General features: G+C 45.7%; 1 protein-coding gene and 2 long non-coding RNA genes across 3 annotated transcripts; all 3 read left to right on the top strand.

Moving 5' to 3' along the window:
- Positions 1-29,806: 29,806 nt before the first annotated feature.
- Positions 29,807-43,605, top strand: LOC137411886 (uncharacterized). The gene is made up of 3 exons (XR_013623926.1): positions 29,807-30,083; positions 33,218-33,414; positions 39,928-43,605. It is a non-coding gene; the product is annotated as an uncharacterized LOC137411886 (long non-coding RNA).
- A 3,071-nt stretch (positions 43,606-46,676) lies between these two features.
- Positions 46,677-127,361, top strand: LOC137429323 (uncharacterized). The gene is made up of 3 exons (XR_010984884.2): positions 46,677-46,725; positions 70,590-70,682; positions 126,892-127,361. It is a non-coding gene; the product is annotated as an uncharacterized LOC137429323 (long non-coding RNA).
- LOC137429065 (CCAAT/enhancer-binding protein beta) lies at positions 47,498-52,982 on the top strand. Its single transcript, XM_068119088.2, has one exon. It carries the CDS (start codon positions 47,604-47,606, stop codon positions 48,420-48,422), a length of 819 nt encoding a protein of 272 aa, XP_067975189.1. The 5' UTR covers positions 47,498-47,603; the 3' UTR covers positions 48,423-52,982.
- Positions 127,362-144,179: the final 16,818 nt, after the last annotated feature.

The following is a 144,179-nucleotide window of genomic DNA, read 5'->3' as shown; positions in this document are numbered from 1 at the left end:
TATTACATGTAGAGTCCCTGTCACGACAGCCGAATACCTACCTATTCAGATCTACCTAGCTCTAGATGTTGCATTACCAAATTCATAACAATACTATTAGAGACACACCAATAGTTACATACACACCGATATAAACTATAGGGCATTTTAATATGCAGTATACACTATAGGGCATTTTAATATGCAGTATAAACTACAAGGCATTTTAATATGCAGTATAAACTACAGGGCATTTTAATATGCAGTATACACTATAGGGCATTTTAATATGCAGTATAAACTACAAGGCATTTTAATATGCAGTATAAACTACAGGGCATTTTAATATACAGTATGCACGAGAGGGCATTTTAATGTACAGTATACACTATGGGGCATTTTCATATTCAGTATAAACTACAGGGCATTTTAATATACAGTATGCACTATAGGGCATTTTAATGTACAGTATACACTATGGGGCATTTTAATATGCAGTATAAACTACAGGGCATTTTAATACACAGTATGCACTATGGGGCATTTTAATGTACAGTATATGCTATAGGCACCCCGCTCTGCTCACCAAACTCTCCTCTTTTGGTATCCATGGAAATCTCCACGCATGGCTGGCGGACTTCCTCTCTAGTCGTAGTCAACGTGTGGCCCTGAATGGGTTTCTCTCATCTCCTCTTCCTGTTCAGGCTGGAGTTCCACAAGGCAGTGTTCTGGGGCCTGTGCTTTTTCTGGTCTTCATCAATGATCTCTCTGACTCTCTTGAAAATCCTCTGTATCTCTTTGCTGATGACTCTACTCTCTGTCGCTCCATTCTTCATCCCTCAGATCGGCAGTCTGCAGCCTCCTCACTCTCTGCAGACCTGGACAAAATCACAGACTGGGCAAACAAGTGGAACATGTCTTTCAATCCTGACAAATCTCACACTCTTACGATGTCTCTCTGAAAAGCCCGACTGGACAACCCTCCCATCCACTTTCTGAATAATCCTCTCCAAGAAGTTCTGTCACTCAAGCTTTTGGGTCTCTCTATCTGCCATGATCTTTCCTGGGAAAACCACATTTCAAATCTGGCCTCCAAAGCCAGTCGCCGACTGGGCATCCTCCGTCGTGCGAAGTCCTTCCTTGGCACACCTGAGCTCCTCACCACATACAAGGCTTTCATCCGCAGCTTAATGGAATACCGCTCTCCCCTCTGGGCTGGTGCTCCTGCCTCACACCTAGCTCGTCTTCACGCTGTTTAAACCAAAGCATTCAGAATCATTGGAATCTCCCGCGATGAAGCTAAATCCAAGGGCCTCTCACTCACTCACCGCAGGCAGGTTGGTGGTCTTTCCGTCTTCTACCGACTCCTCTCTGGCCTTGCCCCCCCCCCCCCAGCTCTCTCTGGGCTCTGTCCCGCAAATATTCCTACAGGTCGCACAAGATCTGCCTGCAACCCTCTTGTGATCAAACTGCCAAAATCAAGATTCTCTGCTCACCTTCACTCCTTCATTCCTCTTTTCTCCTGCCTCTGGAACAAACTCCCTCACTCTCTTCAATCCCACTCCAGCCTCCAGGTCTTTAAAACCGCTGTTCACCACCATCTCTTATCTTCCCCCATCCAAAACCTTTATCTTTTCTACCCCCGCTAATTTCACCCCAATTCCACTTTTTTGAAATACCAACTTCTGTCCTGGAAGTCCTTGGTGTCCTTGTGTTTTATACTTCTCCCTCCCCCCCGCCCCCCCTTCCCACGCCTCCTCCCCCCAAGCCCTCTCCCTTCCACACATCTCCCTGCTCTCAAATGTTGTGTTTGTGTGCTTCCCCTTCTCTCCCCATCTTGTCTTCCGCTCCCTCTTTTTATATATTTTGTTTGTCTGGTCGATTTGTTTGTGAAGTAAATGTTAGCTCTTTCACGAGCCTCGATTCAGTAAACAACAAAAAAAAAATAAAAAAAAATAGGGCATTTTAATATGCAGTATAAACTACAGGGCATTTTAATATGCAGTATGCACGATAGGGCATTTTAATTTACAGTATACACTATAGGGCATATTAATATTCAGTATAAACTACAGGGCATTTTAATACACAGTATACACTATGGGGCATTTTAATATACAGTATACACTATATGGTGTTTTTATATATTGTATAAACTATAGGGCATTTTAATATACAGTATACACTATATGGTATTTTTATATACAGTATACACTATAGGGCATTTTAATATACAGTATACACTACAGGGCATTTTAATATACAGTATACACTATGGGGCATTTTAATATACAGTATACACTATCGGGCATTTTAATATACAGTATGCACGATAGGGCATTTTTATATACAGTATACACTATGGGGGCATTTTAATATACAGCATACACTATGGGGCATTTTAATATACAGTATACACTATAGGGCATTTTAATATACAGTATGCACGATAGGGCATTTTAATATACAGTATACACTATATGGTATTTTTATATACAGTATACACGATAGCGCATTTTAATATGGCTTCTGAGTTTGCAAAATGACGCTTTGAAAGAAAAAAAATTACCCGAATGTCCATTTTTTTGTTCCCTGTGTCACAATTTTTGACGCAATTTATTACCTGCGGCACCAAAGGTGGACCAAGGTTGTGTGTCACCCCTGTCTGTCTGTCTGTCTGTCTGTTAGCACGATATCTCAAAAAATTATGGACGAATTCGGACGAGATTTGGTGGACATGTTGGGTGCGTGACAAGGAAGAATTGATAAAATTGCGGTGAAGATCCTAATGCGGATCCGGATGTGACAATTTTGTTAAAGTGATTCTTCACCATTGGGAGATCAGGCAAAAATGATTCATAGCAGACAGGATATCTCAAAAAGTTGTGGACGGATTTGGACGAAACTTGGTGGATGAGTTGGTTAAATGACAAGAAGAAGCCGATTCGATTTTGGTTCAGGTCCGAATCCAGATCCGGCCTTTCAGTGGATACAAAAGTAAACTGTTCACCAGGTGGAGGTTCATGATATTTCTAGTTGTACGTGCACCGCCATGATATTTTTAATGACCCTCTGTGAGTGGAGCGTGTGTTCTGTGTGCATGTGTTCTGTGTGTGTGTTGCGTGTGCGTGTGTTCCCTGTGCGTGTGTTCCCTGTGCGTGTGTTCCCTGTGCGTGTGTTTAATGTGTGTGTGTGTGTGTGTGTGTGTGTGCGTGTGTTCCGTGTGCGTGTGTTCCGTGTGTTTGTGTTCTGTGAGCGTGTGTGTGTGTGTTCCCTGTGCATGTGTTCCCTGTGCATGTGTTCCCTGTGCATGTGTTCCCTGTGCATGTGTTCCCTGTGCGTGTGTTCCATGTGCATGTGTTCCGTGTGCATGTGTTCCGTGTGCGTGTGTGTGTGTGTGCATGTGCGTGTGTTCTGTGTGTTCCGTGAGTGTGTGTGTGTGTGTGTGTGTTCCATGTGTGTGTGTGTGTGTGTGTGTGTGTGTGTGTGTGTGTGTGTGTGTGTGTGTTCGTTCCGTGTGCACGTGTTTTGTGTGTTCCCTGTGCGTATGTATGTGTTCCGCGTGTGTGTTCCATGTGCGTGTGTGTTCCATGTGCGTGTGCTTGTGCTTGTGTTCCATGTGTGTGTGTTCCGTGTGTGTGTGTTCCGTGTTTGTGTGTTCCATGTGTTCCGTGTGTGTGTGTTCCATGTGTGTGTGTGTGTGTGTGTGTGTGTGTGTGTGTGTGTGTGTGTGTGTGTGTGTGTGTGTGTTCCGTGTCTTCCGTGTGCATGTGTTCTGCGTGCATTTGTTCCCTGTGTGTGTGTTCCCTGTCTTCCGAGTGCGTGTGTTCCCTGTGCGTGTGTTCCCTGTGCGTGTGTTCCCTGTGCGTGTGTTCCCTGTGCGTGTGTTCCCTGTGCGTGTGTTCCCTGTGAGTGTGTTCCCTGTGTGTGTGTTCCGTGTGCGTGTGTTCCATGTGTTCTGTGTGAGTGTGTTCTGTGTGAGTGTGTTCCGTGTGTGTGTGTGTGTCTGTGTGTGTGTGTATGTGTGTTCCATGTGTGTGTGTTCCATGTGCGTGTGTTCCGTGTGTTCCATGTGCGTGTGTTCCATGTGCTGCGTGTTTGTGTGTTCCATGTGTGTGTGTTCCATGTGTGTGTGTTCCATGTGTGTGTGTTCCATGTGCATGTGTTCTGTGTGGTCTGTGTGCATGTGTTTGATGTGATCTGTGTGCGTGTGTTCCGTGTGTTTCGTGTGCGTGTGGTCCGTGTGTTCCGTGTGTGTATGTTCCGGTGGTTTTGGCGCCTCTCGTTGGCTGTTCATTTTGTGCTCTATGAAATACTGCGCACGTCTGATCTCCAGTTGTATTGCAATTCGTTTATTGTGTTCACATCAAGTTAAATACATCCTAGTGGTGCACAGCAAAATGCACCTCTAAACAGCTATTTACGAAGGGAGATAAACAGACGATTAGCCTGTGAAACTCCGCCCATATCTTCAACATCCAATTGAAATGATGCACTTGCAGAGAATCAAAGCACAACAGACAATTGTTGGAAGGGATTCAGTGGATTGCTCCTCATCGTAGGTTTATCCAGGTCATCTTGCATTCGATTCAGCAGCCAACGGCATGATTACTTTGAGAGATCCATCCATCCCTCCTTCTCCTAAGTACATCCGCATCCTTCCAACCATTGACCATGCAAAAGACAATATGTAAATGTGTACAATCTCGGTAGCTGAACTATGGTTCTCACATGTATATCACTCTGCGTAATCTGGACTGAAGTGGTCGATGATGTTTATTGAAACATCTATTATGTTTTATCTTTGGGTTGTACAGTATACAAAGTATAAAATTAATTAGTGCCTATCTATTTGTTATGTATGCAAATCTTGTGACGTTTTGCCACTCCTTCCATATCGTTATTCTTAAATTAACCTAAACTTCCAGGAAGTTGGAAGTATACGAGAGTACAACTACAGTTGTAACTAGATGGTATTCATAGAATACTTACCCTGCGCAGTAAACTTGTTGTGAGCCAACTCTTCTGTTTTTGAATATTGTTTTTCTTTGATCCAATATGGCTGCCAGACCACGTGAGTGATGACATCATAAATTTATATTCTCTAATATAATTGATGCATAGATCATGCTCAATACATTTCAAACTGATCAGAATAAGTGTGTGCCTGTCGAATTATGCCGTCATAATTATGGCACCAATGACGTCATCGTTAACAACATCTATTCCCCATATGGAGTTCTTTACAATGAGCCATGTTTCAATTTTTTACAAGCAGTGGTTTTGGAGATATAGAGGTGCAACATTTTTCGGTTTTTCCAAGATAGTGCCTATACGACATGACCTATGACGTCATGATTATCATTAAAATATTCTAAAGGAGGAGGCGCTCCTATGGCGAAAATTTTGTGTCCATCACACCAACATTTGCTGAAAAAAAATCATAATTATCGGATGGATAAGTGTTGTATTTGTCGGATTATGACGTCATAACGAAGGCACCGATGACATCATCATTAACTTATCTTATTCCCCATGGGGAGTAGTTGACAATGAGCCAGCTCTCAATTTTGTCCATGGAGTGATTTCAGAGATTTCGAGATGCAAAGTTTTTCCAAGATGGCGCCTGTACCACATGACCTATGACGTCATGATTATCATTAAAATATTCTACATGAGGAGGCGCTCCTATGGTGAAAATGTGCCCATCAGAGCAACAGTTGCTGAGAATTTTTTTTCGCAATGATCGGATACGTGTTGCACTTGTTGAATTATGACGTCATAACAACGGCACAGATGACATCATTAACATATCTTATTCCCCAAAGGGACGACTTGACAATGAGCCATGTTTAAATTTTTTCCATGGAGCGGTTTCAGAGATATAGAGGTGCAACTTTTTTCGATTTTTTCCAAGATGGCGTCTGTACCATGTGACCTATGGCGTTATATTTATCACTAAAAAATTCAACAGGAGGAGCCGCACATATTCTGAAAAATTCGTGTCCATCGGTCTAACAGTTGCAGTGGAATTTTGTGTTATTCATACTGATTAGATCAAGCGTTGTACTCGTGGAATTATGACGTCATAATTAAGGCACCGATGACATCACCATCAGCATATCTTATTCCCCATGGTGAGTACTTGACAATAAGCCATGTTTCAATTTTTTCCTTTGAGTGGTTTGGGAGATATAGAGGTGTAAAGTTTTCCCGTGATTGCGTCCGTACCACGTGACCTATGACGTCATATTTATGAATAAAAATATTATACAGGTGGAGGCGCTTCATGGTAAATTTTCGTGTCAATCGGACCAACGGTTGCCGAGAAAATGGATTTTTAAAATGCAGACACTTACGGCACACACGTACGCACTTGAATGCTTAACCCCACTTTTCCCTTCGCGAGCGCAGGGTAACGACTGTACACCATTTTTGCCTAAGTCTTGCTACAAGGCCTGAACCACACTTTTAGTTCTTAAACGCATTTTGTAAATGTGGCCCGATACTGTTCAACCTGGCGGAGGTGTGCGCTTCACCGAGTGTTCAACCTAGTTAGGCTGTGCGATTCACCGAGTGTTCAACCTAGTTAGGCTGTGCGCTTCACCGAGTGTTCAACCTAGTTAGGCTGTGCGCTTCACCGAGTGTTAAACCTGGCGGGGTGTGCGCTTCACCGAGTGTTCAACCTGGCGGGGTGTGCGCTTCACCGAGTGTTCAACCTAGTTAGGCTGTGCGCTTCACCGAGTGTTAAACCTGGCGGGGTGTGCGCTTCACCGAGTGTTCAACCTAGCGGGGTGTGCGCTTCACCGAGTGTTCAACCTGGCGGGGTGTGCGCTTCACCGAGTGTTCAACCTGGCGGGGTGTGCGCTTCACCGAGTGTTCAACCTGGCGGGGTTGTGCGCTTCACCGAGTGGTCAACCTGGCGGTGTGTGCGCATCACCGAGTGTTCAACCTGGCGGTGTGTGCGCATCACCGAGTGTTCAACCTGGCGGGGTGTGCGCTTCACCGAGTGTCGTTCCAGTTGTCAATGGCAATTGTTCGTCCAAATTAACATTTCCACCGGCTGGATCACGTGGTGCGATGAGTCAACGGTTTCAATTTTCAAACCGGGACAAAGTGGTGAAGATGTAGCCGGAGTAGAGTGATTCTTGGGTTTCAAAGCTGGGTGGAGGAGTAATTTTGGCTGATGTGTAGAGGTCTTAAACAAATACATACATAACTATAGTGAAGCAGAAGCAGCCGGGGAGGAGTGATTATTGCATCTTGAACCTGGACAGAGTGGTGAGTGGTGAGTGTAGCCAGAGAGGAGTAGCGTGAATGTTGGGTCCCAAACCCAGATAGAGGGGTGAGTGCTGAGTGCATTGCAGTCAGGGAAACGACTTCTTCTTCTTTTATATGCTGTGCTGTTTGCACCACGTGGTTTCTGGTCGCATCTTTTACGAGGGGAGGAGGGGCAGCTGTGCCGTTGATGTCAACTGTAGATATAAAACAGGAATTTGGTTATTTGTTCATAGCTCGCCTACTCTTGGCTAAGGACAGTATGACATCTTCAACGTCCACCAACTAATGTCGGTGGAGACAACGTCCGTTTAACGTCCATCCGAGGGACGGCACACACACTGATGAATCACCTTACCTGTGAAACACCGAGATATGACAGTTTGCGTTTATACCTGCGCCATGATTCGAACCCAGGCTAGATTAGATAGCTTGGAGGTGATAGTGGCTGTGTGCCTCTGTGGGTGACGACATTGTCGGGTCTCAAAGCAGGACAGAGCCGTTGGGACTGCTGAGTGCAGCTCGGGGTGGAGTGATTGAGTCCAGCAGATAGGGAGGGAGGCCTGTTAGTGCAGAGTAAGCACAATGGGCGCTCACAAGACTGCTTATCAGCACGAGGCAGGGCCTGGCGGTGTGTGTGTGTGTGTGTGTGTGTGTGTGTGTGTGTGTTGTAATGGTAGTTTGGGTGTGCGCTCTCAAATGGCGATCAGAGAGGACATAACTATGGACGTAAATGTCCAATTATAGACACACCACAACAAATCCTAAATGAGTGGTCGATCTTAAATATCTGCACATTACTTAACAGCAGCAGAATTAAGATCAATACCTTAAAAAAAAAACAACTGAAAGAAGTTTGGCAAATCGTGAACAGATCAATGGAAGAGGACGACCGAGAGGAACTCCCAATCCAACACTTGGGAGCAATTCTGGACATGATTGATCATAAAACGCACAAAGAGAAACCTAAAAAAGTGGATCGTAGAGAAGACAATGATATCATCAAAATTATGTTTGATAACAAAGGGGTGGAAATGGTAAATATCGAGAAAATACTTCAACATAAGGAAGTGTGGAGTAAACTTCCAGAAACAATACAACAGAGAGAGCGGCCAGGAGTTGTGTACACTTTGGGGAATTCAATTCGGGGAAAGATCTTCAACTACAAGGAAACTGTACAATGTATAGATGTGGAGGAATGGTTAAATAACACACATCATTGTAATTGTGAACATTCCGCATTCAAAGATCCACGTCATAAACACGTCATCACAGGTGATCTCAGAATAGTGAAAGATAAAAGATTACGTGCATTACTTACAAAGGGACCAAATTATAGAGAAAACAAAAGAATAAACTGGAATAAAGCAAAGGAACCTACAACGATGGGACTGGGAGAATGGATGAGGGAACAAATTGATAAACACAAAGTAGACTAGACGGATTTCTGAGAAATGTCAATGTTGGGTGCCGTTTTGGGTAAAAGTTGGGAACCTCACTTTTAAACATAACTAGGGTATGCTGAATTCGAGTAACCCGGTTCCCAAGCGGAATTTTGAGTTTTTGATCTTCCAATTAGCATAAACAAAATGGCCGCCAAATTGCAATTTTTGGACAATTTCTTTGAACAAGCATTTATATATCATGTATATACATGCAGCTCTTTTACTTTAACTTTACAACTTTACCCCAAAATGGACCTATAAGCTTATACATGGCCTTTTTCATAAATCCATCTCGTCTAAAATGCCAAACACACAAATGGCTTTATGGTTGGAGGAGGTAGAGAAACGTGTGTGTGTGTGTGTGTGTGTGTGTGTATAGTTGTATAAAATGTCACGTATAAAATATACAGAGGAAGAAGAAGCAAAAAGACCCAAATAACCCAGAGGACCCATAAGACCCCAAGGACACAAAATATCCCAACGACTCCGATGACCCAAAATAAGAGTAGTTATGTCTCTTACATTGGAATTGTAGACGGTAGCTCGCAAACTGAGCCTCAAGGTCGGTGTACGGAAGCAGTTCTTTTGTAATCGCAACAAATACACGGCGCAGGGAGGTGAAATTTGCTGCACGTGATGTGCAAAGTGCGCAGAGTAAAACGAGTGTTCATTTACGTCTGTGTGATGTCTAATAAATAAAGATGATATAAGCACACCTCGCATTGGCCCAGACTTCAGACTTTGTCAGACTCACGCGGCTGTACCATCAAAAACTGTTCCAACTCTTCATTTTTGACGGACTTTATACGAGTATCTTACTATAATTCACCAAATGTCCGTCTGTCCCTACGTTCCCAGGTCCCGCAAAAACGGCTGAACCAATCCGTTTTTGGGTGGGTAATCCTGGGACCCCTGGAGTAAAATAGGCTGTATTGTTTATCCAATTTTTTCCCAATTTTCCAGTTTTTCCAAACACGATGGAATAATATTTACCGATATGAACAGTGATGTGGCTTTTATTGAAATCTTATTTTGATAGAGCAAACGTATATATGGTTATGTCATTATGTCGTTATGTTTATATGCGATGAAAACGTCTTCTTCTTCTTCAAGTAAAATTAACAACCTCTACATTAACCCTCTTAACTTAAGCGTTAAGACTGCTGAGGGCCCTCAGACCTTTGACGACCCTTTAATTCCCCCAAGACCCTTCAGACCACCAAGACCCCAAAGACCCCGAAGACCCAAAACACCCCAAAGACCCAAAATACCCTTCAAGGCCCTGAGGCTCAAAACACCCCGAAGACCCAAAACACCCCGAAGACCCAAAACACCCTGAAGACCCAAAACACCCCGAATACCCAAAACACCCCGAAGACCCAAAAGACCCGGAAGACCCAAAACACCCCATAGACCAAAAATACCCTTAAAGGACCAGAGGATCCAAAATACACTGAAGACCCAAAATCCCCTGAAGACACCAAAGACCCTGAAGACCCAAAACAACTTGAAGACCCAAAACACCCCAAAGACCCAAAAAGACCCAAAAGACCTGGAAGACCCAAAAGACCTGGAAGACCCAAAAGACCCGGAATACCAAAGACACCCCGAAGATCCAAAACACCTTGAAGCCACCAAAGACCCTTAAATACCCTTAAATACCCTGAATAACCAAAATACCCCAAAGACTCTTAAAGACCAGAGGAAACAAAAGACCCTTAAGACACAAAAGCCCCTTAAGACACCAAATACCCAAAAGACCTCACAGACCCAAAATACCCTGAAAGGCCCAGAGGATCCAAAAGACCCTGAAGACCCAAATGGTCCTAAAGACCCAAAACACCATGAAGACACAAAAGACCCAAAAGACACCGAAATGGTCAAAGATGCCTATCCCTCTGAAACGACGAGTGGTGAGGCGCACAGAGCGCGCCGAGTCACGCTGGTCACGTATAATATACGTAGTGTGTTCAAAAAGTATCCGACCTTTATTTTTCGTGCGTAAAAAAAAAGAAGCTAGGGAGGCGTTGATTGGTGCACGTATGTAGGCGATCCTAATGCACACGCGTGAATTTTTTCCCACCTGCAGAAGCTGTCATTCTACGGCAGACCGCCGATGAGTGAGGACATGTAAGCGAGCGCCGTCGGATTTTCGTTTTTGACAAAATGACGGAAAAACTTGAACAACGCTACTGCATCAAATTTTGTGTTTTTTGGCCTCGGGGATGTTGGATGCTTCCATTGTGATGACTGCAACTTGGTTTCTGGGTCGTACCCATAAACCCAGGACTCGTCGCCAGTGATCACTGTGTTGAGGAAGCTGGGATCGCTGTTCACAGTCTCCAGCATGTCCGGTGCGATCTCCAAACGGAGTTGCTTCTGCTCAATCGTTATCAGCTTTGGTATGAACTTCGCTGAGATTCTCCTGAAGCCCAATTCCTCCTTCATAATGGAATGAACGGTGTTGAATCTTGCGGATCGTTTCCACTTGGGAATCGCCAAGCTTTACACAAAATTTGATGCAGTAGCATTGTTCAAGTTTTTCCGTCATTTTGTCAAAAACAAAAATCCGACGGCGCTCGCTTACATGTCCTCACTCATCGGCGGTCTGCCGTCGAATGACAGCTTCTGCAGGTGGGAAAAAATTCACGCGTGTGCATTAGGATCACCTACATACGTGCACCAATCAACGCCTCCCTAGCTTCTTTTTTTTTACGCACGAAAAATAAAGGTCGGATACTTTTTGAACACAGTAGTATGTAGTGTTGTTGTGTTTACGGGCCAGTTAACACAACCCCTGAACGGTTAGACTGAAACAGGCTTTAACTCCTAGCGTCTGTTCAATTATAACGGTGCATGCTCGCGTGCACGGACAGAGGAGAATCACGAGGACCTTATAGCTTTTATAAACCTAAACCCAAACAGGCTTAACTTAAAGTTGAACCAAACTCAACCGGTTTAACCAAACTTAAAGCTCTCCACATTCTTAACAAGCTCCTCACACCTCTCTCATTTCTCCTCACAAACTGTAAGCTCTTAAGTGCACTGAATCTGCTCTATCCAGGCCCCTCCCCCTTCTCCTCAGAACAACACTCCCTTGTTTTTCTCTCAGAGCGTGACCTTCAAACACTCTCTGGTGCTCGCCAAATCTCCTCAGAACCCTTTGCAGTCTTTCCTCTCCCCGAATAGTCCCCAGAATTCTCACAATCCTCTCACGACTGTTCCCGCTTGTCTGAGCACACGGAACAGAGAGCTACTCTATGCAGTTCTATGTCTTCTAAGGTAATCTCTAACCCTCTCCCCCCACCCCCATAAACGAACACAACTCCCCTCCCCTTCCTCTTCTTTTCGTTCCCCTCATGCCCCCCATCTTCACCCTGGGACCGCAGCTCCTGTAAGATTCAATGCAGGGGTAACAGCTCCAGCATTAACGCTTACAGACTCACATCTAATTAACCTCAACAAAATAAATCAGGTTGGGCTGTGGGAAGCGAGCCGTAGCTAACTTATCTGCTCTCCTTACCAAGCTACCCTCTTAGTTTCAAATAAATTTCAAATATGTACAATTGCATGTACAAAGTTCTTCCCTCTCTTGTCTCTTTGCTCCGATGTCCTGGGGTGGGGGGAGAATGGCTCAAAAAATAAATACACAAATAGGTCTACCTTATTAGACAATTTAACTTAACCAATCATCAATCCCCACTACTTGACCACATCCCCCCAGTGGATGTCACCATTGTCACCTGCTCCAGCTGTCAGCTGAGCCCAAATACCCAATTTCAAGCTACCTATCCAATTTCCAGGCTAGCTGTGCTCCACAGCACATATCAAGTCGCATGGGATAGAGTGGAACATTCCCTCATACACAGCAACAACCACCACAACAACCATTATTCTCCGCAAGGCCATGGCTTCACTCCTTACACACTGCAGGTGTGGCCCTCAACTCGGCAGCGGGAGGTCCTGCACAAACCATATGTTGAGGGTGCCTCAGTCTATGGTGCTTGCAGTCCTGACTCACTATTTATTTGCCGGCAGCCAAACAGCTCCTTCGTTGTATGTCCCGTCGGAGACGGTCTCCACACATAGGCTTTCCTGGCCTCAGACACTCTTGGCCTTTCCATGGGTAGCCAAGGGTCTCTCTATCTACCCGTTGGTCGCCCAAACCAGACCCTCCTCTGACGGGCCCCCAAACCTCAGATACCACCGTTTGCCAGGGACAAGTTACCTCGGGGGAAGGAGAGGAGTGTAGTCGCCCATCCTCCAGAGCCTGATCCATACATGTGGGGACACATACCTTCACCGCCCACAAAACCCAAAATGTCACTCCCTCCCCACACTGCCATTCAAAACACCATCACCTGCAACAGGTTACTGGGTACATACCCTGCCATAGCCTGCATACACACTAATCATTGGTACACAAACAAAACACAATTCTTCACTCACAACATATCACATTTTAAACCTTTCCACCCGATCCACAAGCTTGGCTCTCGTGGCCCCTCTCGCTCATCACCCATACCAATTCCCCGACTCACCTGTATACCCCCCAAACACAAAGCATGGCGAGTTGTGGCAATGGGGAAAGATAAATTTGACACAAGTCCAATTTCCACTGGGGAGTATGTTCAATACCAGAAGTGGCTGCTGCAGCCAATCTCATCATGTCTCCCATGCCCATCAAACCCAAGGCTCTCTTTCCACACCAAGAGGCCATTAATCACAGCGGACAATCTGTGGAAGGTCATGTGGCCCACTGGGCCTTTCCAAATCACTCCATCACGTTCCACAGATGATCCAATGGTTGTCCAGTGGGCTGTAATTATACCCAGTCCATGCGGATTGACCCGCAAATATAAACCAGTACAGCATGGCAGATCACTATATGCTGGCTCTCCCAGAGCCTCAGGCAGAGGCTGCCAAGCCGCATGCCCGGGTGGTAACATCATCAGATCCTTACTGGCTGACAGTGGTGCTGCCACCAAAGTGCGGCCCACAACACCTCTCCCGAGTGGTCCTCATGATGCACCATGCCAGGTGTCCATGGGTGACCACCTCAAACTGCTGAGGGGTCTCAACCCCCTTCAGGGTCTGGAGACCCCACTTGCCGGGGACACTTGCTCGGACAATGCCCCGATGAAGAAGGGATGCCACACTCCAACAGACTTCCTGTGGGGCCCGAGTCACCACAACACACATGGTCAGACCCCACATCCAAAATCCTGCCAGGGCAGCTCCCCAGCTGCCTGGCACACCTCCATTTCCCAGGGGGACAATCTCCCACGAGGCTGACCTCCTTAGCCTCCTCTGGTCCGAATCCCGCAACCTGTGGACCAACTCCATTCGAGGCTGCGCCAAGTTAAACTCCCATTTATATTTGAATTTAAGATTCCCCGCCCTTGCGTGTCCAAACGTGGCTGCACGTGACCCCATTATTATCGGGCTTTTCTACCCCTCCCTGTAGCCGTTCCTGGCATTGAGCTTCCCGCTCTTCCAATCCCCACCTTTTTCCATTGTCATGAGCCCCAGGCTACTCATGACTCACAACTCCTCCATGACAAGAACAAGCATGTGTAACCACAAATTCGCTACTCGCTGCTTCTTCACACCTCCAAATCCTGCACATTCGCCATTATGTATTTAGGTAGTAGCTTGTCGACAGCAACCACCCAGGGTAGTACTACCTGTAGTGAAAATATACCAAAGTTGAACCCGGGAGTGATGCTCGCTTAAACCACTGAGGGGCGTCTATAAGACCTGGGACATCCGCGACGCTGAGCCACTGTGACATTTTACTATGACATGTAGTCTTGAATGGTACGTACCCGCACATATATGCTAGACTCGCTTGCTTTGACTATTATTATCGATCCTTTCTATATGGTGCCAAGATCCTGATATCTATTGCATGATTGTATTTTTACAGGATGATGACAAAGATCTAATTGTGATTAAACCTACCTATGGGACAAAGTTGTGGACTTGATTTATTTCCACGACATTTAATCACAATTAAGATCTACGGAAATGGCGGGACACAAGATGATCAATGTACCGACATTCGGCGCCGACCCACAAGCTGAGGATTCGGGCTCGGAGTTCACCCACTGGCTCAAAACGCTGGAGAACCAGTTCGGTGCCCAGGATACTGTTCCCACCGCTGGAACGAAACTGTCTGTGCTGCAGACTAAAGTAGACCACCGCGTCTACAGGAGCATCGCACGATGTACGACGTACGATGCCGCCGTGGCAGAGCTAAAGCGAATTTACATTAAGAAACGGAGCGTGGTGTACAACAGGTATCTGCTCTCAACGCGGCGTCAACAGCCCACTGAGTCGATCGATCGCTTCGCCCAGGAGCTGCGACACCTACTTGCGGACAGTACTCAAGAGGTACGTACACACGAGCAAGTCCAGGACGATCTAGTCCGAGACGCTTTTGTCTCTGGGATCAGCTCTTCGATTCTGAGGCTAAGACTTTTGGAGACAGCTGACCTGACGTTCGCGAAGGCACTACGGGTGGCACACGTCTACACTGAGGCCCGGGAACAATCTACCGCCTATGACCACACACGAGTCGTTGCGGGGACCTCTCACCTCGCACGACCGGAGAGGGCTACCGCCGAGGATACGGGAGCGGACTCGACTACGGCGGAGCCCCTGGCCGCTCCCGAGGTGGACCCGGATTCCGGCCTGGCAGCAGCTACAGCAGCCAGGCCAAGGCCTGAACGAAGCGCGACGTGTTACCTCTGTGGCAACCGACAGCATCCCACGTCGGCATGTCCGGCTCGGGAAGCAATATGTCATTTGTGTTCGACTAATGGACATTTTGCAAAAGTCTGCAGGAAGACCGCGCGGGGCACATGAGCTCGCGCGACCTTGAATGGGCTTATCGCTGAGCCAACGGACCGAGCACAGAGCGGGGCGCCTCACCCGGCTTTGATGAGCGGTCCTCCTCCTCGCGGGACCCTGGCTGCACGCTCGACCTTGGTGAGATACATCAAGCCGCCTAAACAAGTGGTGCGAACGCGACCGATCGCGGAGCGACCGTCCTTGACTGGAATCCAAATGCCCTCCGAAGGCAACTCATACGCTCGCCGATCTCCTGCTCAGGCACGGCAAACAATGCACGTGACGCGAGCGCCATCCGACGGCAGCTCGTACAAACTACACGCTCTTGCGTCAGCACATGAAACTACAATTGGCTGCGATCCTTTGCACGTGACACGAGCGCCATCCGACGGCAGCTCGTACGAACTACACGCTCTTGCTTCAGCACATGAAACTACAATTGACTGCGATCCTTCGCACGTGACACGAGCGCCATCTGACGGCAGCTCGTACGGACTACAAGCTCCTGCTTTGGAACGACCACCTATGCGTTTGGCACGAGTGCCCTCCGGAGGCTGCTCAGACGACCGGAAAACTGCAGCCGGTGTGGGATCCACTCGCGAGGCGCGATCTTCTCGCTCGAATGGCTCGATACCTGCCGGATCATCCGGCCTTGCTCAGGCCATTATTCCGCTCATGGTCGAAGGCATTTTTGCACAGGCTTTAGTCGACACGGGGTCTACGGATAGTTTTATCGATCAACGACTGGTGCGTAAACATGGATGGCCGGTCCTTGGGACAACCCGACGGATCTTTATGGCCTCCCAAGGACTCAGGCTCAGCACAAAAGGGGAATGTCGACTTGAACTCGTGATAAAGGGACGCATGTTTCCAGATGTACATCTCATGGTTTTACCTGCTTTATGCGCGGACATTCTGTTAGGACACGATTTTCTTAAACGGCATGGACGTTTGGAAATGGAATTCGGTGGTACAGACACGCTTGCAGTGTGTTCACTCGCGAAAATGGACATTGAGCTGCTTTCGCTGTTCCCCAACCTGACCACTGACTGCACTCCTGTAGCAGTAAAATTGCGGTGCTATTCCCGAGCAGACGCGCAATTCATTGCGGAAGAAACGGCCCAGCTCTTAAAGGACGGTATTATAGAACCCAGCCGGTCACCGTGGCGGGCCCAGGTCTTAGTGGTGCGAAGTGAGGCGCATCGCCGACGCATGGTAATCGACTATTCACAGACGATTAATCGCTTTACACAGCTGGACGCCTACCACCTTCCGGGGATGGACGCGCTGGTACGACAGGTGGCCCAGTACTCAGTCTACAGCACTCTCGATCTGCGTAGTGCGTATCATCAGATCCCCATCTCTAGGGCTGATCGCATCTATACCGCCTTTGAATCGGGTCAAAGGTTATACCAGTTCACCCGACTACCTTTTGGGGTGACGAACGGGGTCGCCTGTTTTCAGAGGGCTATGGACGACCTCATTGCTAAGGAGAACTTGACAGATGTCTTTGTATATCTGGACAATCTTATGGTTTGTGGGTATGACCAGGGGCATCATGATGCTAATCTGAAGCGCTTCCTCAAGGTCGCGCAGAGGTATCGCCTAACCATGAATGAGGCTAAGTGTCGTTACTCTCTACGCACGATAGACCTTCTGGGGTACACCATGACCCATGGCTCTGTCGCTCCGGATAAGGAGCGTCTGCGACCTTTGCTCGATATGGCTCCGCCTAGCGATCGTGCTTCGCTGAAGCGTGCTCCCGTGCTGTTCGCCCATTATTCTAAGTGGGTGCAAAATTTCTCCATGAAGCTCCGCCCCCTTGTGGCCTGCGACACGTTCCCCATGGGCCCAGCCACCTTGGCAGCCTTCGGGGGCCTTAAGGCCGACATCGCTGGCGCCGCTGTGGCGACGATCGACGAGAGCTAATCTTTTGTCCTAGAAAGTGATGCCTCGGATCATGCGATAGCGGCGACACTCTCCCAGGGGGGGCGCCCGGTGGCTTTCTTTTCGCGGACTCTCACCTCCGCTGAGCGGAGGCATTCGTCTGTCGAAAAGGAAGCGTACGCGATCGTCGAATCGATTCGGCAATGGCGACCGTACCTACTCGGACGATGCTTCCAAATCATCACGGACCAACAAAGCGTAGCGTTCATGTACGACACCTTACATGCTCAACGTATTAAGAATGAGAAAATCACTCGCTGGCGTATCGAACTCGCCGACTTCTGCTACACCATCAAATACCGCCCGGGGAAGGATAACCTGGTCGCCAACACCTTATCGAGGCCGGCTACGTGCGCGGGAATCGTAACTTTGGAGGGGTTGCGCACTTTGCACGACACTATGTGTCATCCAGGGGTGGCACGTTTTGCTCATTTTGTGCGTAGTGGTAATCTGCCGTACTCGATTGAGGACATCCGCCGGATCTGCCGTGACTGCGCTATATGTGCGGAACTCAAACCGCGTTTTTACAACCCTCCCATGGGGACGCTGGTTAGGGCTACTAGACCGTGGGAGAGATTGGCGATGGATTTCAAAGGACCACTGCCGGTGTCGAGTAACTCTCGTTATCTGCTCACTATCGTTGATGAGTACTCGCGATTCCCTTTTGCTTACACGTGCGGGGACATGACGGCTGCCACGGCCATACGGTGCCTGCAGAATTTGTTTTCTATGTTTGGGTATCCGGCCTACGTGCATACCGATCGGGGTGCGGTGTTCCTGTCTCAGGAGGTGAGAGGTTACTTGCTCCAAAATAATGTCACTTCGAGTTACACCACACCGTACAGACCCCAGGCGAATGGGCAGATCGAACGCTTCAATGGGATTATATGGAGGGCCGTCATGCTAAGCCTCAGGACCGTCGGCCGGGGCCTCGATAAATGGGCTTGGTCGCTACCTGCGGCTCTGAACTCGATCAGGGCTCTCCTATGTTTGGCCACCAACCAGACTCCTCACGAAAGACTGTTCCACCACCCTAGAAGCTCGGGTAGTATCCGATCTTTACCCAGCTGGCTCGCTGAGCCGGGGCCGGCCTATCTCAAACGAGCGGTTCGCACAAGCAAGTACGACCCCTTAGTGGATAAGGTGCAGGTACTCCAGGCTAATCCCGAGCATGCTCGTGTGATGACGGCAGATGGACGCGAGTCCACTGTCTCCGTACGCCATCTCGCCCCATGTGGGGTCATCGACCCTTATAGGGATATCGACGAACCAATCTATGAGTCTATGGACTCTACCGAAGCTTCCTCTATGGAACTTCTGCCGTCACTTCCGTCGTCTCATACACCCCTGCCTGAAGGCTCTGAGGTGCCCCCTCCGACACCTGCCTCCAGTGGCTACTCCGAAGCAGGGGACTCCGGGCTTGGGGACGCCGTACCCGGTAGTTTCTGGACACAAGCTGGCAGGATAGTTCGCCACCCCGACCGCTACGGGTGGACCGACTGACATGGAATGACGTACCCCAATCAATTAATGCTGACGCACGCTTGAGACCTGCCTAGCGGCAGTATAGTTCTAACGGCGGGGAGAAAGTAGTGAAAATATACCAAAGTTGAACCCGGGAGTGATGCTCGCTTAAACCACTGAGGGGCGTCTATAAGACCTGGGACATCCGCGACGTTGAGCCACTCCTGTGACATTTTACTATGACATGTAGTCTTGTAGTCTTGAATGGTACGTACCCGCACATATATGCTAGACTCGCTTGCTTTGACTATAGGCTATGAGCCAAGGGGGTTGGTCGGTACCATACAGATGGAGTAAGGCTCATTGTGATTTTTAGCAAGATATATGTCCCTAGATATGAAAAAAAAGTGATAGCAGTGTATAACTCTCGGCCATCTCTGTGTTATCACCCGAAATATTATTATACGCCTGCTTCGCTTCGCCAAAAAAATGTGATATTTGCTAAAATTGGAATAAATATATGTTTTTAAGGACCACAGAGTGCCAATAATTTGCATACTGGATGCCAACTAATATAGTAATAGAAAATAGAACATTTGTGGGGGTTATTTATCAAAATATTGATATAATGACAAAAAATATGTTAAATTCCTTGTGAATGATATAGTGTAGGCTGGTATGTCATTTCGTGTTTTTTTTTTGTTAAAAGCAAAATTCCACTTGATTCCTTGTCTTTGGGGTGTCACATGTTCGAAAAAATAGGTTGTTAATTTTTTTAAACGGATTAAGGGTGTCAAATCCAAGATGGCCACCAAAATATATAAATTCCATTAAAACTGGTATTCTGAACACAGTATGAGGTCCAAATTAATGATAATACCCATAATTTCAATACCAAGGAGTTCAAAATCAAAATCAAAATCCAAGATGGCCGCCACTTCTTAAATAACCACAGTACAAAAACTTAATGTTCTTGATAACACAAATTGTGAATGATGAAATAGGTCCATTTTGGTGGTAATGCCCACATAAGTAATGCTAGGCCGTTGGGGAAACATGTTACTGATTCGTTGAAATCGGTGGATGCCAGCCATAGTGAGAAATAGTGAGAAAATCCAATATGGCTACCACTGTTTTACACAAAGGTCCACATTGCTATAACAATGATAGCGTAATGTAATTTCCTGTTTGACCATATTTAAATATTCCTGTCTCACAATCATCCGTTTTACCTTACAAGTCCTCGTGTTCATCTCCCACAATGTTCTGAGCTGATTGTTCATTGTTGCTACAGCCGTAGTTCAAACAGCTACAGACCTCTGTGCATGGGAGTTTATTGCTGCGGCAACTACAGGAGTTTCCTTTGCATCCTGATTTGCAGCCACATTTTACCAGCTTAGTCACGGCCTCTGGTGCTGGAGGGTTCAAACACATCACCGGAAGAAATCTATTTTCCTCTGACTTCCATCCGTAGTCAGTGGGAGAAGGAAGGGACGGTTGACTTTCGCATGCCTGCATCCATATCATTGCAATATAATGTGCTCGCAGAATGTGTGGTGTCAATGATCCAGAGGTTGGAGGCAGACTCTCTCCCTCGGCCTGTCGATTTGAGTACAAGTACCATCGTAGTGCATTTACTTTGGTGTGTGTTTTGGATCTGTACAACAAGCAAACGAACCTTTCCAGTTGGTCAATTGCGTTTGGAGAGGGTGTAGCAGCAGATTTGCCAAGTGAAGCAAGTGAATCCAGTATCATATCATCGCAGGACATGAACACCTTCATACACCAGTCCTTTGTCCTGCCGGCGAACCTGCCACACATATCTGATCCTGTGAAAGAATGAAACCCGAGAATAGCTGAGGCGCGGTTAACTCCTAACTTTTCAAAGATAGGTTTGACTGCAATTTTCCGGTAAGGAAATATGTCTCAGCAGGTAGCTGTGGATACATGTGGATCATCAGCAAGAAGACATCGGTATCTGGAGAGTCTATTACAAGTTCTACATCGCCGTTAACTGTTAGGGCATGGAGCAAGAGTAACGTATCCGCTTCTTCATGACCGTGTTTTACCAATTCATCAGGCACACTTACATTGCCTTTTGTCTCAGTGCCGAAGGTTACCATGAACTTCTTCAATTTGTTGGCAGAGCTGTTGCTGTGATCCAGAGTCTTTGCAGCTAAATACTCTACAAGTTCTGCCTTGGTTTTGACACTTGAAAGGAAGTCCTTCAAGGAAATATTCTGGATCAGTGTACTATCTTGGATGTGATAGTAGGTCGAGTTTCCCTTTGTTCTCTTTTTTCTCATTTGCTCTTTCAGAGAACTTTCGACGTATCTGTCAAATACCAGTCTTACTTCGTCGTAGTTAGCTGCAATCCTGATAAGCTTTTCAAGAAATGACATGGCAAAATCACTGCATGTTTTCATTTTGTCTGTCTTGGAGATGGAGTTAACGAGGGCCATGCCATCTATGACTACAACTTTAAATTTCTCAGACATGTCGGACATGTCAGTTGAAGCTTCTTGCTCAGGCTGCGCTTCTTGTACTTCAGGTGCCTCGGCTTGGGGTGGTACTTCAGTTTGGGAGTTTTCACTCAATACTTGGTCGCCAGAAACACTCGGTATGGCATTAGCTGGATCGCTTGTGGCTTCTGTTGGGCTAGGTTGCTCCTTGGTAACTAGCGCTTCAAGATGATGAAGGACCTTAGCCTTGTCATATGCTAGGAGAAGTGACCCATCCGAAGCGAAAAGGGCACGTGGAACAATTCCAAATTCATACTTCCCAATACAGTCCTTTAGATCAAGGTCTGGACGGCTTCTTGATGCTACTATAAACCTCTGTAGGAGTCCTCGTTCTTCTTTGACTTTAATGAGTTTGTCACCTGCTTTCACTTTCTTCACTGTGTTGGCACTTTTGAAAGTGCCTATGTTCTTTCTCTTCATTGGATCCAACACTGAAAGTTTTCCTTCTGTAAGGCGTTCTTTGACAAATGTCTGGAACAACTGTTGTCCGATGGCATCGCGGTCTACTATGTCCTTTGTTACCTTTTCATCAATTACTTTCTTGGTAAGAAGGTTACACAGGTCACTCTCATCGGTTACGAATGGGTCTCCATGAACAAGAAATACCTCTGTCAATCTAGCGGAATTTCTCATTACTCGGGTGGACTTTCCCCCTGTGATCTCGTGGTGTTGGTCTCTGGTATCAGCACCTTCCATGCCATATTCTCTTTGAAACTCCTCTACTAGATTAGACAAGTCAGGTGCAATCAGGAAGAAACGGTCTAGAGCTCTCTCAATTTGGGTTATTCCAGTAATGCCTCCAATGACCTTGAGTTTGCGGTTCTCCTGCTCAATTCCGTGATCTGGACCTATTGAAGTGAATGCAGCAATCCCCTTCGTCACACAGAAATTTCCTTTCAGGAGTTCTGCCCAGACATCTGGAAAAACTTGTTCTGTTTGCTGCATTGTTGACAGGTACAAAGGGAGCAAACGTGCGTAGTTCAGGTGGTCGTGAGCAAAGAAGTACTTGATAAGAGCTTCAGTGCTTTCCATATGCAGCAGCAGGTCCCGTTGTCTGGTAGCTCTAATATACTGAAGGATAGTTTCAAACTGCCTCACGTAGTTACGGATGTAGTGTTGAATTGGTGCTGGATTGCTTTCAAACTGTCCCAACTTTGTGAGGATATCTCTAGATTCGAACATGGTCATGGTTTCTCTGACGGCATCTCTGAGGTTTTGACGGTTGCCTGTGTTCATGCTGATATCTTTCTGATATGCTTTTTCCAAATCAATGGACGCTTCACTTAGGAACACTTTCTCTTCTGGTGCTTTTGTTAGGAACCTGTCAAAGTGGAGATGGTATAGAGCAAGCAATGTTACAGTATGTGCTTCTAGGGACCTGTAGAGATGTTTTCCATTTAGGATTTGCGTTACGGTTGTTGGAGAATATAGTCCAGCTTCGACCCAAGCCTGGTCAATGCCGCTTCCTTCTGCCATATTGAAATTGAATTTGAATTTGACTGCCATATTGAAATTAATTGTTTTTGAACTCCTTGGTATTGAAATTATGGGTACTAGGACGTGCCCGTACGTGGCGTACCCGTAACCGTACCGTACCCGGAACCGTACCCGGAACCGTACCCGTACCGTACCCGTACCGTACCCGTACCGTACCCGTACCCGTGACGTGCCCGTAATGAATATGTACAAAATATAAATATGTATGTACTACAATCGATCGTACCTTACAACAATCAACACAGATTGCAACGTCAAATAAATGAATACGCTCTCAAATGTGCCGTCCGAGGCAGCGTCTGCTCGCCACGTTCAGCGTCACTATGACTATCCGTAAGTCCGGAAGTGACGTCCTCATTTGACTGTCCGGAAGGTCGCATATCGCAGTTACGATGAATCGCAAATTAGTTTTAATTAGTTTTAAAACATAGTTTAACGCCAACATAGTTTGCCAACGTGAAATAAATGAATACGCTCTCAAATGTGCCGTCCGAGGCAGAGTCTGTTCGCCACGTTCGGCACACGTGATAGCTCGCTGCTCTCTGATTGGTTGAATCGTTTTTTGGACATAGCTCGGTAACTACTTGTCCGATTAATATGAAACCTTGAAAAGGCACATCCTCAGGTCCCCAGCAATATACCTGGCAAGTTTCAAGTATATCGGACCCGTGGTCGTCGAGAAACAGCGGTCACAGACAAACACACAGACATACACACATACACACACACACACACACACACACACACACACACACACACACACACACACACAGAGATTACTGGAATTATAGATAGATTATCATTAATTTGGACCTCATACTGTGTTCAGAATACCAGTTTTAATGGAATTTATATATTTTGGCGGCCATCTTGGATTTGACACCCTTAATCCGTTTAAAAAAATTAACAACCTATTTTTTCGAACATGTGACACCCCAAAGACAAGGAATCAAGTGGAATTTTGCTTTTAACAAAAAAAAAACACGACAGCCATTTTTAAGACATAGCAGCCTACACTAATACAATGTCTTCCAGTTGGCACTTCGGCCTCATCTCTGGTTTGTTCTTCCATTGCGATTGTACTAGCAATACTGGGCAAGCACTAACACCACCACCACCACCACATTACCTGGAATGACAAAAGGAAATAACAATTTAGTTGGGTAATACAGATGCAAATACAGTAATGTTTAACCCTTTAGCACCTATAATATCAAAATTAGGGGGTATGGTTGAACATATTTTGAACTTTACCAAAATATGTGCCCCAAACAACCACCATATTACAAAGTAATGATATATTCCAATGCAGTGGTTCCTTGCGAAGATTTTGAGGGGTCAAATGTTACTCTGGGAGTTTTCATTTTTGAAATATTGACAAAAATGTACAATGTGAATTCTGAACTCGAAGCGATTTCGACCACTTTTTCACTAAATTTAACATATTTTTTGTCATTATATCAAAAATTTGATAAATAACCCCCACAAATGTTCTATATTTCTATTACTATATTAGTTGGCATCCAGTATGCAAATTATTGGCACTCTGTGGTCCTTAAAAACATATTTATTCCAATTTTAGCAAATATCACATTTTTTGGCGAAGCGAAGCGGGCGTATAATAATATTTCGGGTGATAACACAGAGATGGCCGAGAGTTATACCCTGCTTTCACTTTTTTTTCATATCTAGGGACATATATCTTGCTAAAAATCACAATGAGCCTTACTCCATCTGTATGGTACCGACCGGCCAATTTGGGGGGTCTGGCTCATAGCCTACTATTATTATCGATCCTTTCTATATGGTGCCAAGATCCTGATATCTATTGCATGATTGTATTTTTACAGGATGATGCCAAAGATCTAATTGTGATTAAACCTACCTATGGGACAAAGTTGTGGACCTGATTGATTTCCACGACACTACCGTCCTGACCTAGGAGCGCTAAAGTGGTGCCCGGAACCGTCTTCCACTCTCCGTGTCAGGATTGCTGGTCTTACTTCCTGTCTCACTCAAACTACATCCACCTGGCTAGCTTCAATCTATCTTTCTTACAAATACCATACATTTTTCATCATACATGTTTCTTCTCTTTTATTTAAGGCCTGGCCTCGATGAGGGCTATACAGTCCGTGCCTGGAGCCTCCAACATAAAAAATAAAATAAAATATGTGTTGCGGCTTCTTCTCGCACGAGCTTAAACAACTCAAAAAAATCTCTTAAATTTCCTGCGATCTCCCGACACCAATTAACTTTTGGATTTACTGGTGCCCGGGTACTACAATCACCCCTCCCTCAGAGGTGATCGTTATAAATTTGACGATCAAATTTCCCAAGCTGCACCCAAGTGGGTCATGGTTGTCCGGTGGGTTTAAGCATCCACACTCCGAACAAAAATTGCTGTGTTTATAGGCTGGTTAACACCACCCCTGAATGGATGGACCAAACAGGCGTTTACAACTCCCTCAGTGGGTCTGCTCAATTATGGCGGGATATGCATGCGCTCAGGCTGAGGAGACTCACGAGGACCTTATAGCTTTTATATAACCAAACAGGTTTATTCCCAAACAACAAAAGCAGGAGAAAATGAATTCAATTATAACTATTGTCGTGTGACAACCCTTGGTGAACACCGTAGGGTAGCATGGAGGACCCAACGAGCTTTAACTCCGAGGCGTTCAATCAAAAATACAGCGTGGGGAGCAAAAGGCAGGGGGGAAACAGGAGCTTACCTGAACGGCTTCCACCTGACGTCTTCACACCTGGATAAAGTTACTCAAACAACGCAGGTTTTTAAATGTATATAAATAAAAGGTTTAATGAAAGAAATGCCGGTACTAAGAAAATGCACGATAAACTAAATTCCTAAATGGGACGTCCCTACAAACAGATCCAAAGACAGACGAAAGGGAAAAAGAACTGAAATTAAATATGCGTCTGTGTGCACTTAACTCAACTTGGCCGTTGGGGTCTCGTCAGTCTGCGAACGGGTCCCAGAGGTCCGTGCGCGGGAATACACGCCTTGGCGCGAAGTCCGTGCGCTGAACCAGGAATCAAGGCGCCCTCGTTCACTCGGTCGTGCGAAACAGGCCTTACATGTGAAGCAAACGGCAGGCTTGCAGCCCGCTCTTCCATGCCATGTTCGTCCAACCGTCATCTGCACGGAGAACTGCAGTTCCTGGGCCGTGGCTCTTCCGCCTCCCAACCACCAGCAAGGTCTCGGAACACTGCCGATCCGCGATGAGCTTCCTTGAGCCAGAGAGCAAAGTCCACCGTTCGTACGAGGTCTAGTACGAGAAAACGCAAGAGCGAATCGTGACCGTTCGCTATGGTCTTCAGAACGACAAGGCACAAGAGGGAGAAATGTCGGTCAGAGCGTTCTGAACTCCCCACGCGTAAGAGGACAACATGTCGGGGATACAGTCTTTTGTTCCTCGGGCTCTGACGTCATCTCAACATGTCTCGGTCCCAACCTTATCAGCGAGTGCCATATTTCCCGTCCTTTCTGTCAATCAATTGTAGGTGGTCATTTTGTCTTCTACCGACTCCTTTCCAGCCGAGTTGTCCCCCGTCGCACCGCGGAGCGAAAGGGGGACTATGGTTTTCCCCTCCGTCCGTGTGTCCGTCCGTCCGTGCATGCGTGCATGCGTGCGTACGTGTATTCTTGCGTGCGTAAGCGAAGGACCGCATTCGAATTTGGTGCGTGGGTGCAACCCACGTCAAAATCAAAGATGGCCGCCGCCATGTATGTCTGACGCCATGTATGTCTGAACCTTGTGAGCGAAATATCTTCAAAAATAAGCGAAGTACCAACTTCTATTCTGGTGTGTGGGTGTATCTAGGCATGACGAAGAACGCTCTTGAAAATTGGGTCGCCACGTCAAAATCCAAGATGGCTGCCACCATATATATGTCTGAACCTTGTGAGCGAAATATCTTGAAAAATAAGCGAAGTACCAACTTCTAATCTGGTGTGTGGGTGTATCTAGCCATAAGGAAGAACGCTATTGAAAAGTGGGTCGCCACGTCAAAATTCAAGATGGCCGCCACCATATATATGTCTGAACATTGTGAGCGAAATATCTTGAAAAAGAAGCGAAGTACCAACGTCTAATCTGGTGTGTGGGTGTATCTAGCCATAAGGAAGAACGCTATTGAAAATTGGGTCGCCACGTCAAAATCCAAGATGACCGCCGCCATGTATATGTCTGAACCTTGTGAGCGAAATATCTTGAAAAATAAGCGAAGTACCAACTTTTAATCTGGTGTGTGGGTGTATCTAGGCATGACGAAGAACGTTATTGAAAATTGCGTCGCCACATCAAAATCCAAGATGGCCGCCACCATATATATGTCTGAACCTTGTGAGCGAAATATCTTGAAAAATAAGCGAAGTACCAACTTCTAATCTGGTGTGTGCGTGTATCTAGGCATAAGGAAGAACGCGATTGAAAAGTGGGTCACCACGTCAAAATCCAAGATGGCCGCCGCCATGTATGTCTGAACCTTGTGAGCGGAATATCTTGAAAAATAAGCGAAGTACCAACTTCTAATCTGGTGTGTGGGTGTATCTAGGCATAAGGAAGACGCGATAGAAAATTGCGTCGCCACGTCAAAATCCAAGATGGCCGCCTTGCGTCTTCCACTTTGTCAACTCACATCACTTCACGGAAGGGGGACCGAGGCGTAACCCTTGCTCCCCCAGCTCTCTCTGTGCTCTGTCCCCTAAATATTCCTGCAGGTCGCACAAGATCTGCCAGCAACCCTCTTCTGGTGAAACTGCCAAAATCAAGACTCTCTGCTCAACTCCAACAAAAGGGGTGTGCAGAGAGAGATGGGTTTGGGACACAAGATTTTGAGGCAAACACAGAATTGAGGTATTCAGCTTTTCACGTGCGGTGTCAACTGTGTAGCCATTTGAGGTAAGGGAGGAGATGGAGGGGGAACAAACACCAGAAACAGATTTGACCATTCCCCACCAGGATTTTGAGGAGGGAGATAGGTTTGAGAGTTCATATTGCATATTGATCATTTGAAATTGAGCATTTGAAAAAGAAATTGAACAGCATTTGCATATTGAGACACGAATTAGGGAAACCAACTATTTTTGAGGTCAAACGATCAAAGGTCAACTCAAGATCAAACTTCCAAAATCATCAATTTTCATCTGTAAAACCGTCAATTTTCATCCGATTGACTTGAAAATTGAACAGCATTTGCATAGTGCCTCACTGAATTGTGAAAGAAACTATTTTTGAAGTCAAAAGGTCAAAGGTCAATTCAAGGTCAAACTTCCAAAATCATCAATTTTCATCTGTAAAACCGTCAATTTCCATCCAATTGACTTGGAAATAGAACAGCATTTGCACATCAAGTCACTAAATAAAGAATCCCACTATTTTTGAGGTCAAAGCCCAACTCTAGGTCAATCTTCTAAAATCATAAATTTTCATCTAAAAATCATCACTTTTCATCCTATTGACCTGAGCTTTGATCAAGATCATAAATTTTAATCTTGATGAAATGGACATTTTGCTGGATCAATTGCAACCTTTTTTTCGGGGGGGGGGGGGTGGGGGGGGGGATTTTGTAAATATCGTGCTCTGCATGACGTTTTCTTGCTTGTCTGTCACTCACCTACAGGTCATAATTCTAAGCCAATCGTCCTGAAACTTCACCACGTTGGAGAGGTCATCACAATTGAGAATTGATTTTGAGGTCAAAGTTCATCTGGAGGTCAAATTTCTAAAATCGCCATTTTTCATCCGATGGACTTGAAAATTGAGCAGCATTTGTATATCGAGTTCATAAACTGGGAAACCAACTATTTTTGAGGTCAAAGGTCAACTCAAGGTGAAACTTCCCAAAATCATCAATTTTCATCTGAAAAACTGTCAATTTTCATCCGATTGACTTGAAAAATATATAGCAATTGCACAGTGCCTCACTGAATTGGGAAACCAACTATTTTAGGGTCAAAATGTCAAAGGTCAACTCAAGGTCAAAGGTTAACTCAAGGTCAAACTTCTAATATCAATTTTCATGGACACGAAATTTTCACCATAGGAGCGTCTCCTCCTGCAGAATATTTAATGATAATTATGACGTCATAGGTCACGTGCTACAGGCGCCATCTTGGAAAAACCGAAAAAGGTTGCACCTCTATATCTCCGAAACTGCTCCATGGAAAAAATTGAAACGTGGCTCATTGTAAAGACCTCCACATGGTGAACTAGAACGGCACTCGGAAGACAGCATACTTCCGCCAGGTGAACAGTTTATGTTTTGTATCCCACTGATTGGCCAGATCTATATTCGGACCTGAACCAAAATCGAATCGGCTTGTTCTTGTCACCTAACCAACTCATCCACCTAGTTTAGTCATAACTTGTCCATAACTTTTTTAGCATATTATTATATATCATATTGTTGGGGATTAAATATTCATATTGACAATATTGCTAGAATATATATCAATGTAATCTTGTTTAAAGTGGAATTATGTTTTACTTTACGAATGAGCAAAAGAGCATAGAGCTAGCATTAACATGTGGTCAGGAGAGTTAATTTCAGACAAGAATGTGTAACGCTCTTGGACCGCCACCTGTCGATCATTAATAGCCTCTGTTCAGGGCACTGCGCACACGCTGCAAATTCTTCTTCCAACAGGTCAGAGTATTTGACCTCTTGAACAGAAATAAGTATTTGCTGGCCAAGAAAGCCATATAAGGGTTTTTGGATAAGGAACACCCTGCATGCTCTGCAACATCAAAGGAGTTTGGGGCTTTAAAACCAGGAGAAAGTTGCGAGGAGAGCAGAGAAGAGTGGACTGGGACAGTGAACTGAAGAGGAGTGAAAACTGAAGACCAGTTGAAACTGATCAACCAACTGGAGATTGTCAACAACTGAACGAGCTTCAACAAACTCTGGAACAGACTCATTAAAGATCTCGGCTTAGTATACAACAAATTCTCTAAAGTGAATAAAACATTGATTTTGCTAAACCGAGTCTCTTGAAGTTTTACTAACATAACACCAGTAATTGTTAATAATTCTCCAAGAAGTGGTGGCCCGTAGGGACTCAACTGCCCAGGTAAGCTTTGTTTGTTATCTGTGTAGTCTGATGTTAATCTGTGAAAATAGTTCAGTGTTTGAGTTTTGTGTACGTTTGTTGATGTGTGGAAGGAAAAAACACGAGGCCTTTAACAGGTTTCAGAAATCATGCCAATTTTTTTCTTCCAAAATTTATGTATACGCATTTTTGAGGGATGGTGCCATGAACTGTCACAAATATCCACTAAAGCTTGGTGTCTTTAGAAAAGGTGCTGTGCTTTCATGAAGGATTTGTTTTAAAATTTCAGAAGTCATGACGATAAAAATTTTTTTAAAAATTAATAATCAATTATTTTTTTTGTTTTTTCTGTAATTTGAATTTTTTTTCGGTACATTTTACGAGTTTAATGAGACGATTGCAAAGAGCCACTAACGAACCCCGGGCGTTAGCCAACAGGTGCTGCATTCGTCTTGTCATGTACAACTGAAATATGGATTTTGTATATTTCTTGCTCATTTCACGAACGTCATGAATTCAGGAAATAGAGCGTCAATTTTGTAAATATCTTTAAAATGATTTCCAGCAATGGTCTGCATTCAAATCTCTGCTCGTTTTCGTGATTAAATGACTTATAAGTGTGTCGATTTACCCGTTAAAATAATGGTTGAGATCCTGCTTGGTTGTGACCACAGGCACGAGCAGATTGCAGAATGGACACTATTTGCTTTATAATCATATTCGCGGTTTTTGTAAAAAGCGATTTTTCAAGCGATTTTTTAAAAGCGATTAAAGCGATGATAACAGCGTCTGTACAGTAAGCCAAATAATGGTAAAATCGGCTGGATTCGATTTTCAAACATGCATTTCCAGTGTGGTAACAAAAAGTGAGTTTAGTATTTAGCATTGTTTAGCATTTAGCCAATTTGTCTGCACGAGTCGACAGACAGTCCAAAAATAGGCATTCTTTTCCACACTGACCCTGCCACTGGAATGCGTGCAGGCAGGTTGCCCATGGTAACCGTTTGGTGTTGTGTCCACTTATCTATGGAATCAGAAGCGATTTTAAATGTAACCTCTTTACATCCTGATTAGAAAAAATATATATATATTTTTAGGATTTTATGGCGGCGGCCATCTTGGACCACAGCTAAAAATCCTTCAATCAAGATGAAATTTAATGTGAGCCAATCCCAGGCTACTGTGATCCGTAATCTCTACAAAATAGAACCATCCAATGTACCTTTGATCACTTTATATTTCATCTGTCTTTTAAGATTTTAAAAAGGGAATTTATTGATATAAGATCCTATGACATTTGCCAAGGCAATTAAATGGAGGGAAACCAATGATGAAATATATTGTGATCTGTTTATACATGAATGAATTTACATGTACATGAATTTGTTGACCCCAACCCAATCTTAACCCTAACTTCATTCTATAGGATTGTTGATCCCATATCCCATTGGATCCCATGTTGATTTTAGCATATCACCTCATTATGTGGCTTGCTGTGTTTTTGTGTGTATGGGTGTGGGTATGTATGTGTGGGTATGCATGTGTTTTTGCACCCCTCTCCCCCCCCCCCCCTCCTCCAACCATGGCCCCAATACTGCTACAATAATTTGTGAAATGGTACGACACAGTTTAAATGGTTAAATAATACACAGATGAGTGTAATGGCTCGCACAGAAGTTCGAGAGGGAGACAGTATTTACCATATAATCTCACAGCCTTGTAAGGGAGCCATGAGTGCGGCCAATGATACACAGCTATCTTTAGGTTAAAATACAATGAGTGTCGTATTTCGCATAGTATTTATTCCTCATTCCTCCCTTGGCATTCTGCCACTTCTCCTCCTCCCTTCCCCACCCTTTTCCTCCCCCCTTTCCTTCTCCTTTCCTCCTCTTTTGCTTCTTCTTTTACCTGTTTTCACCTTTCATAGTTCTCATTGTTTTCTCATTTCTCTCATTGTTTCTCATTCTCATTGTTTTCTCTCATTGTTGATGAGATTCATCATTGTCATCATGATTGTCATATGCTGATTATTATTGATGTTCATTCTCAAATTTTGTACAATTATGGTAAATTTATATTTACAATTTACAATTACAATGATTTACAATGGTCATGATTTTACAATCATGGGAAAAAATTGCTATGATTATCAGGCATGTCATCATTGGGTTTTGATGTAAATCGATTGCATGGACTTTAAGGATAGCTTTATAGCCCTGCAGGATTAATGATGTATTACAAGTTACAAAGTTTATTGGAGTGTCGAAATTTCGGTATGATTGGATTCCATTGATAAATATTATAAATTGATTGCCATTCATTGGTACACATTTCAGGAATATTACACCATTTTAATTGTCAAGAACTTTGAGTCTCTTTCAAAGTGCGACATGGTGGGTGACACATCACATGATGTGTGACATGTGACACGTGTGACATGTGGCACGTGACATGTGCGACATTGCCCAATGGACTGGCTCATATCTGTTGGATCAATTTTCGCTGATTGTCTCACAAATGAAGGGTTGAGTTGCCTTCAGTGGTTGTTCAGCTTTAATTTGTGATATAATGACCACACAGGATTGAACAAATATGTCAGATATGATCCAGAGGCAGAACGGTTATTTGTCAATTGGCGGCAGGTATGGGTACGAGGTGACGACCGACATGATCAAATACCTCCGCCAGCGGACGGAACTGTTTTGCCTACATTGCGAACAGGCATAGATATAGAGTTATCAGACTGATAAATGTGAATTTTGATATTTTGATATTTTCAATGATAAATTCAATGATGATTTGATATTTGAATTTTGATATTATCATTTATGATATTTTATTATGTATTATTATTAGGATTTTATTGATTAATGTTGGTGAATTGATTGAGATTGCATATTTGAATTGATTCTGATTCTGATCCGATTGATCTGATTGATTTTGATCTGATTAATTTAATCTGATCTGATTTTAATTTAAATTTAATTTAATCAAGTCAATTGATGGATGAATAAAAAGTGCGGTCTCAAGAAAGAAGCTTTGAGACATTTGCGAAACATCGATGTGCAGACAACCTTGGACGATGAGCGAGGTGGTGAGTGTAGTGGTTATTTGTTATATTACGTGGTTATTTTTGTTTGACCCCCCCTTAACAGGACTTACTGATCCAGACTCATCTGCAACTCTGATCAGTGAGATTGGGGTGTGGGAAAAGCCACAGGGCAGGGGGACTCTCTGGAAATCACCTGCAGTCATCAAGTGGACAGGTGGAGAGATACTTCCTGGAAGACCACAGAGTGGAGCTTATCGGAATAAGCTAGACAACAACGCATTCAACGCTACTTTGTATAAGGTGGAACAAACTTCTGCGATTTTTGCAGTACACACAGTTGATAGTGGATACAGGTGTAGTCTGCTGTGTAGTCCTTGTAGTTATTTGATATATTGAGTGAGTATAAAGAGGTACTCACACACAGGCAAAATGGGAAGTGGATTCTGCAAGATTAAACAAGGTCAATTGGACTTGAGTCAAAGAGGTGCTTGTATCAGCTCCATGTATCAGAAATATGGGGCAGAATCACTTAAAGATGTGGAATCCTGGTATGAATGGACGAAAGGTCGAAAAAGTGGATTTCCACAGGAGGGCACTTTTGATAGAAACGTATTGGCAACACTCAGAAAAGAATTGGAAGCAAGAGGGCGACAGAAGTTCAAAGTGGATTGGCAACCATTCTATTACTGGGACGCTGAATCTAGGGACAGGGAGACCAAAGCAAAGATGGGGGGCTTGAAGAAAGAGGTGAAACAGATACAGCACAGGTTGTGTAAGGTAGCAAATCAAATGCCTCTTCAAGTCAGTGATGGAGAGCAATCCCAACCCAAATTGTATCCAGAAGCCAGATCATACGAGACAAATGAACTGGAAGACGAAACTCCTCCACCTTATCGGAGAACTATTGTATATCAGCCACAGGTAGTGCCTGTACCTGTACCTGCCGAAAGACCAGAACAGAGTGCAGCGATTGGTTCTAGTCAACAAAGGCCAGGTGAAAGACGTGACTCATTTGAGGTAACTACCCAAGAGGGTGCAATTGGGGCACAGGAACCGACTCAAAGTGGGCAAACGATGCAACCAGCTGTTATACCCTTATCATGCTCTCCATTTCACCATACACGGAGTAAGGGTCGTGTGATCAATGCCAATCAATCTAACGATCAATGTGATTGGCTAATGAATGATCAAAAGTTGACTCTCTCACAAGGAGGGTTTGAGCAATGTGGTGTTATGAATTTTCCTCAGCGGCAATTTCCAGGGGCAAATCAGCAACATCCAGATCTGATGTATAGACCATGGCAGGTACATCAATTGAAGGCATTGCAGAGTAGTATGCCATCAATCAAAACAGATCCACTTCAATTTGCGGAGGAACTGCGGTTAATTGTGGAAACTCAGTTGCCCACTGCAAGAGACATGGAAATACTTTTAAAATGGTTAATTCCTAATACCACCACTTTGAGGAACTTAATGCGTGAGGCCAACTGGGTAAATACGGAAGATGGACAGGTGGACATGCCCACGGAGGCTAGAACGGCACAGATCAATAACTTGATAGAGGCCATAAAAAAATTGCCACCAGTGACGGATTGGAACAAAGTGGTTACATGCAAGCAGAAAACAGGCGAAGATGCTAGCGATTATTTGGACAGATTGCGAGATGTTTTCCGACTATATTCAGGCATAGACCGGGCACAAATTGACAATGCCTTAAAACCCCTTTTTATTAATGGTCTATTGCCCAAATTGAAGAGTGAAGTGGAAAGACAATGTATTGCTTGGGAAGGCAAGCCAATGCAAGAAATATTGAATTACGCCTTGCATCATCAGCGGATTCAAGCCAGGAATAGTGCTGTAAATGCCGAGAAATTGATGCAACTACAGACTCAAGCCCTGATGACTACGAATCAACGCAATAGGTTTTCTGGGCAACAACGCAACAATGCAGTAGGATATAACCAGAGAGTGGAGTGGCAACCCAGAAACCAAGAGATGCAGCCCAGAAATACAAGTGCACAGGTGGACAGACCAGCCAATGATAGACGCCGATGTTTCAATTGTGGAGAAATGGGACATTGGATAAGGCGATGCCCATATCAAAGACAATTTCGGAAGAACAACCAGGAACAGGGATACTACCAGTTACCACCGCCTCCATCAACAAATAGGGTTCTATTGAGGAATGCCCCAATTCAGGGAGGACCTCAGCAGACTAAATGGTCTGCCACACCCTGTTGACTAGACCAAAATGACCAAGTGGCAGCGCTTCCTTTAATCTCAGGGTCGGCTGCACAGGAACCAAGTGTTAATTTGACAGTAGGTGGACGCAAGGCACCCTTTCTCGTCGATACGGGAGCTACGCGTTCCACGTTACGACAAGCAGATTTTCCCGATATACCATTGTCAAAATACTATACGAAGGTGGTTGGAGTGTCAGGAGTTCCCATACACACGCCAGTCACGGAAGAATTGCGTGTCCAATTTGGTCCATTGACTGCACAACATGCCTTTCTTGTGGCATCTGGCGTTCCAGTAAATTTGATGGGAAGAGATTTATTGTGTAAATTGAATTGCACCGTCATCTGTAATGAAAACGGAGTGTATCTAGAAATGCCAGAACACTCCCACGACTTTATTTCTAAGGTACTAGATGGCCTGACAAGACCAACAACACATCGATGGGATATCGATGATACAATCATGGCGGAACTTTTGTGTGTTAGTTTTATGACACTGAAGGATGAAATGCCCGAAGTACAGGAATGGTTAGATAATTTTTTGATGGACTTTCTGACATGGCAAACTGATCTTCACTGTACAACATGTTATGATGCTACAGGAGAAGAGGGGTCCTATGCAGAGCGGGTTTTTAAATACCTGCACACCAAGTATGATATACATCTGACGTCATTGTGGGTGGGACGACAGGGAGTTGGGATGTCAGTGTCTTTGACGCCAGACCAACAACTCCTGTGGAATCAACCCGAAACAACAACCCCACACGTCACCTTAGCGGTGGCACAAGGGTACGAAGCAAAAGATGTTGGAATAATGATTGCAACTCTGAAAGAGTGTAACAACAGGGGATACATGGGAGAAATTCAAAGCGCCCCACTCTATGACTTAGATGGAGATGGATTTTGTTGGCAGCTCGGACAGCAGGTGCTTTCTACAACCTTCAACATGATTGTTGAATCGAATGATACTGACGATATTGGGGTATACCTACTCAGCTCTGACGCTGACGGTGACCAGGACCCACTCGATCAAATACCAATATGCTTGTGGACAACGCATCCAAATGATGTGGGACGAATCAAGAGTATTGCACCTGTAAGGATCACAGTAGATGATTCTAAGCCATTGCCTAGAAAGCGTCAATATCCATTGAGACCAGAGGCAAAAGCTGGTATTGCACCAGTGATTCGATCATTGGTGGAACAGGGAGTTATAGTTCGCACTGTGAGCATGTGCAACACTCCTATTTTACCTGTGAAGAAGCCAGGCAAGACTACTTGGAGATTTGTTCAAGATCTTCGAGCAATTAATGATTGTGTCATCCCAGCCTATCCAGTGGTCCCTAACCCGATCACTGTACTGTCAAGTATTCCATGCAACACGAAGTTTTATTCTGTGGTGGACTTATGTTCAGCGTTCTTTAGTGTACCCATTCATGAGGATTCGCGTTATCTTTTCGCATTCACGTACGAAAATTTACAGTTTACCTGGACTGTGTTACCACAAGGGTACACGGAGAGCCCAACTTTGTTTTCACGTGCTCTACATGAAGACCTCAGCGATGTTGAATTTCCTGGGGGTTCAGTGATGGTACAATATGTTGATGACCTTCTCATATGCTCGACTTCAAAGGAAGCATGTGAGCAGGACACTGTTGTGCTACTGACAGCGTTGGCAGACAAAGGCCACAAGGCCTCGAGAGATAAGTTGCAGTTCTGTAAGGAAGAGGTGAAATATTTAGGACATATTTTGAAAGGCGACACGAGACGATTGTGCCCTGAACGTGTAAAAGTGATCAGGACACTTCCAAAACCTAAAACTGTCAAGCAGATGAAATCTTTTCTGGGAACAACGGGGTTTTGCCATCAGTGGATTGCTGATTACGCAGTACTGACTCGCCCCCTGTTGGACATCAGCTTACCAAACAGTCCAAATCCTTTGAAATGGACCCCGGAAGCTGAACAAGCCTTTACGACATTGAAAGATGCCTTAGCATCGGCTCCTGCTTTAGGACTGCCAGATTATGACAAAAATTTCTTTCTCTATTCACATGAGAAAGGAGGATATGCCCAATCGGTGTTGGCTCAAAAACATGGGGGAAAACTGCGCCCCGTAGCATATCACAGCACTAGATTGGATTCAGTAGCACGAGGTTTTCCACTGTGCTTGCGAGCAGTGGCAGCAGCGTCATATGCAGTAGAAGCCACAGCTACAATAGTCCTGGGGTGCCCCTTAATTCTTCTTGTTGAGCATGCGGTGGCGATGGTTTTGCTAAAGGCAGGAACACAGCACCTTTCAGCATCAAGGGCTACAACATATGAACTAGGGTTATTAACGCCATCAAACCTTACCATTCAGCGTTGTCCAACGCTGAACCCAGCATCTATGTTACCAACAGAGGATGATGGTGAGCCCCATGATTGTGCGGAGGTATTGGCACATGCACTAGTGCCTCGCATTGATTTGAAGGACATTCCCATCCCAGATGCAGATCTGGTACTGTATGTTGATGGATCATCATCAAGAGCATTGGATGGTTCACTATTGACGGGATATGCAGTATGTACGGATGTTGAGACATGGGAGAGCGGAAAATTACCAAACACCTACTCAGCTCAACAGGCAGAACTTTATGCATTAACTAGAGCCTGTTGTTTAGCGGAAAGCCAGAGAGTCATCATTTATACAGACTCCAGGTACGCACATGGGGTTGTTCATGATTATGGTGCTCTCTGGAAACAGAGAGGTTTTTTGACATCTTCAGGCAGCCAAATTAAAAACGGGAAGTTGATTGCTAGCCTTTTGGAAGCAATCCTTCTACCATCTGCAATTGCAGTCGTCAAATGTGAGGCCCATACACGAGGAAGAGATGACGTCTCGCAGGGAAATGCAAGGGCGGATGAAGCAGCAAAGCTTGCGGCACATTTGGAGCAAGACTCAGTGATTATACAGGGACCTGTAACGATTCCTGAAAACACCCCAACGCTGCAAGACGTCAGTGCTATGCAGGACATGGTGGCGGACCGGGAGAAAGATTTGTGGGTACAGACTGGATGCACATTCGACAAGGAATCTAAATTATGGACTTCTCGCGAGGGGCGTGTTGTTGCTCCCCGCCAATTGTTGCCATGGATTGCTCGTCTGGCTCATGGAGTGAGTCATACAGGGAAAGGAGGAATGTGTGCATCGGTGTCAAGACAGTGGTATGCACCTGGATTTACATCTGTGGCAGAGCAATGTTGTGCTACATGTCAGGTATGTCAGGCATACAATCCAGGAAAAGGGGAAAAGACTACACCAGGAGCCCATCCCGCCCCATCAGGTCCATTCGTACATTTACAGATGGATTTTATCCAAATGGAGAAGTGCGCTGGATTTGAATTTGTTTTAGTGATTGTCGATATGTTCACGAAGTGGGTGGAGGCTTACCCTTGTCGACATGCAGATGCCAAAACAGTTGTGAAGATTCTGTTGAAGGACTTCATATGCCGCTTTGGAGTTCCGTGCAGGATTTCTTCTGATCAGGGTACGCATTTCACAGCGGGGGTCGTCAAGGAATTGGGTAAGGCAATGCAGATAAATCTTCATCTTCACTGTCCTTATCACCCCCAATCAGCGGGAGCAGTGGAACGACATAATGGAGTAATAAAGAACAAGTTGGCCAAAATCTGTGCAGAAACCAACTTGAAATGGCCGGATGCCATTCCACTTGCACTCCTTGCAATGAGGGCTACTCCAAATAGGAGAACGGGATTATCCCCGCATGAAATCTTGATGGGGAGACCAATGCGGGTGCCTCATTCACCTCCCTTGACAATCAGGGAGATGGATATTCACCAGATGGATGATTTGATGTACTCTTTCTGTATTGAATTGACCAAAATCGTGAAGATGTTTCATTCCCAGGTGAAGGAAGCTTTACCAGAACCGGCAGAGAATGAATGTCATTCTTTTCAACCTGGAGATTATGTGTACATCAAAATTTTCAAGCGGAAAACTGCATTAACACCGCGATGGTCAGGACCACACCAGGTCCTGCTGACAACACATACTGCAGTGAAATGCCAAGGTAGACCAAGTTGGATTCATGCCTCTCATTGCAAGCAAGCACATGGGACTGAGAAGGCTGGTCCCGCTGACAATGAGGCTGCACCCGGCAGCCCAGCAGAACATTCAGCGGCTGATAAATGAAAGTCATGATTTCCATTCATTTCCATTACATTTTAAACATCACTTGCATTGATACACATTGCATTTTAACATGTGGTATTCCTACTTGAGACATTTATTTGCCTATATGACATACAATTATCTACTGATAATAGTGCAACATGAGTGATAATGTATCACAACTACACTCATGATCAGGGGATTTAGTTGGACCCCGGGAAATAGAGGGATTAGAAACAGGCACATAATCAGATCATGTTAAATATTAAGGGATTATTTTTCTTTTTATTAACCTGTGAAGAAGCTTGCTAGTTATGAGTTCGGTATAATGCTAAATTTCATTGACATATAATTATGTTATAGGTATGGACATATACGAGGGGTAGCTCACTTGTTTTACAGATGGATACAGGTGGGACACAGGGAAAGACCTTATCAAGACAAGCTGACCGATCAGGGAAAACAAGGGACTTCTACTTCGGATACTCCTTGAACATGGTGATATTAATCCTAGCAATGAGTTCTCTAGTGGTTGGGACTCTGTGTTGCATGCATTATTTCGGGTTAATGCAAGCCAACAACGCATCATTGGTGGCCAACACACAGATATATGATTATGTGGTTCGACATCAGCAAAAGAGAAGTTTGATGGAAGATAGGAACACACCTTTGCAACCCGATGGATTACACGGGATTAATACTTTTTTACATTTAGCCCACACAAGGGCTGACATAGCAAATGAAAGTAATTGTTGGATATGTACACAAATGCCGCATTCTAGTGAGATCGGAGTACCATTGGAAGCAGTTCCTTTTAGTTGGGAAGAGTTATGTAGCCGTTTCCCTTACACCCTGGTAGCATCAGCTTATGACGGCGAATTGTCAGGGGAACTGGGATGGAAGAAAGGAGGCTATAATTGTGACCAATTTAAAAACAGTTATAGACCTGCATATGATGAGGACGACATGCCCTCTTACATGACCATTCAACAACAAATGATAGGATTAATGTGTATCACCAGACCCCGAACGCCTACGCATAACAGGTCTATGGGAACCTCTACATGCCACGGTTATGGTCGCGATGCAAGCTGGATGAGAACACCTGTCCCACTAGGACCAAATGGCACAACTGGTTTAGCTTTGTATTGGGAAGGCTATTGGGGAAAGGACAACACATGGACATATAATAATACATATTTTATATGTGGACATAAGGCATATCCGTATCTCCCGTCGGGGTGGTTCGGCACATGCTTTCTTGGGTTTGTACTTCCACACATGCGCTTGTTAACGACTTCACCAATGCGTATCCTGCATTCTAGGCCGAAAAGAACTGTTAGTATGGGAGAATGGGTTGGAATGGTAGTATTTCCATTTTATGGAACCTGGAAGGCAGGAAATGAACTACGGCAAATGGCATTGGCTATAGAGACATTGGCAAATAAAACAGCTCGTGGATTGACACAACTTACAAGTGAGCTGGCAGCAACAAGAACCATGGCATTACAAAATCGTATGGCATTAGATATGCTGTTGGCAGAGAAAGGAGGTACATGCGCAGTAATTGGTACAGATTGTTGTACATACATACCTGATAATTCGGGCGACATTTATAACATAGCCAATACAATCAGAAGAGAGGGAGCTAAATATCACGATTATGTGAAAGGGGGTGCCTTTGCATGGCTGGAAAACACTTTGGGAGGAGTAGCAGCTGAGATACTCCAATACTTGTTTATTGGATTAGTGGTTATATTGGCAATAGTTTTAGTAGTGGCTTGCTTGAAAACCTTAGTGACGGTGGGTTTGAATAAGATAACACACAACACTATGATAGTACAAGCAGCCACAAAAGAGGAAATAAACAAAGCAACAAATGAGGAAATGCATGTGGAACCACAAGTGGAAGACATCTATGGCGACATGAATACTGAGATTCAACGATTGAATCAAGTAATGTTGCAAATGAATGCAGTCGAGTTGAAATGAGGGCATAACAACTTGTTGTGCACTATGTCCGTTTTACACGATCAATGAACTCATATCACCACAAGTAACACTGTTAAAGAAAAAAAAAGCGGGGAGGACTATGCTAATAACATATTAGGCATAGTTTGCTTGTTTGCAAGAATTGTTGGGAATTAGATATTCCTGTTTGTGATTTAAATCATATAATCATTATTAATGCATTTATTTTCTTTGAGTTGAGTCACAATACCTGCATGAGTTTAATTTTTTGAATTATATGAACCTGAAAGCAATTGTGGATGCTATTCTTAGTTTTAGTAGTGTAAAACACATGTCTGAGTTGAATATTATTCGTGTGAAGTTGTTCTAAAATATAGTGATTTCATGTTACAATGTACCCCATCTGATTCAATCTGTGCGGAGAGCAGATATAAATGTGGCTAAGTAAAGGAAAGACAAGACCACATCCCAAATGGAGTGATAACGACATCTGGGAAGAAGTTTGAAAAAGGAAAATTTGTGAAAATGAAGTTAATCTTGGCATACACCCTCTTTCTCAAAGAATGATGAAGAAATGCTCCTTTGGAAGATGGATGTTTTCCTTCACCAAGGGAAAATTATGTGACCATTTGTCTGGGTCACACTGCAACATATGGAAAAGGGCGATCACTTACTTGTGTTCAAATACCTCGAACAGTCATCACATCAGCAATTGCAGGACGACGATATTTTACCTGCAACGTTTACGGGATACGGTGACGTGTGTCATTACTTCACCAACTTCCGGGGAGCCAGCATGGAGCTGCAAGCGAACGACTGCCTTTTCCTTCACAACAGCTGTGCACGATTCTGCTGTGTGCTCCTGGTATGGACCATGGACAACTGAGTACCATGGTCCCAACATCATCATTGCGGATGCATCCGGCATCCCTGCTCCACATCTTGTTGACAAATCAACATCACATCAATACTTGCTCCATGCTCACGATTAGTGAGGAGGCAAGTCAACTACAACTGGATGGAGGCCTTGTTCAAATCTACTATGGCTCACAGCAAGAGTGGCAAGGATGCTGCATGGAGAGCAGGGTCAGTCTTTGACTCTGCCCAGCTATCACAACAGCAGAAAATCCTATGCAAATAGTGAAGGTGTGATGAAGACAACAGGAGAAAAATGTTTTATGCTGAAATTCCAAACACAAGTGATCCGCCCCTTTTTTTCAAAACAAAGAAAGTCAATATTTGATTAAAGGCAAATATTTTGCCAAATGTTGCAGATGCTTTATTATTTTGATGAACTGAAATTATTGCGTTTTGGTAAAGGTGAAATGTTTTGTGATCTTTATGCAAATGAGTTGAATTGAATTATCAACATAGAAAGAGTCAATGAACAAGGAAATGTATTGTGATCAAAATTCTTCCAGAATGACGGTGTATGCCTTAGGAAATTGAATTACAAGATTAGTGGTTTGAATATTTAATGTGGTAATGTTTAGATTAATGGTTAATATAAACATAAAAGAAAAACTGGGGATTGTTGGGGATTAAATATTCATATTGACAATATTGCTAGAATATATATCAATGTAATCTTGTTTAAAGTGGAATTATGTTTTACTTTACGAATGAGCAAAAGAGCATAGAGCTAGCATTAACATGTGGTCAGGAGAGTTAATTTCAGACAAGAATGTGTAACGCTCTTGGACCGCCACCTGTCGATCATTAATAGCCTCTGTTCAGGGCACTGCGCACACGCTGCAAATTCTTCTTCCAACAGGTCAGAGTATTTGACCTCTTGAACAGAAATAAGTATTTGCTGGCCAAGAAAGCCATATAAGGGTTTTTGGATAAGGAACACCCTGCATGCTCTGCAACATCAAAGGAGTTTGGGGCTTTAAAACCAGGAGAAAGTTGCGAGGAGAGCAGAGAAGAGTGGACTGGGACAGTGAACTGAAGAGGAGTGAAAACTGAAGACCAGTTGAAACTGATCAACCAACTGGAGATTGTCAACAACTGAACGAGCTTCAACAAACTCTGGAACAGACTCATTAAAGATCTCGGCTTAGTATACAACAAATTCTCTAAAGTGAATAAAACATTGATTTTGCTAAACCGAGTCTCTTGAAGTTTTACTAACATAACACCAGTAATTGTTAATAATTCTCCAAGAATATTATATATCGCTTTTTGCCCAATCTCTCAATGGTGACAAATCACTTAAAAATTGAATAATTATCGTATTCTAATCCATATTCAGATCTTCACCAAAATCGAATTGAATCGTCCTTAGGAGTTGCCGAAGGCGAGAAGAAGAGGCCATTTCGTTGGGTACAAAGCTTGTTTATTGTACAGAAATCTCCAGCAACTGCTCGCGAGCGGAAGTCGTAACGGCTTATATAAAACCAAGAACCCTCTTCGGAGGGCATGGCTCCAACAGCCGCACGTGCGTCACGACCACACAACCAAAAGCCCGTGTGCGTGGGTTAGACCAAACATATGGTATTGGTAACCGTCACATGCGGATAAGTTAACCGCGACATGTGAATAAGGTAACCGCTACATGCGCCCCCCCAGAAGGCACGCCACAGGCGTGTACGTAGTTCGCAGGCGTGCTCGGCAGTGCCGAGAAGGCTCGAGCAGGGCCCGGCCTTGGTACGCACGAAAAAACGCAGCCGTGGGGTTGAGCCGACCGAGGGGCTTGTCAAGTCCTCGGGGGAGGCTGCCGAGGTTCTTCGCGGGCCTCCCGAGGTTGCAGTTCGTGGGTGCAGTGCCGAGCCGCGGGTGGAACAGAGCCGGGCCGCGGGTGGAACAGATCCGGGCCGTGGGTGGAACAGAGCCGGGCCGCGGGTGGAACAGAGCCGGGCCGCGGGTGGAACAGAGCCGGGCCGCGGGGGGAACAGAGCCGGGCCGCGGGTGGAACAGAGCCGGGCCGCGGGTGGAACAGAGCCGGGCCGCGGGTGGAACAGAGCCGGGCCGCGGGTGATGAGCATCAGTAGCAGTTGTAGTTGCAGCAGTAGGAGTTGCGGGAGTGGCGAGCATCAGTGCATGTGAAGAAAACGAGGCTCCAGTGCGCGCGAAGGTAACGAGGCTCCAGCGCGCGCGAAGGTAACGAGACGGTCGTAGAGGAGGAGCCGAGCGCGGTGCGCGAACCACATGGCTGCTCGTCGTTGCTAAAACTCCGGCAGTTCGAGTTTAGGTCTTGTGGAAGAAATTGCGGTCGCAATACTGCCGTGTTCATCTGCAGCCCCCGAATACGTTCGGGGGCGACGGGGTCACCAGTTTAGGAGTTGCCGAAGGCGAGAAGAAGAGGCCATTTCGTTGGGTACAAAGCTTGTTTATTGTACAGAAATCTCCAGCAACTGCTCGCGAGCGGAAGTCGTAACGGTTTATATAAAACCAAGAACCCTCTTCGGAAGGCGTGGTTCCAACAGCCGCGCGTGCGTCACGACCACACAACCAAAAGCCCGTGTGCGTGGGTTAGACCAAACATATGGTATTGGTAACCGTCACATGCGGATAAGTTAAGGCCAGATAAAAAAAAGAGTTGGTGATCGTCCCCGCCCGACCCTACGAAACACACCCGACCCAAAACTTTTTCTATTTTTTATTTTGAAAAAAATCATTAAAAAACGATCTTTTCACAGTCACATTTGGCGCCGTTCTGCACCGCATGCGCAGTGCGTGCTGCGCGGCGCATGCTGCGCAGAGCGTCGCAAGTGCCTCGGGCAACTTCACCCATTTTACGTTAGCCATTCATGGCGGCTATTGTGTGAGATTTTTCCCGCTGAAATCTATTGATTCGTGCTGCTATGGACACCATTCTCTACAGCTGTGGAAGTGTGTTCACGGAGATCAACAACAATGGTGATGACGATCCTGAACAGGATACCAGACTCGCTGATCATTATGTTCGTGCCAATCTGAACTGTGCTTCCCCTATAGAACTAGCGTACTACTCTGCTGGCTATGAAATGCTCTGCATCCACTGTGGTACTGAGGAGAATTTGGTTGAAAAGGCAGGGCAATACCCTCAATGTAACATTTTTGTACTGCAAAGCCAGTACCAAAGCGTGGCAGAAATCTTGTTCAACATGCTCAATAGTTTCAAGGTGCCAAGGGCATGGTGTTTATCTGTTTTTCCGATGTCATGGTGGATATACATGTACAGGTGTCTTGCCCTTTCACTACCAAGCTCAGCTAGGACATTCAACATCATCCAAAATCACACAAACACTGTGTTTCATAGAGATTTGGGCAATGTCTGTAAATCTGTGAGATGAATGAAGAAATTAAATCATTTTGAGGAGAAAGGAGTCTTTATTTCATATTTTTCCATGTCAACAAAACTCAATGGAAAGTAGGAAAAAAAAAACCAAAAAAAAAAACCTCCCTCCCTACCCGAACTTTTGAGAAAAAAGGACGATCACCAACTCTTTTTTTAAATCTGGCCTAACCGCGACATGTGAATAAGGTAACCGCTACACCATAACTTTTTTAGCATATTATTATATATCATATTATATATCGCTTTTTGCCCAATCTCTCAATGGTGACAAATCACTTAAAAATTGAATAATTATCGTATTCTAATCCATATTCAGATCTTCACCAAAATCGAATTGAATCGTCCTTGTCAGACACACAACCTGTCCACCAAGTTTCGTCCAAATCTGTCCACAACATTTTGAAATATCCTGCGATATATCGTTTTTGTCCCCATCTCCCAATGGTGAAGAATGAGAAGGTCCGGTGCATGGAGGGAGAGCCGTAGTCTGCTTAGTGTAAGTTGTGTGACTCGAGCATTCAGGGAACTCTGTTTAAGTCTGCAGAGGAGACAGACAATAAAAAGGGGCAGAAGTGGAGATGTTTGCAGCGCAGCCAGTTGGACGAGGTGGCACCCAAAGTAACCGATTAATTTACTAGCAGAGCACACACTTATGATTAAGCCGACGGGTGTTTTGCTAGCAGATTCGAGTACGATATGGCGACATGCTATGAAAGATGTCACCGTGTCCCTTTGGAGGCGACCATATGTACAGTAAATGCAACAGTGTGGCGAAATGCCAAATTCCCGCACGGACTTGGACGCTGACCATGGCACCCTGTAATAAACCCTCCCTTTCATGGAAACTGCTGTGGCAGCCATTTTGAGGCAAATGCTCCTTTGGTGTGGGTGGAGGATGGTCGTGGGAGTGGTGCGCAATTAGTAAGTGAAAGATGAGCAAGTTGCAGGTGAGCGAATTATTAGTACAGAAAGTATTCGTGAATATGCGAATGAAAGTAGTAACTACTATAACTACTTGTTATTGTGGGAGTCCTTCGGGGGAAAGCTTTGGCCCAAGTCTTTCACGAACCTGCTGGCCAGACCTGAAGTACACGTGGAGCTGATTTGTGTATGAATTTGGAATTATTTTCATGGTGCTGCCGATAATGCGTCGCCTCTTCGCGGGATCCTTAACGTGCACCATCTGTTTTAACGTGCACCACCTGTTTTAACGTGCACCACCTGTTTTAACGTGCACCACCTGTTTTAACGTGCACCACCTGTTTTAACGTGCACCACCTGTTTTAACGTGCATGCGAGGGACTATGCACTTCGTGATGCTCCGGCCTGCTTGAGAGGCACCAATGCCGCAGTTTATAGTCGGTTTTGGAATCGAACCCAGCTAGACGACACAGTGCAAAGGTGAGCGCGTTACCTTTGCATCGTTCTGTTAGACCGAATGAATGTGGTGAGTTGTGAATGAATATTGTTCACTGATGAGGAGTAAACATAGAGAACTTTTTAACTGTTTAATACGTGCTGTTGAGACTTTGAACGAACTTTAAGTCCAACACACGAAGATCACTACCCACCTCCAACACCTTACCCTCCCCTCCCTCTTTCGCTCAGGCCCCACCCACCACGCAACGCTGGCAGACAGCAACGGTCGTTGGTTGGGTGGGCAAGGGTAGCGGAGGCGGGCCGGCCCCAAGTTTATAAACCGGGAGGGAATAAAGGCCGGAAAGGCAGCAATTTACACAAGAGCCATTTTAATTGAAGGAAAAGGTCCAACAAGTCCCTCGGTCGGGACTACGCACGGTCGGAGCACAAGTTGAAGCCCACAGCCATGGAAGCAGGAAACTTTTATCCGGAGATGGAGCGACCGCACTACCTGGTGAAAGCCCTTTGCGGAGCCGGGGACGCGGCGACCGAGCTGGGAGACACGTACGAACATTCCATCGACCTGAGTTCGTACATCGAGCCCACGGCCGCGCAAGCGCTAGACCTGTACCAGACGGACGACCTCCTGCTCGCCGAGCTTTTCCCGCCAGGATTCAAGGGCGAGCCGATGCAACACGCGCTCTCAAAGGGAGTCCCGTCGGCGTGCGAGCCCGTCGTGCCGTGTCGCTTCCAGGGCGCCGCGCTCACGCACTTCGCACCGCCAGCTTCGAACTTCGCGGATTCCCCGCAGCTCCTGGAGACGCGTTTCGATCCGCTCGTCGAGCATGCGAACTACATGATGGTGAAGCGCGAGAGCGGGGACTTGTCGCACGACCTCATGAGCGCGGAGGACGCCGAGGCACGGGGGTGGCACGGGCCAAAGAGCCGTGGCGCGCTGTCCTCCTCCGGAGGTTCCGTCGATGAAAACTGCGGCGGCAGCAGAAAGAGTGCGAAGATCGGACGCAAAGCGCTCCTGGACAAGTCCAGCGAGGAGTACCGGCTGCGACGCGAGAGAAACAACATCGCCGTGCGGAAGAGCCGCGACAAGGCGAAGCGCAGGTCCGTGGAGACCCAGCACCGCGTGTTGGACCTCACGACGGAAAACTCGCGTCTGCGGAGACGAATCGAAGTTCTGGTGCGCGAGTTGGGCGCCCTGCGGGCCCTGTTCGCTCACGGGGCCGAGGGAACGACGCTCGTCGATCAGGCTTCGGGCCAGCCGGCCTGACATCCTGATCCATGTTCGCTCATCCACGTCGTAGGGCAGCAGTCACAGTGGTCCCTGACATTGGGCAGCAGTCACAGTGGTCCCTGACATTGGGCAGCAGTCACAGCGGTCCATGGCATTGGGCAGCAGTCACAGTGGTCCCTGACTTTGGGCAGCAGTCACAGCGGTCCCTGACATTTGGCAGCAGTCACAGCGGTTCCTGACATTGGGCAGCAGTCACAGCGGTCCCTGACATTGGGCACCAGTCACAGCGTTTCGCGTCATTGGGCAGCAGTCACAGCGGTCCATGGAATTGGGCAGCAGTCACAGCGGTCCCTGACATTGGACAGCAGTCACAGCGGTGCCTGACATTGGGCAGCAGTCACAGCAGTTCGCGTCATTGGGCAGCAGTCACAGCGATCCACGTCATTGGGCAGCAGTCAAGGTGGATATTTAATTGCTCTCCCTACCAGGTGGTTCACGCGGTGGGCTCGGTCATGGCCAAACACTGATTCATCAAAATGGCCACACTGCGTAAACCACGTGGTCGTTTTGGTCTCCACAAGACCATGGCAGTGGCAGCATTGCCCATGCAGACATTGGCACGGAGACCGGACACGTACCTGCGGAGACCGGGCACGTACCTACTATGCACGAGACAAATAACCGAGAACAATGTACAGACTTTCAAGAGCTGGACGAATAAGCGGGTGTTATTATCGGTCCATTTTAACTTGTTTCAAAACTTGGAAGCGTTTGGGTGGTTATGTTATTATTTGGCTGTTTAATAGGAATATGAGTTTAAAAAGTTATGTATTATGAGCGTTTCGGTGGTTGTGTTATTATTTGGCTGTTTAATAGGAATATGAGTTTAAAAAGTTATGTATTATGAGCGTTTGGGTGGTTATGTTATTATTTGGCTGTTTAATAGGAATATGAGTTAAAAAAGTGATGTATTATGAGCGTTTGGGTGGTTATGTTATTATTTGGCTGTTTAATAGGAATATGAGTTTAAAAAGTTATGTATTATGAGCGTTTCGGTGGTTATGTTATTATTTGGCTGTTTAATAGGAATATGAGTTAAAAAAGTTATGTGTTGTGAGCGTTTGGGTGGTTATGTTATTATTTGGCTGTTTAATAGGAATATGAGTTAAAAAAGTTATGTATTATGAGCGTTTGGGTGGTTATGTTATTATTTGGCTGTTTAATAGGAATATGAGTTTAAAAAGTGATGTATTATGAGCGTTTGGGTGGTTATGTTATTATTTGGCTGTTTAATAGGAATATGAGTTTAAAAAGTGATGTATTATGAGCGTTTGGGTGGTTATGTTATTATTTGGCTGTTTAATAGGAATATGAGTTTAAAAAGTGATGTATTATGAGCGTTTGGGTGGTTATGTTATTATTTGGCTGTTTAATAGGAATATGAGTTAAAAAAGTTATGTATTATGAGCGTTTGGGTGGTTATGTTATTATTTGGCTGTTTAATAGGAATATGAGTTTAAAAAGTTATGTATTGTGAGCGTTTCGGTGGTTGTGTTATTATTTGGCTGTTTAATAGGAATATGAGTTTAAAAAGTTATGTATTATGAGCGTTTGGGTGGTTATGTTATTATTTGGCTGTTTAATAGGAATATGAGTTTAAAAAGTTATGTGTTGTGAGCGTTTGGGTGGTTATGTTATTATTTGGCTGTTTAATAGGAATATGAGTTTAAAAAGTTATGTATTATGAGCGTTTCGGTGGTTGTGTTATTATTTGGCTGTTTAATAGGAATATGAGTTTAAAAAGTTATGTATTATGAGCGTTTGGGTGGTTATGTTATTATTTGGCTGTTTAATAGGAATATGAGTTTAAAAAGTTATGTGTTGTGAGCGTTTGGGTGGTTATGTTATTATTTGGCTGTTTAATAGGAATATGAGTTTACAAAGTTATGTGTTGTAAGCGTTTGGGTGGTTATGTTATTATTTGGCTGTTTAATAGGAATATGAGTTTAAAAAGTTATGTATTATGAGCGTTTGGGTGGTTATGTTATTATTTGGCTGTTTAATAGGAATATGAGTTTAAAAAGTTATGTGTTGTGAGCGTTTGGGTGGTTATGTTATTATTTGGCTGTTTAATAGGAATATGAGTTTACAAAGTTATGTGTTGTGAGCGTTTCGGTGGTTGTGTTATTATTTGGCTGTTTAATAGGAGTATGAGTTTAAAAAGTTATGTGTTGTGAGCGTTTCGGTGGTTGTTATTATTTGGCTGTTTAATAGGAATATGAGTTTACAAAGTTATGTATTATGAGCGTTTGGGTGGTTATGTTATTATTTGGCTGTTTAATAGGAATATGAGTTAAAAAAGTTATGTGTTGTGAGCGTTTCGGTGGTTATGTTATTATTTGGCTGTTTAATAGGAGTATGGGTTTAAAAAGTTATGTGTTGTGAGCGTTTGGGTGGTTATGTTATTATTTGGCTGTTTAATAGGAATATGAGTTTACAAAGTTATGTGTTGTGAGCGTTTCGGTGGTTGTGTTATTATTTGGCTGTTTAATAGGAGTATGAGTTTAAAAAGTTATGTATTGTGAGCGTTTGGGTGGTTATGTTATTATTTGGCTGTTTAATAGGAGTATGAGTTTAAAAAGTTATGTGTTGTGAGCGTTTCGGTGGTTGTGTTATTATTTGGCTGTTTAATAGGAATATGAGTTTAAAAAGTTATGTGTTGTGAGCGTTTCGGTGGTTGTGTTATTATTTGGCTGTTTAATAGGAAAATGAGTTTTAAAAGTTATGTATTATGAGCGTTTCGGTGGTTATGTTATTATTTGGCTGTTTAATAGGAGTATGAGTTAAAAAAGTTATGTGTTGTGAGCGTTTGGGTGGTTATGTTATTATTTGGCTGTTTAATAGGAATATGAGTTAAAAAAGTTATGTGTTGTGAGCGTTTCGGTGGTTGTGTTATTATTTGGCTGTTTAATAGGAGTATGAGTTAAAAAAGTTATGTGTTGTGAGCGTTTGGGTGGTTGTGTTATTATTTGGCTGTTTAATAGGAATATGAGTTTAAAAAGTTATGTGTTGTGAGCGTTTGGGTGGTTATGTTATTATTTGGCTGTTTAATAGGAGTATGAGTTTAAAAAGTTATGTGTTGTGAGCGTTTGGGTGGTTATGTTATTATTTGGCTGTTTAATAGGAGTATGGGTTAAAAAAGTTATGTGTTGTGAGCGTTTGGGTGGTTATGTTATTATTTGGCTGTTTAATAGGAAAATGAGTTTAAAAAGTTATGTATTTTGAGCGTTTCGGTGGTTGTGTTATTATTTGGCTGTTTAATAGGAATATGAGTTAAAAAAGTTATGTATTTTGAGCGTTTGGGTGGTTATGTTATTATTTGGCTGTTTAATAGGAAAATGAGTTTAAAAAGTTATGTATTGTGAACGTTTGGGTTCTTTTCTGGTGTCTATTGTAAGGTCGGCGTAAGGTCGGTGTAAGGTCGGCTTGGGTTATTTACTGCGGCTTGTATGAGCTACAAACCTCATTATCTCTATTCTAATCGGCGTGTTGCGTCACAATGGCTCATGGGAAATGCTCACGTGGTATAAACGTGTGAGTACGTCGCACAAGGTCGCCAATAAGTAATACAGCTCATGTTCTTCATATAATGGTCGACTTGTGTGTTTGTAATGGGATCATCGGAAGCATTTGGCCATTAGACTGGCACACTGTGATCAAAAGCTATGAAATCGTTAAATGCTGCTACCGTGGACTGTCTGAGTTAGCGTCCACATATTTACCCCGATGAGTTTGAGTTCATACTTCGTACGTGTTATGTAGATAAGGCCCTGTGTTGGATTTCCATGCTGATGATTCACGATTCGTTACTCAGTGTCCATGCAAGATGTTAAACTGTGAACTTCCGTTCGGGTCTTCAAGTGCAGCTGTGTAGCCTGGATCGGCCCCACTGATCTGTACGACATCAATGGATGTGTCTATGTGTACTCTGTAAGACATCAATGGATGTGTCTATGTATACTCTGTAAGACATCAATGGATGTGTCTATGTGTACTCTGTACGACATCAATGGATGTGTCTATGTATACTCTGTAAGACATCAATGGATGTGTCTATGCATACTCTGTAAGACATCAATGGATGTGTCTATGTATACTCTGTAAGACATCAATGGATGTGTCTATGTATACTCTGTACGACATCAATGGATGTGTCTATGTATACTCTGTAAGACATCAATGGATGTGTCTATGTATACTCTGTAAGACATCAATGGATGTGTCTATGTGTACTCTGTAAGACATCAAGGGACGTGTCTATGTCGTCTTGGGGCATAGGGTGTTCATTTATGACCTCAATCATACATATTTTAGGAATATTGATGATAATATGTGAATGAATATTTGAATAATGATTCGTATGAAAACATTTAAATTCCTATACGAAGTGAAGCATTTGAAAATGATAAGATATATTTAATAGCACTTTTATAAGTTTCATTTTCCATGGAATGGCCGCGTTCACTGCTGTCATCTTAATACATATGAAGCGTTTTGTGATGAATAATTATATTAAATTTCTCTACAAAAACTTTACCTTTCAATGATCTCGTCTTTTTGTACTTTTATGCATTGGCCACATATGGGTGGCAGGGTGGCCAACATTGCTAGAGGTATCAGGTATGCACACTCACCTCGAGATGTGTAGCCTGGGTTTGAATCCCGATGCAGCTATAAACTCTCATTGAGGTGTGCCGTCCCTCAGGTGGACGTTAAAATGGGACAAGGTGACCTTCACGAAGAGTAGGCGAGCTATCGCCCGCACCATTAACAAATGACATCATTCCTGCCCAACTGATGGTGTCGAGTCTCCTCGGGCAATGATGGCATTGCCTTTCTATGGCTGGTACACACAGGTAAGTGTGTGGTATAGACGGGGGTCGCCATTCCTCTATGTTTCTCTGCTGGGGCCGTTGGGGAATTCAACCTCTTATAGTCCGTGGGCTGAGTAGGGTTTACATGCACCCCCCCCCCCCCACAACTTAACTTCCCGGGTATGTCCATGTACCCCCCACCCTAAGGGTTAGGAAAAACCACGTTAACAGAAAAAAAAACTCATTCCCTCATATTTTGACCTCTGGTGACCTCATTTGCATATAACACATATCATTGTAAAGAGTGTCCCAGGACAAACATTTTGAGGGGTCATATGCAACCATAGGATGACTAGGTAAAAAGTTATGGCCATTTGAATTTCGCCTTCCCCTAATTTTCGGAAATCACTGACACAGGGGGGGTAACATCAAAATATGCGTGGGAGGTACCTTGGGAATGAGTTTTTTTTCTGTTAACATGGTTTTTCCTAACCCCTAGGGTGGGGGGTACATGGACATACCCGGGAAGTTAAGTTGTGGGGGGGGGGGGGGTGCATGTAAACCCTACTCAGCCCACGGACTATTACGCCCATGCTGTTGGAGTCGACTGGACTCTCATCCACCAGATGTGCAGAGCCATCTGCCATTTAAACGGCATGGCTGCAGACGGTTACCCTGGTAAGGGGGTCCAACAGGTACTACACCTTGCCCACACCTGGGGTTATGCAAGGCAGGGGCATCCATCTCCCCGAGGTATCAGAAAACACCCGCATACCCATACCAAAGACGCCCGCCAAACTACCTAGTCGAACGTCAGGCCTGGCCAACCGGTTTGTGAGAGACTTGGCCAAAAAAATTCCCTGGGCGACCAGAACGTGGGAGTAATTATGGCCTCAACAAGACCCAAGTGGCAAATGTTATTCCAAACTGTTTTGTTTTTATCACTGGACATGTCCCACATCAAGCTTTTATTAACCGGACTTGTCAACTTTACACTTTAATAGCCAGCCAGCCAACACAGGCTATTGTGTCGTTTCATGGCATCTCTTTGTTACAAACAACCTGACGAGCCAGGCACGTTCTATGGGTCCTACGTAACATCACCAGGGTGGATGTCAGTTTGGCTTTGGCCGTTAAAGTGTCAAAAAATCGGAAAAACAAAATGGCGGCCAAAACTACCATTAAATCATGTTTTTAACATTTTTTTTTTTTTCAATTCAACACTCCACTGTGAGTATAAAATTGTTTTTTTGTTTCCTAAAGGAAAGAATATAATTCTCAAAATCAGGGGCATCGGAAAAAATGTTTCTGTATGAATATTTCGCACTTGTGTTGTTGTGGATCTCCAAAAGAAACCCCTCCCCTGCGATTGTATGTTAATCCTGCAGGATGGGGGGAAACGGCAAAAATATGGGAGCTCAACATTTCTGCTGATTAGATTACTTATTGTGGTAATTTAGATCATTTGCACGTTGCGAGAAGAATTTGTGAAATCCAAAATGTTTATATTCCGAACGGTTATTGTTTGATATCTTTGCGTCAGTCTTGTAAATAAATATACAACATTTGTTTAGAACACGTTTTAATTAAATAACTTCACCAGTTTTATTTTTTGACTTTCCCCAGGTTTAAATCTGCTCTATGAGGATCGATGAAACATGGAACCCGTAGCAGTTTTAAAGCGCAAGCGGAGGGCTCCTGTTTCATCAGGAAATTCGTGTCGATTCTGTGAGAAAAAGTCGCGAAAAGCAGAGACCAAACTACGACAGAGTACAGAGCAGGGAAAGACGCGAATTCGAGAGGTTGTTAATCAACAACAACAACAACAACAGGCATTTTAAGGCCATTTTCCCTGCTAGAGCGGGGGTTAGCCTTGCGGTCCCCATGACAATCTTCTCCATTTTGCCCTATTTTCTACATCTCTCCTTGTTAACCCCCTTGCCCGCATTTCTTCTTCCACCATCTTTAGCCAAGTCTTTCTCGGTCTTGCCCATCCTCTACTTCCCTCTACATTCATTTCCATCACTCTTCTCAACCAGTCACTTTCATCCTTCCTCAACACATGACCAAACCATCTCAACCTGTTCCTCTACACAGCATCCATCACAGGCTCTATTCCCATCATCTTTCGCAATTCATCATTTGTCTTTCTCTCTCTCAACGATACTCCACACATCCACCGAACCATTTTTCCTTCAGTCCATCCATACTTTCCGCAATCAACACCAGATCATCTGCATACAACAACTCCCACGGTAAACCCTCCTTTACGTTCTGAGCCAGCACCTCCATCACAGCTACAAATAGTAGTGGACTTAGTACCGACCCCTGATGCACTCCCACCTTCACTTCAAACTCACCACTGTTCCCGTCCTTCGTCCTTACAGCTGTGCGTGCTCTTTTGTGCATTGCCATCACTACTCTGATCAACCATTCCTCCACTCCTAACTTCCTCAATGCACATGTCAATACTTCACGTGGAACCCTATCGAATGCTTTCTCCAGATCAACAAACCCAAGAAACAACTTCTTCCTCTTCTCCATGTACTTCTCCTGCAACTGCCTCACAATGAAAAGCGCGTCTGTCGTTCCTCTTCCTGGCATAAATCCAAACTGCATTTCGTCGATCTTCACTTTCTTCCTTATCCTCCTCTCCAACACCCTTTCCAATACCTTCATTCCATGCTCCAATAACTGTATCGCTCGGTACGAGCCACACTCCAGAGGGTCACCTTTCCCCTTGTAAAGAGGGACGAGGGTACTCAGTTCCCAAACCACTGGAATGCGGCCTTCTTTCATCACCAGATTACAGATCTCTGTCATTCTCTTCACACCCCAACTTCCTGCTGCCTTCAACATATCTCCCACAACTCCCGTCGGCCCTCCCACTTTTATACCCTTCATTGCTTTTATCGCTTCCTCAACTTCCTCCTCAGTTATCTTCTCTGCCGGTCCTAAAACTGGGTTACTCTCTATGTTGCCATCCCATTCATTCTCTGCATTCATCATCATTCATCATCATTCATCATCACCATTCATCCCATTCAGGTTGTTAATGAACTGGTAGGCTTAAAAGACGTGGACTTGCCAGGATCATAAATAGTGCAAAGGTTGGCTGATCTGAATGACAACGATTGGTCTGACGGTACGTTTGTTTGGCATAAATCCTGCTATGGCAGTTTTAGTACTGAAACTAAACTGGAACGACTACTCCAGAAATCAAATACAGGCACCATTGATCCCATGGAAACGCCCGGAGAAGTGTGTGAGGGACAATCGCGCCAATCCAGATCTTCCATGTCGACCATGAACTGGGAATGGTGTATATTTTGCCAAGTTGATGAGAGAAAAGAAGATATACGGAATATATCTACCGTGAGCACGTCTCAGTCGGTACTCAACATGGCCGTCAATGATGTCACCATGCGCGTTAGGTTGGCGGGTGTTGTGGGAGACCTATGTGCTGCCGAAGGCAAGTATCATCTGAACTGTTTGATAAACTTTCAGCGAGCCGTTGAAAAAATGAAACGGAGCCAATCAGGGACCAGCGATGTTAATGACATACACTTAGATGAGATCTGCTTGGATATTATACAGGGACTATCAAGTGGGCATGTGTACGACATGTCTCATATGTGGCATCGGTATGAAGACCTTTGTTCTGTGAGTGGACACCACATTCCTGACAAGTATGCATCAAGAAGGCAATGTTTCTATGACGATGTTAACAAGGTTATTGGCCCGAGTTGCTGCACTGTCCGTCCTCTTGATCCAAAGTCGCCACTGCTGTTGTACCCAAGTGATCTGAAGACAATGACCATAGCCTCGACACTTCAAAGAGCTGCCAATGAAGAATCAGATTCTTCCTCCCAAGCATCAGAGGACACACAACAACCATGGGCTCTGGAAGATACACCACTTGAGGAAATCGTAAACACAGCAGTACAACTACGTGCTGATCTTCGGGACAAACACAGACACACCAGTGGGTGGCATGGAATCGACAATGACCATGTTACAGAGATAATAGAGAGCTTCGTAAGCGAACCTCTATGGCAATTGCATGTATATGTAAATCCATTCAAAATTTCACTGTCATTCCCCATTCCCTTGGGAACAAAATTTCATGTTGTCATTTCAAATGTCCCTTCCATGATCCACCATCTTGGCCCTTCCATGATCCGCCATCTTGCTCACGTGATCTTGCTTTGGTCTGGCGCGACCGATAAATTATTTTCACCTGGTGATTAAAATCAATAAATTACAATACAGTACTGTACAGAACGGATTTTGAATTCGAAACCGCTCATCATTTACCCCAGCTACAACGACTTTTTTTCCACCAGCTACACCGGCTTCAGTTTTCCGCCAGCCACACCGACTTCATTTAAGCCAGGTACAACGATTTCATTTTTCCGCCATCTACACCGACTTCAGTTTTCCGCCAGCTACACCCACTTCATTTATAATTCTAAGCCCAAGATCAAACAACCTAGACTAGTGAGGCCTAGGCCTACAGATGTTTGCGAGGGCTGCGTACTCGACCGACTGACCATTGTCGACGAAGCTCTCACTCCACACAATGCGTATTTTCATATTATCACCATATGGCGGCCATTTCGAATGACCTCATTTTATACCGGAAATGACGACTTACGAAACTGACATCCACCCAGGTGATGATCCCGCATACCTAACGAATACATCTGGGTAGTTAGTTTGCTTGTAACAGAGAGATGCCATCAAACCAGTTTTTCGGCACTTTTTGTGGGGTTGGCTGGCTAATTATAATATATCACGAGAGGGAGGGAGGGAGGCAATGGTCTGAAAAAAAACACTAGCGAGGCACCCATACCATGCACGGGAGGGATGCCGAGGTCTGGGGAAAAAAAACAATAGCCAGGTACCCATACCATGCACGGGAGGGATGCCGAGGTCTGGAAGAAAAAAAAAACACTAGCGAGGCACCCATACCATGCACGGGAGGGATGCCGGGGTCTGAAAAAAAACACAAGCGAGGCACCCATACCATGCACGGGAGGGATGCCGAGGTCTGGAAAAAAAACCCACTAGCCAGGTACCCATACTATGCACGGGAGGGATGCCGGGGTCTGGAAAATAAAAACTCGAGCGAGGTACCCATACTATGCACGGGAGGGATGCTGGGGTCTGGATAAAAAAAACACGAGCTAGGTACCCATACTATGCATGGGAGGGATGCCGGTGTCTGGGGAAAAAAAACACTCGCGAGGTACCCATACTACACACGGGAGGGATGCCGGGATCTGGAAAAAAAACATGAGCGAGGTACAAATATTATGCATGGGAGGGATGCTGGGGTCTTGAAAAAAACACTAGCGAGGTACCCATACTACACACGGGAAGGAGGCCGAGGTCTGAAATAAAACACGAGCCAGGTACCCACACTATGCACGGGAGGGATGCCGGGCCTCAAAAAAAACAAGAGCAAGGTACCCATACTATGCACGGGAGGGAGGCCGGGGTCTGGAAAAAAACACTCGCAAGGTACCCATACTATGCACGGGAGAGAGGCCGGGGTCTGGAAAAAAAACACTAGCGAGGTACCCATACTATGCACGGGAGGGATTCCGGGGTCTGGAAAAAAAACACTAGCGAGGTACCCATACTACGCACGGGAGGGATGCCGGGGTCTGGAAAAAAAAAACACGAGCAAGGTACCCATACTATGCACGGGAGGGAGGCCGGGGTCTGGAAAAAAACACCAGCGAGGTACCCATACTACGCACGGGAGGGATGCCGGGGTCTGGAAAAAAAACAACACGAGCAAGGTACCCATACTATGCATGGGAGGGAGGCCGGGGTCTGGAAAAAAATACTCGCAAGGTACCCATACTACGCACGGGAGGGATGCCGAGGTCTGGAAAAAAAAAACACTAGCCACGTACCCATACTATGCACGGGAGAGAGGCCGGGGTCTGGAAAAAAAACACGAGCGAGGTACCCATGCTATGCACGGGAGGGATGCTGGGGTCTGGAAAAAAAACACGAGCTATGTACCCATACTATGTATGGGAGGGATGCCGGTGTCTGGGAAAAAATACACGAGCGAGGTACCCATACTAAGCACGGGAGGGATGCCGGGGTCTGGAAAAAAAACCACAAGCGAGGTACCCATACTATGCATGGGAGGGAGGCTGGGGTCTGCAAAAAAAAAACACTCGCGAGGTACCCATACTACGCACGGGAGGGATGCCGGGATCTGGAAAAAAAACCCACTAGCCAGGTACCCATACTATGCACGGGAGGGATGCCGGGGTCTGGAAAATAAAAACTCGAGCGAGGTACCCATACTATGCACGGGAGGGATGCTGGGGTCTGGATAAAAAAAACACGAGCTAGGTACCCATACTATGCATGGGAGGGATGCCGGTGTCTGGGGAAAAAAAACACTCGCGAGGTACCCATACTACACACGGGAGGGATGCCGGGATCTGGAAAAAAAACATGAGCGAGGTACAAATATTATGCATGGGAGGGATGCTGGGGTCTTGAAAAAAACACTAGCGAGGTACCCATACTACACACGGGAAGGAGGCCGAGGTCTGAAATAAAACACGAGCCAGGTACCCACACTATGCACGGGAGGGATGCCGGGCCTCAAAAAAAACAAGAGCAAGGTACCCATACTATGCACGGGAGGGAGGCCGGGGTCTGGAAAAAAACACTCGCAAGGTACCCATACTATGCACGGGAGAGAGGCCGGGGTCTGGAAAAAAAACACTAGCGAGGTACCCATACTATGCACGGGAGGGATTCCGGGGTCTGGAAAAAAAACACTAGCGAGGTACCCATACTACGCACGGGAGGGATGCCGGGGTCTGGAAAAAAAAAACACGAGCAAGGTACCCATACTATGCACGGGAGGGAGGCCGGGGTCTGGAAAAAAACACCAGCGAGGTACCCATACTACGCACGGGAGGGATGCCGGGGTCTGGAAAAAAAACAACACGAGCAAGGTACCCATACTATGCATGGGAGGGAGGCCGGGGTCTGGAAAAAAATACTCGCAAGGTACCCATACTACGCACGGGAGGGATGCCGAGGTCTGGAAAAAAAAAACACTAGCCACGTACCCATACTATGCACGGGAGAGAGGCCGGGGTCTGGAAAAAAAACACGAGCGAGGTACCCATGCTATGCACGGGAGGGATGCTGGGGTCTGGAAAAAAAACACGAGCTATGTACCCATACTATGTATGGGAGGGATGCCGGTGTCTGGGAAAAAATACACGAGCGAGGTACCCATACTAAGCACGGGAGGGATGCCGGGGTCTGGAAAAAAAACCACAAGCGAGGTACCCATACTATGCATGGGAGGGAGGCTGGGGTCTGCAAAAAAAAAACACTCGCGAGGTACCCATACTACGCACGGGAGGGATGCCGGGATCTGGAAAAAAAAACACGAGCGAGGTACAAATACTACGCACGGGAGGGATGCCGGGGTCTGGAAAAAAAAACACTGGCGAGGTACCCATACTACGCACGGGAAGGAGGCCGAGGTCTGAAAAAAAACACGAGCCAGTTACCCATACTATGCACGGGAGGGATGCCGGGGTCTGGAAAAAAACACTCGCAAGGTACCCATACTACGCACGGGAGGGATGCCGGGGTCTGGAAAAAAAAACACTGGCGAGGTACCCATACTACGCACGGGAGGGATGCCGGGGTCTGGAAAAAAAAAACACGAGCAAGGTACCCATACTATGCACGGGAGGGAGGCCGGGGTCTGGAAAAAAACACTCGCAAGGTACCCATACTACGCACGGGAGGGATGCCGGGGTCTGAATATAAACACTGGCGAGGTACCCATACTACGCACGGGAGGGATGCCGAGGTCTGGAAATAAAACCCACTAGCCAGGTACCCATACTAGGCACGGGAGGGATGCTGGGGTCTGGAAAAAAAACACTAGCGAGGTACCCATACTATGCACGGGAGGGATGCCGGGGTCTGGAAAAAAAAACCACTAGCGAGGTACAAATACTATGCACGGGAGGGATGCCGGGGTCTGGAAAAAAAACACCAGCGAGGTACAAATACTATGCACGGGAGGGATGCCGAGGTCTGGAAATAAAACCCATTAGCCAGGTACCCATACTAGGCACGGGAGGGATGCTGGGGTCTGGGAAAAAAAAACACGAGCTCAGTACCCATACTATGCATGGGAGGGATGCCGGGGTCTGGAAAAAAAACACTAGCGAGGTACCCATACTATGCACGGGAGGGATGCCGGGGTCTGGAAAAAAAACCCACTAGCGAGGTACAAATACTATGCACGGGAGGGATGCCGGGGTGTGGAAAAAAAACACGAGTGATGTCCCGATAATACGCATGGGAGGGATGCCGGTGTCTGATAAAAAACACTAGCGATGTACCCATGCTACGCACGAGATGGAGGTCGGGGTCCTAAAAAAAAAGTTGAGAAATTTTAAGAAATTACTCCCCACTTTAGGACACGTGCATGGACCACAAAAGGTGCACAGCAATTTGGTGGGACTGGTTCGATGACGAAACTGCAAACGGCAATCGGTGAATATGACGGTGGAAATCGGTGAATACCCTCACGTATCATGATATGTGAGGCGTATATGTAAGCCATCATTCATTATCTGTGTGCCAAGTTTGAACATGATATATGTCAGCCATCATTCATTATCTGTATGCCAAGTTTGAACATGATATATGTAAGCCATCATTCAATATCGGTGTGCCAAGTTTGAACATGGTATATGAAAGCCATTGTGGCGGACACAAAAGCCCACTGGCGTGGTGACATCATTCCGCGCACCAAGTGGGCGGTGGCCACGCACCAGGGGTAGGCGTGGCCTCATGATATACACCGGGCGCCCAGCCCGGGACAGTACAGTGTTACAGTATAGTCTTACAATAAAGACGTTTATATGTTACCGCTTGTCCGCTTCCTCCTTGCTCACAAGCAGCGCGCGTAACGCCGCGCTTTACTGGTGACCCTCGACGTTGGATCTGCTGGAGCGATCCTTCCACACGCGACGCCATCGCCATGGCCGACTTCGTCAAACTTCCGGAATTTTGGGAGGCTCAGGCCGAAGTCTGGTTCGTCCAGGCCGAAGCCCAATTTCAGCTTCGGCGCCTCACCGGCGATGACACGCGCTATTGCCACGTCGTCGCCTCCCTCGGGCCCGGCACGGCCGCTCGAGTTGTGTCCGTCCTTCGCCACCCACCGAACGGCCACAAGTACGAGGCACTCAAGCGGCTACTCCTAGCCACGTTCGGCCTTACGGACGACGCACGGGCCGACCGCCTCCTGGATCTCCCCGAGCTCGGTGAGACGCGCCCGTCGGTCCGAATGGACCATATGCTGTCACTGTTGGGCGACGAAGCCCCCGGTTCGCTATTCCGGGCGCTTTTCCGGCGCCAACTTCCAGCGCAGGTCCGCCTCGCGTTGGCCGGGACCGAGCTAACGGAACCCCGAGCATTGGCGGCCGAGGCGGACAGGTACTTCGCCGCTTCGGACATGCGGGCGAGCGTCGGCGTGGCCGTCACGGCCCTCGACGCTGATGTTCAGCAGCATGTTCCACAGCATCAGCTTCTACAGCACGCTGATGTTCAGCAGCATGCTGATACGCACCTCGTGAACGCCGCCACGCCCCGCCCACCGCCGCGGCGAAAACCGCCACCGCGGGGAAACCCGCCAACTCCACCGGCCTGGCGGAGCCAGCCGCGCTCCTCCAGCTCCACCACCTGGTGCTGGTTCCATGCCAAGTTCGGCCACGAAGCTCGGCGGTGTCATCCGCCGTGCTCCTTCAACGGGTCGGGAAACGCCCGGGCCGGCGCTCAATAGTGGCGATGAGCGCCGGCCATTCGAACAGCCTGCTGTTCATAACGGACACCTTCTCCAGGCGCCGTTACCTGTGCAACACGGGAGCGCAGGTGAGTGTCATTCCCGCCGGCACGTCAGACAAGCACGCCGCGGGTGGGGGCCCCGCGCTGCTTGCCGCGAACGGGACGCCCATCCGTACGTACGGAAAACGCTGCCTCTCTCTGCGGTTTGGAGGGCAGGTTTTCCGATGGACGTTCGTCACCGCCGACGTGCCCATGGCACTGCTTGGCGCGGACTTCCTGTGCGCTAATGGGCTCCTGGTCGACGTCAAGCGCAGACGGCTTGTCCAGGCCGAGACGTTCAGCTCGCTCGCATGTGCGTTGCCCAGCTCAACGAGCGGCTTGCCAAGCGGCTTGCTGAACGATTAGGTTCCGGCCACGTTGGTCTGTACGCTTCCGGCAGCGGACGCATTCACCCGCCTCCTCGCCGGCTTCCCGGCCCTCACGCGGCCCACCTTCTCGGCGGGGGCCGTCAAGCACGGGGTGGCCCATCACATCCCCACCGTCGGGCCACCGGTCTACGCCCGGGCACGCCGCCTCGAGCCGACGAAGCTGGCGGTGGCAAAAGCGGAGTTCGCTACCCTGGAGCGACTCGGCATCGTTCGGCGCTCAGAGAGCGCTTGGGCGTCGCCGCTGCACATCGTGCCGAAGCCCAGCGGGGGATGGCGACCGTGCGGGGACTATCGCCGTCTCAATGACGCCACGACTCCCGACCGCTACCCCGTCCCCCACATTCAGGACTTTTCCGCCCGTTTGGCGGGCAGGTCCTTCTTCTCGAAGGTGGACCTCATACGCGGCTACCATCAGGTCCCCGTCAGGCCGGAGGACGTCCCGAAGACGGCGGTCATCACGCCATTCGGACTCTTCGAGTTCTTGCGCATGCCCTTCGGTCTGAAGAATGCGGCTCAGGCGTTCCAGCGACTGATGGACAGCGTCCTGCGCGACTTGGATTTTGTCTACGTTTACCTGGACGATATCCTCGTCGCCAGCGCGTCCCGCGAAGAGCACCTACGCCACCTCCGCACGCTCTTCGAACGCCTGGGCCAGCATGGCCTGATTGTGAACCCCGCAAAGTGCCGGTTCGGCGCCGCCACAATCGATTTTCTGGGGCACCGTGTCACCAGGCACGGAGCCGTCCCCCTACCGGCCAAGGTGGAGGCGGTGAAGGGGTTTCCGCGCCCCCGCACGATCAGAGGGCTGCAGGAGTTCCTGGGCATGGTGAACTTTTACCATCGGTTCCTGCCCCGTATCGCCCAGCTCCTGCGCCCCCTGCACGAAGCTCTCCGAGGTAAGCCGGGCAAAGGCGACGTTACCTGGACCGAGCAGATGGACACGGCGTTCACGGGCGCGAAGCTCGCCTTGGCTAACGCCACCATGCTCGCGCACCCGGCGCCCGATGCACCGATCGCCCTCACCACCGATGCCTCGGACTACGCGGTGGGCGCAGTGCATGAGCAATGGGTGCGTGGAGCTTGGCAACCGCTGGCGTTCTTTAGCCGGCAGCTTCGCCCGCCCGAACGCCGTTACAGTACCTTCGACCGCGAGTTGCTCGGACTTCACTTGGCGGTCAGGCACTTCCGCCATCTGCTCGAGGGCCGGGCGTTCACTGCCTTCGTCGACCACAAGCCGCTGATCTTTGCGATGGGCAAAGTCACCGAGCCGTGGTCGGCCCGGCAGCAGCGTCACCTCTCGGCCGTGTCCGAGTACACGACGGACATCCAGCACATCGCGGGGAAGGACAACCCGGTGGCGGATTGCCTTTCCCGGGCCGTCGCCCACGCAGTCCACCTCGGCATCGACTATGCCCGGATGGCAGCGGACCAGGCCACTGACCCCGACGTCCAGGCCTTGCGGACCGCCATCACGGGCCTCCGCGTCACCGAGGTGCCGTTTGACGGCGCAGGCGCGGCCCTCTTGTGCGACGTCTCCCTCGGGCGTCCTCGCCCCATCGTGCCCGCGGGCTGGCAGCGCCAGGTGTTTGACGCCATCCACGGCCTGTCCCACCCGGGCGCGAGGGCCTCCCAAAGGCTGATCGCCGACAAGTTCGTCTGGCATGGCCTCCGGAAGGCCGTCCGCGGCTGGGCCAGGACGTGCCTCGCGTGCCAGCGCGCCAAGGTGCACCGGCACACCCAGGCCCCGTTGGCCCCGTTCACGGTGCCGGAACGCCGGTTTGACCACGTCCACGTGGACCTGGTGGGACCTCTGCCCCCCTCGCGGGGTTTCACCTACGTCCTCACCATGGTGGACCGCACCACCCGGTGGCCGGAGGCCGTGCGCTTGGCGTCGACAACGGCGGCCGATGTCGCGCAGGCTTTCATCGCCACCTGGGTCGCCCGGTTCGGCGCCCCCTCAGACATCTCATCCGACCGCGGCCCCCAGTTCACCTCGGAGCTCTGGGGGGCGGTTGCGCAGGGGCTGGGGGTCCGGCTGCACCGAACCACGGCCTACCATCCCCAGGCTAACGGCCTGTGTGAGCGATTTCACCGCTCATTGAAGGCCGCGCTCCGGGCCACCCTCCGCGACGGCGGCTGGGTCGACAGGCTCCCCTGGGTCCTGCTGGGCCTCCGGACGGCGCCCAAGGAGGACCTGCGCGCATCCGCGGCGGAATTGGTCTTCGGGCAACCGCTGCGGGTGCCGGGCGAGTTCCTCCCCGACTCCACGGCACCATGGTCCGCAGCACAGCAGCGCTCCGCTCTACAAGAGACCGCCCAGAGGTTCGCCCCGGTGCCAACGGCATGCCACGGGCACCCACCGACGCACGTCGCCCCGGAGCTTCGCACGGCGGAGTACGTCTTCGTCCGCCACGATGCCCATCGGACACCACTGCGGCCCCCGTACGACGGGCCTTTCCGCGTGCTGGAGACCGGGGCGAAGCACTTCACCCTGGACATCGGCGGTACTCCTGACCGCGTTTCGGTAGACCGCCTCAAGCCGGCCCACCTCGATGTGGACCATCCACCGCCAGTGGCCCGACCCCCACGTCGGGGCCGCCCTCCTGCGGGCGGACCCCCGGCACCGCCCAGCCCCGCCGCCACGCCGCCCCCCGGTCCTGCACCCATCCCAGGGGCAGCCAGGGGCATCCCACCTGGCATCCCTGCACCCCGGACGCCGCCGATCGCCAGGGGGCGCTTCGGCCGGGTCATTCGTCTGCCCCGCAAACTGGCCCTCCAGGTGCGCGGGAATTCTGGGGGGGCGCGTGTGGCGGACACAAAAGCCCACTGGCGTGGTGACATCATTCCGCGCACCAAGTGGGCGGTGGCCACGCACCAGGGGTAGGCGTGGCCTCATGATATACACCGGGCGCCCAGCCCGGGACAGTACAGTGTTACAGTATAGTCTTACAATAAAGACGTTTATATGTTACCGCTTGTCCGCTTCCTCCTTGCTCACAAGCAGCGCGCGTAACGCCGCGCTTTACCATCATTCATTATCGGTGTGCCAAGTTTGAACATGATATATGTAAGCCATCATTCGTTAACTGTGCGCCAGGTTTGAACTTGATATATGTAAGCCATCATTCAATATCGGTGTGCCAAATTTGAACATGGTATATGTAAGCCATCATTCGTTAACTGTGTGCCAAGTTTGAACATGATATATGTAAGCCATCATTCAATATCGGTGTGCCAAGTTTGAACATGGTATATGTAAGCCATTATTCATTTTCGGTGTGCCAAGTTTGAACATGATATATGTAAGCCATCATTCAATATCGGTGTGCCAAGTTTGAACATGGTATATGTAAGCCATCATTCAATATCGGTGTGCCAAGTTTGAACATGGTATATGTAAGCCATCATTCATTATCTGTGTGCCAAGTTTGAACATGATATATGTAAGCCATCATTCGTTAACTGTGTGCCAAGTTTGAACATGATATATGTAAGCCATCATTCAATATCGGTGTGCCAAGTTTGAACATGATATATGTAAGCCATCATTCATTATCTGTGTGCCAAGTTTGAACATGATATATGTAAGCCATCATTCGTTAACTGTGTGCCAAGTTTGAACATGATATATGTAAGCCATCATTGAATATCGGTGTGCCAAGTTTGAACATGGTATATGTAAGCCATCATTCATTATCTGTGTGCCAAGTTTGAACATGATATATGTAAGCCATCATTCAATATCGGTGTGCCACGTTCGAACATGATATATGTAAGCCATCATTCAATATCGGTGTGCCAAGTTTGAACATGGTATATGCAAGCCATCATTCAATATCGGTGTGCCAAGTTTGAACATGGTATATGTAAGCCATCATTCATTATCTGTGTGCCAAGTTTGAACATGATATATGTAAGCCATAATTCGTTACCTGTATGCCAAGTTTGAACATGATATATGTAAGCCATCATTCAATATCGGTGTGCCAAGTTTGAACATGATATATGTAAGCCATCATTCAATATCGGTGTGCCAAGTTTGAACATGATATATGTAAGCCATCATTCAAAATCGGTGTGCCAAGTTTGAACATGGTATATGTAAGCCATCATTCATTATCTGTGTGCCAAGTTTGAACATGATCGGTAAATGCATGTCCGATAAATGGTTGAGGACGTGTTGAATATCGGGTTTTTTTTTTTACAACGAAAATGGCCGCCAGTCTATCAGTCGGCCATCTTTGATTAGATCGCAAAATAAAGTGATGTACGTTGTCCAGGATGCAGTCACCAAAATTTGAGAGAACCTGACATGTCATGTTATACTCTTTGTTTGTGCTTTTAGCCGCGTCGCAGACGCTGCTCATAGAGTGCCCTCTGCTGTTGTTCTTCTTCTCCCCCTTCCTCTTCTTCTTCTTGTTCTTGTTCTTGTTGTTCTTGCAGAGAAGACAAAACCTCAAAGCTCCACCCATTCTGGGAACCATAGCTCCACCCATTGTGGGAGAGGCTTCATATAAACAAATATCCACCATTTTATTAACTCGCATAGCTTTGAGGCCTGTTTTGTAGGCCCGTGGTGTCTTGCTCTCTCACACAGTTTTCTTTCAAATCAAATTCGATATATCATTTCATTTTTCACAGTCGCTAACATAGTTTTAGACTCGGTTGAAAAAAAACGGGAAGAAAATCCGATGAAAGTTGCCCTTTATAGAACGAAATGAATTCTCAAAGGCCTGTAACTTCAAGTCCATTGAGATATATTTTGTTTAAATCGCGGCATGGTCAGTCATACACCGCCCGAAATAACAGACGGGAAAATGCCGAGATATATATATATATATTTTGTTTAAATCGTGGCATGCTCAGTCATACACCGCCCGAAATAACAGACGGGAAAATGCCGATATATATATATTTTGTTTAAATCGCGGCATGCTTAGTCATACACCGCCCGAAATAACAGACGGGAAAATGCCGAGATATATATATATATTTTGTTTAAATCGCGGCATGGTCAGTCATACACCGCCTGAAATAACAGACGGGAAAATGCCGAGATATCTATCTATAATTCCAGTAATCTCTGTACGTCTGTACGTTTGTACGTCTGTTTGTCTGTGACCGCTGTTTCTCGACAACCACGGGTCCGATATACTTTTAACTTGCCAGGTATATTGCTGGGGACCCGAGGATGTGCCTTTTCAAGGTTTCATATTAATCGGACAATTACTTACCGAGCTATGTCCAAAAAACGATTCAACCAATCAGAGAGCAGCGAACGATCGCGTGTGCCGAACGTGGAGGACACACTCTGCCTCGGATGGCACATTTGAGAGCGTATTCATTTATTTCACGTTTGCAAACTATGTTGGTGTTAAACTATGTTTTAAAACTAATAAAACCGAATTTGTGATTCATTCGCTTTCCTGCGCGTTTGTGCACGCGATGGCGATTTCTTTACCAAACTCCGGAAGCCGTTCGCTTTGGACCAAACCATTGCATGTAAATAGAGGGGGGGGGGGGGATTGTCACCGTACTCGCAAGCCGTTCGCTTTGGACCAAACCATTTCATGTAAATAGAGGGGGGGGATATAATTTTAGATATAGCTATAGTACGGGCAATGCCCTAGTATTAAAAATTCGTCCATTTGATGACAATCGTCACGATGAAATATTTAATTTATACGTCGTCACAATAATGTGGAGAGAGGAGCATAGCTTCGTTCACGTGTCGCCACACACGGGAAATTGCCGAGATATATATCTATCTATAATTCCATTAATCTCTGTGTGTATGTGTGTGTGTATGTGTGTGTGTATGTGTGTGTGTGTGTATGCGACAACGATTTCTCGACAACTACCGGTCCGATATACTTGAAACTTGCCAGGTATATTGCTGGGGACCCGAGGATGTGCCTTTTCAAGGTTTGAAATTAATCGGACAAGTACTTACCGAGCTATGGCGATTTAGCCGTTCGCCGTTCGCTTTGGCGTTGCGAATGGACCAAACCATTGCATGTAAATAGAGGGGGGGGTTCTGTGGTCGTTGCGAATGGACCAAACCATTCATGTAAATAGAGGGGGGGGGGGTTCTGTGGTCGTTACTGCCACGTGGTTTCAAAGTTTTTTTTTGTTGTTGTTGTTTGCACGCATGTTTTTTTGCACCCACGTACGGGCACGCCCTAGGATGTTTACACACACACACCCCTACACAAATTTTTTTTTTTTTTTTTTTTTGGCAAGGAACGGGCACCCACGTACGGGCACGTCCTAGCTTATATATAGTACGGGCATGCCCTAGTTTTTTAAATCGCGGCATGGTCAGTCATACACCGCCTGAAATAACAGACAGGAAAATGCCGAGATATATTAAAAATTCGTCGCCACACACGGGAAATTGCCGAGATATATATTTTTTAAATCGCGGCATGGTCAGTCATACACCGCCTGAAATAACAGACGGGAAAATGCCGAGATATATTAAAAATTCGTCGCCACACACGGGAAATTGCCGAGATATATTTTCACTTTGCACAAAAATAACATCAAGTAATCGAATCAATAGGAATGTCCTGTGCCGATAACATCGACGTTATAGGCACAGCTGCATCTAGGCATTGTGTAACATCGACGCGGCTTTTGTTTTAATTAAAACTTTTTGTACTTGTTTCGATTAATTTGGACATTAAGGTCCGCTGAATGAGAGGTCTGCCCTGCTGGGAACCTTGCGAAAAAAAATTGTGGCCATTTTTGTATATGTGTGCTTTATTTTTTGACCGAAAAATGTGAAAGATGTTTTGTTTCTTAAAATCCTCAGTGGGTTGTGTAGGGTGTTTCCCACACATAGACTTTACTTGGGACCAGGTATAATAACGGCCACCTAAGTAAAAAAAAAAAAAAAAAAAATGAAGCCATTTGACCGAGAGAACGACGCGGCCCGCGAAACCTGCGATAGATTAACGAGTCTAGCGGACAATCCCCTCGCTGTACCCCTCCCCCCTCCCCTACTGCTACTGACAATATTTCGCGCTCTGCAGAGATCAAAACACAGAGAGAGCGAGAGGGTTCTCTGGGCAGCTTTTCAAGACGCGGACACGGTGGATATTTTGGATTGATATAGCACGGACGAGGTAAAGCAACTCATTTTCTCCTTATTGTACACCGCTCCTTTCCTATGCCATCTCCAGGCATTGCAAATCGTCATTGCCGGGCACCAAAGGGGGCTCGGCAGTGACGCACGCTGAAAGAGAGTACTCAGTTTTCACTCTGGTTTCTTGTTTGTTTGTTTTCTTTCTTGGTTGTCCGGACGATATCTCAGCCATCCTTTGAGCTAGGAAGCTGAAATTTCGGCACAGTCGTGAGCAAGTCCTTTGTCAAATACGGTATTTTTTGTTTTTTGAATAATCAATTAATTGAGGAGTTATTTAATTATTAGCGTTTAATTAAGTACTTATTTAATTAATTAAATTTCATTTCTCTTCTGACCATTATTAACTCAGGCACCTTTTGAGTTAGGAAGCTTCTTTTTTTTTTTTTTTTTTTTTTTTTTTTTTTTTTGTATACAAGGTCGAGGCTCGTGAAAGAGCGAACATTAATCACACAGAAAGACAAACCGACACATAAAACATATAACATAGGGAGCGGTAGACAAGATGGGGAGAGAGGGGGAAGGACACAAACACAACATTTGAGAGCAGGGCCGAGAGACATGGAGACATCGAGAGATCTGAGAGAGGGCGAGGGCTTTGGGGGGGGGGCGTGGGAAGGGGGCGGTGGGAGAGGTATAAAACATATGGACACTGCCAGGACTTCCAGGAAAGAAGTTGGAATTTCAAACAAGGTGGATCTGGGGTGAATTAGCGGGGGTAGAAAAGATCAAGGTTTTGGATGGGGGAAGATAAGAGATGGTGGTGAACAGCTGTTTTAAAGACCTGGAGGGAGGAGTGGGATTGAAGGGAGTGAGGGAGTTTGTTCCAGAGGCGGGAGAAAAGAGGAATGAAAGAGTGAAGGTGAGCAGAGAGCCGAGATTTCGGCAGTTTAACCATCAGAGGGTTGCTGGCAGATCTTGTGCGACCTGTAGGAATATTTGGGGGACAGAGCACAGAGAGAGCTGGGGGTGCAAGGCCGGAGAGGAGTCGGTAGAAGACAGAAAGACCACCTACCTGCCTGCGGTGAGTGAGTGAAAGGCCCTCAGAGATAGCTTCATCGCGGGAGATTCCAATAATTCTGAAAGCTTTGGTTTCAACAGCGTGAAGCCGAGCTAGGTGTGAGGCAGGAGCACCGGCCCATAGGGGAGAACAGTATTCCATTGAGCTGCGGATGAAAGCCTTGTATGTGGTGAGGAGCTCAGGTGTGCCGAGGAAGGACTTCGCACGACGGAGGATGCCCAGTCGGCGACTGGCTTTGGAGGCCAGCTTGGAAATGTGGTTTTCCCAAGAAAGATCATGGCAGATAGTGAGACCCAAAATCTTGAGCGACAGAACTTCTTGGAGAGGATTGTTGAGAAAGTAGATGGGAGGGTTGTCCAGTCGATCTTTTCGGAGAGACATAGTAAGAGTGTGAGATTTGTCAGGATTGAAAGACATGTTCCACTTGTTTGACCAGTCTGTGATTTTGTCCAGGTCTTCAGAGAGTGAGGAGGCAGCAGACTGCCGATCTGAGGGAAGAGGAATGGAGCGGCAGAGAGTGGAGTCATCAGCAAAGAGATAGAGAGGATTTTCGATAGAGTCAGAGAGATCATTGATGAAGACCAGAAAAAGCACGGGGCCCAGAACACTGCCTTGGGGAACTCCAGCCTGAACAGGAAGAGGAGATGAGAGAAACCCATTCAGGGCCACACGTTGACGACGACTAGAGAGGAAGTCCGCCAGCCATGCGTGGAGATTTCCATGGATACCAAAGGAGGAGAGTTTGGTGAGCAGAGCGGGGTGCCAGACCGTGTCGAAGGCACGTGATATGTCGAGGGAGACAGCTCTAATTTCCTGTTTGGCATTGAGGACCTCCATCCATTGTTGAGACAGCAGAAGCAGCATGTCCAGAGTAGAGTGACCTGGTCTGAAACCAAATTGATGATCAGAGATCAAGCCATTGGAGAAGAGGAAAGATTTCATATCCGAAGCAATGATGGATTCCATGACTTTGCTGATAATTGGGAGAAGGCTGATTGGTCTGTAGTTGCTAGGATCTGTTTTTGCACCTTTTTTGTGCAAAGCGGTGATGTTGGCTGATTTCCAAGCAGATGGCAGTTGACCTTGAGCAAAAGAGAGGGTGAAGAGAACAGAGAGAGGGTGAGATAGAGCAGCAGAGCAGGATTTTAGGACCCGTGGGCTGATGCCGTCGGGTCCAGTTGCAGAATCAGAGTCGAGGGTTGACAGAAACTTTTCCACCTTGTCAGGAGGAAAGGACACGGAGTCCAGGAGCAGCAGGGTACGACTGGGTATTGTGGGTACAGAGAGGGATGGGTTTGGGACACAAGATTTAGAGGCAAACACAGAGTTGAGGCATTCAGCTTTTTCACGTGCGGAGTCAGCTGTGTAGCCGTTTGAGGTAAGGGAGGGGATGGAGGGGGAACAAACACCAGAAACGGATTTGACCAGACGCCACCAGGATTTGGAAGAGGGAGACAGATAAGAGAGTTCGGTCTTGAGAATGGAGAGATATTGTTTCCTGGCTCTCCTGAGGGTGGACACACACTTGTTTCGGGCTTTGTGAAAGGAAATGAGATTTCCTTCCGTTGGATTTGCTTTCCAGGAGACGAAGGCAAGTTGTTTCTGGGCAACAGCCTCACCACAAGATTCCGTGTACCATGGACGGGAGGAAGGGTATGACAACTGAAGACGAGATGGGATAAATCTGTGCATGAGAGAGAGCAATTTACTTTGGAAGAATTCCCAGGATGAGTTGATGTCAGAGGTGGTAGAGATGGGAGACCAGTCCAGATGATTGATGGCTGCTTGAAGACCGTGCCAGTTGGCCTGAGTGAAATGCCAGACTCGTCGACGCTGAGCAGGCTCCCTGAGGATGGTCAGAGAGATGTCCACTTTAACAAGGACATGATCAGATGATCCGATCGGAGCAGAAGAAGAGCAGCAGACATTTTCAGGGAAGTTAGTCATAACCAAGTCCAGAAGAGAAGATGTTCCGTTGACTGAGATCCGGGTCGGGAAATTGACAGATTGTGTCAGTCCCAGTGAGTCGCAGAAGTCCTTTGCTGAGGAGCCATGGCTGGTGAGAGAGGTACCCACACCCAGCCAACTGGCATGATGACAGTTGAAATCACCACATATGAGGAAGAGAGAGTTGGGATGAGTAGATAGAAGTTGGTCCATATCATCAGACAGCGAGATGTAGATGGAGTCATCACTGTTTGGTGGACGGTACAACACACATATGAACAAGAGGTGGGAGCGAAGGGGAAGCCGTAGCCAGAGGTATTCCTGGGGGTGAGGTGGAGAGAGTGCAGTGCAGGGCGAGTGAGGAAGAGAGTTTTTGATAAAGATAGCAACCCCGCCTCCAGGACGAGGCTCAGGTCTATCATACCGGAGGAGGGAGTAGCCCGGGAGAGATACTATGGAATCAGAGACATCATAAAGGAGGAAAGTTTCTGTTAAGCAGATCACGTCTGGTTTGACAGAAGCAACCTGTATGGAGAGATCAGTTAAGTTTGAACGAAGGCCCCGGATGTTTGAGGTCCATACCGTTAATGAAGAGGAAGGGGGAGCATCAGATACAGAACAGGGGGGAGGAGGGGTAGGGTAAGATGTGGAAGAGGTGGAAGAGGTAGGGAGAGCTGTTGAAGGTGTGTCAGAGATTTCAGAATAGCTCGGAGAAAGGGAAGGATGGGGCGGACAAAAGGTTTGATGGTGATTGGGTGAGCCACAATGAGGTGTTATTTGAGGAGGGGGAAGAGCGAGGCAGAAGGTTGGGGGAGATGGAGGTGAGAGTTTGAAGGGGGAAGAAGCGGGGAGGACGCTTTGAGGAGGGGGAGTGAGAGGGGGGAAATTGAGAAGCAATGAGGGTGGGGAGATTTGAAGGGGAGGGGTGAGGGGGAAGTTTGGGAGGGAAGGGGCAAGGGGAGGGATTTGAAAGGGATGGGATATGGGGGAGATTTGGAGGGGAGGGTTGAGGCAGGAGTCTAGGAGGGGAGGGGCGAGGGGGCGTCTTGGCGGGGAGGGGTGAGGGGGTCGTTTAGGAGGGAGGGGGCAAGGGGGGAGATTTGAAAGGGATGGGTGATGGGGAAGATTTGGAGGGGAGGGGTGATGGGGAAGATTTGGAGGGGAGGAGTTATGGGGAAGATTTGGAGGGGAGGGGTGAGATTGGATTTTTGAAAGTGTACGATTTATGGGAAACGAACATTTATTGCAAAATGAGTTGCTTGTGACCTTCGAGTTAAAAAGACGTTTAAGGACGCTGGATGGAGGATGGAGTGCAGGAGAGTTTAGGGAATGTAGAAAAAAGGCACTATAGGAGATGGATATTTTTTTTGGGATGAATTGATTTGGTGAGCAAGTCGAAAGCAGCCTTTTAAAGAAGAAGAAGAAAAAGGTGTTATAAAATATGACGGAATACATAACTTGAGGGGAAAGTGTAAACATTGAAGGTTAATGAGTGAAAACTATCTGGGGAAATGGGGGAGAAACACGTGGTCGAAGAACGAACGAACGAATAAGAATGAATAAACGAATGATAACAGAGAAGGAAAATGTTTTTTTTTTTTTTTTTTTTTTTTTTTTTGAGTTGAGATTTACACAAGGAAGTAGGTAGGCTATGGGTGAAAAGCCTGGGAATACAGAGAACGAAAGTTATTGGATCACAAAAGACGGACCGCTGAGATAAAAAACAAAGCCTCAAGGTTGTACAGTGCACACTGTACAAGGCCTCAAGACACGACACGGCAAACAGACGATCAATTTATGAAAGATAAACACCGAGAAACAACCAAAGTTGCACACAATAACTTCACACACCGAAAGATAAATACAGTTTCGACAAAATACAATTGTGAACAGACTTAACTTCGAAAAACGTGGAGACCGTGTGGAGCTTCGAAAATCCCTGCCGCCGTCTCCAAGATCTCGCCAATATTCTCGCTGATATTTGGACATGCCAATGACCAGGTGATTTGGCTGCAAAGGATATTTTTGATTTATTAATTAATCAATTAATCGATTAATTATTTAATTATTCGATTAATGACCCAAAAAAATTTTTTTTTTAAGTTACAGATTCTGATGAAATAGTGGTAGTTTATGTGTTCTCTGACCAAATTGATTACCAATTTAATTTTTTTATGATTATTATTTATTTATTTTCATTATTAATCATTTATTTATTTTCTTTCTCATTTGGCCAATATCTCAGGCACCTTTTGAGCTGGGAAGCTAATATTTGGACATAAGTGACCAAGTGATGTGGCTATCAAGGATATTTTTGATTTATTGATTAATCATTTCATCTATTAATTATTTATTGATTAATCGATTAATTATTTATTGAGTAATCAATTAATTATTTAATTTTTTATAAATGACTTATTTAATTAAATTTCTAAAAGATACATCTTCGGATGAAGCACTAGTGGTTTAGTTATGCGATTAGCCAATTGATTATGAAAATATTTTGTGATAATCTTTTATTGATTTTAATTATACAATTAATCAATCAATTAGTGTACACCTCTCCCTCCCAATGCAGCCTTAATGAGCTGCACTGCGGTATTGCCGGGCGCCGGAGGCGCCCCGGCAATGCCGCGCTGCAGCATATTTAATTATTTGGCATGGGGCGGTGTACTTTGAATGTATGTGTACTTGTTGTGTAATTGTTTTCTTGACTTTCATAGCAGCTTAAATTCTATGAAAGTAAGCGGCAACGATGCTGCGGTACCGAGCTCGCTTGGTAGATCTGTATGCTAGCTAGCTTGGTAGACCTGTATGCTAGCTAGCTTGGTAGACCTGTATGCTAGCTAGCTTGGTAGACCTGTATGCTAGCTAGCTTGGTAGACCTGTATGCTAGCTAGCTTGGTAGACCTGTATGCTAGCTAGCTTGGTAGACCTGTATGCTAGCTAGCTTGGTAGACCTGTATGCTAGCTAGCTTGGTAGACCTGTATGCTAGCTAGCTTGGTAGACCTGTATGCTAGCTAGCTTGGTAGACCTGTATGCTAGCTAGCTTGGTAGACCTGTATGCTAGCTAGCTTGGTAGACCTGTATGCTAGCTAGGCTTGGTAGACCTGTATGCTCGCCAGCTTGGTAGACCTGTATGCTAGCTAGCTTGGTAGACCTGTATGCTAGCTAGCTTGGTAGACCTGTATGCTCGCGAGCTTGGTAGACCTGTATTCTAGCTAGCTTGGTAGACCTGTATGCTAGCTAGCTTGGTAGACCTGTATGCTAGCTAGCTTGGTAGACCTGTATGTTAGCTAGCTTGGTAGACCTGTATGCTAGCTCGCTTGGTAGACCTGTATGCTAGCTAGCTTGGTAGACCTGTATTCTAGCTGGCTTGGTAGACCTGTATGCTAGCTAGCTTGGTAGACCTGTATTCTAGCTGGCTTGGTAGACCTGTATGCTAGCTGGCTTGGTAGACCTGTATGCTAGCTAGCTTGGTAGACCTGTATGCTAGCTAGCTTGGTGGACCTGTATGCTAGCTAGCTTGGTAGACCTGTATGCTAGCTGGCTTGGTAGACCTGTATGCGAGCTGGCTTGGTAGACCTGTATGCTAGCTAGCTTGGTAGACCTGTATGCTAGCTAGCTTGGTAGACCTGTATGCTAGCTAGGCTTGGTAGACCTGTATGCTCGCCAGCTTGGTAGACCTGTATGCTAGCTAGCTTGGTAGACCTGTATGCTAGCTAGCTTGGTAGACCTGTATGCTCGCGAGCTTGGTAGACCTGTATTCTAGCTAGCTTGGTAGACCTGTATGCTAGCTAGCTTGGTAGACCTGTATGCTAGCTAGCTTGGTAGACCTGTATGTTAGCTAGCTTGGTAGACCTGTATGCTAGCTCGCTTGGTAGACCTGTATGCTAGCTAGCTTGGTAGACCTGTATTCTAGCTGGCTTGGTAGACCTGTATGCTAGCTAGCTTGGTAGACCTGTATTCTAGCTGGCTTGGTAGACCTGTATGCTAGCTGGCTTGGTAGACCTGTATGCTAGCTAGCTTGGTAGACCTGTATGCTAGCTAGCTTGGTGGACCTGTATGCTAGCTAGCTTGGTAGACCTGTATGCTAGCTGGCTTGGTAGACCTGTATGCGAGCTGGCTTGGTAGACCTGTATGCTAGCTAGCTTGGTAGACCTGTATGCTAGCTAGCTTGGTAGACCTGTATGCTAGCTAGCTTGGATGAACTGTATGCTAGCTAGCTTGGTAGACCTGTATGCTAGCTAGCTTGGTAGACCTGTATGCTAGCTAGCTTGGTAGACCTGTATGCTAGCTAGCTTGGTAGACCTGTATGCCTGCTAGCTTGGTAGACCTGGTAGCTATCTCGCTTGGTAGACCTGTATGCTATCTAGCTTGGTAGACCTGTATGCTATCTAGCTTGGTAGACCTGTATGCTAGCTGGATTGGTAGACCTGTATGCTAGCTGGCTTGGTAGACCTGTATGCTAGCTGGATTGGTAGACCTGTATGCTAGTCAGCTTGGTAGACCTGTATGCTAGCTGGCTTGGTAGACCTGTATGCTAGCGAGCTTGGTAAACCTGTATGCTAGTGAGCTTGGTAGACCGGTATGTTAGCTAGCTTGGTAGACCTGTATGCTAGCTAGCCTGGTAGACCTGTATGCTAGCTACCTTGGTAGACCTGTATGCTAGCTAGCTTGGTAGACCTGTATGCTAGCTAGCTTGGTAGACCTGTATGCTAGCTGGCTTGGTAGACCTGTATGTTAGCTAGCTTGGTAGACCTGTATGTTAGCTAGCTTGGTAGACCTGTATGTTAGCTTGCTTGGTAGACCTGTATGTTAGCTAGCTTGGTAGACCTGTATGCGAGCTAGCTTGGTAGACCTGTATGCGAGCTGGCTTGGTAGACCTGTATGCTAGCTGGCTTGGTAGACCTGTATGCGAGCTAGCTTGGTAGACCTGTATGCTAGCTAGCTTGGTAGACCTGTATGCTAGCTAGCTTGGTAGACCTGTATGTTAGCTAGCTTGGTAGACCTGTATGCGAGCTATCTTGGTAGACCTGTAATCTGTATGCTAGCTAGCTTGGTAGACCTGTATGCTAGCTAGCTTGGTAGACCTGTATGCGAGCTGGCTTGGTAGATCTGTATGCTAGCTAGCTTGGTGGACCTGTATGCTAGCTAGCTTGGTAGACCTGTATGCTAGCTAGCTTGGTAGACCTGTATGCTAGCTAGCTTGGTAGACCTGTATTCTAGCTGCCTTGGTAGACCTGTATGCTAGCTAGCTTGGTAGACCTGTATTCTAGCTGGCTTGGTAGACCTGTATGCTAGCTGGCTTGGTAGACCTGTATGCTAGCTAGCATGGTAGACCTGTATGCTAGCTGGCTTGGTAGACCTGTATGCTAGCTGGCTTGGTAGACCTGTATGCTAGCTGGCTTGGTAGACCTGTATGCTAGCTAGCATGGTAGACCTGTATGCTAGCTGGCTTGGTAGACCTGTATGCTAGCTGGCTTGGTAGACCTGTATGCTAGCTAGCATGGTAGACCTGTATGCTAGCTGGCTTGGTAGACCTGTATGCTAGCTGGCTTGGTAGACCTGTATGCTAGCTGGCTTGGTAGACCTGTATGCTAGCTAGCATGGTAGACCTGTATGCTAGCTGGCTTGGTAGACCTGTATGCTAGCTAGCATGGTAGACCTGTATGCTAGCTGGCTTGGTAGACCTGTATGTTAGCTAGCTTGGTAGACCTGTATGCTAGCTGGCTTGGTAGACCTGTATGCTAGCTAGCTTGGTGGACCTGTATGCTAGCTAGCTTGGTAGACCAGTATGCTAGCTGGCTTGGTAGACCTGTATGCGAGCTGGCTTGGTAGACCTGTATGCTAGCTAGCTTGGTAGACCTGTATGCTAGCTAGCTTGGTAGACCTGTATGCTAGCTAGCTTGGATGACCTGTATGCTAGCTAGCTTGGTAGACCTGTATGCTAGCTAGCTTGGTAGACCTGTATGCTAGCTAGCTTGGTAGACCTGTATGCTAGCTAGCTTGGTAGACCTGTATGTCTGCTAGCTTGGTAGACCTGGATGCTATCTCGCTTGGTCGACCTGAATGCTATCTAGCTTGGTAGACCTGTATGCTAGCTAGCTTGGTAGACCTGTATGCTAGCTGGATTGGTAGACCTGTATGCTAGCTCGCTTGGTAGACCTGTATGCTAGCTGGATTGGAAGACCTGTATGCTAGTCAGCTTGGTAGACCTGTATGCTAGCTGGCTTGGTAGACCTGTATGCTAGCGAGCTTGGTAAACCTGTATGCTCGCGAGCTTCGTAGACCGGTATGTTAGCTAGCTTGGTAGACCTGTATGCTAGCTAGCCTGGTAGACCTATGCTAGCTACCTTGGTAGACCTGTATGCTAGCTAGCTTGGTAGACCTGTATGCTAGCTAGCTTGGTAGACCTGTATGCTAGCTGGCTTGGTAGACCTGTATGTTAGCTAGCTTGGTAGACCTGTATGTTAGCTAGCTTGGTAGACCTGTATGTTAGCTTGCTTGGTAGACCTGTATGTTAGCTAGCTTGGTAGACCTGTATGCTAGCTAGCTTGGTAGACCTGTATGCTAGCTAGCTTGGTAGACCTGTATGCTCACCAGCTTGGTAGACCTGTATGCTAGCCAGCTTGGTAGACCTGTATGCTAGCTAGCTTGGTAGACCTGTATGCTCGTGAGCTTGGTAGACCTGTATGCTAGCTAGCTTGGTAGACCTGTATGCTAGCTAGCTTGGTAGACCTGTATGCTAGCTAGCTTGGTAGACCTGTATGTTAGCTAGCTTGGTAGACCTGTATGCTAGCTAGCTTGGTAGACCTGTATGCTAGCTAGCTTGGTAGACCTGTATGCTAGCTAGCTTGGTAGACCTGTATGCTAGCTAGCTTGGTGGACCTGTATGCTACCTAGCTTGGTAGACCTGTATGCTAGCTAGCTTGGTAGACCTGTATGCTAGCTAGCTTGGTAGACCTGTATTCTAGCTGGCTTGGTAGACCTGTATGCTAGCTAGCTTGGTAGACCTGTATTCTAGCTGGCTTGGTAGACCTGTATGCTAGCTGGCTTGGTAGACCTGTATGCTAGCTAGCTTGGTAGACCTGTATGCTAGCTAGCTTGGTGGACCTGTATGCTAGCTAGCTTGGTAGACCTGTATGCTAGCTGGCTTGGTAGACCTGTATGTGAGCTGGCTTGGTAGACCTGTATGCTAGCTAGCTTGGTAGACCTGTATGCTAGCTAGCTTGGTAGACCTGTATGCTAGCTAGCTTGGATGACCTGTATGCTAGCTAGCTTGGTAGACCTGTATGCTAGCTAGCTTGGTAGACCTGTATGCTAGCTAGCTTGGTAGACCTGTATGCTAGCTAGCTTGGTAGACCTGTATGCCTGCTAGCTTGGTAGACCTGGATGCTATCTCGCTTGGTAGACCTGTATGCTATCTAGCTTGGTAGACCTGTATGCTAGCTAGCTTGGTAGACCTGTATGCTAGCTGGATTGGTAGACCTGTATGCTAGCTGGCTTGGTAGACCTGTATGCTAGCTGGATTGGTAGACCTGTATGCTAGTCAGCTTGGTAGACCTGTATGCTAGCTGGCTTGGTAGGCCTGTATGCTAGCGAGCTTGGTAAACCTGTATGCTAGCGAGCTTGGTAGACCGGTATGTTAGCTAGCTTGGTAGACCTGTATGCTAGCTAGCCTGGTAGACCTGTATGCTAGCTACCTTGGTAGACCTGTATGCTAGCTAGCTTGGTAGACCTGTATGCTAGCTAGCTTGGTAGACCTGTATGCTAGCTGGCTTGGTAGACCTGTATGTTAGCTAGCTTGGTAGACCTGAATGTTAGCTAGCTTGGTAGACCTGTATGTTAGCTTGCTTGGTAGACCTGTATGTTAGCTAGCTTGGTAGACCTGTATGCTAGCTAGCTTGGTAGACCTGTATGCTAGCTAGCTTGGTAGACCTGTATGCTCGCCAGCTTGGTAGACCTGTATGCTCGCTAGCTTGGTAGACCTGTATGCTAGCTAGCTTGGTAGACCTGTATGCTCGCGAGCTTGGTAGACCTGTATGCTAGCTAGCTTGGTAGACCTGTATGCTAGCTAGCTTGGTAGACCTGTATGCTAGCTAGCTTGGTAGACCTGTATGTTAGCTAGCTTGGTAGACCTGTATACTAGCTAGCTTGGTAGACCTGTATGCTAGCTAGCTTGGTAGACCTGTATGCGAGCTAGCTTGGTAGACCTGTATGCGAGCTGGCTTGGTAGACCTGTATGCTAGCTGGCTTGGTAGACCTGTATGCGAGCTAGCTTGGTAGACCTGTATGCTAGCTAGCTTGGTAGACCTGTATGCTAGCTAGCTTGGTAGACCTGTATGCTCGCCAGCTTGGTAGACCTGTATGCTCGCTAGCTTGGTAGACCTGTATGCTAGCTAGCTTGGTAGACCTGTATGCTCGCGAGCTTGGTAGACCTGTATGCTAGCTAGCTTGGTAGACCTGTATGCTAGCTAGCTTGGTAGACCTGTATGCTAGCTAGCTTGGTAGACCTGTATGTTAGCTAGCTTGGTAGACCTGTATACTAGCTAGCTTGGTAGACCTGTATGCTAGCTAGCTTGGTAGACCTGTATGCGAGCTAGCTTGGTAGACCTGTATGCGAGCTGGCTTGGTAGACCTGTATGCTAGCTGGCTTGGTAGACCTGTATGCGAGCTAGCTTGGTAGACCTGTATGCTAGCTAGCTTGGTAGACCTGTATGCTAGCTAGCTTGGTAGACCTGTATGTTAGCTAGCTTGGTAGACCTGTATGCGAGCTAGCTTGGTAGACCTGTATGCTAGCTATCTTGGTAGACCTGTAATCTGTATGCTAGCTAGCTTGGTAGACCTGTATGCTAGCTAGCTTGGTAGACCTGTATGCTAGCTGGCTTGGTAGATCTGTATGCTAGCTAGCTTGGTGGACCTGTATGCTAGCTAGCTTGGTAGACCTGTATGCTAGCTAGCTTGGTAGACCTGTATGCTAGCTAGCTTGGTAGACCTGTATTCTAGCTGGCTTGGTAGACCTGTATGCTAGCTAGCTTGGTAGACCTGTATTCTAGCTGGCTTGGTAGACCTGTATGCTAGCTGGCTTGGTAGACCTGTATGCTAGCTAGCTTGGTAGACCTGTATGCTAGCTAGCTTGGTGGACCTGTATGCTAGCTAGCTTGGTAGACCTGTATGCTAGCTGGCTTGGTAGACCTGTATGCTAGCTGGCTTGGTAGACCTGTATGCTCGCCAGCTTGGTAGACCTGTATGCTAGCCAGCCTGGTAGACCTGTATGCTAGCTACCTTGGTAGACCTGTATGCTAGCTAGCTTGGTAGACCTGTATGCTAGCTAGCTTGGTAGACCTGTATGCTAGCTAGCCTGGTAGACCTGTATGCTAGCTACCTTGGTAGACCTGTATGCTAGCTAGCTTGGTAGACCTGTATGCTAGCTAGCTTGGTAGACCTGTATGCTAGCTGGCTTGGTAGACCTGTATGTTAGCTAGCTTGGTAGACCTGTATGTTAGCTAGCTTGGTAGACCTGTATGTTAGCTTGCTTGGTAGACCTGTATGTTAGCTAGCTTGGTAGACCTGTATGCTAGCTAGCTTGGTAGACCTGTATGCTAGCTAGCTTGGTAGACCTGTATGCTCGCCAGCTTGGTAGACATGTATGCTAGCCAGCTTGGTAGACCTGTACGCTAGCTAGCTTGGTAGACCTGTATGCTCGCGAGCTTGGTAGACCTGTATGCTAGCTAGCTTGGTAGACCTGTTTGCTAGCTAGCTTGGTAGACCTGTATGCTAGCTAGCTTGGTAGACCTGTATGTTAGCTAGCTTGGTAGACCTGTATGCTAGCTAGCTTGGTAGACCTGTATGCTAGCTAGCTTGGTAGACCTGTATGCTAGCTAGCTTGGTGGACCTGTATGCTAGCTAGCTTGGTAGACCTGTATGTTAGCTTGCTTGGTAGACCTGTATTCTAGCTGGCTTGGTAGACCTGTATTCTAACTGGCTTGGTAGACCTGTATGCTAGCTGGCTTGGTAGACCTGTATGCTAGCTAGCTTGGTAGACCTGTATGCTAGCTAGCTTGGTGGACCTGTATGCTAGCTAGCTTGGTAGACCTGTATGCTAGCTGGCTTGGTAGACCTGTATGCGAGCTGGCTTGGTAGACCTGTATGCTAGCTAGCTTGGTAGACCTGTATGCTAGCTAGCTTGGTAGACCTGTATGCTAGCTAGCTTGGATGACCTGTATGCTAGCTAGCTTGGTAGACCTGTATGCTAGCTAGCATGGTAGACCTGTATGCTAGCTAGCTTGGTAGACCTGTATGCTAGCTAGCTTGGTAGACCTGTATGCCTGCTAGCTTGGTAGACCTGGATGCTATCTCGCTTGGTAGACCTGTATGCTATCTAGCTTGGTAGACCTGTATGCTAGCTAGCTTGGTAGACCTGTATGCTAGCTAGCTTGGTAGACCTGTATGCAAGCTGGATTGGTAGACCTGTATGCTAGCTGGCTTGGTAGACCTGTATGCTAGCTGGATTGGTAGACCTGTATGCTAGTCAGCTTGGTAGACCTGTATGCTAGCTGGCTTGGTAGACCTGTATGCTAGCGAGCTTGGTAAACCTGTATGCTCGCGAGCTTGGTAGACCGGTATGTTAGCTAGCTTGGTAGACCTGTATGCTAGCTAGCCTGGTAGACCTGTCTGCTAGCTACCTTGGTAGACCTGTATGCTAGCTAGCTTGGTAGACCTGTATGCTAGCTAGCTTGGTAGACCTGTATGCTAGCTGGCTTGGTAGACCTGTATGTTAGCTAGCTTGGTAGACCTGTATGTTAGCTAGCTTGGTAGACCTGTATGTTAGCTTGCTTGGTAGACCTGTATGTTAGCTAGCTTGGTAGACCTGTATGCTAGCTAGCTTGGTAGACCTGTATGCTAGCTAGCTTGGTAGACCTGTATGCTCGCCAGCTTGGTAGACCTGTATGCTAGCTAGCTTGGTAGACCTGTATGCTAGCTAGCTTGGTAGACCTGTATGCTCGCGAGCTTGGTAGACCTGTATGCTAGCTAGCTTGGTAGACCTGTATGCTAGCTAGCTTGGTAGACCTGTATGCTAGCTAGCTTGGTAGACCTGTATGTTAGCTAGCTTGGTAGACCTGTATACTAGCTAGCTTGGTAGACCTGTATGCTAGCTAGCTTGGTAGACCTGTATGCTAGCTAGCTTGGTAGACCTGTATGCGAGCTGGCTTGGTAGACCTGTATGCGAGCTGGCTTGGTAGACCTGTATGCTAGCTGGCTTGGTAGACCTGTATGCGAGCTAGCTTGGTAGACCTGTATGCTAGCTAGCTTGGTAGACCTGTATGCTAGCTAGCTTGGTAGACCTGTATGTTAGCTAGCTTGGTAGACCTGTATGCGAGCTAGCTTGGTAGACCTGTATGCTAGCTATCTTGGTAGACCTGTAATCTGTATGCTAGCTAGCTTGGTAGACCTGTATGCTAGCTAGCTTGGTAGACCTGTATGCTAGCTGGCTTGGTAGATCTGTATGCTAGCTAGCTTGGTGGACCTGTATGCTAGCTAGCTTGGTAGACCTGTATGCTAGCTAGCTTGGTAGACCTGTATGCTAGCTAGCTTGGTAGACCTGTATTCTAGCTGGCTTGGTAGACCTGTATGCTAGCTAGCTTGGTAGACCTGTATTCTAGCTGGCTTGGTAGACCTGTATGCTAGCTGGCTTGGTAGACCTGTATGCTAGCTAGCTTGGTAGACCTGTATGCTAGCTAGCTTGGTGGACCTGTATGCTAGCTAGCTTGGTAGACCTGTATGCTAGCTGGCTTGGTAGACCTGTATGCGAGCTGGCTTGGTAGACCTGTATGCTAGCTAGCTTGGTAGACCTGTATGCTAGCTAGCTTGGTAGACCTGTATGCTAGCTAGCTTGGTAGACCTGTATGCTAGCTGGCTTGGTAGACCTGTATGCTAGCTAGCTTGGTAGACCTGTATGCTAGCTAGCTTGGTAGACCTGTATGCCTGCTCGCTTGGTAGACCTGGATGCTATCTCGCTTGGTAGACCTGTATGCTATCTAGCTTGGTAGACCTGTATGCTAGCTAGCTTGGTAGACCTGTATGCTAGCTGGATTGGTAGACCTGTATGCTAGCTGGCTTGGTAGACCTGTATGCTAGCTGGATTGGTAGACCTGTATGCTAGTCAGCTTGGTAGACCTGTATGCTAGCTGGCTTGGTAGACCTGTATGCTAGCGAGCTTGGTAAACCTGTATGCTAGCGAGCTTGGTAGACCGGTATGTTAGCTAGCTTGGTAGACCTGTATGCTAGCTAGCCTGGTAGACCTGTATGCTAGCTACCTTGGTAGACCTGTATGCTAGCTCGCTTGGTAGACCTGTATGCTAGCTAGCTTGGTAGACCTGTATGCTAGCTGGCTTGGTAGACCTGTATGTTAGCTAGCTTGGTAGACCTGTATGTTAGCTAGCTTGGTAGACCTGTATGTTAGCTTGCTTGGTAGACCTGTATGTTAGCTAGCTTGGTAGACCTGTATGCTAGCTAGCTTGGTAGACCTGTATGCTAGCTAGCTTGGTAGACCTGTATGCTCGCCAGCTTGGTAGACCTGTATGCTAGCCAGCTTGGTAGACCTGTATGCTAGCTAGCTTGGTAGACCTGTATGCTCGTGAGCTTGGTAGACCTGTATGCTAGCTAGCTTGGTAGACCTGTATGCTAGCTAGCTTGGTAGACCTGTATGCTAGCTAGCTTGGTAGAGCTGTATGTTAGCTAGCTTGGTAGACCTGTATGCTAGCTAGCTTGGTAGACCTGTATGCTAGCTCGATTGGTAGACCTGTATGCGAGCTGGCTTGGTAGACCTGTATGCTAGCTGGCTTGGTAGACCTGTATGCGAGCTAGCTTGGTAGACCTGTATGCTAGCTAGCTTGGTAGACCTGTATGCTAGCTAGCTTGGTAGACCTGTATGTTAGCTAGCTTGGTAGACCTGTATGCGAGCTAGCTTGGTAGACCTGTATGCCAGCTAGCTTGGTAGACCTGTAATCTGTATGCTAGCTAGCTTGGTAGACCTGTATGCTAGCTAGTTTGGTAGACCTGTATGCTAGCTTGCTTGGTAGACCTGTATGTTAGCTAGCTTGGTAGACCTGTATGCTAGCTAGCTTGGTAGACCTGTATGCTAGCTAGCTTGGTAGACCTGTATGCTCGCCAGCTTGGTAGACCTGTATGCTAGCTAGCTTGGTAGACCTGTATGCTAGCTAGCTTGGTAGACCTGTATGCTCGCGAGCTTGGTAGACCTGTATGCTAGCTAGCTTGGTAGACCTGTATGCTAGCTAGCTTGGTAGACCTGTATGCTAGCTAGCTTGGTAGACCTGTATGTTAGCTAGCTTGGTAGACCTGTATACTAGCTAGCTTGGTAGACCTGTATGCTAGCTAGCTTGGTAGACCTGTATGTTAGCTAGCTTGGTAGACCTGTATGTTAGCTAGCTTGGTAGACCTGTATGCTAGCTAGCTTGGTAGACCCGTATGCTAGCTAGCTTGGTAGACCCGTATGCTAGCTAGCTTGGTAGACCCGTATGCTAGCTAGCGTGGTAGACCTGTATGCTAGCTAGCTTGGTAGACCTGTATGTTAGCTAGCTTGGTAGACCCATATGCTAGCTAGCTTGGTAGACCCGTATGCTAGATAGCTTGGTAGACCTGTATGCTAGCTAGCTTGGTAGACCTGTATGCTAGCTCGCTTGGTAGACCTGTATGCTAGCTGGCTTGGTAGACCTGTATGCTAGCGAGCTTGGTAGACCTGTATGCCAGCTAGCTTGGTAGACCTGTATGCCAGCTAGCTTGGTAGACCTTTACGCTAGCTAGCTTGGTAGACCTGTATGCTAGCTAGCTTGGTAGACCTGTATGCTAGCTAGCTTGGTAGACCTGTATGCTAGCTAGCTTGGTCGACCTGTATGCTAGCTAGCTTGGTAGACCTGTATGCTAGCTTGCTTGGTAGACCTGTATGCTAGCTAGCTTGGTAGACCTGTATGCTAGCTAGCTTGGTAGGCCTGAACGCTAGCTAGCTTGGTAGACCTGTATGCTAGCTAGCTTGGTAGACCTGTATGCTAGCTAGCTTGGTAGACCTGTATGCTAGCTAGCTTGGTAGACCAGTATGCTAGCTAGCTTGGTAGACCTGTATGCTATAGTGGTAGAATAAATCTTTATACTATGTAACTAGTTATGAGATTGGTGAGTGAACCAATAGGTGGTCGTAAGAATGTTAGGAATGTATCTCGCTCTGTTAAAGCTGGGAGTCCGTTGTCCACCTCCTGTACAGCCCCGGGCTAGAGCATCCTCCTATTGTGAGGTAAATGGAACTCACAGCAGGAGGGGAGCGAGGTGGTGCCAGCAGGGCGATTGTGGATGACCAAGGAGCTTCAGCGCACGGAGGATTAACTTTTAGCGCAGAGGGGATTAACTCCAATTTATCCATATAAACCAGAGCAAACTTTGAGTCAACACACTTGTCATCAGAAGCTCTGCCCGATGGAATGAACGCGTACCACGAGTACGGCACTGCAGAGAAGACATCGGCCAAGGAAGAGGGACTATGCGGATAGAGTTATCTGGTCCATTGAGTTAAACGGTAGTTATTTGGTATTGGAATGAAGTGAACAACCAGTTAATAAAGTCTAGACCTATTGTAAAACCTGTTTCCGGTCATTGGAGTCTTGAGTCCCAAACACACCTCCACGATAATTTGGCGAGCCAGGCAGGAGCAGTAGAAGCGATTTTTCTTTTAATTGTTTAATGATTATTCGATATTGTTATGACTTAGTGTTAATAGGTATACTAAGTGGTCAGGAGGTAGCCTTTTGCTATGTACAGTTTATTTTATTGTTGATTATACCACATAGCTGTGGTGATAAAGGAAATGTTTGTTTTTCAAATAGATGATTATGATATGACCATGATTATAAAATCATGATGATTATTATGAATGATATCATAGGGTTCCGATGCAGAATGATTGCACGAACTTGGGAAAGAACTTTCAACCCCTATGGGATAAATTGGGTATTACAAGTGATGGAGTTTCAAAATTTAGCATGATTGAAGGAATTTGACAGTCCCATTTCAGTAGTTTTACGAAATTTATATTGCCAAGAGATTTTGGGTACTATTAAAAGAAAAATGATGAGATATTTTTCCCAAAGAACTTTAATATCTGCCATCCATTTTGGCTGTCTCACGAATGAAGGATGAGTTGCCTTTAGTGGTTGCAAAGAAAAATTTGTGGAGACCAGGCAAAATGGGAAAATATGTCAGATATGACCCTAGGACAGAACAGTGATTCGTCAATTGACATGAGGTATGAACCAGAGGTGACGACCGATGATCTTCAATCTCAGTCAATAGATGGACCTGTCCTGACATCATTGGGGAAAGGGCTTATGCAAGGAGTCATCCAAAATGATTAATTTGATTTATTGATGAATATTGATAAATTAATTGAAATTGAATAATTGAATTGAACTGAATAAATTTAATTGAATAATTTAACTGAATAAATTGAACTGAATAAATTGAATTGAATATATTGATTGTTTGATTGATGAAAATGCGGTCTCAAGAAAGAAGCTTTGATATCTTTGTGAGATATTATCAATGTGAAGACAACCTTGGAAAATTGAGCAAGGTGGTGAGTTTATATATAGATATATATGTGCGGTTACCATTGTGTGATTTCCCCTTCAACAGAGCGGACACCTGAGGATTCACCCATTTCATACTGACCCTTTGGCTCATCTGCAAATACTGATCTGTGAGATTGGATTGTGCAAAAGCCACAGGTGAGAGAGATTCTCTGGAAATCACCGTTTGAACAGGTGGAGAGATCCTTCCTGGAGGTACGAGTGAAGCTTTAGAGGAACAAGCTACAACACATCCAACGCTACTTTGATAAAAGGCAGAATGGGAAATGGAGCCTGCAAGAATACACAAGGACAACCAGAGATTCCACAAAAAGGTACTTGTACACATCATATGTACGACCTTTATGGTGCCGAAGCTATAAGGCAGGTCGAGAATTGGTATTTGTGGACAAAGGGACATGATGAGGAGTTTCCAAGAGATGGTACATTTGAGCGAAGTCGATTGGAAAGATTGGAACAAAGATTGAAAGCCAGGAAGAGACAGAATCTAACGGTAGACTGGCTTGCATTCCATCTTTGGAATGGTGAATCCAGACAACGGGAACAGCAAGAACGGATAACGGATCTAGAACTTAAAATAAAAAGGATACAGGATACAGTGGAGGAGACAAATGCACAACTGCCCTCGAAATTAGGAATGAAAGTGACAGTTGTCCCATCTGAATTCCCATTTGTCTCCCCAAAAAGTACGGTACAGAGAATTTTTTCGTGTTTCAGGAGATAACGAGAGATTGCAGTGGCAACTCAGGGATGTAGAGATGCAGCCCAGCAATACAAGTGCACAGGTGCACAGACCAGGCAACGACAGAAACCGGTGTTTCAAGTGTGGACAGATGGGACATTGGAAAAGAAGATGTCCGTATACCAACAGGAAGACAAGTTCATAGGGTAAACCAAGATCAAGGGTACCAGTGCTTACCGATTCCTCAGACAACGATTAGGCCTTCATTGCGACAAATCCCAAATGACGATTGGCCTCAACAAATTAGATTACTGGACAAACATGAATAACTGTCGATGATTTTGTGTCTGAAAAGTTTTCGGAGCAAGAATTATTCATTTTTCTTTTGCTTGTAAGCAAATTGATAATTGATCAAATGCCGAAATTGGATCTTTTATGTTGGGCACAAAATTTTAAATTTACAAAGTTTGGAACAATTGCTTTGCAATTTTTTTGGCAAACCAAGTGACAAGAGTCACATGATGATCAGGTGGGAATTTCGGACTATTGTTCCGCATGATTGATAGGTCAGTGGTCGACTGACATGCAAATGGGTTTGTAGTCAAATTTGGATAAATTATGGTGGGAACTGAAAGGGTAATTTCAATGTGACATCATAGGGGTTTTCTAAAAAATAAACTTTTTGGTCCATTTGCGTATTAGCATTTATAAAATTGAAGGACAAATTTTATGAAAATGAAATAAAATTGACACCCATCCTGATCTGTAAATAATGGTTCCAACGCAAACAAATACGCATAATGCATGCGTGTGTGGGTATTTTTGTGTGTCAATGTTAGTGTTTTTGTTTTTGTGTATCAATCTTACAAGATTGTTGACACCGACAGTGTGCCTTGTCTGAAAATAGATAGTTCCATGGGGATGGGATCGCATATCGAGAGAATTCGTAAAAAAAAAAAAAAAAAAAAAAAAAAATAGAAATAGAAATATAATTTGATTATGAAAATTATCACTTTTGTCAAGGGAGATGGAGAATAAAGATTTGATTTGCTGAGTTATGAGCAGCCATTCATTGATAGTAAATTCATTGATAGTAAAAAATTGGGAGTAATCTTGAGATTCCATTTTGATAGAATTTATATGAGAATCAAAGCTATTTATGGATATGAGCTTCATAAAAATGTGGGAGTACAAAATTAGCCAAATTTGGGAGAGGTCTTACACTGACTTCCCAGAGTACTCTGCTCATGGATTTTTATATATATAAACTTGAATTTTATCAGCATATAAATTGTGCTGTATGTATGGATGTGTATTAGGCATAGATGATATGGGAAAATAGTAAAGAAAATTTTGCTGGTTTGAACTATTGTGAGTTTTGAGTTCTGGAGTTCAAACGAAGTCACTGGTTAACAGATGAGAAAGGATAGTAAATAAATTATTCGATGCTGGGTAAATTAAGTACGGTATTACTAAGACTTATGAGAGCTATTGTTCTTCCTTACAGCAGTGGAAAATTATTGAAAAAAATTAGATCCAACATAATGAATCTATAAAATAATGTGATAGGGATAATATCCTCAATTTGTACTAATTATTTGATTGTGGGTAAAGGAATTAATTTATCGTAGTGGATTGTTAACAGCAGCCTGAAAATGTCCTGAGAGTGTGCATCCATGCAATCAGAAATCCCAGATTTGTTTTTACAAACAACATTTTGGTAGAGGTCTTGTGTGGACGAGCACTTCCTTGGTAGATAAAAAACGGTACTGCAGGCTGGCAGCCACTTTTGCGGCCAGTTAGGCCAAACAAATTGAGAGGAAATTGTAGTTAAATACGTAAGTTACACATGGCTATTTGTTAAAAGGAAATTTGTGGAGATGCGAAACATTTTTCGAAGGTTTATTAAAGTGTTATAAAATGGCATGTGGCAAGGCAAACTATTGGATGGGAAAATTAGATCTGGTTATAGAATAAATTTATTGACCCCTTGAAGATAATTCTTCGAATCATTGTTTCACTGGCATTTTTTGTTCACATTGGAAATAGTTTGGTAGAGCTTTGGTTAAAACCTTTGGTTGCGGTATCTTGGAACGAATTGATAAACCATAGGAGATTGATAAGAATAGAAACAAATATGGACCCAAAATAGAAAGTTGGATTCATGCCTCTCATTGCAAGCAAGCACATGGGGCTAAGGTGGACGATCCCACAGAAAATGAGGCTGCACCTAGCAGCCCAGCAGAACATTCAGTGGCAGATAAATGATAGTCGTGATTTACATTCATTTGAATTACATTTTAACACCCCTTGCATTGATAAACATTACATTTTCAACATGTGATATTCCTACTTGGGATAGTGACATTTATTTGCCTACATGACATACAATTACCTACTGATATTAATACAGCATGAGTGATAATGTATCACAACTACACTCATGATCAGGGGATTTAGTTTGACCCCGGGAGATAGGGGGATCAGGGTAAGACAAATAATCTGATTTATGTTACATATTAAGGGATTTTATTTATTTACCTTTTAGGAAGCTTGTTAGTTTGGTATATAATGTTGAATGTCATCGACATATAATTATGTCATAGGTATGAATATATACAAGGAGTAGCAGACTTGTTTGTGGGTTTAGTAGTTATATTGGCAATTGTTTTAGTGGTGGCTTGCTTGAAAGCCTTAGTGACGGTGTGTTTGAATAAGGTAACCAACAACACTATGATAATGCATGTAGTGACAAATGAGGAAAGAAATGTGGAACCACAAGAGGAAGACTTTTATGGCGACATAAATACTGAGATTAAAAGAATGAATCAAGTGATGTTGCAAATGAATACAGTAGAGTTAATATAAGGGCATAACAAAAATGTTGTGAGTTGTGTCAATTACAAGATCAGTGAACTCATATCACCATGAGTGACACACTGTTAGTAAAAAAAAAAAAAAAAGAAGTGGGGAGAAATTATGATAATAATACATTATGCTTAATTTGTTGGTTTGCAAATTTGTTGGGAATTAGATATTCCTGTTTGTGATTGTAATCATATACAATTTATTTTCTTTGAGTAGTGCTAAAATATCTGCACGAGTTAATTTTTGAACTATATTAACCTGAAAGCAATTGTGGATGCTATTCTTAGTTTAATAGTAAAATACATACCTGATTGAATATTATTTGTGTGGCACATATAAATGAATATAACTTTTTGAATGTGTTAAGGAAAAACAACAAATTGTTGAATGTGAAACTGTCGGAAGATATACATGATTATGCTGATTTCATGGTAAGATGTACCCTATCTGATTCAGTGTGTGTGGAAAGCAGATTCAGATGTGACTGAGCACAAGGATAAGACGAGATCACATTTTGAAGGGAGTGCTAACGGAATTGGGAAGAAGTTCGAGAAAGAAAATTTGTGGCTAAAATGAAGTTAATCGTGGCATACACCCTCTTTCTCAAAGAATGATGAAGACATTCTCCCATGTAACTTGGAGATGGATGCTTACCTTCACCAAGGAAATTTATGTGACCATTTGCCTGGATTACACTGCAACATATGAAAGAAAGGCGATCACTTACTCTTGTTTGAAGGCTTCGAACATTCATCACATCAGAAGTTGCAGGACAACGACATTTTACCTGCATCCTCTGTGAAATGCGGGGACATATGTTACTACTTCACCAACTTCTGGGGAACCAGCATGGAGCTGCAAACAAACGGCTGTGCCCTTGTCACAACAGCTGTGCATGATTCTGCTGGTTGCTCCTGGTATGGACCATGAATGACCTGAACACCATGGTCCCAACATCATTGTGGATGCATCCGGCATCCCTGTTCCACATCTTGCTGGCCAATCAACGTCACACCAATACTTGCTGCCCACTCATAATGAGGGAGGAGGCAAGTCGACTACAACTGGGCGAAGGCTGTGTTCAGGAATTACTATGGTTTACAGCAAGAGTGGCAAGAATGCTACATGGAGAGCAGGGTCAGTCTATGACTCCGTGCAGTTATTACAAACAGCAAGACCCTACACGAAGTAGTGCAGGTGCTATGAAGATATTAGGAGAAAATGTTTCATACCTGGATTCAAACACAAGTGATCAGCCCTTCCTTTCAAACAAAGAGTCAACATTTGTGTGGAGGCAAACGTTTTTTGCCAGATGTTGCAGATGCTTTACAAAACTTGAAAATGAAGTGAAATTGTTGTGTTTTGGTGATGGTGAAGTGTTGTTTTGCAAAGATATTTGTGATGCAAGTGAAATAGATTGAATTAACAATATGGAAGGAGTCAATGACCAACGAAATGTTTTGTGATTCTTGCAGGATGACGGTGTATGCCTAAGGAAATTGGATTACCAAAGTTATGGTTTGAATACTTGTATTGATGTTTACTTGTAGTGATTGATTGTTTCCTTATACTTGTATTGATGTTTATTTGTAGTGATTGATTGTTTACTTATACTTGTATTGATGTTTACTTGTAGTGATTGATTGTTTACTTAAATTGATGTTTAGATTAATGGTTAATATAAACATAAAACAAAAAGATGAGGGATTGTGGTAGAATAAATCTTTATACGATGTAACTAGTTATGAGATTGGTGAGTGAACCAATAGGTGGTCGTAAGAATGTTAGGAATGTATCTCGCTCTGTTAAAGCTGGGAGTCCGTTGTCCACCTCCTGTACAGCCCCGGGCTAGAGCACCCTCCTATTGTGAGGTAAATGGAACTCACAGCAGGAGGGGAGCGAGGTGGTGCCAGCAGGGCGATTGTGGATGACCAAGCAGCTTCAGCGCACGGAGGATTAACTTTTAGTGCACAGGGGATTAACTCCAATTTATCCATATAAACCAGAGCAAACTTTGAGTCAACACACTTGTCATCAGAAGCTCTGCCCGATGGAATGAACGCGTACCACGAGTACGGCGCTGCGGAGAAGACATCGGCCAAGGAAGAGGGACTATGTGGATAGAGTTATCTGGTCCATTGAGTTAAACGGTAGTTATTTGGTATTGGAATGAAGTGAACAACCAGTTAATAAAGTCTAGACCTGTTGTAAAACCTGTTTCCAGTCATTGGAGTCTTGAGTCCCAAACACACCTCCACGACACTAGCTAGCTTGGTAGACCTGTATGCTAGCGAGCTTGGTAGACCTGTATGCTAGCGAGCTTGGTAGACCTGTATGCTAGCGAGCTTGGTAGACCTGTATGCTAGCTAGTTTGGTAGACCTGTATGCTAGCTAGCTTGATAGACCTGTATGCTAGCTGGCTTGGAAGACCTGTATGCTAGCTTGATTGGTAGACCTGTATGCTAGCTGGATTGGTAGACCTGTATGCTAGCTAGCTTGGTAGACCTGTATGCTAGCCAGCTTGGTAGACCTGTATGCTAGCTAGCTTGGTAGACCTGTATGCTAGCTAGCTTGGTAGAGCTGTATGTTAGCTAGCTTGGTAGACCTGTATGCTAGCTAGCTTGGTAGACCTGTATGCTAGCTCGATTGGTAGACCTGTATGCGAGCTGGCTTGGTAGACCTGTATGCTAGCTGGCTTGGTAGACCTGTATGCGAGCTAGCTTGGTAGACCTGTATGCTAGCTAGCTTGGTAGACCTGTATGCTAGCTAGCTTGGTAGACCTGTATGTTAGCTAGCTTGGTAGACCTGTATGCGAGCTAGCTTGGTAGACCTGTATGCCAGCTAGCTTGGTAGACCTGTAATCTGTATGCTAGCTAGCTTGGTAGACCTGTATGCTAGCTAGTTTGGTAGACCTGTATGCTAGCTTGCTTGGTAGACCTGTATGTTAGCTAGCTTGGTAGACCTGTATGCTAGCTAGCTTGGTAGACCTGTATGCTAGCTAGCTTGGTAGACCTGTATGCTCGCCAGCTTGGTAGACCTGTATGCTAGCTAGCTTGGTAGACCTGTATGCTAGCTAGCTTGGTAGACCTGTATGCTCGCGAGCTTGGTAGACCTGTATGCTAGCTAGCTTGGTAGACCTGTATGCTAGCTAGCTTGGTAGACCTGTATGCTAGCTAGCTTGGTAGACCTGTATGTTAGCTAGCTTGGTAGACCTGTATACTAGCTAGCTTGGTAGACCTGTATGCTAGCTAGCTTGGTAGACCTGTATGCTAGCTAGCTTGGTAGACCTGTATGCGAGCTGGCTTGGTAGACCTGTATGCGAGCTGGCTTGGTAGACCTGTATGCTAGCTGGCTTGGTAGACCTGTATGCGAGCTAGCTTGGTAGACCTGTATGCTAGCTAGCTTGGTAGACCTGTATGCTAGCTAGCTTGGTAGACCTGTATGTTAGCTAGCTTGGTAGACCTGTATGCGAGCTAGCTTGGTAGACCTGTATGCTAGCTATCTTGGTAGACCTGTAATCTGTATGCTAGCTAGCTTGGTAGACCTGTATGCTAGCTAGCTTGGTAGACCTGTATGCTAGCTGGCTTGGTAGATCTGTATGCTAGCTAGCTTGGTGGACCTGTATGCTAGCTAGCTTGGTAGACCTGTATGCTAGCTAGCTTGGTAGACCTGTATGCTAGCTAGCTTGGTAGACCTGTATTCTAGCTGGCTTGGTAGACCTGTATGCTAGCTAGCTTGATAGACCTGTATTCTAGCTGGCTTGGTAGACCTGTATGCTAGCTGGCTTGGTAGACCTGTATGCTAGCTAGCTTGGTAGACCTGTATGCTAGCTAGCTTGGTGGACCTGTATGCTAGCTAGCTTGGTAGACCTGTATGCTAGCTGGCTTGGTAGACCTGTATGCGAGCTGGCTTGGTAGACCTGTATGCTAGCTAGCTTGGTAGACCTGTATGCTAGCTAGCTTGGTAGACCTGTATGCTAGCTAGCTTGGTAGACCTGTATGCTAGCTGGCTTGGTAGACCTGTATGCTAGCTAGCTTGGTAGACCTGTATGCTAGCTAGCTTGGTAGACCTGTATGCCTGCTCGCTTGGTAGACCTGGATGCTATCTCGCTTGGTAGACCTGTATGCTATCTAGCTTGGTAGACCTGTATGCTAGCTAGCTTGGTAGACCTGTATGCTAGCTGGATTGGTAGACCTGTATGCTAGCTGGCTTGGTAGACCTGTATGCTAGCTGGATTGGTAGACCTGTATGCTAGTCAGCTTGGTAGACCTGTATGCTAGCTGGCTTGGTAGACCTGTATGCTAGCGAGCTTGGTAAACCTGTATGCTAGCGAGCTTGGTAGACCGGTATGTTAGCTAGCTTGGTAGACCTGTATGCTAGCTAGCCTGGTAGACCTGTATGCTAGCTACCTTGGTAGACCTGTATGCTAGCTCGCTTGGTAGACCTGTATGCTAGCTAGCTTGGTAGACCTGTATGCTAGCTGGCTTGGTAGACCTGTATGTTAGCTAGCTTGGTAGACCTGTATGTTAGCTAGCTTGGTAGACCTGTATGTTAGCTTGCTTGGTAGACCTGTATGTTAGCTAGCTTGGTAGACCTGTATGCTAGCTAGCTTGGTAGACCTGTATGCTAGCTAGCTTGGTAGACCTGTATGCTCGCCAGCTTGGTAGACCTGTATGCTAGCCAGCTTGGTAGACCTGTATGCTAGCTAGCTTGGTAGACCTGTATGCTCGTGAGCTTGGTAGACCTGTATGCTAGCTAGCTTGGTAGACCTGTATGCTAGCTAGCTTGGTAGACCTGTATGCTAGCTAGCTTGGTAGAGCTGTATGTTAGCTAGCTTGGTAGACCTGTATGCTAGCTAGCTTGGTAGACCTGTATGCTAGCTCGCTTGGTAGACCTGTATGCGAGCTGGCTTGGTAGACCTGTATGCTAGCTGGCTTGGTAGACCTGTATGCGAGCTAGCTTGGTAGACCTGTATGCTAGCTAGCTTGGTAGACCTGTATGCTAGCTAGCTTGGTAGACCTGTATGTTAGCTAGCTTGGTAGACCTGTATGCGAGCTAGCTTGGTAGACCTGTATGCCAGCTAGCTTGGTAGACCTGTAATCTGTATGCTAGCTAGCTTGGTAGACCTGTATGCTAGCTAGTTTGGTAGACCTGTATGCTAGCTGGCTTGGTAGATCTGTATGCTAGCTAGCTTGGTGGACCTGTATGCTAGTCAGCTTGGTAGACCTGTATGCTAGCTGGCTTGGTAGACCTGTATGCTAGCGAGCTTGGTAAACCTGTATGCTAGCGAGCTTGGTAGACCGGTATGTTAGCTAGCTTGGTAGACTATGCTAGCTAGCCTGGTAGACCTGTATGGTAGCTACCTTGGTAGACCTGTATGCTAGCTAGCTTGGTAGACCTGTATGCTAGCTAGCTTGGTAGACCTGTATGCTAGCTGGCTTGGTAGACCTGTATGTTAGCTAGCTTGGTAGACCTGTATGTTAGCTAGCTTGGTAGACCTGTATGTTAGCTTGCTTGGTAGACCTGTATGTTAGCTAGCTTGGTAGACCTGTATGCTAGCTAGCTTGGTAGACCTGTATGCTAGCTAGCTTGGTAGACCTGTATGCTAGCTAGCTTGGTCGACCTGTACGCTAGCTAGCTTGGTAGCCCTGTACGCTAGCTAGCTTGGTAGACCTGTACGCTAGCTAGCTTGGTAGACCTGTACGCTAGCTAGCTTGGTAGACCTGTATGCTAGCTAGCTTGGTAGACCTGTATGCTAGCTAGCTTGGTAGACCTGTATGCTAGCTAGCTTGGTAGACCTGTATGCTAGCTAGCTTGGTAGACCTGTATGCTAGCTAGCTTGGTAGACCTGTATGCGAGCTAGCTTGGTAGACCTGTACGCTAGCTAGCTTGGTAGACCTGTATGCTAGCTGGCTTGGTAGACCTGTATGCTAGCTAGCTTGGTAGACCTGTATGCTAGCTAGCTTGGTAGACCTGTATGCTAGCTAGCTTGGTAGACCTGTATGCTAGCTAGCTTGGTAGACCTGTATGCTAGCTAGCTTGGTAGACCTGTATGCTAGCTAGCTTGGTAGACCTGTATGTAGCTAGTTTGGTAGACCTGTATGCTAGCTAGCTTGGTAGACCTGTATGCTAGCTAGCTTGGTAGACCTGTATGCTAGCTAGCTTGGTAGACCTGTATGCGAGCTAGCTTGGTAGACCTGTATGCTAGCTAGCTTGGTAGACCTGTATGTAGCTAGTTTGGTAGACCTGTATGCTAGCTAGCTTGGTAGACCTGTATGCTAGCTAGCTTGGTAGACCTGTATGTTAGCTAGCTTGGTAGACCTGTATGCTAGCTAGTTTGGTAGACCTGTATGCTAGCTAGCTTGGTAGACCTGTATGCTAGCGAGCTTGGTAGACCTGTCTGCGAGCTAGCTTGGTAGACCTGTATGCTAGCTAGCTTGGTAGACCTGTATGCTAGCTAGCTTGGTAGACCTGTATGCTAGCTAGCTTGGTAGACCTGTATGCTAGCTAGCTTGGTAGACCTGTATGCTAGCTAGCTTGGTAGACCTGTATGCTAGCTAGCTTGGTAGACCTGTATGCTAGCTAGCTTGGTAGACCTGTATGCTAGCTAGCTTGGTAGACCTGTATGCTAGCTAGCTTGGTAGACCTGTATGCTAGCTAGCTTGGTAGACCTGTATGTAGCTAGTTTGGTAGACCTGTATGCTAGCTAGCTTGGTAGACCTGTATGCTAGCTAGCTTGGTAGACCTGTATGCTAGCTAGCTTGGTAGACCTGTATGCGAGCTAGCTTGGTAGACCTGTATGCTAGCTAGCTTGGTAGACCTGTATGTAGCTAGTTTGGTAGACCTGTATGCTAGCTAGCTTGGTAGACCTGTATGCAACTAGCTTGGTAGACCTGTATGTTAGCTAGCTTGGTAGACCTGTATGCTAGCTAGTTTGGTAGACCTGTATGCTAGCTAGCTTGGTAGACCTGTATGCTAGCGAGCTTGGTAGACCTGTCTGCGAGCTAGCTTGGTAGACCTGTATGCTAGCTAGCTTGGTAGACCTGTATGCTAGCTAGCTTGGTAGACCTGTATGCTAGCTAGCTTGGTAGACCTGTATGCTAGCTAGCTTGGTAGACCTGTATGCTAGCTAGCTTGGTAGACCTGTATGTTAGCTAGCTTGGTAGACCTGTATGCTAGCTAGCTTGGTAGACCCGTATGCTAGCTAGCTTGGTAGACCCGTATGCTAGCTAGCTTGGTAGACTCATATGCTAGCTAGCTTGGTAGACCTGTATGCTAGCTAGCTTGGTAGACCTATATGCTAGCTAGCTTGGTAGACCTGTATGTTAGCTAGCTTGGTAGACCCATATTCTAGCTAGCTTGGTAGACCCGTATGCTAGATAGCTTGGTAGACCTGTATGCTAGCTAGCTTGGTAGACCTGTATGCTAGCTCGCTTGGTAGACCTGTATGCTAGCTGACTTGGTAGACCTGTATGCTAGCGAGCTTGGTAGACCTGTATGCCAGCTAGCTTGGTAGACCTGTACGCCAGCTAGCTTGGTAGACCTTTATGCTAGCTAGCTTGGTAGACCTGTATGCTAGCTAGCTTGGTAGACCTGTATGCTAGCTAGCTTGGTAGACCTGTATGCTAGCTAGCTTGGTCGACCTGTATGCTAGCTAGCTTGGTAGACCTGTATGCTAGCTTGCTTGGTAGACCTGTATGCTAGCTAGCTTGGTAGACCTGTATGCTAGCTAGCTTGGTAGGCCTGAACGCTAGCTAGCTTGGTAGACCTGTATGCTAGCTAGCTTGGTAGACCTGTATGCTAGCTAGCTTGGTAGACCTGTATGCTAGCTAGCTTGGTAGACCAGTATGCTAGCTAGCTTGGTAGACCTGTATGCTAGCTAGCTTGGTAGACCTGTATGCTAGCTAGCTTGGTAGACCTGTATGCTAGCTAGCTTGGTAGACCTGTATGCTAGCTAGCTTGGTAGACCTGTATGTTAGCTAGCTTGGTAGACCTGTATGTTAGCTAGCTTGGTAGACCTGTATGCTAGCTAGCTTGGTAGACCCGTATGCTAGCTAGCTTGGTAGACCCGTATGCTAGCTAGCTTGGTAGACCCGTATGCTAGCTAGCGTGGTAGACCTGTATGCTAGCTAGCTTGGTAGACCTGTATGTTAGCTAGCTTGGTAGACCCATATGCTAGCTAGCTTGGTAGACCCGTATGCTAGATAGCTTGGTAGACCTGTATGCTAGCTAGCTTGGTAGACCTGTATGCTAGCTCGCTTGGTAGACCTGTATGCTAGCTGGCTTGGTAGACCTGTATGCTAGCGAGCTTGGTAGACCTGTATGCCAGCTAGCTTGGTAGACCTGTACGCCAGCTAGCTTGGTAGACCTTTACGCTAGCTAGCTTGGTAGACCTGTATGCTAGCTAGCTTGGTAGACCTGTATGCTAGCTAGCTTGGTAGACCTGTATGCTAGCTAGCTTGGTCGACCTGTATGCTAGCTAGCTTGGTAGACCTGTATGCTAGCTTGCTTGGTAGACCTGTATGCTAGCTAGCTTGGTAGACCTGTATGCTAGCTAGCTTGGTAGGCCTGAACGCTAGCTAGCTTGGTAGACCTGTATGCTAGCTAGCTTGGTAGACCTGTATGCTAGCTAGCTTGGTAGACCTGTATGCTAGCTAGCTTGGTAGACCAGTATGCTAGCTAGCTTGGTAGACCTGTATGCTATAGTGGTAGAATAAATCTTTATACTATGTAACTAGTTATGAGATTGGTGAGTGAACCAATAGGTGGTCGTAAGAATGTTAGGAATGTATCTCGCTCTGTTAAAGCTGGGAGTCCGTTGTCCACCTCCTGTACAGCCCCGGGCTAGAGCATCCTCCTATTGTGAGGTAAATGGAACTCACAGCAGGAGGGGAGCGAGGTGGTGCCAGCAGGGCGATTGTGGATGACCAAGGAGCTTCAGCGCACGGAGGATTAACTTTTAGCGCAGAGGGGATTAACTCCAATTTATCCATATAAACCAGAGCAAACTTTGAGTCAACACACTTGTCATCAGAAGCTCTGCCCGATGGAATGAACGCGTACCACGAGTACGGCACTGCAGAGAAGACATCGGCCAAGGAAGAGGGACTATGCGGATAGAGTTATCTGGTCCATTGAGTTAAACGGTAGTTATTTGGTATTGGAATGAAGTGAACAACCAGTTAATAAAGTCTAGACCTGTTGTAAAACCTGTTTCCGGTCATTGGAGTCTTGAGTCCCAAACACACCTCCACGATAATTTGGCGAGCCAGGCAGGAGCAGTAGAAGCGATTTTTTCTTTTAATTGTTTAATGATTATTCGATATTGTTATGACTTAGTGTTAATAGGTATACTAAGTGGTCAGGAGGTAGCCTTTTGCTATGTACAGTTTATTTTATTGTTGATTATACCACATAGCTGTGGTGATAAAGGAAATGTTTGTTTTTCAAATAGATGATTATGATATGACCATGATTATAAAATCATGATGATTATTATGAATGATATCATAGGGTTCCGATGCAGAATGATTGCACGAACTTGGGAAAGAACTTTCAACCCCTATGGGATAAATTGGGTATTACAAGTGATGGAGTTTCAAAATTTAGCATGATTGAAGGAATTTGACAGTCCCATTTCAGTAGTTTTACGAAATTTATATTGCCAAGAGATTTTGGGTACTATTAAAAGAAAAATGATGAGATATTTTTCCCAAAGAACTTTAATATCTGCCATCCATTTTGGCTGTCTCACGAATGAAGGATGAGTTGCCTTTAGTGGTTGCAAAGAAAAATTTGTGGAGACCAGGCAAAATGGGAAAATATGTCAGATATGACCCTAGGACAGAACAGTGATTCGTCAATTGACATGAGGTATGAACCAGAGGTGACGACCGATGATCTTCAATCTCAGTCAATAGATGGACCTGTCCTGACATCATTGGGGAAAGGGCTTATGCAAGGAGTCATCCAAAATGATTAATTTGATTTATTGATGAATATTGATAAATTAATTGAAATTGAATAATTGAATTGAACTGAATAAATTTAATTGAATAATTTAACTGAATAAATTGAACTGAATAAATTGAATTGAATATATTGATTGTTTGATTGATGAAAATGCGGTCTCAAGAAAGAAGCTTTGATATCTTTGTGAGATATTATCAATGTGAAGACAACCTTGGAAAATTGAGCAAGGTGGTGAGTTTATATATAGATATATATGTGCGGTTACCATTGTGTGATTTCCCCTTCAACAGAGCGGACACCTGAGGATTCACCCATTTCATACTGACCCTTTGGCTCATCTGCAAATACTGATCTGTGAGATTGGATTGTGCAAAAGCCACAGGTGAGAGAGATTCTCTGGAAATCACCGTTTGAACAGGTGGAGAGATCCTTCCTGGAGGTACGAGTGAAGCTTTAGAGGAACAAGCTACAACACATCCAACGCTACTTTGATAAAAGGCAGAATGGGAAATGGAGCCTGCAAGAATACACAAGGACAACCAGAGATTCCACAAAAAGGTACTTGTACACATCATATGTACGACCTTTATGGTGCCGAAGCTATAAGGCAGGTCGAGAATTGGTATTTGTGGACAAAGGGACATGATGAGGAGTTTCCAAGAGATGGTACATTTGAGCGAAGTCGATTGGAAAGATTGGAACAAAGATTGAAAGCCAGGAAGAGACAGAATCTAACGGTAGACTGGCTTGCATTCCATCTTTGGAATGGTGAATCCAGACAACGGGAACAGCAAGAACGGATAACGGATCTAGAACTTAAAATAAAAAGGATACAGGATACAGTGGAGGAGACAAATGCACAACTGCCCTCGAAATTAGGAATGAAAGTGACAGTTGTCCCATCTGAATTCCCATTTGTCTCCCCAAAAAGTACGGTACAGAGAATTTTTTCGTGTTTCAGGAGATAACGAGAGATTGCAGTGGCAACTCAGGGATGTAGAGATGCAGCCCAGCAATACAAGTGCACAGGTGCACAGACCAGGCAACGACAGAAACCGGTGTTTCAAGTGTGGACAGATGGGACATTGGAAAAGAAGATGTCCGTATACCAACAGGAAGACAAGTTCATAGGGTAAACCAAGATCAAGGGTACCAGTGCTTACCGATTCCTCAGACAACGATTAGGCCTTCATTGCGACAAATCCCAAATGACGATTGGCCTCAACAAATTAGATTACTGGACAAACATGAATAACTGTCGATGATTTTGTGTCTGAAAAGTTTTCGGAGCAAGAATTATTCATTTTTCTTTTGCTTGTAAGCAAATTGATAATTGATCAAATGCCGAAATTGGATCTTTTATGTTGGGCACAAAATTTTAAATTTACAAAGTTTGGAACAATTGCTTTGCAATTTTTTTGGCAAACCAAGTGACAAGAGTCACATGATGATCAGGTGGGAATTTCGGACTATTGTTCCGCATGATTGATAGGTCAGTGGTCGACTGACATGCAAATGGGTTTGTAGTCAAATTTGGATAAATTATGGTGGGAACTGAAAGGGTAATTTCAATGTGACATCATAGGGGTTTTCTAAAAAATAAACTTTTTGGTCCATTTGCGTATTAGCATTTATAAAATTGAAGGACAAATTTTATGAAAATGAAATAAAATTGACACCCATCCTGATCTGTAAATAATGGTTCCAACGCAAACAAATACGCATAATGCATGCGTGTGTGGGTATTTTTGTGTGTCAATGTTAGTGTTTTTGTTTTTGTGTATCAATCTTACAAGATTGTTGACACCGACAGTGTGCCTTGTCTGAAAATAGATAGTTCCATGGGGATGGGATCGCATATCGAGAGAATTCGTAAAAAAAAAAAAAAAAAAAAAAAAAAATAGAAATAGAAATATAATTTGATTATGAAAATTATCACTTTTGTCAAGGGAGATGGAGAATAAAGATTTGATTTGCTGAGTTATGAGCAGCCATTCATTGATAGTAAATTCATTGATAGTAAAAAATTGGGAGTAATCTTGAGATTCCATTTTGATAGAATTTATATGAGAATCAAAGCTATTTATGGATATGAGCTTCATAAAAATGTGGGAGTACAAAATTAGCCAAATTTGGGAGAGGTCTTACACTGACTTCCCAGAGTACTCTGCTCATGGATTTTTATATATATAAACTTGAATTTTATCAGCATATAAATTGTGCTGTATGTATGGATGTGTATTAGGCATAGATGATATGGGAAAATAGTAAAGAAAATTTTGCTGGTTTGAACTATTGTGAGTTTTGAGTTCTGGAGTTCAAACGAAGTCACTGGTTAACAGATGAGAAAGGATAGTAAATAAATTATTCGATGCTGGGTAAATTAAGTACGGTATTACTAAGACTTATGAGAGCTATTGTTCTTCCTTACAGCAGTGGAAAATTATTGAAAAAAATTAGATCCAACATAATGAATCTATAAAATAATGTGATAGGGATAATATCCTCAATTTGTACTAATTATTTGATTGTGGGTAAAGGAATTAATTTATCGTAGTGGATTGTTAACAGCAGCCTGAAAATGTCCTGAGAGTGTGCATCCATGCAATCAGAAATCCCAGATTTGTTTTTACAAACAACATTTTGGTAGAGGTCTTGTGTGGACGAGCACTTCCTTGGTAGATAAAAAACGGTACTGCAGGCTGGCAGCCACTTTTGCGGCCAGTTAGGCCAAACAAATTGAGAGGAAATTGTAGTTAAATACGTAAGTTACACATGGCTATTTGTTAAAAGGAAATTTGTGGAGATGCGAAACATTTTTCGAAGGTTTATTAAAGTGTTATAAAATGGCATGTGGCAAGGCAAACTATTGGATGGGAAAATTAGATCTGGTTATAGAATAAATTTATTGACCCCTTGAAGATAATTCTTCGAATCATTGTTTCACTGGCATTTTTTGTTCACATTGGAAATAGTTTGGTAGAGCTTTGGTTAAAACCTTTGGTTGCGGTATCTTGGAACGAATTGATAAACCATAGGAGATTGATAAGAATAGAAACAAATATGGACCCAAAATAGAAAGTTGGATTCATGCCTCTCATTGCAAGCAAGCACATGGGGCTAAGGTGGACGATCCCACAGAAAATGAGGCTGCACCTAGCAGCCCAGCAGAACATTCAGTGGCAGATAAATGATAGTCGTGATTTACATTCATTTGAATTACATTTTAACACCCCTTGCATTGATAAACATTACATTTTCAACATGTGATATTCCTACTTGGGATAGTGACATTTATTTGCCTACATGACATACAATTACCTACTGATATTAATACAGCATGAGTGATAATGTATCACAACTACACTCATGATCAGGGGATTGAGTTCAACCCCGGGAGATAGGGGGATCAGGGTAAGACAAATAATCTGATTTATGTTACATATTAAGGGATTTTATTTATTTACCTTTTAGGAAGCTTGTTAGTTTGGTATATAATGTTGAATGTCATCGACATATAATTATGTCATAGGTATGAATATATACAAGGAGTAGCAGACTTGTTTGTGGGTTTAGTAGTTATATTGGCAATTGTTTTAGTGGTGGCTTGCTTGAAAGCCTTAGTGACGGTGTGTTTGAATAAGGTAACCAACAACACTATGATAATGCATGTAGTGACAAATGAGGAAAGAAATGTGGAACCACAAGAGGAAGACTTTTATGGCGACATAAATACTGAGATTAAAAGAATGAATCAAGTGATGTTGCAAATGAATACAGTAGAGTTAATATAAGGGCATAACAAAAATGTTGTGAGTTGTGTCAATTACAAGATCAGTGAACTCATATCACCATGAGTGACACACTGTTAGTAAAAAAAAAAAAAAAGAAGTGGGGAGAAATTATGATAATAATACATTATGCTTAATTTGTTGGTTTGCAAATTTGTTGGGAATTAGATATTCCTGTTTGTGATTGTAATCATATACAATTTATTTTCTTTGAGTAGTGCTAAAATATCTGCACGAGTTAATTTTTGAACTATATTAACCTGAAAGCAATTGTGGATGCTATTCTTAGTTTAATAGTAAAATACATACCTGATTGAATATTATTTGTGTGGCACATATAAATGAATATAACTTTTTGAATGTGTTAAGGAAAAACAACAAATTGTTGAATGTGAAACTGTCGGAAGATATACATGATTATGCTGATTTCATGGTAAGATGTACCCTATCTGATTCAGTGTGTGTGGAAAGCAGATTCAGATGTGACTGAGCACAAGGATAAGACGAGATCACATTTTGAAGGGAGTGCTAACGGAATTGGGAAGAAGTTCGAGAAAGAAAATTTGTGGCTAAAATGAAGTTAATCGTGGCATACACCCTCTTTCTCAAAGAATGATGAAGACATTCTCCCATGTAACTTGGAGATGGATGCTTACCTTCACCAAGGAAATTTATGTGACCATTTGCCTGGATCACACTGCAACATATGAAAGAAAGGCGATCACTTACTCTTGTTTGAAGGCTTCGAACATTCATCACATCAGAAGTTGCAGGACAACGACATTTTACCTGCATCCTCTGTGAAATGCGGGGACATATGTTACTACTTCACCAACTTCTGGGGAACCAGCATGGAGCTGCAAACAAACGGCTGTGCCCTTGTCACAACAGCTGTGCATGATTCTGCTGGTTGCTCCTGGTATGGACCATGAATGACCTGAACACCATGGTCCCAACATCATTGTGGATGCATCCGGCATCCCTGTTCCACATCTTGCTGGCCAATCAACGTCACACCAATACTTGCTGCCCACTCATAATGAGGGAGGAGGCAAGTCGACTACAACTGGGCGAAGGCTGTGTTCAGGAATTACTATGGTTTACAGCAAGAGTGGCAAGAATGCTACATGGAGAGCAGGGTCAGTCTATGACTCCGTGCAGTTATTACAAACAGCAAGACCCTACACGAAGTAGTGCAGGTGCTATGAAGATATTAGGAGAAAATGTTTCATACCTGGATTCAAACACAAGTGATCAGCCCTTCCTTTCAAACAAAGAGTCAACATTTGTGTGGAGGCAAACGTTTTTTGCCAGATGTTGCAGATGCTTTACAAAACTTGAAAATGAAGTGAAATTGTTGTGTTTTGGTGATGGTGAAGTGTTGTTTTGCAAAGATATTTGTGATGCAAGTGAAATAGATTGAATTAACAATATGGAAGGAGTCAATGACCAACGAAATGTTTTGTGATTCTTGCAGGATGACGGTGTATGCCTAAGGAAATTGGATTACCAAAGTTATGGTTTGAATACTTGTATTGATGTTTACTTGTAGTGATTGATTGTTTCCTTATACTTGTATTGATGTTTATTTGTAGTGATTGATTGTTTACTTATACTTGTATTGATGTTTACTTGTAGTGATTGATTGTTTACTTAAATTGATGTTTAGATTAATGGTTAATATAAACATAAAACAAAAAGATGAGGGATTGTGGTAGAATAAATCTTTATACGATGTAACTAGTTATGAGATTGGTGAGTGAACCAATAGGTGGTCGTAAGAATGTTAGGAATGTATCTCGCTCTGTTAAAGCTGGGAGTCCGTTGTCCACCTCCTGTACAGCCCCGGGCTAGAGCACCCTCCTATTGTGAGGTAAATGGAACTCACAGCAGGAGGGGAGCGAGGTGGTGCCAGCAGGGCGATTGTGGATGACCAAGCAGCTTCAGCGCACGGAGGATTAACTTTTAGTGCACAGGGGATTAACTCCAATTTATCCATATAAACCAGAGCAAACTTTGAGTCAACACACTTGTCATCAGAAGCTCTGCCCGATGGAATGAACGCGTACCACGAGTACGGCGCTGCGGAGAAGACATCGGCCAAGGAAGAGGGACTATGTGGATAGAGTTATCTGGTCCATTGAGTTAAACGGTAGTTATTTGGTATTGGAATGAAGTGAACAACCAGTTAATAAAGTCTAGACCTGTTGTAAAACCTGTTTCCAGTCATTGGAGTCTTGAGTCCCAAACACACCTCCACGACACTAGCTAGCTTGGTAGACCTGTATGCTAGCGAGCTTGGTAGACCTGTATGCTAGCGAGCTTGGTAGACCTGTATGCTAGCGAGCTTGGTAGACCTGTATGCTAGCTAGTTTGGTAGACCTGTATGCTAGCTAGCTTGATAGACCTGTATGCTAGCTGGCTTGGAAGACCTGTATGCTAGCTTGATTGGTAGACCTGTATGCTAGCTGGATTGGTAGACCTGTATGCTAGCTAGCTTGGTAGACCTGTATGCTAGCCAGCTTGGTAGACCTGTATGCTAGCTAGCTTGGTAGACCTGTATGCTAGCTAGCTTGGTAGAGCTGTATGTTAGCTAGCTTGGTAGACCTGTATGCTAGCTAGCTTGGTAGACCTGTATGCTAGCTCGATTGGTAGACCTGTATGCGAGCTGGCTTGGTAGACCTGTATGCTAGCTGGCTTGGTAGACCTGTATGCGAGCTAGCTTGGTAGACCTGTATGCTAGCTAGCTTGGTAGACCTGTATGCTAGCTAGCTTGGTAGACCTGTATGTTAGCTAGCTTGGTAGACCTGTATGCGAGCTAGCTTGGTAGACCTGTATGCCAGCTAGCTTGGTAGACCTGTAATCTGTATGCTAGCTAGCTTGGTAGACCTGTATGCTAGCTAGTTTGGTAGACCTGTATGCTAGCTTGCTTGGTAGACCTGTATGTTAGCTAGCTTGGTAGACCTGTATGCTAGCTAGCTTGGTAGACCTGTATGCTAGCTAGCTTGGTAGACCTGTATGCTCGCCAGCTTGGTAGACCTGTATGCTAGCTAGCTTGGTAGACCTGTATGCTAGCTAGCTTGGTAGACCTGTATGCTCGCGAGCTTGGTAGACCTGTATGCTAGCTAGCTTGGTAGACCTGTATGCTAGCTAGCTTGGTAGACCTGTATGCTAGCTAGCTTGGTAGACCTGTATGTTAGCTAGCTTGGTAGACCTGTATACTAGCTAGCTTGGTAGACCTGTATGCTAGCTAGCTTGGTAGACCTGTATGCTAGCTAGCTTGGTAGACCTGTATGCGAGCTGGCTTGGTAGACCTGTATGCGAGCTGGCTTGGTAGACCTGTATGCTAGCTGGCTTGGTAGACCTGTATGCGAGCTAGCTTGGTAGACCTGTATGCTAGCTAGCTTGGTAGACCTGTATGCTAGCTAGCTTGGTAGACCTGTATGTTAGCTAGCTTGGTAGACCTGTATGCGAGCTAGCTTGGTAGACCTGTATGCTAGCTATCTTGGTAGACCTGTAATCTGTATGCTAGCTAGCTTGGTAGACCTGTATGCTAGCTAGCTTGGTAGACCTGTATGCTAGCTGGCTTGGTAGATCTGTATGCTAGCTAGCTTGGTGGACCTGTATGCTAGCTAGCTTGGTAGACCTGTATGCTAGCTAGCTTGGTAGACCTGTATGCTAGCTAGCTTGGTAGACCTGTATTCTAGCTGGCTTGGTAGACCTGTATGCTAGCTAGCTTGATAGACCTGTATTCTAGCTGGCTTGGTAGACCTGTATGCTAGCTGGCTTGGTAGACCTGTATGCTAGCTAGCTTGGTAGACCTGTATGCTAGCTAGCTTGGTGGACCTGTATGCTAGCTAGCTTGGTAGACCTGTATGCTAGCTGGCTTGGTAGACCTGTATGCGAGCTGGCTTGGTAGACCTGTATGCTAGCTAGCTTGGTAGACCTGTATGCTAGCTAGCTTGGTAGACCTGTATGCTAGCTAGCTTGGTAGACCTGTATGCTAGCTGGCTTGGTAGACCTGTATGCTAGCTAGCTTGGTAGACCTGTATGCTAGCTAGCTTGGTAGACCTGTATGCCTGCTCGCTTGGTAGACCTGGATGCTATCTCGCTTGGTAGACCTGTATGCTATCTAGCTTGGTAGACCTGTATGCTAGCTAGCTTGGTAGACCTGTATGCTAGCTGGATTGGTAGACCTGTATGCTAGCTGGCTTGGTAGACCTGTATGCTAGCTGGATTGGTAGACCTGTATGCTAGTCAGCTTGGTAGACCTGTATGCTAGCTGGCTTGGTAGACCTGTATGCTAGCGAGCTTGGTAAACCTGTATGCTAGCGAGCTTGGTAGACCGGTATGTTAGCTAGCTTGGTAGACCTGTATGCTAGCTAGCCTGGTAGACCTGTATGCTAGCTACCTTGGTAGACCTGTATGCTAGCTCGCTTGGTAGACCTGTATGCTAGCTAGCTTGGTAGACCTGTATGCTAGCTGGCTTGGTAGACCTGTATGTTAGCTAGCTTGGTAGACCTGTATGTTAGCTAGCTTGGTAGACCTGTATGTTAGCTTGCTTGGTAGACCTGTATGTTAGCTAGCTTGGTAGACCTGTATGCTAGCTAGCTTGGTAGACCTGTATGCTAGCTAGCTTGGTAGACCTGTATGCTCGCCAGCTTGGTAGACCTGTATGCTAGCCAGCTTGGTAGACCTGTATGCTAGCTAGCTTGGTAGACCTGTATGCTCGTGAGCTTGGTAGACCTGTATGCTAGCTAGCTTGGTAGACCTGTATGCTAGCTAGCTTGGTAGACCTGTATGCTAGCTAGCTTGGTAGAGCTGTATGTTAGCTAGCTTGGTAGACCTGTATGCTAGCTAGCTTGGTAGACCTGTATGCTAGCTCGCTTGGTAGACCTGTATGCGAGCTGGCTTGGTAGACCTGTATGCTAGCTGGCTTGGTAGACCTGTATGCGAGCTAGCTTGGTAGACCTGTATGCTAGCTAGCTTGGTAGACCTGTATGCTAGCTAGCTTGGTAGACCTGTATGTTAGCTAGCTTGGTAGACCTGTATGCGAGCTAGCTTGGTAGACCTGTATGCCAGCTAGCTTGGTAGACCTGTAATCTGTATGCTAGCTAGCTTGGTAGACCTGTATGCTAGCTAGTTTGGTAGACCTGTATGCTAGCTGGCTTGGTAGATCTGTATGCTAGCTAGCTTGGTGGACCTGTATGCTAGTCAGCTTGGTAGACCTGTATGCTAGCTGGCTTGGTAGACCTGTATGCTAGCGAGCTTGGTAAACCTGTATGCTAGCGAGCTTGGTAGACCGGTATGTTAGCTAGCTTGGTAGACTATGCTAGCTAGCCTGGTAGACCTGTATGGTAGCTACCTTGGTAGACCTGTATGCTAGCTAGCTTGGTAGACCTGTATGCTAGCTAGCTTGGTAGACCTGTATGCTAGCTGGCTTGGTAGACCTGTATGTTAGCTAGCTTGGTAGACCTGTATGTTAGCTAGCTTGGTAGACCTGTATGTTAGCTTGCTTGGTAGACCTGTATGTTAGCTAGCTTGGTAGACCTGTATGCTAGCTAGCTTGGTAGACCTGTATGCTAGCTAGCTTGGTAGACCTGTATGCTAGCTAGCTTGGTCGACCTGTACGCTAGCTAGCTTGGTAGCCCTGTACGCTAGCTAGCTTGGTAGACCTGTACGCTAGCTAGCTTGGTAGACCTGTACGCTAGCTAGCTTGGTAGACCTGTATGCTAGCTAGCTTGGTAGACCTGTATGCTAGCTAGCTTGGTAGACCTGTATGCTAGCTAGCTTGGTAGACCTGTATGCTAGCTAGCTTGGTAGACCTGTATGCTAGCTAGCTTGGTAGACCTGTATGCGAGCTAGCTTGGTAGACCTGTACGCTAGCTAGCTTGGTAGACCTGTATGCTAGCTGGCTTGGTAGACCTGTATGCTAGCTAGCTTGGTAGACCTGTATGCTAGCTAGCTTGGTAGACCTGTATGCTAGCTAGCTTGGTAGACCTGTATGCTAGCTAGCTTGGTAGACCTGTATGCTAGCTAGCTTGGTAGACCTGTATGCTAGCTAGCTTGGTAGACCTGTATGTAGCTAGTTTGGTAGACCTGTATGCTAGCTAGCTTGGTAGACCTGTATGCTAGCTAGCTTGGTAGACCTGTATGCTAGCTAGCTTGGTAGACCTGTATGCGAGCTAGCTTGGTAGACCTGTATGCTAGCTAGCTTGGTAGACCTGTATGTAGCTAGTTTGGTAGACCTGTATGCTAGCTAGCTTGGTAGACCTGTATGCTAGCTAGCTTGGTAGACCTGTATGTTAGCTAGCTTGGTAGACCTGTATGCTAGCTAGTTTGGTAGACCTGTATGCTAGCTAGCTTGGTAGACCTGTATGCTAGCGAGCTTGGTAGACCTGTCTGCGAGCTAGCTTGGTAGACCTGTATGCTAGCTAGCTTGGTAGACCTGTATGCTAGCTAGCTTGGTAGACCTGTATGCTAGCTAGCTTGGTAGACCTGTATGCTAGCTAGCTTGGTAGACCTGTATGCTAGCTAGCTTGGTAGACCTGTATGCTAGCTAGCTTGGTAGACCTGTATGCTAGCTAGCTTGGTAGACCTGTATGCTAGCTAGCTTGGTAGACCTGTATGCTAGCTAGCTTGGTAGACCTGTATGCTAGCTAGCTTGGTAGACCTGTATGTAGCTAGTTTGGTAGACCTGTATGCTAGCTAGCTTGGTAGACCTGTATGCTAGCTAGCTTGGTAGACCTGTATGCTAGCTAGCTTGGTAGACCTGTATGCGAGCTAGCTTGGTAGACCTGTATGCTAGCTAGCTTGGTAGACCTGTATGTAGCTAGTTTGGTAGACCTGTATGCTAGCTAGCTTGGTAGACCTGTATGCTAGCTAGCTTGGTAGACCTGTATGTTAGCTAGCTTGGTAGACCTGTATGCTAGCTAGTTTGGTAGACCTGTATGCTAGCTAGCTTGGTAGACCTGTATGCTAGCGAGCTTGGTAGACCTGTCTGCGAGCTAGCTTGGTAGACCTGTATGCTAGCTAGCTTGGTAGACCTGTATGCTAGCTAGCTTGGTAGACCTGTATGCTAGCTAGCTTGGTAGACCTGTATGCTAGCTAGCTTGGTAGACCTGTATGCTAGCTAGCTTGGTAGACCTGTATGTTAGCTAGCTTGGTAGACCTGTATGCTAGCTAGCTTGGTAGACCCGTATGCTAGCTAGCTTGGTAGACCCGTATGCTAGCTAGCTTGGTAGACTCATATGCTAGCTAGCTTGGTAGACCTGTATGCTAGCTAGCTTGGTAGACCTATATGCTAGCTAGCTTGGTAGACCTGTATGTTAGCTAGCTTGGTAGACCCATATTCTAGCTAGCTTGGTAGACCCGTATGCTAGATAGCTTGGTAGACCTGTATGCTAGCTCGCTTGGTAGACCTGTATGCTAGCTGACTTGGTAGACCTGTATGCTAGCGAGCTTGGTAGACCTGTATGCCAGCTAGCTTGGTAGACCTGTACGCCAGCTAGCTTGGTAGACCTTTATGCTAGCTAGCTTGGTAGACCTGTATGCTAGCTAGCTTGGTAGACCTGTATGCTAGCTAGCTTGGTAGACCTGTATGCTAGCTAGCTTGGTCGACCTGTATGCTAGCTAGCTTGGTAGACCTGTATGCTAGCTTGCTTGGTAGACCTGTATGCTAGCTAGCTTGGTAGACCTGTATGCTAGCTAGCTTGGTAGGCCTGAACGCTAGCTAGCTTGGTAGACCTGTATGCTAGCTAGCTTGGTAGACCTGTATGCTAGCTAGCTTGGTAGACCTGTATGCTAGCTAGCTTGGTAGACCAGTATGCTAGCTAGCTTGGTAGACCTGTATGCTAGCTAGCTTGGTAGACCTGTATGCTAGCTAGCTTGGTAGACCTGTATGCTAGCTAGCTTGGTAGACCTGTATGCTAGCTAGCTTGGTAGACCTGTATGTTAGCTAGCTTGGTAGACCTGTATGTTAGCTAGCTTGGTAGACCTGTATGCTAGCTAGCTTGGTAGACCCGTATGCTAGCTAGCTTGGTAGACCCGTATGCTAGCTAGCTTGGTAGACCCGTATGCTAGCTAGCGTGGTAGACCTGTATGCTAGCTAGCTTGGTAGACCTGTATGTTAGCTAGCTTGGTAGACCCATATGCTAGCTAGCTTGGTAGACCCGTATGCTAGATAGCTTGGTAGACCTGTATGCTAGCTAGCTTGGTAGACCTGTATGCTAGCTCGCTTGGTAGACCTGTATGCTAGCTGGCTTGGTAGACCTGTATGCTAGCGAGCTTGGTAGACCTGTATGCCAGCTAGCTTGGTAGACCTGTACGCCAGCTAGCTTGGTAGACCTTTACGCTAGCTAGCTTGGTAGACCTGTATGCTAGCTAGCTTGGTAGACCTGTATGCTAGCTAGCTTGGTAGACCTGTATGCTAGCTAGCTTGGTCGACCTGTATGCTAGCTAGCTTGGTAGACCTGTATGCTAGCTTGCTTGGTAGACCTGTATGCTAGCTAGCTTGGTAGACCTGTATGCTAGCTAGCTTGGTAGGCCTGAACGCTAGCTAGCTTGGTAGACCTGTATGCTAGCTAGCTTGGTAGACCTGTATGCTAGCTAGCTTGGTAGACCTGTATGCTAGCTAGCTTGGTAGACCAGTATGCTAGCTAGCTTGGTAGACCTGTATGCTATAGTGGTAGAATAAATCTTTATACTATGTAACTAGTTATGAGATTGGTGAGTGAACCAATAGGTGGTCGTAAGAATGTTAGGAATGTATCTCGCTCTGTTAAAGCTGGGAGTCCGTTGTCCACCTCCTGTACAGCCCCGGGCTAGAGCATCCTCCTATTGTGAGGTAAATGGAACTCACAGCAGGAGGGGAGCGAGGTGGTGCCAGCAGGGCGATTGTGGATGACCAAGGAGCTTCAGCGCACGGAGGATTAACTTTTAGCGCACAGGGGATTAACTCCAATTTATCCATATAAACCAGAGCAAACTTTGAGTCAACACACTTGTCATCAGAAGCTCTGCCCGATGGAATGAACGCGTACCACGAGTACGGCACTGCAGAGAAGACATCGGCCAAGGAAGAGGGACTATGCGGATAGAGTTATCTGGTCCATTGAGTTAAACGGTAGTTATTTGGTATTGGAATGAAGTGAACAACCAGTTAATAAAGTCTAGACCTGTTGTAAAACCTGTTTCCGGTCATTGGAGTCTTGAGTCCCAAACACACCTCCACGATAATTTGGCGAGCCAGGCAGGAGCAGTAGAAGCGATTTTTCTTTTAATTGTTTAATGATTATTCGATATTGTTATGACTTAGTGTTAATAGGTATACTAAGTGGTCAGGAGGTAGCCTTTTGCTATGTACAGTTTATTTTATTGTTGATTATACCACATAGCTGTGGTGATAAAGGAAATGTTTGTTTTTCAAATAGATGATTATGATATGACCATGATTATAAAATCATGATGATTATTATGAATGATATCATAGGGTTCCGATGCAGAATGATTGCACGAACTTGGGAAAGAACTTTCAAGCCCTATGGGATAAATTGGGTATTACAAGTGATGGAGTTTCAAAATTTAGCATGATTGAAGGAATTTGACAGTCCCATTTCAGTAGTTTTACGAAATTTATATTGCCAAGAGATTTTGGGTACTATTAAAAGAAAAATGATGAGATATTTTTCCCAAAGAACTTTAATATCTGCCATCCATTTTGGCTGTCTCACGAATGAAGGATGAGTTGCCTTTAGTGGTTGCAAAGAAAAATTTGTGGAGACCAGGCAAAATGGGAAAATATGTCAGATATGACCCTAGGACAGAACAGTGATTCGTCAATTGACATGAGGTATGAACCAGAGGTGACGACCGATGATCTTCAATCTCAGTCAATAGATGGACCTGTCCTGACATCATTGGGGAAAGGGCTTATGCAAGGAGTCATCCAAAATGATTAATTTGATTTATTGATGAATATTGATAAATTAATTGAAATTGAATAATTGAATTGAACTGAATAAATTTAATTGAATAATTTAACTGAATAAATTGAACTGAATAAATTGAATTGAATATATTGATTGTTTGATTGATGAAAATGCGGTCTCAAGAAAGAAGCTTTGATATCTTTGTGAGATATTATCAATGTGAAGACAACCTTGGAAAATTGAGCAAGGTGGTGAGTTTATATATAGATATATATGTGCGGTTACCATTGTGTGATTTCCCCTTCAACAGAGCGGACACCTGAGGATTCACCCATTTCATACTGACCCTTTGGCTCATCTGCAAATACTGATCTGTGAGATTGGATTGTGCAAAAGCCACAGGTGAGAGAGATTCTCTGGAAATCACCGTTTGAACAGGTGGAGAGATCCTTCCTGGAGGTACGAGTGAAGCTTTAGAGGAACAAGCTACAACACATCCAACGCTACTTTGATAAAAGGCAGAATGGGAAATGGAGCCTGCAAGAATACACAAGGACAACCAGAGATTCCACAAAAAGGTACTTGTACACATCATATGTACGACCTTTATGGTGCCGAAGCTATAAGGCAGGTCGAGAATTGGTATTTGTGGACAAAGGGACATGATGAGGAGTTTCCAAGAGATGGTACATTTGAGCGAAGTCGATTGGAAAGATTGGAACAAAGATTGAAAGCCAGGAAGAGACAGAATCTAACGGTAGACTGGCTTGCATTCCATCTTTGGAATGGTGAATCCAGACAACGGGAACAGCAAGAACGGATAACGGATCTAGAACTTAAAATAAAAAGGATACAGGATACAGTGGAGGAGACAAATGCACAACTGCCCTCGAAATTAGGAATGAAAGTGACAGTTGTCCCATCTGAATTCCCATTTGTCTCCCCAAAAAGTACGGTACAGAGAATTTTTTCGTGTTTCAGGAGATAACGAGAGATTGCAGTGGCAACTCAGGGATGTAGAGATGCAGCCCAGCAATACAAGTGCACAGGTGCACAGACCAGGCAACGACAGAAACCGGTGTTTCAAGTGTGGACAGATGGGACATTGGAAAAGAAGATGTCCGTATACCAACAGGAAGACAAGTTCATAGGGTAAACCAAGATCAAGGGTACCAGTGCTTACCGATTCCTCAGACAACGATTAGGCCTTCATTGCGACAAATCCCAAATGACGATTGGCCTCAACAAATTAGATTACTGGACAAACATGAATAACTGTCGATGATTTTGTGTCTGAAAAGTTTTCGGAGCAAGAATTATTCATTTTTCTTTTGCTTGTAAGCAAATTGATAATTGATCAAATGCCGAAATTGGATCTTTTATGTTGGGCACAAAATTTTAAATTTACAAAGTTTGGAACAATTGCTTTGCAATTTTTTTGGCAAACCAAGTGACAAGAGTCACATGATGATCAGGTGGGAATTTCGGACTATTGTTCCGCATGATTGATAGGTCAGTGGTCGACTGACATGCAAATGGGTTTGTAGTCAAATTTGGATAAATTATGGTGGGAACTGAAAGGGTAATTTCAATGTGACATCATAGGGGTTTTCTAAAAAATAAACTTTTTGGTCCATTTGCGTATTAGCATTTATAAAATTGAAGGACAAATTTTATGAAAATGAAATAAAATTGACACCCATCCTGATCTGTAAATAATGGTTCCAACGCAAACAAATACGCATAATGCATGCGTGTGTGGGTATTTTTGTGTGTCAATGTTAGTGTTTTTGTTTTTGTGTATCAATCTTACAAGATTGTTGACACCGACAGTGTGCCTTGTCTGAAAATAGATAGTTCCATGGGGATGGGATCGCATATCGAGAGAATTCGTAAAAAAAAAAAAAAAAAAAAAAAAAAAATAGAAATAGAAATATAATTTGATTATGAAAATTATCACTTTTGTCAAGGGAGATGGAGAATAAAGATTTGATTTGCTGAGTTATGAGCAGCCATTCATTGATAGTAAATTCATTGATAGTAAAAAATTGGGAGTAATCTTGAGATTCCATTTTGATAGAATTTATATGAGAATCAAAGCTATTTATGGATATGAGCTTCATAAAAATGTGGGAGTACAAAATTAGCCAAATTTGGGAGAGGTCTTACACTGACTTCCCAGAGTACTCTGCTCATGGATTTTTATATATATAAACTTGAATTTTATCAGCATATAAATTGTGCTGTATGTATGGATGTGTATTAGGCATAGATGATATGGGAAAATAGTAAAGAAAATTTTGCTGGTTTGAACTATTGTGAGTTTTGAGTTCTGGAGTTCAAACGAAGTCACTGGTTAACAGATGAGAAAGGATAGTAAATAAATTATTCGATGCTGGGTAAATTAAGTACGGTATTACTAAGACTTATGAGAGCTATTGTTCTTCCTTACAGCAGTGGAAAATTATTGAAAAAAATTAGATCCAACATAATGAATCTATAAAATAATGTGATAGGGATAATATCCTCAATTTGTACTAATTATTTGATTGTGGGTAAAGGAATTAATTTATCGTAGTGGATTGTTAACAGCAGCCTGAAAATGTCCTGAGAGTGTGCATCCATGCAATCAGAAATCCCAGATTTGTTTTTACAAACAACATTTTGGTAGAGGTCTTGTGTGGACGAGCACTTCCTTGGTAGATAAAAAACGGTACTGCAGGCTGGCAGCCACTTTTGCGGCCAGTTAGGCCAAACAAATTGAGAGGAAATTGTAGTTAAATACGTAAGTTACACATGGCTATTTGTTAAAAGGAAATTTGTGGAGATGCGAAACATTTTTCGAAGGTTTATTAAAGTGTTATAAAATGGCATGTGGCAAGGCAAACTATTGGATGGGAAAATTAGATCTGGTTATAGAATAAATTTATTGACCCCTTGAAGATAATTCTTCGAATCATTGTTTCACTGGCATTTTTTGTTCACATTGGAAATAGTTGGGTAGAGCTTTCGTTAAAACCTTTGGTTGCGGTATCTTGGAACGAATTGATAAACCATAGGAGATTGATAAGAATAGAAACAAATATGGACCCAAAATAGAAAGTTGGATTCATGCCTCTCATTGCAAGCAAGCACATGGGGCTAAGGTGGACGATCCCACAGAGAATGAGGCTGCACCTAGCAGCCCAGCAGAACATTCAGTGGCAGATAAATGATAGTCGTGATTTACATTCATTTGAATTACATTTTAACACCCCTTGCATTGATAAACATTACATTTTCAACATGTGATATTCCTACTTGGGATAGTGACATTTATTTGCCTACATGACATACAATTACCTACTGATATTAATACAGCATGAGTGATAATGTATCACAACTACACTCATGATCAGGGGATTTAGTTTGACCCCGGGAGATAGGGGGATCAGGGTAAGACAAATAATCTGATTTATGTTACATATTAAGGGATTTTATTTATTTACCTTTTAGGAAGCTTGTTAGTTTGGTATATAATGTTGAATGTCATCGACATATAATTATGTCATAGGTATGAATATATACAAGGAGTAGCAGACTTGTTTGTGGGTTTAGTAGTTATATTGGCAATTGTTTTAGTGGTGGCTTGCTTGAAAGCCTTAGTGACGGTGTGTTTGAATAAGGTAACCAACAACACTATGATAATGCATGTAGTGACAAATGAGGAAAGAAATGTGGAACCACAAGAGGAAGACTTTTATGGCGACATAAATACTGAGATTAAAAGAATGAATCAAGTGATGTTGCAAATGAATACAGTAGAGTTAATATAAGGGCATAACAAAAATGTTGTGAGTTGTGTCAATTACAAGATCAGTGAACTCATATCACCATGAGTGACACACTGTTAGTAAAAAAAAAAAAAAAAGAAGTGGGGAGAAATTATGATAATAATACATTATGCTTAATTTGTTGGTTTGCAAATTTGTTGGGAATTAGATATTCCTGTTTGTGATTGTAATCATATACAATTTATTTTCTTTGAGTAGTGCTAAAATATCTGCACGAGTTAATTTTTGAACTATATTAACCTGAAAGCAATTGTGGATGCTATTCTTAGTTTAATAGTAAAATACATACCTGATTGAATATTATTTGTGTGGCACATATAAATGAATATAACTTTTTGAATGTGTTAAGGAAAAACAACAAATTGTTGAATGTGAAACTGTCGGAAGATATACATGATTATGCTGATTTCATGGTAAGATGTACCCTATCTGATTCAGTGTGTGTGGAAAGCAGATTCAGATGTGACTGAGCACAAGGATAAGACGAGATCACATTTTGAAGGGAGTGCTAACGGAATTGGGAAGAAGTTCGAGAAAGAAAATTTGTGGCTAAAATGAAGTTAATCGTGGCATACACCCTCTTTCTCAAAGAATGATGAAGACATTCTCCCATGTAACTTGGAGATGGATGCTTACCTTCACCAAGGAAATTTATGTGACCATTTGCCTGGATCACACTGCAACATATGAAAGAAAGGCGATCACTTACTCTTGTTTGAAGGCTTCGAACATTCATCACATCAGAAGTTGCAGGACAACGACATTTTACCTGCATCCTCTGTGAAATGCGGGGACATATGTTACTACTTCACCAACTTCTGGGGAACCAGCATGGAGCTGCAAACAAACGGCTGTGCCCTTGTCACAACAGCTGTGCATGATTCTGCTGGTTGCTCCTGGTATGGACCATGAATGACCTGAACACCATGGTCCCAACATCATTGTGGATGCATCCGGCATCCCTGTTCCACATCTTGCTGGCCAATCAACGTCACACCAATACTTGCTGCCCACTCATAATGAGGGAGGAGGCAAGTCGACTACAACTGGGCGAAGGCTGTGTTCAGGAATTACTATGGTTTACAGCAAGAGTGGCAAGAATGCTACATGGAGAGCAGGGTCAGTCTATGACTCCGTGCAGTTATTACAAACAGCAAGACCCTACACGAAGTAGTGCAGGTGCTATGAAGATATTAGGAGAAAATGTTTCATACCTGGATTCAAACACAAGTGATCAGCCCTTCCTTTCAAACAAAGAGTCAACATTTGTGTGGAGGCAAACGTTTTTTGCCAGATGTTGCAGATGCTTTACAAAACTTGAAAATGAAGTGAAATTGTTGTGTTTTGGTGATGGTGAAGTGTTGTTTTGCAAAGATATTTGTGATGCAAGTGAAATAGATTGAATTAACAATATGGAAGGAGTCAATGACCAACGAAATGTTTTGTGATTCTTGCAGGATGACGGTGTATGCCTAAGGAAATTGGATTACCAAAGTTATGGTTTGAATACTTGTATTGATGTTTACTTGTAGTGATTGATTGTTTCCTTATACTTGTATTGATGTTTATTTGTAGTGATTGATTGTTTACTTATACTTGTATTGATGTTTACTTGTAGTGATTGATTGTTTACTTAAATTGATGTTTAGATTAATGGTTAATATAAACATAAAACAAAAAGATGAGGGATTGTGGTAGAATAAATCTTTATACGATGTAACTAGTTATGAGATTGGTGAGTGAACCAATAGGTGGTCGTAAGAATGTTAGGAATGTATCTCGCTCTGTTAAAGCTGGGAGTCCGTTGTCCACCTCCTGTACAGCCCCGGGCTAGAGCACCCTCCTATTGTGAGGTAAATGGAACTCACAGCAGGAGGGGAGCGAGGTGGTGCCAGCAGGGCGATTGTGGATGACCAAGCAGCTTCAGCGCACGGAGGATTAACTTTTAGTGCACAGGGGATTAACTCCAATTTATCCATATAAACCAGAGCAAACTTTGAGTCAACACACTTGTCATCAGAAGCTCTGCCCGATGGAATGAACGCGTACCACGAGTACGGCGCTGCGGAGAAGACATCGGCCAAGGAAGAGGGACTATGTGGATAGAGTTATCTGGTCCATTGAGTTAAACGGTAGTTATTTGGTATTGGAATGAAGTGAACAACCAGTTAATAAAGTCTAGACCTGTTGTAAAACCTGTTTCCAGTCATTGGAGTCTTGAGTCCCAAACACACCTCCACGACACTAGCTAGCTTGGTAGACCTGTATGCTAGCGAGCTTGGTAGACCTGTATGCTAGCGAGCTTGGTAGACCTGTATGCTAGCGAGCTTGGTAGACCTGTATGCTAGCTAGTTTGGTAGACCTGTATGCTAGCTAGCTTGATAGACCTGTATGCTAGCTGGCTTGGAAGACCTGTATGCTAGCTTGATTGGTAGACCTGTATGCTAGCTGGATTGGTAGACCTGTATGCTAGCTAGCTTGGTAGACCTGTATGCTAGCCAGCTTGGTAGACCTGTATGCTAGCTGGCTTGGTAGACCTGTATGCTAGCGAGTTTGGTAGACCTGTATGCTAGCGAGCTTGGTAGACCTGTATGCTAGCGGGCTTGGGAGACCGGTATGTTAGCTAGCTTGGTAGACCTGTATGCTAGCTGGTTTGGTAGACCTGTATGCTAGCTGGCTTGGTAGACCTGTATGCTAGCTGGCTTGGTAGACCTGTATGCTAGCTGGCTTGGTAGACCTGTATGCTAGCTGGCTTGGTAGACCTGTATGCTAGCTAGCTTGGTAGACCTGTATGCTAGCTACCTTGGTAGACCTGTATGCTCGCTAGCTTGGTAGACCTGTATGCTACCTAGCTTGGTAGACCTGTATGCTAGCTAGCTTGGTAGACCTGTATGCTAGCTAGCTTGGTAGACCTGTATGCTAGCTATCTTGGTAGACCTGTATGCTAGCTAGCTTGGTAGACCTGTACGCTTGCTAGCTTGGTAGACCTGTATGCTAGCTAGCTTGGTAGACCTGTATGCTAGCTAGTTTGGTAGACCTGTATGCTAGCTAGCTTGGTAGACCTGTATGCTAGCTAGCTTGGTAGACCTGTACACTAGCTAACTTGGTAGACCTGTATGCTAGCTAGCTTGGTAGACCTGTATGCTAGCTAGCTTGGTAGACCTGTATGCTAGCTAGCTTAGTAGACCTGTATGCTAGCTAGCTTGGTAGACCTGTACGCTAGCTAGCTTGGTAGACCTGTACGCTAGCTAGCTTGGTAGACCTGTATGCTAGCTAGCTTGGTAGACCTGTATGCTAGCTAGCTTGGTAGACCTGTATGCCAGCTAGCTTGGTAGACCTGTATGCTAGCTAGCTTGGTAGACCTGTACGCTAGCTAGCTTGGTAGACCTGTATGCTAGCTAGCTTGGTAGACCTGTATGCTAGCTAGCTTGGTAGACCTGTACACTAGCTAGCTTGGTAGACCTGTACGCTAGCTAGCTTGGTAGACCTGTATGCTAGCTAGCTTGGTAGACCTGTATGCTGGCTAGCTTGGTAGACCTGTATGCTAGCTAGCTTGGTAGACCTGTATGCTGGCTAGCTTGGTAGACCTGTATGCTAGCTGGCTTGGTAGACCTGTATGCTAGCTAGCTTGGTAGACCTGTATGCTAGCTAGATTGGTAGACCTGTACGCTAGCTAGATTGGTAGACCTGTACACTAGCTAGCTTGGTAGACCTGTACGCTAGCTAGCTTGGTAGACCTGTATGCTAGCTAGCTTGGTAGACCTGTATGCTAGCTAGCTTGGTAGACCTGTATGCTAGCTAGCTTGGTAGACCTGTATGCTAGCGAGCTTGGTAAACCTGTATGTTAGCTAGCTTGGTAGACCTGTATGCTAGCTAGCTTGGTATACCTGTATGTTAGCTAGCTTGGTAGACCTGTATGCTAGCTAGCTTTGTAGACCTATATGCTAGCTAGCTTGGTAGACCTGTATGCCAGCTAGCTTGGTAGACCTGTATGCCAGCTAGCTTGGTAGACCTGTATGCTAGCTTGCTTGGTAGACCTGTATGCTCGCTAGCTTGGTAGACCTGTATGCTAGCTAACTTGATAGACCTGTATGCTAGCTAGCTTGGTAGACCTGTATGCTAGCTAGCTTGGTAGACATGTATGTTAGCTAGCTTGGTAGAACTGTATGCTAGCTAGCTTGGTAGACCTGTATGCTAGCTAGCTTGGTAGACCTGTATGCTAGCTAGCTTGGTTGACCTGTATGTTAGCTAGCTTGGTAGACCTGTATGCTAGCTAGTTTGGTAGACCTGTATGCTAGCTAGCTTGGTAGACCTGTATGCTAGTGAGCTTGGTAAACCTGTATGCTAGCTAGCTTGGTAGACCTGTATGCTAGCTAGCTTGGTAGACCTGTATGCTAGCTAGCTTGGTAGACCTGTATGCTAGCTAGCTTGGTCGACCTGTATGCTAGCTAGCTTGGTAGACCTGTATGTTAGCTAGCTTGGTAGACCTGTATGCTAGCTAGCTTGGTAGACCTGTATGCTAGCTAGCTTGGTAGACCTGTATGCTAGCTAGCTTGGTAGACCTGTATGCTAGCTAGCTTGGTCGACCTGTATGCTAGCTAGCTTGGTAGACCTGTATGTTAGCTTGCTTGGTAGACCTGTATGCTAGCTAGCTTGGTAGACCTGTATGCTAGATAGCTTGGTAGACCTGTATGCTAGCTAGCTTGGTAGACCTGTATGCTAGCTCGCTTGGTAGACCTGTATGCTAGCTGCCTTGGTAGACCTGTATGCTAGCTAGCTTGGTAGACCTGTATGCTAGCTAGCTTGGTAGACCTGAACGCTAGCTAGCTTGGTAGACCTGTATGCTGGTTAGCTTGGTCGACCTGTATGCTAGCGAGCTTGGTAGACCTGTATGCTAGTGAGCTTGGTAGACTTGTATGCTAGCTAGTTTGGTAGACCTGTATGCTAGCTAGCTTGATAGACCTGTATGCTAGCTGGCTTGGTAGACCTGTATGCTAGCTGGATTGGTAGACCTGTATACCAGCTGGATTGGTAGACCTGTATGCTAGCTAGCTTGGTAGACCTGTATGCTAGCTGGCTTGGTAGACCTGTATGCTAGCGGGCTTGGTAGACCTGTATGCTAGCGGGCTTGGGAGACCGGGATGTTAGCGAGCTTGGTAGACCTGTATGCTAGCTGGCTTGGTAGACCTGTATGCTAGCTGGCCTGGTAGACCTGTATGCTAGCTGGCTTGGTAGACCTGTATGCTAGCTGGCTTGGTAGACCTGTATGCTAGCTGGCTTGGTAGACCTGTATGCTAGCTAGCTTGGTAGACCTGTATGCTAGCTACCTTGGTAGACCTGTATGCTCGCTAGCTTGGTAGATCTGTATGCTACCTAGCTTGGTAGACCTGTATGCTAGCTAGCTTGGTAGACCTGTATGCTAGCTAGCTTGGTAGACCTGTATGCTAGCTATCTTGGTAGACCTGTATGCTAGCCAGCTTGGTAGACTTGTATGCTTGCTAGCTTGGTAGACCTGTATGCTAGCTAGCTTGGTAGACCTGTATGCTAGCTAGCTTGGTAGACCTGTATGCTAGCTAGCTTGGTAGACCTGTATGCTAGCTAGCTTGGTAGACCTGTATGCTAGCTAGCTTGGTAGACCTGTATGCTAGCTAGCTTGGTAGACCTGTATGCTAGCGAGCTTGGTAGACCTGTGTGCTAGCTAGCTTGGTAGACCTGTACGCTAGCTAGCTTGGTAGACCTGTATGCTAGCTCGCTTGGTAGACCTGTATGCTAGCTAGCTTGGTAGACCTGTATGCTAGCTAGCTTGGTAGACCTGTATGCTAGCTCGCTTGGTAGACCTGTATGCTAGCTAGCTTGGTAGACCTGTATGCTAGCTAGCTTGGTAGACCTGTATGCTAGCTAGCTTGGTAGACCTGTATGCTAGCTAGCTTGGTAGACCTGTACGCGAGCTAGCTTGGTAGACCTGTATGCTAGCTAGCTTGGTAGACCTGTATGCCAGGTAGGTAGGCAGGCACACGTGTTTGTCCAAGGCTAACGTTCGACTGTATTCAGAAAACATGCGCAACAACGTGCAGCAAAGTTGTACTGGCTAAATATGATAAGCTAATTTTTCACCAGAATGCTGGAAAATAAGTGTTTGACGCTCAAAATTTTCTGGGGGAGGACCGCCAGACCCCTCCCCCCCCCCCCCCGAATAGGCTACCACCTAGGAATAATAGGAATAAGTATATTTCAGATCTGTGGGAAACACTGGCTGTCAATAAATGCATCCCAGATACACAGAACACATGTGTTGACAACATCAAGTTGAGAAATACACTTAAAAAACCTTTCCAAATGATTTAGAATCATCTTTATGCAAAAGCGCCCCCGATATTTTTTCATTTTTTCATTATTTTTATCTTGCTAAAAAAATTGTGGCCATTTTTGTATATGCGCCCTTTATTTTTTGACCGAAACATGTGATTTTTAAAAAGATTTCTGCTGCAGGACCTGCAGCCTGAATCATGGAGCCTGAGTTCTCAACCAAGCGGCTGAAGAGAAAGCGGCCCGATACAAAACAATCCTGCTTGCCTGATATGTCAGAAGACAGACAGTAACGCTGGTCGTCTTCAGAAACGGACAGATCAAGGCTATCCTGCACTCCTATATGCTGTAACCAACAGAAAGGACGATGTCTCGTGCCATCATGTACTCACTCTACTTGTGCAGAGGTTGAACAAAATCGGCCCATGCATGTTCAATATATTGTTGCTGACGCACGCACGGATGTACAGACAAGACCCAATCCATTAGCCCCCGTTTCGAAACAAAGTCCAACGGGGGCTAATAAATAACCAACGTCACAACAAATCAAGCAAACCGCAAACGGTCACAACGTTCAAAGAAAAATTGTATTCACAGAATAATACAAACTATACAAGTAGGAAATAAGTAAGTTTGGAGTAAACATGAGAGGGTTGGGGTGCTGGGTGGGTTTGGTGTTAATGGGAGGGTTCAGGTTTATGGGAGGGTTCGGGATTATGCGAGGGTCTGGGGTTATGGGTGGGTTTGGTGTACTGGGTGGGTTCGGGGTTATGGGAGGGTTCAGGGTAATGGGTGGGTTCGGGGTTATGGGTGGGTTCGGGGTTCTGGGTGGGTTCGGTGTTAATGGGAGCGTTCGGGTTTATGGGAGGGTTCGGGATTATGGGTGGATTCGCGGTTATGGGAGGGTTCGGGATTATGGGAGGGCCCGGGGTTATGGGTGGGTTCGGGGTGCTGGGTGGATTCGGGGTGCTGGTGGATTCGGGGTTATGGGAGGGTTCGGGGTACTGGGTGGGTTCGGGGTTATAGGTGGGTTCGGGGTACTGTGTGGGTTCGGGGTACTGTGTGGGTTCGGGGTGCTGGGTGGGTTCGGGGTGATGGGTGGGTTCGTGGTACTGGGTGGGTTCGGGGTACTTGGTGGATTCGAGGTGCGGGGTGGGTTCAGGGTTTTGGGTGGGTTCAGGGTTATGGGTGGGTTCGTGGTGCTGGGTGGGTTCGGGGTTATGGGTGGGTTCGGGGTTATGGGTGGGTTCGGGGTGCTGATTGGGTTCGGGGTGCTGATTGGGTTCGGGGTGCTGGGTGGGATCGGGTTATGGGTGGGTTCGGGGTTATGGGAGGGTTCGGGGTTATGGGAGTGTTCGGGGTTATGGGTGGGTTCGGGGTTATGGGAGGGTTCACTGATTATGGGTGGATTCGGGGTTATGGGAGGGTTCGGGATTATGGGAGGGCCCGGGGTTATGGGTGGGTTTGGGGTGCTGGGTGGATTCGGGGTGCTGGTGGATTCGGGGTTATGGGAGGGTTCGGGGTACTGGGTGGGTTCGGGGTTATGGGTGGGTTCGTGGTTATAGGTGGGTTCGGGGTACTGTGTGGGTTCGGGGTACTGCGTGGGTTCGGGGTGCTGCGTGGGTTCGGGGTGCTGCGTGGGTTCGGAGTGCTGGGTGGGTTCGGGGTGATGGGTGGGTTCGTGGTACTGGGTGGGTTCGGGGTACTTGGTGGGTTCGAGGTGCTGGGTGGGTTCAGGGTTTTGGGTGGGTTCGGGGTTATGGGTGGGTTCAGGGTGCTGGGTGGGTTCGGGGTGCTGCAATATGTGGTGAAATATTTAAAAGGTGTCTATGGCTCTGTGTCAACCCCGAGTATCAATAAAAAAACATCAACAGGTGTGCATGGTACATTGTACATACGCACATGTAACACATACAAATAAAATATATCAACAGGTGTACATGGTTCAGTGTACGTACGCACATGTAACACATACAAATAAAATATGTCAACAGATATACATGGTACAGTGTACGTACGTACATGTAACACATACAAATAAAATATATCAACAGGTGTACATGGTACAGTGTACGTATGCACATGTAACAAATACAGAAGATGATAGACGTAGCAGAAGGAATAATCGGATGAGTGCTGTAGTTTGGATTCGAAAAATTACAAATAAATTACAAATAAATAAAATATATCAACAGGTGTACATGGTACAGTGTACGTACGCACATGTAACACATACAAATAAAATATATCAACAGATATACATGGTACAGTGTACGTACGCACATGTAACACATACAAATAAAATATATCAACAGGTGTACATGGTACAGTGTACGTATGCACATGTAACAAATACAGAAGATGATAGACGTAGCAGAGGATTAATCGGATGAGTGCTGTAGTTTGGATTCGAAAAATTACAAACACAAGAAGTGAAGAGTTCAATAAAGAGGTGTCACGAGGGCGGCACTTCCTCCGCAACCTTCAAATTCTAAATATATATATATATATATATATATATATATATATATATATATACACACTGCTACGGTTTTGAGATTTGTACAGTAAAAGTCAATAAAGGTTAAAGGACGCCCCCCATAGTTAGTCACACGAGCAACATGTAGCCTCATTTGTAGTATAGTTATGTCTTAGTATATGTGATAGTAGGCCCCTTCCAATGTTAATCCTGCGTTGTGTAAAGACAGGAGGATAGGCCCTACTTCTTCAAACCATTCCACGTCCATAGGCTCGATCCATTGCGGCTAAAAAGCCCTGGTTGTGTTGGGCGCGAGTTAACACGAGGTGGGCCTCGGAAGGTGGAGGAGGGTTGAGGTCGGCGCAGCGGCGAGGCGATGACGGTAAGCATGAGCCACCAATCAGGGCTCACAGCGTGTGGCTGCAGCACTGTGTCACAGGGCATAGTTGGAACATCGATTGGGCTAAGGGGTTGGAAATTAAAACGATCGTGCGAAGCCCCCAACTCAGTTGAGTTGCGTGCTAGATGTCGGGAGCCCCCATTTATGAGGAGGGAGAGGCGCTCGTCAAGTTGTTGAGTTGTGCGCTAGTTGAGTCGGGAGCCCCGAGTTATGGGAGAGTTGCGCGCTAGTTGAGTCGGGAGCCCCCAGAGTTATGGGAGAGGTGCGCTGGAGTGAGTTCTGAGAAGGGAGACGCCCTTGAAGAGGATCACTCGCACTGTATGAACTTGGTTACGAGGGATACGTGGGTGCAGACAGGGCGTTGATAACTTGCGCGGTTCAGCCAAAGCGAGTGAACGCGGCTGAATAACCACCAGCCACGCAAAGTCCGCTCTCTACCGTTCGCCCCGAGATTACCCGTTTGTTCGAGTGACACGATACGAGTTCCTGCCTTCGCCTACCTCCATCTTCGCGGGACGTGCCGGGGACCGTGGAGAGTGAGACGGGGCCGATCCTGGACGACCACCGCGGCGCTTGAGAACATCATCCTGCCCATCTGCAATCCCCGTGTGAGTGTGAGTGAGACGGGCCCGTTTGTCCTTGGGTATTAAGAATTAAGACTGTCTAAGCTGCCCTGTGTCTCTTCGTCCTGAGCTGTAAATATGTGCCATAATAATTAAATCTATTTGTTCTTTCTTTTCTTCTGAATTCGATCGTCTTTGTGATTTCTCCATTGACTAAGCATGGCACGAGTTAAACCGCTTGAATCGGGTTCCACTATCTATAACGGCACGGATCACGTGTACGCAAACCGCTCGGTGTATTACCATCACACGTGGTTCATGCGATGCTTATTTCCTCGCTTCGAGGGCAGCGCTAGTACTTAGGTACGAGTGAATTTGGTCCTGAAACCCTATTTGGTGCTGTCCGGAAGGGACGTAATAGGTCTCGGGTCACGCCAGTTCAGTAAAGACAAGGGGATTAATCCCCCCTTGATAAAGGGAGAAGGCCGGCGGCAGATCCACAACATTTGGTGTCGGGGAGTGGGATTTGGAACCCTACTAATTTTTTTTGGACGAATTGGCTCCAAATTACGAGTGACCAAAATTTAGTTTTAAATCCAAAATTTTATTCATGCCATGGCTAGCCAAAGCGGTGGAATGCCGGTGGGGGTAGAAGAGGAGGTAGATAACGTAGAATCGATAACCCAGGACCCACAGGAAGAATTGGGGGAAGAGGAGGACATTGATGAGGGGCCGGCAGTAGGGGAAGAAAATGGTGGCGCCTCGCACGTGGCGGCGCGGGCCGTGCCCGCTGCGCAAGTGGGGGTTATGGATATGCAATCCTTCATGGCGCAATTCATGGCAGAAATGAGAGAGATGGGGAACAAATGGAAAAGGGAAATAATTGACGCCCAAAAGAATGACATAAATGAAATGAATGCAAAAATGGACACCTGAGGGGAGTTAATAAAAGAAATAGGGGAGGACATTGAACGCAGGTTGAGCGAGGAAGTCGCATTGGTACGCGACGGGGTAACGCGGTGTGAGGAATGCGTGGAGAGCGAGCTTGGGCAGAGCGCGGCCGGAGTGACCGAGGGTGTAGAAATCGCGACGTGGGGAATGGAAAAGCCGACGGCCGCCGAATTGGAGAAGGAAATTTTAAGCGCACCGGCGGTCGTCGAGGAAATAGGAAAAATAAATGAAATGGTTATAATTGAATTGAAGAGACGGCAGAGTCAGAAATAGGAGATATAGTACAGAGGGAAGAAATGGAATGCACTCAAAGTCTGGATTTGCATTGTGATGTCATGCTTCCTAACAAAAATGAAGGTTTGCAGGTGCTGGCGGAGAAGAGAATCCCGAAGGTGAGTAGGGGTGTGTATGGCGCGAAAGTGTTTGGCGGGAAAACATTTTTGGCGCGCTTGGGATATAGACGGAGCCCGGGTGCCCGTGGAAGGTCCTTTGTATGAGGGTGAATGGTGCGCGTGTGCGAAGGAAGTGTGCACCATAGCGAGAGTGTGAAACCGAGTGTGCGATGGCCGAGGAGAGTGAGAGAGGATGCACACCAGAGCATGTTGAAGTGAGTGTGCAGGAGTGCACACCAGAGCATGTGATTGGGTGTGCAACAGGAGAGTGCACACCCGTGGGTAAGTGTGCGCTGATTGGGTGTGTACCGGGAGAGTGCACACCCATGGTTGTTACAGAGTGTGTAACAAGCGAGTGTGCGATGGCCGATTGTGTGATGAAGTGTGTGGAGGAAAAGTGTGTAACGGAGTGTATGAGTGGTATGAGTGCGCCTGAGTGGTGTGCACGAGAGCGTGCGGTAATGGAATGCAGGGAGTGTATGGGAGGCGCTGGAGCGCCGCGATGTGTGAGTGATTAATGGGTCGCATGGGGTGAGAACGCGGCCCGGGCATCGACGCAGACCGGGGTAGCGTTTAGGGCGACGTATAGCCGACGCTAAGCCCTCGGTGCCCGGTGTGCTTTGTGTGCAGCGGGGATCGGCGGGGATCGTTGCCACGGTGGTGTGCACGATTCGTGCCGGGCCCCGCCCTGTATGGTCGGTGCCGCGCCTTGGCGGTAAAGGCGATTGGCACGGTTCGAGGGGGGGTAGGAAAGGCGCCCCCTGGCGGGCGCGGTGCTCCGACTGTGGGTGTTTGGGCCATCGTGCATGGGATCGCAAGGCCTCGCGCTGAGATGGCGCCTTGAACCTTGGCCCAAGCATGCCTCCTCCCCTGAATCGAAAATGCCGGACGGACCCAACCAACAGTAGACCAACCACCCGCATGCATTGCTCGGCTTTTCAAAGCCGAGCTATGAAAATGTATTTCCGCACCGAGAGGCTCAAGTGGCGTGGACGAATGGTAATAGTGTTTGCGAATGGTACCCGGCGTAGAGCAATGGCAGTTTCACCATTCCTCACTTGGGGCACATGAGCAATAGATTATGGGGTGGCAGTGTAAACTAGCCGAGGGCGGGCTTGGATAATGTTCGGGATTTAGTAAATGACAGTAGGGACAAGATTTAAGTAGGGACATGGTACAGGTAGAGGGGACGTAGTTAGCTTAGCTGGATGATAATGACGAGGGTGTGCTTAGTGTAAGGGAAGACGGGGAAGCACGAGTATTAGGAGGAGAAGTAGTTAGTTAGATGATGCTGTGCGAATGAGAATCACTGTGTGTATTGAGCTTGAGAATGAGGCGCAAATGAGGAATTGGTTGGGGATAACCAGAGGTGGTGTATTGAGGACGAATGGAGTGTGTTGAAGTGAATTGACTTGCATGGTGTGCAAGTGGGGAACAGGTGTGTGAGCACAAGAGGTGTGCAAGACAGCTTGGTGTTTGTGAGAATAAATGGCGTGGAATGCTTGGTGTGGGATAGAAGGTGTGGAATGCATGGTGCGAAGGAGTGAATGGGGGGAGATGGACCCCTTCACGAATACCCGGGGTGGGTACTTTAAAGTCAGGTAGAGGGCTTAGGTAAATTATTGGATATTGACATCTGTGGTGCAGGAAGTAGCAAGAAGTGCTTGGATGGGTGCATGAGTATGTGGAATGGCTGGGCGTGTGGGCTTTGTTGGTGCGTATGGTTATTGGAGCACTCCGCCACTGGTAGTCTGTTGGCCAGGTGAGGCTGCAGGTAGGCTCTGGGGGCCAATTAGAGTTATGAGTAGTGTTCGGTGGGGCCCGAGGATCCAGGAGAAGGACCCGGGTAGCCCAATGCCAGAGAGGGCATCATGGGGTGAGAGAGCCAGGAGGGGCCTTTCCCAATTTAGGTAGTCGCAAGGAGCAAGGTAAGCTCGGGTGGCGACTTCATTGGCGGAGGTGCGCAGGTAGGTAGACCTGCTGGTGGAGCCACAAGACCCAGCCCCGAAGTTGTGCAAAGGCACAGATTGAAAAATTGGGGAGTGAGACCCAAATTCGTAAGGCACCAGGTGGTCAATGGGAATTGGTTTTTAGAACCGCACAGTTTAAAGATGCCGATTGGCAGGGCATGACCCCGGGTTAGAGTAAGTGAGTTAATGTAATTAGAGTAGTTAGGATTTGAGGAATTCCCTTTGCGCCATCCACATTAATTCACCAGGGTAACAAAGCTCCGCACCAGCACCAAGTGCAATGATTTGAGTGAGTAAGACGCATCTCGACGTGATGTGACATTGTGTGTTCATTCCATCTCTTCCTTCTTGGGAGGGATTGGACGACGAATTCGGCTTAGAAGGGGATATGGGAGACAAGACGTAGAGACGGATTTGTAATTTGTAAATACAAGGAAGGGCCAGGGTAGTGTAAGCTGACATGGGCCGGGGGGGGAGGGGGTGGGGGAGGGGGTACGAACGGTTAGGGACGAGCTTGCTCTGGTCGCTCTCCCGCGCCCCTCATGCTGCATTGCCTTGATTGATGTGTACCCTTGCGCCTTTCCTTTGCTAACTGTGCTTTGTCTCTCCTCCCCACCCATGGACCCACTTTGGAGGAGGAGTTGTGCAGCAACCTCGAACTGTGCGGCTGCACCGTGTTACACCTGTGCAGCTGCACCTTGCGACACCTGTGCGGCTGCACATTGCTACGCCTGTGCAGATGAACTTCGCAGTGCTTTGCTGCCATACTCTTTATTATAACTTTGCTGCACATGCACAGACACCTTGCTGCACCACATTACACATGGACCACACGTTTTGTGGCTTTACACTTTGCTGAGCAGTCATTTGCTGCAAACTTACCTTGCATCTTCGGACCACTGGTTTTAAGTGGCATCAATGTCACGCAGTTGGACCACATAGGGTTGGCCCTGCTGACAAATAAAAACGAACATGGGTTCTTGTACATTTTATCCTGGTGTGCCAGAGGAAAGAAGAACTTTAACTTTTTATTGCACACAGAAGATGAAGCAAGAAGAAGATGCGGCCCAGCAGAAAATGGTGAACTGTGAACTCTTTTGATGAATGTGTTTTGTGTATTGGTGCATTGCTGTGCTTTTTCTCCCCTCCAATCCTCTTTCCACAAAAAAAGAAAAGTTCCTGGGTTATAGAGATGTAAATAATTAGGTTTAGTGGTTGTAAATAAGATGCTACCCACCGGCTTTATGTGTAGTTTGAGAATTAATTCCGCAATTCGGTTAGTTGTGGGTGCGAGTCTGTTAGTTAGTTACACAACGTAGTAGGTGGGACATATTTAGTGTTGTAAAACTATCACATACACGGGTTAGAGTAAATGTTAGAGGGGAACCACATCTAAGTGTCACATGTAATTAAAAACGAGTCCCAAGTCTTTCTCAAAACCGGTCGTTCCCACTTGTGTGGGTTCGACTCGGGGACGAGACTGACGAGGGAGGGGGGCAGTGCTACGGTTTTGAGACTTGTACAGTGAAAGTCAATAAAGGTTTAAGGTTGCCCCCCATAGTTAGTCACACGAGCAACATGTAGCCTCATTTGTAGTATAGTTATGTCTTAGTATATGTGAGAGTAGGCTCCTTCCTATGTTAATCCTGCGTTGTGTAAAGACAGGAAGATAGGCCCGACTTCTACAAACCATTCCACGTCCATAGGCTCGATCCATTGCGGCTAAAAAGCCCTGGTTGTGTTGGGCGCGAGTTAACACGAGGTGGGCCTCGGAAGGTGGAGGATGGTTGAGGTCGGCTTAACGGCGAGGCGATGACTGTAAGCATGCACCACTAATCAGGGCTCACAGCGTGTGGCTGCAGAACTGCGTCACAGGGCATGGTTGGAACATAGATTGGGCTAAGGGGTTGGCAATAAAACCGATCGCGCGAAGCCCCCACCTCAGTTGAGTTGCGCGCTAGTTGAGTCGGGAGCCCCCAGTTATGAGGAGGGAGAGGCGCTCGTCAAGTTGAGTTGGGTTGTGCGCTAGTTGAGTCGGGAGCCCCCAGTTATGAGGAGGGAGACACGCTCGTCAAGTTGAGTTGAGTTGCGTGCTAGTTGAGTCGGGAGCCCCGTGTTATGGGAGAGTTGCGTGCTAGTTGAGTCGGGAGCCCCCAGAGTTATGGGAGAGGTGCGCTGGAGTGAGTTCTGAGAAGGGAGACGCGCTTGAAGAGGATCACTCGCACTGTATGAACTTGGTTACGAGGGATACGTGGGCGCAGTCAGTGCGTTGATAACTTGCGCGGTTCAGCCAAAGCGAGTGAACGCGGCTGAATAACCACCAGATGTGCAAAGTCCGCCCTCTACCGTTCACCCGGAGATTACCCGTTTGTTTGAGCGACACAATACGAGTTCCTGCCTTCGCCTACCTCCATCCTCGTGGGACGTGCCGGGGACTGTGGAGAGTGAGACGGGACCGATCCTGGACGACCACCGCGGCGCTGGAGAACATCATCCTGCCCATCTGCAATCCCCGTGTGAGTGTGAGTGAGACGGGCCCGTTTGTCCTTGGGTATTAAGAATTAAGACTGTCTAAGCTGCCCTGTGTCTCTTCGTCCTGAGCTGAAAATACATGCCATAATAATTAAATCTATTTGTTCCTCCTTTTCTTCTGAATTCGATCGTCTTTGTGATTTCTCCATTGACTAAGCTTGGCACGAGTAAAACCGCTTGAATCGGGTTCCACTATCTATAATGGCGTGGATCACGTGTATGCAAACCGCTCGGCATATTACCATCACACGTGGTTCATGCGAGGCTTATTACCTCGCTTCCAGGGCAGCACTAGTACTTAGGTACGAGCGAATTTGGTCCCGAAACTCTATTTGGCACTGTCCGGAAGGGACGTAATAGGTCTCGGGTCGCGCCAGGTCAGTAAAGACAAGGGGATTAATCCCCCCTTGATAAAAGGAGAAGGCCGGCGGCAGATCCGCAACAATATATATATATATATACGTATATATATATATATATATTGTTGCGGATATCCGGGAATGGGGAGGTACACCAGGTGGGTGAGGCCTCGACCCCTCCTCAGTCCATGGGTCCACGGGGCCGTTGACCGTGACTAAGCTCGCGTTCGGCGGATTGCCAAGCAACTTCAGCCGCCAAGCCCGCAGCTGCGAGTGGAAGGTTAGCAGTCACAACCCGGATACCTTCGGACACACGCAGCCCTGAGGACGTGGACTGAAACCCGCACAAGTCAATCTTATTTCTGACACCCGAGCGGTTGTGCATTGCGTGACCCGTGCCTTTACACTAAGCGTACTTCGGACCCGATTGAGCGGTTTTAATTCGGGCGATGCTCGGTCAATGAATGGAAAATGACAACGATGGCCAGGTTGTAAGTACCAAACACAGTATTTAATTTCAGGTATGTACTGAACAGAGACAAAGCAGAGAACCTTAGCATCCTTACCTACTGTATATGCCCAGACAAGGGCCCTCATTCGTTCTGGGAAGGGGGAAAGGGTAATGCGTGGGGAAGCGCGGCCGCTTCTTGGCTCGGCCGGCTTAGTGCAGCTCGCCCGGATGGGCTCGGTCATGCAGCGAACGTGCGAGGACCGGCTCGGCAGACGCGCACGCAGGGCTGCCCACTCAGTCGATCAGCACGGTGGACAAAAACACCAGGAATTGCTCCAATCCAAGGCGCCAACAGCCGGAGACGATCGCGGCAGGAACAAAGAGCGATGACGACGATCCAGGAGCAGGAACCAGAGGACCGAGCATGAGCAAGAGCAACAGAGCAGGAGCCGGACCAGAATGTGTTATGGGCCGGGTTGTATAACACCCGAACCCCTTCCTGAATGTTCCATGGTTCTCAATTGGTGGCCGGGGGTCACGTGACGTGACAGCCCCTCATTGGCCACCCTCGGTCACCCGCCCCTGCCTTCCCTTTAGCTCCCGTTGGTTGCTCGCTGCCCCTCCTCCCACGAATGTCTCGTTCCTCCTTCGGGGAAGGTTCTATTCCTCCTTCGGGCCTGCAGGGCCTAGTCTATTCCCATGACGAGGCAATTTAGGCTTCAACGAGACCTACAATCATCCTGCCTGACTCAACGCATTATTTGCTTTCTTTCTAAACACTGGAAAGGGCCTATGCTTTACATTTAATAAGAAATAACTAACTACTGGAGGCTACAGGTTGTGGTGTAACTAACTATAGGGGGGGTTGACTTTATTCGCAAAACCATAACAATATATATATATATATATATATATATATATATATATATATATATATATATATATATATATATATATATATATATATATATATATATATATATATATATATATATATATATATATATATATATATATATATGAAACGGGAAGTAAATTCCTGCATGGGGATAGTGTAAAAATTTTTTGACTCGAACCCAGGAACCTCATCACTTGCATGATGACAGCCCACTGAGCTATTGAGTCTCCGGGATATCCTCAGAGATATCACAATCTGAAATACCAATTATATATATATATATATATATATATATATATATATATATATATATCAGGGGTGGATCTAGGGGGGGGGGGTTCACTGGGTGCACGAGAACCCCCCCTCCCTCCTACCTCCGCCCCTACCTTTTTACCTCTGCCATCTGGAATGGACAGAGGTTGTTTTCACCGCTGTCATTTGTTTGCGTGCAGGTGCAGGTGCAGGATATCTCAAAAAGTTATTGACGGATTTAGATGAAATCTGGTGGGCATGTTGAGTGTGTGACATGGACGAGGTTATTTGAATTTTGTGAAAATCTGAATCCCAATCCGGATACGAAAATTATTAATTTTTTTAAGTGATTCTTTGCCATTGAGAGATAGGGCAACAACAATATATCGCACGATATTTCAATAAGTTGTGGATGGATTCGGCCAAAACTTGGCGGGCAGGTTGGGTTTGTGACAAGAAAGAATTGTTTTGATTTTGGTGAAGATCCGAATACGGATCCAGATATGAGAATTTTTTAAAGTGAATCTTCACCATGGAGCGATTGGTCAAAAAACGACATATAGAATGATATTTCAAAAAGTTGTGGATGGATTCAGACGAAACAGCTGTCTGTGCTATGTCCCCCAGATCCATTTTCCTGAAATACCAACAACTTTCCTGGAAGTCCGAGCAGTGTCCATGTGTTTTATACCTCAACCCTTCCCATGCCTCCTCCCCCCAAGCCCTCTCCCTCCCACAGATCTCGCGATGTCCCTGTTCTCCATTGTTGTACTTGTGTGCTTCCCTCTCTCTCCCCATCTTGTCTCCTACTCCCTTTATTGTATGTTTTATGTGTCAGTTTGTTTTTATGTGATCAATGGTAGCTCTTACACGAGCCTCGATCTTGTACAAAAAAACCCCCAAAAAATAAAAACCTGGTGGACAGGTTGGGTTTGTGACAAGGAATAATCGATTCGATTTTAGTGAAGATCCGGCTCAGGATCCAGATACGATAATTATTTAATTTCATAATTGATTCTTCACCAGAATTTTCGAACGATAATTCAAGTTTTGGACGTTATATAACTAAACTTGGTGGCTGAGTTGGTTAGGCGACAATAAGGCCAGATAAAAAAAAGAGGTGTTGACCATCCCCGCCCGACCCTACGAAACACACCCGACCCGAAACTTTTTTTATTTTTTATTTTGAAAAAAAACAAAAAAACGATCTTTTCACATTCAAATTTGGCGCCGTTCTGCACCGCATGTGCAGTGCGTGCTGCGCAGAGCGTCGCGAGTGCCTCGGGCAACTTCACCCATTTTACGTTGGCCATTCATGGCGGCCATTGTGTGAGATTTTTCCCGCTGAAATCTGTATCGATTCGTGATAGAATCGGCTTGAAATGCCTATTGTGATAGCATCAATAGCCCGTGAGGGCTCTTCCAAGACGGTGAAGGACTGGTTTGCGTGCAATATCGAGTTGGATGTTACAATCTCGGACTTCTATGCAGAGTTCTCAGACGGCAAGTATGATGGGGATAGGGGAGCCATTGCCTGACGATACACGCGGTACTTTTGTCAAAGTATTCGCCGGCCCCAGTAAAACTGACATGACGAAAGTTTCACCAGCTTGCAAAGTTTCTGATGTGACAAAGACTCTTGGCTCATTTCTCAAATTTGTGTTGGCTGCAGACATGGCCACGGATCACAGGATGGAACCCGATGAATGGAGAAATAAAATCATTTTGAGGAGAAAGGAGTCTTTATTTCATATTTTTCCATGTCAACAAAACTCAATGGAAAGTAGGAAAAAAATATAAAAAATAAAAATAAAAACCTCCCTCCCTACCCGAACTTTTGAGAAAAAAGGACGCTCAACAACTTTTAATTTTTATGTGGCCTAAGAAGCCGATTAGGTTTTGGTTCAGGTCCGAATCCAGATCCGGTTTATCAGTGGGGGATACAAAACGTAAACTGTTAAACCTGGCAGAGATATGCTCCCTACCGAGTGCCGTTCTAATCTATCACATGATCGTCGTGCGAGATATCATTGGACAAATGGACACTCGCACGCATCTTTTTACGGCATAGCCCATAGGTCAAAGCCGTCTAGAACAGTGTTTGTCCGTCTGTATGTATGTATGTATGTATTATACATGTCCCCTTAAACGTATACCAATCAGAGCTGAGAATCTGGTCACATGACAGGGTGATGGGATTACGTCTGATGTCATTACGGCGGTGCTGTGGCTGACTCTCCACGCGCCGCCATTTTGTTTTATCTGCCGTTCATGCTAAACATATCGTCGAACCTGTCATATATAACAATCGCCATGCTCTACCTGTACGTTTTGCATTTAGTGTGAAACACAAACAAACCGATTGTTAAAATAACCATCAAATATCAAAAGCATCGGTGTTACGTCTCTTCAAGCAATATGGTACGTACCAACCCTTTTGGGGTATATAGATTACAGTAGATCTTCCCTCAGTAAGTAAAACTTACCTCGTGATGTCGGGATTCCTCCAAATTTCTTTGTTTAATGTTCTAAACAGCATTAGCGACTTTTTAAAAACCGAATCCGTTGTGTTTGTGGTTTATAATATTTTACAAGCCCGTCTACTTTCGGTCTTGTTCTTCGACGCAGCAATTAATCCGAGCCACGTTACTATTCTCCTCTAGTTCTGTGTTAATTCCTGATACGCAGTGTCCAGATTTGGCTCCGAAGCGAAGGGAAATATTTTCTGGACCATCCTCTTCTGGACAGCAAATCGCAGTGCAATCCTGAACTACTTCATCAGGTAATTCAAACCTTCAGTTGTTACATCGTCCATTGTTACGACGGTCTGGTGATCCATAATGGCGACGTTAGGTTTAGTACTCGGATTCTTTTCATCACATTTTGTGCCCGTTCGATGTTTTTGTTGATCTGTATATTATTTGTTTTTGTATTTACATCGTTGTGAAGATCCGTCGCAAGATTCCAAAACCTTCAGCTCTTCTTTCGACTCGGATAGTGACAAGCCCGAGGCCTTGTCGTCGAGTACCGCACCTCAATTTTCCTGTGGAGGAAGTAAGTTGATGCTTGGACTGGGTATCACCAGGTCCGGATATAGTAACCGGTTTTTCCCGGACTCATTTGCATTTTTTATTGTTTTGTGTACTTGAGTGTGACCCTCTTGGAGATTTTTTCTTTGTTAACAAATGTAAATAATCACAACATCCATGATGCATCTATCATTTTAAAATGGAGTTTCCACTTGGTGTGTTGAATCGTGTATCTTAACTACAAACAAAAGTTGCTTCCTCAAAGTGAGACGTGCATTCATTTCTACATATTGCAAGCCATGAGCTACCACTTTGGACAACAACGCCAACTAGATGCCGACCAACCACGTGCGCAAAGGAGCTACGGATTAAAGGTGTACGCAACCTTCAGAGTCCCAGGTATCATCTTTTCTGGTCCTGGAAACCGAGTCGCTCCCGGTACCATCGTGCAAATCTCTAGATCTGGTGCGTCTCCTCCAATGATGCTTCCGCCGCTGCTGGCTCCGGCCAATGACTTCGGACCCGCTCATCGAACCAAACGCCCACTTCACCGAGCACATGCGACGGGTCGCACAAACATTGCATCTCGTCCCATCTGTGACCTGCTCGTTTGGGACAGTAGACACAAGTCATCAGTGAACTGGTGCATTCTACCAAGATGACCTGCCATCACCAATAACAGCTGATACAGAGGTGCACAGCTGCCAGTTGGAGTGGAAAGGTAAGTCAACATCAGAGGTCCCAAACACAGCAGCAAAAACCCTCAAGCAGCCAAACAGACCATTCTTTCCCGACATCCACTGCCTGATACGTCTCTTCTGCACGATGCCCATAACATCGTGCGAGTGTGAGTGAGCCTCCATTAGCGGACTGAGACACTGCAGACAACAATGTGTGAAGATCAAATGAATGGATCTAACGCTACGAACGCTCATTCACTATGACGTGAATTTAGATAGAAATGACATTGATGACTCTGCAAGGCGAAATGCACGGAGAGTGGAGCTTCCGGACATCCTTTAGTGGAGACAGTGGCGACAGAGCTAACAATCACAACGTACAAATGGTAAACCGTCACTTCACTCAGTAGGCCGGCACAAGCTCACATTCATCACCATTGAGGACAATACTGTATCTGTCTTTCAGCTAAATATTGTCAAGTGAAAAAAAAATAGAAACAAATACATTGTGACTTCAATAGGGCGCAGTGGTAGATTTTGCGATCTGTCAATAGTTTAACCTCAAGTGAACTCCCCGAAAAGTTTTCTGAATCCGCCCCTGTATATATATATATATATATAGCTTGTGCCTGTTGTTTTGTGACGTCAGAGCCTCACCCAAACCGCTCAAACCTGTTTAACCAGGCAGCTCCATAGCACACCATAAAAACGCTCAACCACCACATTAGAGGTGCAGCACGACATTAAAGGTGTAGCACCACAATAGAGCTGTAGCACCACAATAGAGCTGTAGCACCACAATAGACCTGTAGCACCACAATAGACCTGTAGCACCACAATAGAGCTGTAGCACCACAATAGAGCTGTAGCACCACCATAGAGCTGTAGCACCACAATAGAGCTGTAGCACCACAATAGAGCTGTAGCACCACAATAGAGCTGTGGCACCACAATAGAGCTGAAGCACCACAATAGAGCTGTAGCACCACAATAGAGCTGTAGCACCACAATAGAGCTGTAGCACCACAATAGAGCTGAAGCACCACAATAGAGCTGTAGCACCACAATAGAGCTGTAGCACCACAATAGAGCTGTAGCACCACAATAGAGCTCTAGCATCACAATAGAGCTGTAGCACCACAATAGAGCTGTAGCACCACAATAGAGCTGAAGCACCACAATAGAGCTGAAGCACCACAATAGAGCTGCAGCACCACAATAGAGCTGAAGCACCACAATAGAGCTGAAGCACCACAATAGAGCTGAAGCACCACAATAGAGCTGAAGCACCACAATAGAGCTGCAGCACCACAATATAGCTGAAGCACCACAATAGAGCTGAAGCACCACAATAGAGCTGAAGCACCACAATAGAGCTGAAGCACCACAATAGAGCTGAAGCACCACAATAGAGCTGTAGCACCACAATAGAACTGCAGCACCACATTAGAGATGAAGCACCACATTAAAGCTGTAACACTATATTAAAGCTGCAGCACCACGTCTTCGATCATCATGATGCACCCTGGGATTACGTGCAGGAGGGTAGCGAGACAAATCTTCAAAGCAGCTTGTATTGTTGTTGCTCACATTGGGCAGCAATATTCAAAGCAGCTTGTATTGTTGTTGCTCACATTGGGCAGCAATCTTCAAAGCAGCTTGTATTGTTGTTGCTCACATTGGACAGCAATCTTCAAAGCAGCTTGTATCGTTGTTGCTCACATTGGGCAGAAACCTTCAAAGCAGCTTGTATTGTTGTTGCTGACATTGGGCAGCAATCTTCAAAGCAGCTTGTATTGTTGTTGCTCACATTGGACAGCAATCTTCAAAGCAGCTTGTATTGTTGTTGCTCACATTGGACAGCAATCTCCAAAGCAGGTTGTATTGTTGTTGCTCACATTGGACAGCAATCTTGAAATCAGCTTGTATTGTTGTTGCTCACATTGGACAGCAATCTTCAAAGCAGCTTGCATTGTTGTTGCTCACATTGGGCAGCAATCTTCAAAGCAGCTTGTATTGTTGTTGCTCACATTGGGCAGAAATCTTTAAAGCAGCTTGTATTGTTGTTGCTCACATTGGGCAGCAATCTTCAAAGCAGCTTGCATTGTTGTTGCTCACATTCGGCAGCAATCTTGAAAGCAGCTTGTATTGTTGTTGCTCACATTGGACAGCAATCTTCAAAGCAGCTTGCATTGTTGTTGCTCACATTCGGCAGAAATCTTCAAAGCAGCTTGTATTGTTGTTACTCACATTGGGCAGAAATCTTCAAAGCAGCTTGCATTGTTGTTGCTCACATTGGGCGGCAATCTTGAAAGCAGCTTGTATTGTTGTTGCTCACATTGTGCAGCAATCTTCAAAGCAGCTTGTATTGTTATTGCTCACATTGGGCAGCAATCTTCAAAGCAGCTTGTATTGTTGTTGCTCACATTGGGCAGCAATTTTCAAAGCAGCTTGTATTGTTGTTGCTCACATTGGGCAGCAATCTTGAAAGCAGCTTGTATTGTTGTTGCTCACA

This window comes from Myxine glutinosa, chromosome 6 (assembly GCF_964187855.1).
Source record: "Myxine glutinosa chromosome 6, kmMyxGlut1.1, whole genome shotgun sequence".
Lineage (NCBI taxonomy): Eukaryota > Metazoa > Chordata > Myxini > Myxiniformes > Myxinidae > Myxine > Myxine glutinosa.
This window is presented reverse-complemented; position numbering and strand designations above follow the sequence as displayed.

What these genes read in the sequence shown, in the direction of transcription:
- LOC137429065 (XM_068119088.2), top strand. Translation starts at nt 47,604, where the DNA reads ATGGAAGCAGGAAACTTTTATCCGGAGATGGAGCGACCGCACTACCTG.